This window comes from Onychostruthus taczanowskii, unplaced genomic scaffold (genome assembly GCF_017590055.1).
Source record: "Onychostruthus taczanowskii isolate IOZ18803 unplaced genomic scaffold, ASM1759005v1 scaffold80, whole genome shotgun sequence".
NCBI classification, from domain to species: Eukaryota; Metazoa; Chordata; class Aves; order Passeriformes; family Passeridae; genus Onychostruthus; species Onychostruthus taczanowskii.
In genome coordinates, this window is record NW_024505893.1 from 550,606 (window position 1) to 694,784 (window position 144,179).

Below are 144,179 nucleotides of genomic sequence, written 5' to 3' on the forward strand. Positions count from 1 at the left end.
GGTATGGAAAAGGGTCAAGCTGTGTGTTAACTTTGATCTCCCTCTGGGGATGTCTTGGTTTTCCAGCACATTTAGTAGTTCCTCGTTTTGCAGTGTGTGCCCTAGGTGCAGCCAAGCTCCATCACTTCCCCCTGGGCTCATGACCAGGCTTCTTGCTCTGGCTCAAAGATGTATCTTCTGTGTAAGACTGGTGGAGTGGGAAGCTGTGTGTCAGTGGTGCTGCCCTGCAGCCCTTCAAATGGGCTTTTCTGGGCTGTGCCTGAGGGTGAAAGCTGAAAAGTAAGGAGTTCTCTCTGGCAGTGGGAGCAGAGATGCAGGAGGAGAACAGACTTCCTTGAAGCTGACCCTCTCCTACCTCCCAAGCAGCTGCAGTGACCAGGTTTTCCCATTTATTTCTGTTTCTTCAGACTGCTGACCTCTCTGAGACAATGGGATGTCAGAGTCTGAGCAGAGATCAGTGAGCAGCTCTCTCAGTCAGAAAGAGCTTTCCCCCACAGAATAGAATTGCTTTGTCACAAGCTGCCAGGAGAGACCCATCACCAGCATGAGTAATGCAATGGGGTGAAGTGAGGCCCTGCAGATTTTCTGTGTGAGATGGAAAGAACTGGGAAAATTTAAAATGGACACTAATGAGGTGTGAGGAAAATTCCCTGGACACTCAAGGAGGTTGCTCTTCTCCTCCTTCTTGCTAGGCAGCCCAGCATCATCACATGAGCACAATAATGAGCCAGAGGAGAGCGGAACTGCAGCCTTGTATGTCCTGTGCATTCCTCTTGAAGCTGATAAAAGTAGCCAGGAGACCTTGGACAGGACCTTGGAGCAGTCAGAGACTGGCACAGAAGGTGAGACATTTTTTGGATCCGTTCAGAAGCAAAGGAGCTAATTTTCTTCCCCTGGCCTCCCAGGTGTGGAATGGGAACTGTATCTTTCAGAAAAGCACTTGGAGCTGAGCTGAACTTGAACTCCTGTTGCCATAAATGCAGTTTTCATCCTAGCACTTTCTTTAGATAGAATTAGTGTCAAATGGTAAATTATTGTATTTGCAGGGACCCTCATGGCAGGAAGGAATGATGCCTCTGACTCCACGTTCTCAGAAGGATAATTTATTATTTTATGATACTATATTATTTTAAAGAATACTACACTAAACTATACTAAAGAATGCAGAAAGGATACAGACAGAAGACTAAAAAGATAATAATGATCCTGGCTGCTGCAGACCCTGGCCCCAGACCCCAAGTCAGCACAGCATGACGGGGAGTCTTGTGAACAGAGCTTCAAGCTGTTGAGTTCAGGAACAAACAGAGATGTCTTGGGGCACTTTTGGGGAGACCAGGTTAGGCTGGTATTAGGCAGCCTGAGCCAAATATAGGCTTTCCATTAGGTACATGAAGAAGCTGTCCTCCCTTTTCAGTTCCAGGGATCCACAGTTCCTGAAGGATACCTTTCTTCAAGACTTTGGCTTCATACACAGCATCAGCAAAATGTCCCAGTATATCGGTAGCGTTGTGGTCAGAAGAGTAATAGTGATGATCCCAAATGCACTCTTCACATTCTGTCTGTGGCAAGGTGAGGAGTGTACGTCTCCCCTGAGGATTGTTCTGGGCTACACAAGCACCTACAGCAGCACTCACAGGTTGCCCTCATGAAAATCAGTTCTCACCTGCCCCTGTATCAGCTAAATAGATCTGTGTTCACAAAACACCTGAGTCTCTCTCCCTCTTAAAAGAACCCAGCCCAAACAAACAAACAAAAAATCCTGAAAAGCCTGGAATCTTCACAAGAAGGCTCATGGGGAACTTCCTGGCCATCCCACTCTGTCCCGATTGCAACAGTGGTGATGTCCCTTTGCTCTAGTCTTGGACAAATAGGAGCCATATATTATTCTGGAATTAAAGAACTGCAGAGCAGGAGGAGCAGGGTCAGGGCTGGGACCAGCTGTATTGTGGTGCCTAAATAAGGCTGCCAGCCTATTTAGTGTGTCACAAAGAACCTGATGAAATGACTGCCCAGGGAGAAGAGGTGTTAGAGGGCTTCTTAATAGGAAAGGATGTAATACCCAGTGACTGGAAATTGAAGTCAGCGAGAATCAATGTAGAAATATAATGTAGATTTTCAAGAGAGAGAGCAATCAGCCTGATTGCCAAGGGACTGAGTTCTCCATCAATGTGAGTCTTTAAATTAAAGGGGGATGTCTTTAACAGCCTGCCAGCACAATGGCAAGAGAATTCTGGGACTTCATGCGGGGGCATTAGATACAAGGGGACCAAGCAATCAGCCTGTGTGTGGCAAGTGCTGTGCCTCCTCAGTGATGCTTCTAGGACAGAGCCCACCTCTGGCTGAATAAGTCTGGAAGAGAAAGGATGAACAGGACTAAGGAAGTGAGGAAGCTGAGCTGAAACCAGGCATTTCACAAATAAACCAAAGCCCTGCACACCAGTCCACCCCAGAGCTGACTCCCTGGGTGAGTTGGGTCTCTACTCTTGAGACAGCATGTGTAAGATAATCTGTGTCAATTTTGGTTTTGGACAGTTCTTCATTTTCCAAGGACATCATCTGGAAGCTGTTTCAGAACATCTTTTGTAAGCTATTGCACTGCCACTTCCTAACCAGGAAACTATTATCACTTTAGAGAAAAATGTACCTCATATTTCCACAGCAGTTGGATGTGGTTTTCTGAGAGTACAGTCAGAAGTAACTTGTGGGAACTATCATTTAAAATTTCCCAGCTTTTAAATGCTCTTAAAAAAAAAAAAAAAAAAAGTTTCTATTTTAGCAATATTGTATTAGAAGAATGTGTGTTGGAATCTGTCATTATTAATCTGAGAATGGTCTGGGCTGTACTGTGTGGGAGCATCCTCTGCTTGCTTCTCATTCCCATTACAGCACAGTGCCCACAGGCAGAAAAGCTGATAAAAGCTGCAGTCATGCTTTTACACCAGGAACTTGATTATTTTCCTCCTGAAGTGCAGGCACATACACACCCTTGGAAGAACTTCTTGGCTTGATAACCTTGTCCACTTTTCAAGTGAGTTCCACATGAATTACATTCCACAAAAAGCAAAGGGCTCTGACCTGCCATGAGGCTCGGTGGCCAGAGCTTGGGAAGAACATCAGTGGGTTTTGACTAAAACCTGTTGGTTGTAGAGGATAAAGTTTAACAGAAGGCATCTCTCTAATAGGATTTTTCTCAGCCTAGGGTTCTCATTTAATGCAGAGCTGTCTCTGCTCTTTTTGCATTACACCCCTCACTGAACCACTTGCTGTTATCTGCACATGAGTGCTGTACCTAGAGGCCCTCTTCACATACAGCTCCAGATTTCAGATATTGTGTCAGCTTGGCTTCATTGTTAAAGAGAAAGAGAAGTTTCTTTGCCCACTCTTTCTCCTCAAACTTCTGTTTTGTTGCACATTATGCTGCACATATTCAGAGGGGTAATAAATTCAGTCGTTTTTGCTCTAAATGTAATTCCTCAGTAATTGCCATCTATTTATTTTTATTGGTAGCAATAACTTAACTTTATGAATGCAAGCTCTGGACTCTTTCCATCAGTGTGCAAAGCTTTGCTTAATAAAAGTAAAATTGCATTTGAGCAGGTTTAAATTAGATGGTTTCACAGAAATGTTGTTATCATGGAATCATAGAATGGTTTGGGTCTGAAAGGACATTAAAGATCAACTAGTTCTAACTCCTCTGGCATGGGCAGGGACACATTCCACTAGTCCAGGCTGCTTAAAGCCCCATCCAGCCTGGCCTTAACATTTCCAGGGATGGGACATCCCAGCTGCTGTGGGCAACCTGTGCCAGTGTCTCACCATCCTCCCTGGAAAGTATTTCTTCCCAACAAAGGTAGGTAGGTTTAGATAAACTTATTTTCTTCCCATTTAAAGCTATTCCTCCTGGTCTTGTCACTACATGCCCCTTGTCAAAAGTCCTTCAGATCTCTTCAAGGTCCTCTTTCAGTACTGGAAGGCTGCTAGATCTTCCTGGAGCCTTCTCCTCTCCAGGCTGAGCAACGCCAGCCCTCTTAGTCTGTCTTCACAGGAGAGGTGTTCCAGTCCTCGGGGCACCTTGGCCTCCTCCAGACCTCCTCCAACAGTTTCATGTCTTTGTTGTGTTGGTGTCTCAGAATGGCAGAACTCCATGCCTTGAGGAGCACAGATGGAATGACACTTGAATCCTGGAAGGCCAAGAGCAGGGGCTGTTCCAGCCTTGTTGAACAGTGGGTCCAACCCAGCCAGACCTTCCCCTTCTCATCCAGCGCTGCAGGAGTTGTTGCACAGTGCTGGGGCCTTTGGAATGGGATATTACTGCTGTGGTTTCCTGGTTCAAAATGAGCACAGCTCTGGGAACACTCTTGTTGCTCTTTCAGTACTGGAAGGCTGCTAGATCTTCCTGGAGCCTTCTCCTCTCCAGGCTGAGCAACGCCAGCCCTCTCAGTCTGTCTTCACAGGAGAGGTGTTCCAGTCCTCGGGGCACCTTGGCCTCCTCCAGACCTCCTCCAACAGTTTCATGTCCTTGTTGTGTTGGTGTCTCAGAATGGCAGAACTCCATGCCTTGAGGAGCACAGATGGAATGACACTTGGATCCTGGAAGACCAAGATCAGGGACTGTTCCAGCCTTGTTGATGAACAGTGGGTCCAACCCAGCCAGACCTTCCCCTTCTCATCCAGCGCTGCAGGAGTTGTTGCACAGTGCTGGGGCCTTTGGAATGGGATATTACTGGTGTGGTTTCCTGGTTCAAAATGAGCACAGCTCTGGGAACACTCTTGTTGTAATTTTACCTTCTCTTTCGCAGTTTTCTTTTTCATATTTTGATCGATCCACACTGGGAATAATGAACCTGCAAAACTCACTCTGACCCGTATGCACATGGTACACACAGATTTTTTTTTGGTAGCACATTGAGCAAACTTCAAGAGAAACTCTGGATAATTTTTGTCTACATTTTCATCTCCATTTTACTATCAGACTATTAAAATAAGTAACACATCTCAAAAAAAAAAAGAAAAAGAGAGACAAAAAAAAAAGGTCAATAAATATTAACATGTTTGAAATGTTTGATAAGAGTCTGTGCTGGCTTTTGATTACTGCTGCCTTTTTATAAAGTTAGATCTGAATCTTTTATTGTGCATTACCAAGAGATAAAGCACAGTTACTGCTTGTGCAATTTGGTTCTACACCCTAAGCAAAAATGCCTGTTTCTTGATTCTGTATGCTATCAAAAGGGATAAGATTTTAATCACCAGACAGTAAAGTCCCTTCTCATTTTCATGGTAATAGACCTAAAGTTATTTTTACTCACTAATTATACAGTGCCCATTAAAATGCCAGTGGTTAGGTACATATTGGGGTCACTGAAATTCAGAGAGGTGTTTATTTGTAAATCATGTAACCCCATCCCTCTGTTCCCCTGCAGAGGTTCCTGTGCAGGGACACACAGGATCTTGCAAGTCTCACGTGTTGGGCTGCCTGGGACTGTCACTTGTCCCATGCCAAACCATGGGACAGCACTACCTGTGTGAGCCTGTCCATGCACCGTGTTCTGTGCATGCTGTCTGCTGCAGACAAGAAAGATTCCTGTAGGGTTCAGGAAGCCAGGAAGTGTGGAATGCAAGGAAGTCTTGTTTAAGTCCTACGCTGCCCATAAACAGTGAACCCAGCTTTTCAAGAGTAGTGCTTAATCAATGGGAGGAGAGTTCAAATTCTCTTCCAGCTTGTTTGGGCCATAAATGAGCTTTATAACAAGGGCAAAGTGCCGTTTCCACTGGCTGAGAAAATGGGTATAATGGTGCCTCTTAGACAACTCTATCTCATTAGTACAGTAGGTCTGAAAAGACACTTATTTCCTGGATCAGAATGGGGACACAACCCCAGGGATGTTCCTGGTGCTAAAATACTAAACCCAGATTTGTTCTGGTGCTGATTTGTAAAGCCTTGCCCTGAGCAGCCTGATTGAAGGGAGAGCAGAAGTTCCTCTTTAGTCATACCTTCCCTGTGGCTTGTTCTTGAAAGGTGCCTGCCTTTCTCTCCCTGGAAAGAGCATGGAAGAGGAAAACAGCATTCTGACTCATGTCTTAAGCACCTTCAGCTTTCACTTTGAATTTGGAAGTCAGGCTGGTGAGGTATGAGTGACACAGAGCAATTAATTCAAACATTTCTGAGGTAAAATATGTGCTGGGCTGCATGCAGACCACACCTCAGAGGAGTATGGAAGAGGATGGACAGGAGTTTTCCAGAGCAGAGCTGAATATGGAGACACTGCAGAGTAGCCTGTGAGGGAGATGGATGCAGACCTTCAGCTCAGCAAGCAGCTGTGGGTCCCTGCTGTCCACAAATCAAATTTAGGGAGACTCCTGGGGGTTCCTCAGCAGGTGCTGCTCTGTTTGGGAAGCGAGGAAAGGAGAACTTCTTGGCCAAAACACTGGGCTGCAAGCGGCTGCGGGAACAGCAGCATCGGGAAAGCAGGAATTGCTGCCATCAGCGGCTCTGTGGGGGCAGGCGTGGAAAACGGGGCACTGGGAATATTTCTCTGTCTGCTCTGGGGTGTCCTGACCCCCAGGGGAGCACTGACCTTGACTCTCATCCATGGAGAAAGTTTCCTAGATTTCAAGATAGACTAGAATCCACAAAAGTGTGAAATAGATTATAGAGAGTAGTGTAGGTGTATCGCTTGGTGAGAAATTTAGGTTTTGTGATTTTTAGTATGTTGTGGATGGAAGCAAGATGGAGGATACAGGGTGTCATCCTAGGTTTCTTCTTCATGCTTCTTCTTCCTTCTTCTTCATGGGTTTGGGTGGCATTTTGTAATTGGGTGGAAATATCTGCATTGTGGGCTTCAGGGATCAGTTATTGGGTTAAAAGGGGAAATAGTCTAGGTGTCAGTTCTTTAAAAGACTTTGTAACAAGAGACTGTTAGCCATTTTTGTGGTGCTTTTCCAGTGCCCTGAGCCTGGTGTGGACAACGTGCAAAACTCTAGATAAGTTAATAATAAACAAGAACCTGAAGATTGAAAAAAATCCAGTGTGTCTCTCTTTCCTGACACAAGACTGCTCCAGGAGGGTCTCCCCCGACAGGGGAAGCCCCTGGAAGGGCTCAGCCTGAGTCCCAGAAGTCGGGGAATCAAGAGGTGACAAACTCACAGCTCCCGTGACAGCGGGCACAGCGACAGCGCTGCAAGGTGCCACACGGGCAGAGCCAGCATGGGGACACTGCTTCACACAGCGGGTCCAGGCCTGCTCTGCTCCCCCGACAGGAATGGTGCTCTGCTGGCATGAGCCCGTGTGGGGCTTTACCCGCATTTCTGGGGACTTCCCTGAGCCAGGGTTTCAATTCTGAGTGTGCGGGAAAGGGGAGATCACGCTGTGCCTGCAGCGAGCTGTGGGGTGAGGCGGTGGCTGTGTGTAAAACCATCAGCAGCTGGCCCCAAGGGGCTCCCACTTTATCCAGGGGGCTGACAGCAGGGAAAGCCCCTGGGACAGCAGTGTTTCATGTCACCCACTGGCCATGCAAGCTGATTTAAACGCATCTGCAGGGCAAAGCATCCTCGCGAAGGATGTGTGGAGCCTGTGAATGTTTGCTAGGAACATAACCAGTGTAATTTAAAGTCCTTTAGAGTTAAGAAGGTTCATGGGGTTGGGCTGGTCCTCAGACTGTTGGCATTGACAGCAATTTGCTGGAACAGAGAGGTTGTTCTGTCTCTGGTTGTTCTGTCTCTGGGTCCTCAAACTGTGAGACAGACAGTCACCACAGCTCTGGGTCTGCTTCCTGAAATCTCATCTTGTTGGGCAAAGAGCCCCTGATCCTGCAATGGGCTCTGGGCAGGGATAGCAGTCTCCTTATATGATACAATTTACAGGATCAGGACTCCACCTGGAGTTCAATCCTAAGGCACATACCCACTTTGATGACATGTGTTTACCTGCTTTCTGTGCCTAAGCAGGGAGCACTCAGGAGGTATTCCCAGGGAAAAAGTTTCCTTGAGGTTTTCCTGCAGTGATGCTGAACTCTTGTCTTGGTGTTTAGGTTTGTTTTTAAAACGATTCTGCACGTTCTCCAAAGAGATTATTTCAAAGCATGGGTCCAAAATCTCACTGCAGAGGGGTAGGTGTATTTCTCAGTGTTTATACTAAATCAATCAGCTGGTGTTGCACAACAAAGAACTGCCCTCCAGTCCTTCTGCATGTTTTATCATCTTTGGGCTGATGGCTGTAGTCCACAGCGAACAAATCTTTTCCAAAAGCTGCTAAAGCAAAGCTTCTTTAGCAGGAAGCTCCAAGTGTTTTGTCTGTGTGAGAGACTGGAGGCCCAGATTCCCTCATTGTATTCCTGCAGGGAATGGGCAGCCTTAAGCTTGGTGCTGCTGCCATTCCTGACCCAAGCTGTTAGACCCCATAACAGGACTCCTCATGGCTAATAATCACCACAGCTTTTGTGGGTTTTTTGCAGCCCATCTGATGGGCCTGGCTGCAGGTTTCCAGGTGGGTAGAGAGCAGACACCCACCTCTAAAGTCTTCATTTCAAAGGCGACTTGCAAAAACCAAACCCTGAGACAAAGGAGAAGATCTCCTATTGAATATTTGGCTTGGAAAAACAAAACAAGGAAAGCAACTACAGCAGCAACAACAAACCCAAAAGAAGACCTGCCCCTCTGTTCTGGACTTCTAAAGGGTATTTGTGCTTGCCTCTGTAGCAGAGGAGGAAGGAACTCTGTGCTACCAAGGTAGACTGCAATTAGGTGGGGCTGCTGATTTTGTTCATGTGAGTGCTGCTGGTGGTGTGGGGGCCAGTAAAGGCACTGTTCTTTGTTCTTTGTTTGTGTTGTTCTTTGTTCTGTGAGCATCTGTATCTTTAAGATATGGGCTTTGCTGTGTGAAGGCACCCAGGAGCTGGAAACCTGGCAAAGAGGCTGGTGAGGAAAAACCCCTTGGGTCTTCTAGCCCGTGGGATCACACTTCTGCTCACAGGATAGTTCCTAGAATGAGCTTTAGAAAATGCTGTCCTCACCAGGACTCTGTTTTCGGGTATCATAATGGCTTTCCTGGGGGATTTCTTACAAGAACTGCAGGATTCTGCAGAACAGGCTCTTCCAGCAGGGATTCAGCATCTTGCTGTAGTTGTGGGACAAGAAGACAATACTGACCTGTGTAACCACAGTTAACACTGACCATTTATTTCTACTGAAAACGTTGAATGTGACTGGCAAGCTACCAAAAAATAGGAAGTCTTCATCCAAAAGTCTTGGAAAGTGCAGTCTAGCACCATCACTTCCAAACATAAGATGTGTGCTTGTATTCATATTCTGCACAAGCTGCATAGCTGGTGTTTGATGGTGCATGTCTCAAAATCAACACTAAAATGAGAGGCATAAATAGATTCATTCTTTTAATATGACTGTAAAGTGGAATTTGCTTCTAAAACACCATGACATTGATTTCCCACAAAGTGACAGTCTTGTCTCATTACCTTGATTCATTTGTTGTCTGATGGATTTTAATAGCAAAGATTTGAATTTCAATGATTAACCCCCACCCCAAAAGGAAAAGTTTAGAGCTGTGTCACATCAGCAGCTTCAAAAATAACCAGTATTTGGGAAGAAATGCACAGTATTGGAAGCCTGATGGCAGGGAGCCTCAAAAAAACATTGAAGATGGAGAGGTAGGGGAGAGAAATGTTGGATGGGAGAGGCATTAGCATCAAACAGGGCAGGCACAATGTCCCTATAAAGGTCAACTCTATGTCCAGATATCTTCTGCTCTGGCTTACCCCCATCTGTGCTGTGGTACTATTTCCTTGAAGCAATCTTTCTCATATTTGGGACTTCACACAGTGTGTTTTATGTGCCACAAAGAGTTACAATTCCTCTGGGATGTATTTGACTTAGGAACATAATGGATTCTGTTTCCAAGTAGATGGAGTAAAAGTCCCCTCTACTAAACATGTGAGAAAGAAGGAGTGACTATAGCATGTGTAGAGAACATCCAAGAGAATATAAGGAAGAGGGAAAAAAACCCCTGAGAGTGGACAGAGATAGTGAGGTGAGGTTTGTCCACTGTGTTTTAAGTTTCCTGTAACATGTTAGTTATCTGAGATCTCTGGGCTTATCTCCCTAAAAGTGGCAGCAAGGAAACGACATTCTCACTGTGCTGCTTCATCAAAGTGATGGCTGCTGTTTTAACAAGCTGCATTAGCCAGAGATTGATGGCCCCATTTGCAGCATGAAAGATCAGTGCTGCTGGCAGCAGTGAAGGTCTGAGCTCCCCGGGGCTCCTGCTGACAGGGGGATGTCGGGCCATTGCCAGGGAGGCAGAGCTGCTGGAGAGGCTGCTCCCCTGTACCTGGGCACCACACTGGGGACATGGGCATCCCCACACCTCCCACATTTCCTGCTGGAACACTTTCTGCCCTCCCCTGAACTGGCTCAGAGACTCAGTGCAAGTGAGGATCGTTCATTTTGGGGTCCCTTGTAGGAAGCTGTTCAGTGTCATTCCCACAGGAGTGTTGTCTGTGTGGAGCAGCAGCATGGCTGAGTGATGAGAAGGCAGATCAGATCTTCCTCTGGAGCCATGGATGGGACAGTCATCTGTCCCATCCATGCCTTCTCTCCCAGACCACAGGGTTGCCTCAATCCAACACTTCTGCTTGTTCTTGAGACCAAAAGGGTGACAAGGAGGATATGGGGTCACTGACTGGGTCTATCAAAGCCTACACACACAGCCTAAGTCAAGTCTTAATCCACTTGGGGAATGTTTCATGTGCGTGTTGGAGGGGGAGTCAACACTGGCCTGTTGTCAGTCCTTCTGCAATGAGCAGAGGTGTAAATGCCAGGCAGACCCTTTGAATCAGGCAGTGGGGGTGATGGTCATAGGGAGGGATAACAGAGTTCTTGAGAGGAGAAGGTGGAGGAAGATTAGGCAGATGTTATAAACATGCAAAGATGGCAATGGTGGGGTGAAGCAGTGAATAATAAGAGGAGCTGAATCTCTCACAGGTTTCTTGCTGAGAGCATCTACAGGTATATCAGTCTAACTTGTGTCAGTTGTGACCACATTCATGTTTACTGAGCTGCGCTAGTTTTTATAACTGAAGACTGCAGCTGGATTCACGGAACTAAAATATGTGATTTTCCTCTTTCAGAATTTCAAGAGATTTTCAGATGTTCTTAGCTGATCTTCATGCTTCTAAGAGCCTGTATCTGACCATCTGTCTCCAATTAGTCCTTTCAGCCCTGCAGACTTCTCTCTCTGCAGTTCTCACACATCTTTTTTTTCTGCTCCGTTATTAATGAAAGGAGCATCAAAGCACTCTCAAAGTATCATTTTCCCTATTTGCAGAAGGATAACTTCATCCATCTGGGAAGATGTGGGACAAGACAAATGAATCTTTTCCCTGAACTTCTCTTAAGAACAATAATTTTTTCCTAAGGTGTATAAGGTGACTGAGTGTTGTGGCAGAGTTCCTGGGCCAGATACAGAATAAGGATTCAGGAGGTCATTCTTAAGCTTTGCTAAGTCATTCTGACTCTAATCAGTTCAACAGTTAAAATCATCTGTGTCATTACTTTCTTTTTCCTATGGCCTCTTCATGGCGGGGACCATGGATCTTCTCAGGAGCAGCTCCAATACAGTGCAGATGTAACCTGGAATCATGGAAAAAACTTTGTCTTAAAGGTGCCCTAAGTTCAGGCTCTTTCTCTTGGTCTTTTCTTGAGCTATGCTTTAGGTTGTCCTGTGCCTGGTCCTGTACCTGCTGCTACTGACCTCATTTCCCTGCTTGACCTTGAGCCTTTCTCATCAGCACAGAAGTGTTCAGCAGAGTGCTGCCTGTGACTGCTCTCACTGGATGTGCTCTGCCCTTCTCGTTCAGGTTCTGTTGGACTGCCTTTGTTAAAAAAGGGAAAAGGGACCAGGTCTTGTCTTTCTCATGGGGCCCAGAAGAAAGGAGGTGCACAAAAAGTTATTTCTCTTTGAAAGTCCTTCCCAGCCTCTGGCACTTTAGGTAGGGCCTGTTGAACCTGAAGGTACAGATGTGCAAGCCTGTCTTTTCTCAGAGTAGTAAAAGTTGTAGACATTTGTGTGCCAAATAACTCCGATTAGCTCCCCTTCCCTGCTGCTCATGGATTCAAAGGCCATCTGTCCATCTTGATTCATTTTTTCAAGGGCAAATTTCCTGCCAAATTATGTGAAATTTATGTAATTTGTCTATATTGGGATATTTGGTCTATTTTGTCCAAAGGACATTAGTTGAAGATATTTACTTGAACATCACTGGATTTGTTTGTACTTGAGCATCATCTGGATTTGTCCTCTGCTTCATTCTAGATGAGGAGAGTTAGCTTTACTGTAATGTGCTTCCTGCAAAATATACACACTACACACGTAAAAGACGAGCCTGAAGCACCAAAAAAACAACCTTTCAATAACTCTTATGGCCCATTAGCCACATGATGACACCTGGTAGTAAAGGAGACACTCAGGAAATTCCACAAAAAATGACTTCTGAAAGCCTTTGTAAAATTGTAGGCCTGTGTGTGATTTGTCTAATTAATGGACAGTATTGTTTGAACATGGCATGGTTTTAAAGGATAACATGCTCAGCCTCACCTTTGTATTGTGTAGGAACATGCTGAGATTCATTTAACATCTATTCTCCATCATTTGCAGAACTCTGTGCCTAGGCTTGGGTAGTTAAAGAGTCCCCTGGAGCTCTCGCTTTCAGCTTTAATTTTCTCCCTTTCTGAACAGGCAGGAGTCAAATAAGTGAAAATTCCTATGGACAAGGGGAAAAAAGGAGGTTAAAATTCACATTTGCTGTATTTGGGATGAAGCTTTGATTTCTGCCCAGGGCCTTTGTCCTAGACAAATGTGCATCTCTGAAGACTATGCCAAGTCCCAAAGCAGTGTAAACCAGAACAGGGTGCTCAGGGCATGACCCCCTAGCTCTCAGCTGATTCATCATCCACCTGAAAATGAAGCTTCATACATTCCTCTTCTTTCTCACTTTAAAGGAATCTCCCTATTGTGGAATTATAGAATTGTTTAGTATGGAAAAGACCTTTGAGATCACTGTGCCCAGCTGTTAACCATCCCTGCTCTTCTGGCCAGTTCTGCCTGAAGAGCCGTATCCATCCATCAAAGCCCTCCAGGCACATCAGCCTGCAGGCACTGTGTGACAGTGATCCAAATGAGTTCATAACCCTGGAATGCACACAGGCTCCTGATGCCTCCTGTTTGTTCCCCGTGCTGCATGGATTAGTGCTCAAGCACTTCAGAGACACATCCATTTAAAAGAAGAATGTGTGAGTGCTTTTTCCCCAGCAGGGAGACGCCCATTGCTCTTACTCAGCACTCACTTCGCTCTCCCTTCTGGTGCCACCACATGATTTAGGCTCAGTTGCCTCCAACACTGCTCAGAAAACAACTCCCAGCCCCTCATCTGATATCATGGCACTAAATCTATTCTGCAGTTGCTGACCTGAAAGTGGAGCAGCAACCTTCCCCCTGGTGCCTGAAGTCAGCAACATACAGCCTTTTCCATCACAGGAGCCTTTTTTTTTCCCAACACACTGAGTACAGGCTCTGAATTTTCTTCCTGCTGTGTTGTTAGGTGTTTGGAGTCTTGGAGAAGATTCTGTTGTCTTTCCTATAACATCTGATGCTGTGCAGACTTCCCATCTCCACTTGCACTTCTCCAACAACTTCTTCCTTCAAGCAGGAAGACTCCTTCCCCACCTCCAACCTCGCAGCCTGTGTTGGGGCAGCTGCTGCTGGACTCTACTGCATTGCCACCAGTGCTAAGCAGACACACACTGTTCCCAGCAGAATTTCTGGATTCCTTCTATCTGCTCTTCTTTGCAAAATGCTGTATCAGTTTGCACCTTCTGCTACAGTGATGCAGCCCAATTTTTGATTCTGTGTCACAAAGTGCAAACTTGGGTGGCAGAGACGGAAAACTTCCCTCATTCAGGAGTTTAGGGGCACAGGAATCATGGAGCAGAAGGAAGACTCAAATGGCACCCTGGAAAGCAGATGTTCTTTCTCCTCTAACCCCCTCCTGTCTGTGTAGGTCCCTCTGCATGGAGCTTCACCACTGTCTCATCCCTTCCATTTCAGTGCAGCCAACAAAACCCAGGCCAAGACATTTATCTGGCATGCAAAACTTTGGTCAGAGCTCATCAGGTCAAAGAAAGTGTGTCTGTGGCTGCTTCACTGGTAAGGCTTGAACTGCAGTGAGGCAACAGACTGAGGTAGTTTTCTTCTGCCTGGACTAAAAGTCATTGCATTTGTTGACTTCTGTGCAAAAATGTGGGCAAATGCACAGCCTGAGCTGGTGCTTGATGGGGAAAGTTGCAGTCCCATGCAAAGCTGTGGTAACAAAGGAGGGACTTCCCTGATATCTACAGGTTCATTCCTGGCTGGGGTGTGCTGAACTAACTCAGCTTCCAGTTGAGGCTGTTTTAGAGACATCTCTGCTGTGTTGGGCCATGAACAGAACTGTTTTCTTCCACGTACAAACATGGACCTTGCTTCTGTTGGTGTGTCCTGTGGGTACCTTTCACACACAGAAGCTGGAGGAGCCATGACATTTTTTCCTGCACCCTGAGGCTGGTTGTGTGAAAGCTGCTATCCAAGGGCCAGGCTAGAAGAAAGTGTGGGACCTGAGGATGGAGCAGAACATTATGTTCTCTGTGTTTTGGGGAGAGGAGGGAGAGAGGACATAACTTGGGAAGGATGTAGAGGACAGGGAAAATGTATCCCTCTGGCAATAATGAGTGGAGAAAGCCAACTTACACTCTCAGGGTGGGGGACTGAATGGAACAGCAGCCTTGGAATTTGCAGATAAACTGCTTTCTCTCTAAAACTTTGAATAAAGTAAGATATTGAGATACACCCTATCAACAAAATCCAAGAAAATCTGGCTTATGCATTTTCTTCTTCTTGCCTAAACAATGCTACAGGCTATACAAGAGCCTAAAATCTCTGAAGCTGGGTTTGCTGCTTATTCCAAGAAAGCCAATAATATCTCTGGGAACAGCCTCTGGTCAGGGTTTGATGTAACTGTGTATGTGTAAGATTCCTGAGCTTGACACCATCTGCTCACAGAGAGCTTTGGATTCCTGTAAGGATGTCAACAAAAAGGCTTGGGAAGTTTGTGAAAATGAGGAGGGGAAATAGCAGGTTCCAGAGCGTAGGAAAGTCGCGAGTTTTCTGTGTGGCTGTTGCTGCCGTGAGATTTGTCACTTGGTTTTTTTTTTATTGTGCTTCCTTCCCACTGACCACTGAGAAATGTTAGCAAGAGGAGAGATGTACGTTAAACTGAGAGAAATATGGCAATGGGACTAGCAGGCTGATCAGACCAAAAATCCCCCAAACTTCCATATGGTCCTTGGAGACATCACTTGTGAACCCCCAGAGAATCAGGCTTGGTGAATTAGTGGAAGAAAAACAGCTACTGAGCATTACACCTAGGAGTTATAAAATCTCTTTGATGCAGCCCCCCAATAGCTGTGAGGTAGCCTGTTTGAAAAATAAAATTGTAAAGCAAATGTGAAATTTAAACCCCAGGTGGTAGACTTCATAGGAATACTCTTTGCTCCAAGAATCAAGATAATTGTACATTGAAGTATTCTATTGCTCTAACATTAGTTTTGCCTTTCTCTGAAGTATGACATAAATATGTTTGAAACGGATAATCATACCTAAACCATTTCCATTATCAACTAAGAAGGTTTGGGTGTTCTGTTGCAGTTAAGCTGTTTTAAACAAACACTCACTCTTGCTGTGCTATTTTCATGGTATAATGGAGGCACTTAACAGAATGCAGAAGTCTATCTATTCTTCCTCCTGTGTAGAAAATAAAACTTCGTTGTTTTCCAGCAGCTGATGTTTGAATACACAAAAAACCACTTTGTGTATATGCAGATTGCCTGTCACAATATTTACCTAATTCAAATTATTGCTCACTAAAAACTACTCTTTTTTCCCCCTGAACCTCTGTTCTCCTTTTCACCTGTGACAGGTACAGAATAGTTTATTTACAATGAAGAGTTTGAAGCTTTGGCTGCCCATGGAGCCCAGGGAGGGGCTACTTTGCTGAGCTGGGGGTAGGAAGGGGCCCATTTCCATGGTGCCCGACACACAGCTGTGTTTGTGTGAGGTCAAAGGGACAAGGACACACTGGGAGCCCCTGTGGCACAAGGAGCAGATTTGGAATGGATAAGCAAAGTTGTGAAACTCATTTACGTGGTTTATGAACTGCAGATCATGGTCTTACTGGGTCAAACTGCATTGAGCTGAGCAGTCTCAGCTCCCAGAAAATGTCCCAGGCAAATGTGCTTGTCTACCATCTCTTTGTAGCTCAGTATTTCTTCCTCCACCACCGTGTCTGTTGGATGCTTTGATGTGTGGCTGTCCTTGGAAGCCAAGGGTTGGAATGACAGATGATGGGGTTACAGCTGTGGTATTGCTGGAAAGCAAATGTACTCTAGATCACTGTGACAGGGATGTCACTTGGCAGCTTACCAAAGTTGTTTTTTTCCTTGTTTTAGTTGCAGTCTGTTTCACTCCAAAGCATTTTTTTTCCATACTTGTGATGGTGCCCTAAGAAAAATGTGCAAGGTTGCTTTGTGTGTTAACCTCTAGATAGAACTGTTTCAAGAGTGTGTGCCCTGGGAGCAGAGAGAACTGGATTCGTGCTCTCAATGCTCAGGGCTGACCTGTGTGTTTTCTGAGCTGTGAAGAGAACTTTTCTTTGTGAACCTAAGGTAGATATTTTTGTGAGGTGAACAAACCTGTTTTTTTCCACTCAGTCCTGTTTCATTTACTTTTACGAAGTACTCCTGTACAGAACACTGTATGACTGAATTTTGCCTGAGGGTCAATTAATGCATTGATTTTTAGTCTGTTATTCTCTTCTGCAGCTCAGTATTTCATTGCACAGTGTGTTATCAAAGCTGTAAGAAAATCTCCTTACACTGACCTTTCTTCCAGTGACCACAGGCCTGAAAGAAGACTATGAAAAAAAAAAAAAAAAAAAAAAAAAAAAAGCAAATTTGGAAGGTGCCTGAAATGCAACATGGGATGGGAAAGGTAGAAAAATTGCAGATTTGTTTTTCTTTTTTGACACAATGACATTGAAGACAACTTCTTAATAGACCTGCTTTTATACTGATGTTCATTATACAGTCCATGCTGGAAAAACTGCTTTGATCAAAAGATTTAAAACCTAGTGCAGCAATTTTCACGCTCACACTCAGGAACATGAGCTATGCTTTGTGTTTCACTGAGAAAACTTGCATGGAAAGGTTCTGTTAGGAAAGCTCCTTTCTTCAAGCTTCATTTGTACAGTAAAAAAAATCCTTTTAAGGAGAGGTGCAGAGCAGCACAGGGGTGCTGGAGAACAGGCTGCCAGTGCTGAATTTGTCTGTTGAGACACATTTATGGGTCTGGAGCACAATGTGAAGGTTTTGTGTGTTGTGAACACCCCATGTATGGAGACACGAGGCTTGACTCCAAGGCTGGTTTATTATTTTATGATATATATTATATTAAAATACTACATTAAAACTATACTAAAAGAATAGAGAAAAAAAGATTGATCAAAAGGCTAGAAAGAACAAGAATAGAATGCGTAACAAAATCCTGTGACTGCTCACAGCCTCGGCACGGGTGGCTGTGATTGGTCATCAATTGAAAACAATCCACATGGACCAATGGAAAGTGCACCTGTGGCATTCCACACCAGATAGTTATTGTTTACATTTCTCTCCTGAGGCTCTTCAGCTCCTCATGAGGGAAAAACCCTAGCAAAGGATTTTTCATAAAATATCATAGCTACATTTGTGCATGAAGAGATGCTGGAGAGAACAGCAGCTGTAAATGTGAGACACAACAAGCAAAGCCAAGCAACCCATCTCCTGGAGGCTGTCCAGAGCTTAGCTGGGAGTGGGATACAGACGAATGTGAAAGGGCAGAGCTGCAGCCCTTAAAGCAAAGATGTCAGCAGGAGGGAGACTGGTTCCAGAAAAGCCATGGATGAAACCTCCCAAAATCACTCCCCATCAGTCTGTTGCTGCCAGGGGTGGCTCACAGGGGTTGTGCTAAGCTGTTCTCCCTTTCAAGCCTCTGGCTTTAAGACCTTCAGTACTTTGCTAATTTTGCTTCTTCAGCAACCATCTAGCATTGCTCTCTCTTCTCCCTCAGGACTTGTTGCACTGGTTGCCTCTATTTCTTTTGGGTCTGAGTTATCTCCTTTACCCTATATTCATGTAATGGGGAAGATTAACACCCTAATTTTTTCTGGCCATTTGGGCAAGTCCAGCACAGGGTGCAGGAGTTGGTGGGAGCTGTGGAATTCCATTCTTCCTTCCAGTGACAGACAGCAGTAGCTGTGAGATGTTGCTTTCCTGGTCCCTCAGCAGTGGCTCCAGTAGTCTAGGGAGGTGTAGGCATGGGGTAGAAATGGGATTGTTTTCTACCCATCTGCCCAGCCTATCCTGTACCCTCCAGCTGTTGGGAGCCACTGCAGCTTCTGCACAGCGTGAGCTTTGGTTCAGCAGCTGAACGAGCCATTAACCTGCAGCACAGGGCTAAGCAAGGCACTCCAACCTCTCTTGCTCATGTTGGCACCCGACACACATTGGGCACCTTTCAGCTGCCAAATGAGTTCTCAGGAGTTCTCCACTCATCCCCTTCTAAGGATGAATTCCTCTAAGTGCCTGTTGCAGTCAGCTTCCTGCCCAGGCTGACTGGATTTTCCATGGTGTCAGTGGTGGGGGTGAGAGCCGTGGCAGGGCAGCTTCTTGTCATGATGGGACAAAGTGTGTCTCTGTCTGAAAGTCCATCTCCTGCAGCTTTGTCAGCCTTTGGACATAATCCTGTCACATCAGGCAAGTGGGCTGTGCTCTTCCCAGGTTTCTGTGCTAAGCACGGAATCAGTGCTGTGATCCAGAGAGGGATGGTTTATGGCAGCAGCGCTGGGAGGCTCGGTGGGAGTTTCTATCTGTCCCCCTTTCAGTGGGGTCAGTGAGAGGGTAGGGCTTGGTCAGAGGCTAAAAGTGCAAGTTCCTTTGTCTTAAAGGGCACGAGTTGAACTTTCAATCGAGCTGGGCACCACTGAACTTGGCATGTCACAGATAAAGTAGAGCTGGTTTGCAATTCTAGACATGTCTCTGCAGAGTACAAATTCATGTGTGAGTGGCCCTGGGCTTTTTGAGCAAATAGGGAACAGAAAGAGCCACCAATGATTCTTCTTATCCTCTGTGCAAGGGGTAACCAACTTTTTGCAAAAAAGCTGCAAAATAATGACACAGATCTGTGGGTCCCCTTAGTAAAGCTGTGAGTGTGCAGGGTTAAGTCTTGTGCATTGGTCACCCAGCTCAAGGAGAGGGTGAGGGCACTGCCTTGGGTTTCACACTTGGTTTGTGCCTGTATGGGAGCCAGGGGGGTGGCTTTTGTCCAGCCATTAGGATCAAAATGTACCTTGGACACAGACCTGGGCAACATGCCAGGGTTTTCTCACTGGGACAATCCCTCAGCTGTGGCAGTGGATAACCTAATGAGCATTATTGGCTTTTTACACCAGCGCTGGGAGCCAATAATTCCTCCTGAAATCTGTGCTGAAGTGGGCACTAGGAAAGGCTGACATTTAACTTTCCCAAAAAAGTTCATTTCAAGGAGTAATTTACTTCAGATTAATTTTAGAGCAAGTAATCTAAGAAGCCTGAGGAGAGTGGAAATTCAGGCAGTCTGGAGACCAGGACATCAGGGGATTGCAGTTCTGGAGAAGTGACTCAGGGTGCTAAACTCTGCACAGGGGGAATGACTTTTTGAAGCCGGTTTGCTTCAGGCACATGGGTTGTTATGTGGGTGTGAAGCAAATCAATTCCATATTTTTAGAGCAGAAATTGTTTTCCTGCCTTATTAATGTGTCAGGCCCCGTAGCAGCACAGTCTGCAGAGGTTTGGGTTTGTGGTTTTTTTTGATTGTTTGCTTGTTTCTCCTTTCCAGAAAGCTGAATGAATGGAGGCAAAGGACAAATGGCTCCTTTCTACACACCTTCCAGAAAGAGGCAGGGGGAGCATGTGTAGTCCTGGGTCCAGTTCTCTGCCAAGGGACCTGTTGAGTATTTCAAGCTCCCCACTCACTTTTCCCTGTGTTCCTACATTGCCAGCTGGCTGCTGTTACTGTTTGCAGGGATGTTTTATCTGGTAAAATAAAGGAAAGTTTTCACATCTCCTGCTCTGGATTCCAGTAGGTTTCTGGAGCCTGCTTTCTCCTCTGTAGAGGCCACAACTCCCTAAGGTGAGCCCTGGACAGGGATGCTTGCCAACAGGTGGTGCAGAGGGGGGGACAAGCTGATAACATTTAGATCCACTCCATCCTAGAGCTGCTTTTAGCCACAGTGGAAAACCAGTCTGTCTCCTGAACGCAACCTGTTGCCTTGTTGATTTGTTTCAAAAAGTCTGTCCCTAACCCAACAGAGCTGTGTTTGTGCAAACTGTTTTAATTGCACTATCCAGCTCTTCTGTACTTAAATACTTTGTCACGATGGCTGCTTAGTAGGTACTTGTAGTGACCTTCATTTTAATTGTCTAACTGCTTGCAGTTCATTTGGATGGTTCCAGTAGGGCGTGAAATGCCCTAAATTAAAAGCATTTAATTGAAAATGGTTTCTTTACAAAAGTGTTAAGTTACTTGCTCTCACTTTGCAAAAGTAAAGTAAGTATTTAGAGGCATACTGAGGTATCCTGAAACACTGCTGTGAGAGCTGAGCTACTTCACGTGTCCCTGCTTTGGGGGACTTGGGGCAGTTCTCCCTGTCCCCACAAGTCCTTGCCATCTGATCAGAGCTCAGGGACGTGTCCAGTCTGCTACCCAAAGAGGGAATAGAGGAACAGGGGAGGGCCAGGAGCTACCTTGTGTCACCCAGAGGTGCCGTGGCAGAGCTTGGATGCATCCTGCACTCCCTGAGGGTTTGGCATTTTGGCTTAGGCCAGCTTAGGCATGGTGGAGGGATTTAGTTTTGGAGAGAGCTGTTGAAGGAGGTGCTGATAAGAAGTTCAGTGGGGACTCCCCCTGCCTTTGATGGCATTTGTCTTTAAACTGAAGGTCTCACTGGGTCTGTCCTGCCTGCCTTTGAAGGGTTTGTGGGATAGCATCCTTGATGGTGAATTTCACAGTGGTTGGGGTTGGATGGGACCACCGGAGCCATGCAACCCCTTGCTCATGTCGGCCCACCTAGACCTGGTTGCACAGCTGCCAAGGCTGGGGACTCCACAACCTCTGCCTGGGCTTGGTCACTCTTAAGTGCTTGCTGTGTTCAAACACAATTTCCTGTGTTTCACTTTGTGACCAGTGCCTCTTGTCCTTACACTGGATACCACTGAGATGTGCCAGGCGCTGGTTTCTTCACACCTCGTCTGTCCTTGGATATCTCTGACGTCTGTCTGGACAAGGTCCTCGTCCTGGCTGGACCCGCTTCGAGCTGCAGGTTAGACTACAGACTTCCAGAGTCCTTTCCAAACTTTTATTTTCACATGATTTTTGTGGGGGAGACTGAGCATTGTAGTTAACACTGAAGTGTGTTTGGTTTTGTTTGTTCGGTGGTGAGTACCCTTCTGCAGGCAAAACCCTCTCTCTCTTTTGTACACTCTTTGTTATTAATATTATTGTGGCTATTGCCATTTTCAGTAAATTGTTATTCCAACTCTCCATCTTCTAGTGTTTCTCCATTATTGGAAGAGGCAGGGAAAAGGGAGCAGCTTGAGTGGGTTTAATTTTCCAGCTGCGCTTCAAACCACCACACAAGCTCACCCAACAGCAGCAGCACTGAGCAAAAGAATACAATTATGGGCAATTTTGCCCAGGTTCCTCTTTAGTCAGAGCATACTTCTTTTTACAAGAAGCCTTTAATTTTGATTACTGCAAACACTCCAGTCAAAGGCACTCAGCAGGTAGCTATGGCAACCCTGAGATAAGTTGTCTAAAATATACCAGGTAAAATAATGAGGGGATAATAATATGGTTTTAGTTCAAATAAACTATTAAGTGTGAGTAACAGTTTTACATTTAAAAATACAACATATTTCTGGGCTACAAATTAGTCATGGTTCAGGGCCCATTGTTCATCTCTCTGCTGTAGGTGGTCTCCAAAGAATACTGCTAATATATGCTTCCTGCATTTGTTAACCCAGCACTCAGCAGGAAAAAAAATACCTGGTAGCTCCAAAAATTAAAACTGTTAAAGAGAGAAGAGACAGGGGAGAGAGCTCTGGTTAGAAAGATTACCCATGGAGAGAGAGCTACAGGCGCTTCTCTGAGTCTGGCCCAGCTAATTTATTGTGAATGTGCCATTAATATTCCTTTTTTACCCAGATCCTCTCTATTGGACCCAAATCAAAACTAGCATTTAGCAGCTGGGTCATAAGTGTTGTGCATACTCAAGATGGGACACTATGCAAAGAAAACTTATGATTTAAATAGTCTTCTGTGTTTTCTTAACCTGTGGTGAAGGAAAGAAGGGTTGGTCACACAGGCCTAAATAAACCTGTCCTAACATTGAGGAAGAATTTGTCCTTCAGACCTGGCAATGGTCACAAGGATTTTGGATCATAAATCCTTCAGCAATCTTTGCAACTTCTTTAGTTGGTTCACCTTGAAGTATCTGGTACATAAAAGATTATTATGTCATTTTTTCACAAACTACTGGCACAGTGCTGTCTGAAGCAGACATCATAAACAACAAATTTATATATATATATATATATATATATATATATATATATGTATCTCCCACTTTTGGGTATCCTCCAATATTTCAAGAAAACACAAATAATAGGCAAAGGACCTTTGCTGAGTTAGCTTTCCTTACTAAAAACAAAACATAATTCAGTGTGGTTTAGGTCAATGGAGCTGGTCATGTGAGGAAAAACATAGTTCTCCATGGAAGTGCTTCTTGAAATGGACACTGTAACTGATTTTTTTGGCTTTCAGAGCCTCTTCCCGACCAATTTAAATTCCTTCTCCAAGAGCTCTAAGTATCTCTGGATGCTTGTTTTTGTCAGGTATTGGCTCTGAAAGAAGTTCTCTTTGTATCACAGCAACAGTGTCTTAAATAATGCAGTTTGCAGGGTTTAATCAGCCATTACCCAGGGCAAGATTTTGCAGGTAGGAAAGGGAGGAGAAGCTGGAAGTCCTTCAGCCCCTTCCAGGTGGGGGCAAATACACTTCCAGCCTTCTCCAAAGCCCAGCAGTGTTTCCCTTTGGCCTGGTGGGCTCTCCTGCTCTTTCCCTTTAGTTCCTGGAGTTTCTAAGGCATTTGGAGATGAGGGCTCCTCACAGGAGTGGTCTCAGGAAAGCAGGGTGCTCTGTCAGGCCTGGGGTGAGCTGGAGATCAGTGTTCCACATCTCTCTGTCAGCCTGGGCTTCAGACTCCCTTTCCTCATCGAGTCTCACCCCTCTGTGTTTGACACAGCACGGTCTGGATGTCAGGCTAGATGATGCTCAGGAGCACAAACAGTTCCTCTCCAGCTCCTGCTCTTCTTGATCATTATTTGCTGGGGAGTTTTTTTGTTTTGTTTTGTTTTGTTTTGGGGTTTTTTTTTTTTTTTGGTTTTTTGTTTCTTTTTGTTTTTTTTTTTGGGGTTTTTTTTTTGGGGTTTTTTTTTTTTTTTTGGTTTTTTTTTCTTTGGGTGTTTGGTTTTGGGTTTTTTTTTGGTTTGTTTTTTTATTTTTTGTTGTTGTGGGTTTTTTTTTGTTGGTTGGGTTTTTTGTTTTGTTTTGTATTTTTGGGTTTTTTTGGTTGTTTTTGGGGGGGTTTTTTAATTTGTTTTTTGTTTGGTTGGTTGGGGTTTTTTTGTTTTGTTTTTTGAGGTTTTTTTGTCTCATATCCTCCTGTTGCCTCCCTGCTGCCCCTTGGACAACAGTGAGGCTTTCTCAGCCTCTGCCACCAGCTCTTGAAAGGCTGTTCATACAGACAACAAAGAAAGGAAGCAGAAAGTTCTGCTGCTGAATTTTAATCCTCTTGTTGGCTGGTGGCAGGGAATTAGCCAGTGAAAGTCGCTGGCATTGACACTTTCCTGCTGCCCAAGTGCTTCACTGAGTGTTTTAGCAACAACTGTCCAGCCCTGCACCCCAGTCTCCCAAACCTGACTGTGCTCCATCTCTTTCCCCCGGGAATAAAAGCTGTCTTGGTGTCCTTCCTCTGCCTTTGGGTGCTGACTCTGTAGTGTGTGCAGCAGGAGACTGGGGCAGGCATGGCTGACCCTGCAGGAAATGCTAATGGCATAAATAGTTTATATTTATTATGATTATTATTCCCAAAACTTGCTTTTGTGTTAATGTAAACCAAGAGCTACAAAAGAAGGGGTAAATCAAAGGAGGGCAGATGGGGTGGTTCTGGAACTTCCCATAACATTGGAATATTCAAAGCCATTAGGAACACCAGCACAGAAAACTGAGGTGTAAAATCCTGCCTCTGAGGCTCTGGACAAGGCTGCTGTGGGACTTCTGGAGAGAGGTTGCAGGTCTGGGAGAGAAACAGGCTGCAGGACTGTCAGTAAAAGGCAAAAGAGCTGTAGAACCCCCCACAATCCTGTGTCTGCCTTGCTCATTCGTGCTCACTCCTGCAGCTGGCAGGCTCTGAAGAGCAGCCTGATTTAATGGGGTGCTGGGAAACTGCCACGTCCTGGTCCGTTCCCATTTCTGGACTACCAAAAGCATTGAGCTCCTGCACACTGAGAAGTGCAGGACTGGGTTTTATTCTTGCCAGCAGTGTCTCCCTGCTTCTTGGCTTCTGACTTGATCTGGATTTTGCCTGGTTTCTGTAAGCAGGGTTGTATTGTATCATTCCCTTTTTTATTTCATGGAAGGATGTTGTCTCACCAAAACCCATCTTCCTATTAACCTGTGTTAGCAAACTCAGCTCCTCCAAATTTTTCTGAAGAAGCCAGGGAATGATTCTGCTTTCCCAAACTGTGCTCACCAACACCAGCAGTCACTGTAATATCCATACTTCCACACTTTTGAGAGTGTTCCTCTCCCATGGGCAGCTCTTTTCCAGCCATGCCATGACTTCTCACAGTGCTTAACCTGGGCTTGCTCATGCAAAACATATTTCAACAAGCAAACAAATGAAACACAGAAAGGAAGGAAAAAAATGGAGCAAAAATCCCCTGCTAGCCAGCCCAAAAGAGAAATGAGGAAGAGCTGAGCTGCTGTTTTTTCAAGAAGAAAGGCAAGTGAGAGATGACAACTTGTACACTCTGATGTGGAAGTGCACATCTCTGTGGGACAGAGAAGATTGAAAATACAGGAGTGTTGAGAGACAGATTGAATTTCCTAGGCTGTAGAGCAGGATATTGCACAGAGACTGTCATTACACCGTAAATTGACACTAGAAGAGATCAGTGGACCAAATCCAGAGCTGCTTTGAGTGAAGATAGTGAGCCCTGCATGGGTGCTATGCCTCTACACTGTGCTTTGGGCAGCAGAGAGCTTCAAAAGAGAGTTGAAAGAACACTGCATGCTTCATCCTTCCCTGATAAACCAAATTGAGTAAGCACTGTTGGGTACCTGCTTGAGCACTCCAGAGAGGCAAATTTGGGATTCCCTGTCACCTTGAAACAGGGCAAAGGATTGCTCAGTCCAGCTGAAGAAAGGTGTAATATTTACCTTTTTTTGTGATATTGATTTTAAGTAATCCAAGCTCTGTTTAGCAGGAGGAAACAAAAGAAAGTGAGAAAATATTTTGTAAAAATATCTGAAGTGTCCCTACACTGACTGAAATGTGAAATGTAGAAGAGTTTTGCCATGGTGTTGTAAATGGCCTGGGCCACTGCCAGCTGATCCAGGAAGGCCCTGATTGCTCTGGCTGGAGTGTCCACCTGGGGTGGATTGTCCCAGTTGTGTCCTGGTGGTGTTACGGACCACACTGTGACAGTGCTCTAGCAGCCCCTTCAATGGCAAGGAGTTTTGTGTGTTCAAAATGTGTCTGTTCTGCTAAAAACCTGCCCTGCCGCAGAGGTGAGGTTTGTGGTCAGCCTGGAGCCTGTGTACATGGGTTTTCCCAAGTCCCTTTCAGGCCTGGGTGTCAGCAGTGAGCCTGCAGCAGATGTGAGCCTTGCTGTGCTAGAGGATGCTGGATTTCATCACAGTGATCGTGGGGCCTGGAGCACTGCCAAGCAAAAACAGCATTGAATTTTAAGGTGCTTTCTGTGCTAAAAGCAATTTTTGTGGTCAGGCATTGCCTGGCATAAATCAAGGCATCTCTTGTGGCTGCATTCTTCTGGTGCCCAGGACTGAGCCAAACCTGTTGCTGCCTTCTCTCCGTGCTCAGCAGCCGTGGGTGCACACAAATCCACAGGGAGTGGGGAGCTCAGTGGAGGTGTCCAGTGTCCCCATCTATCAGTGCAGTGTGAGGATTTGAGGGATGCAGTTGCACATCTCAGAGCACTGTTAAAGAAGGAAGTTCCCATAAGATAAGCCACAGAATCACAGAATAATGAAGTTGGAAGAGACCTCTAAGGTCATCGAGTCCAAACTATGTCCTAAGACCTCAACTAGACTACAGCACCAAGTGCCATGTCCAGTCTTTTATAAAACACATCCAGAGATGAGATGGTGATGCTACCACCTCCCTGGGAAGAGCATTCCAGAACTTTATTATTCTTTCAGTGAAAATTTTTTTCCTGATATCCAACCTATACCTTCACTGACATAGTTTGAGACTGTGTCCTCCACCACAGGAACCTGAGGTAAGCACAGATGGCAAAACAGGAAGGCATTAATTCCAGGCCTAACATTCACAGGGTGGCAAGCTGTGGGAAGCAACACAAATGCCAGCCCAAGTTGTGGGAATGGCATCTATGCTCTGTGGAAAGCCAGGACTTGGACTGGATAAAAGTGATATCCCAAAGGAACAACTCAGGAACCAAAGACCAGGGTGAAGAAGGACCAGCAGGACTCTGCAGGGATCCACATGATGGTGATCTCTTTCTACTTAATCTTTCTCTGTCTCTCTCTTCCCTCCCCATCCCCTTCCTCCTATATCTTTCTATCTCTCCACCTCACATTTACTGTTAAATGAAATCCATACTGTTGACTTTGGCATGTGGTCTCTTTTGCACCTTAATTTGGGCAGAGGCATCTCTTGTCATTGGGCCATGACATGCAGGTGGGCAGTGTGTACAGCAGCCATGCCAAGCAGGATCCTGGGCGAAATTAAGGGCCCTGATGCTGCTGCCCTGGTGCTTCTCAAAAAACCCAAATGTGCTCCATTCTCTGGCAGGCTGCAAGCCTTCTGATGCCTTTTGATGACTTTTGACTCTGAACCCATCTAGCAAATGGGAGAAATGTTGGGTGACAGAATTGTACAGCAGTTTGAGGTGGACTGAACCTTTTAAATGCCATCAGTCCAACTGCTTGGCAGTGAGCAAGGACATCTCCAGGTAGACCAGGTCACTCAGAGCCCTGTGAAACATGACCATGAATATGTCCAGTGATCTCTGGGAATTTGCACTTCACTGATGTTCCAGAGTTCCACACCATCATTGTCTAAAACTTTCTTATACCTACTCTAATTCTATCCTCTCAGTTTGAAACCATGGTAATATGAAAAAGATTTGGATGATATGGGAAGCAAATGAGGAGGCATTTAATGTTTCTCAAGTGAGAAGTCTCTAGGGAAATGGGGAGAAAACTACTTGAAAATATATGTTGAAATTTTTGTAGCCGGAGAAAAGCTTAAATCAAGGCATTCACCATTTTGGAAGTGCAATGTGGACAAATTTCCAACATTTTAAGGAAAACGAGTCTATGTGCAATAGCCTGTGTTACCAAGGGCAGTGAGAAGGATAACTTAGTGAGAGGTGGGTAACTTTGCTGCCTATACCTGACCTGATGTTGCACAGAGTTCTTACATGCAGCACTCAGATATTCTTTTCTGACAGAGCTCTGCTTCATCCAGGAAGGGGCTCGTGTCTCTGCTGCTTTGTGCTTCCATTTCCATTCCTAGCTTGTAACAGGTTCCAGCTGATACTCTGGGTAGCAGAGTAGGCAGAGATTCCTGGTGCACTTCATGCCCAGGAGCTACAAAAGATGATAAATTAAGATGTGCTCTGAAAACTCCACCTGGATCAATGCCGGGTTTCACTTGTCACATTTAGATGTGTAAGGATTTCTGTGTGAAAAAAATAGCTGCTGATTCAGAGGTATTCATGTTATTAAGAGTCTGGTTAATTAAGAAGGCTGTAGGGTGGTAGTGACTGGAAGATTTCCTTATTTCACTCTTTTTTCTCTTTTTGTCTCTTGGCAAATGTACTTGCTCAGTGTAGAAAGCACCATTTCTGTGGCATATACTGTAGTGAGTGAAGTCAAAATTTTGTTTGAAAATGCCAGTTACCACGTTTCTCTCTGTGTGGCAAGAGGATTTGATTGTTTGAAAGAGAACTCTGGTTAGAAAGCAGCAAAGAAGTTGCTTTCAGTAAAATATCAGGAAAAGAAGATAAAAGTAACCTGTGCTGGTCTCTTTAAGACATAAAAGTAAATGAAAGCATAAATCTGACCCCATTATGGAACTATAATAAATCTGGTGATAAATCAGAGGCAGCTGATAATGTGAGGGTAATGCCTGTTTGCAATACAATCAGCACATGATAATAAAAGATAAGTGTCCTTTTACAAAGCAATGATGAAGCAGTTCTGGATGCCTTGAAGATCACCTTGTAAAACTGCTGGATGAAAGGAAAAAGGTGCCTGGATCCAAGAGAAGTGTCAGTCACACTGGAATATGTGGAAGAAACTGAACTGCCTTGGCTTGCCCAGCAAGGCTGGCATGAGGAAGGGAAATCTGAGCTCACCTCCCCAGCTTGCAGCTCTGAATCTGCCTTTGAGATGAAGAATCCTACCAAGCAAGAAGGACAATGGCTCTCTTGCAACGCTGCCAGATGGAAACCGTGCCTAAAAAGTTACTGTGAAACTATCATAAGGCATGTAGGAAACATAAACATCGGCTGTGACTGGGAAAAGGTGAAGTAAAAGCAGTAACTAACAGCCAGGGTTAACAACTAAAAATTTCCTGTCACTCTATAAACCTTGGTCTGGGCAGTGAAGCAGTGAACAGGGCTGCATAATTATAGCCAAAGTGTTCTCAGCATACTCAGTGCAGCAGAGTCAGATGAATACTGCTGAGCTTGGGAAGCTGCTAATTAGTTTCATTTCTGTAAATTTCCATCCCATAAGCTGTATCCTCAGCTGGTGTTCCCACTTACTCAGCTCAGATATAGTGTATGCAGTGGAGTTCTGGGGACTTGCATCCAAGACGTTGTCTGCTGCCAAAATGAAAGCAGGACTCCATCATTCCTAGATCTTAAAGCTGGATCAGCTCCTTATGGCTCTGTATCATCCCCTTCTATAATAAATTCAAGCCTTGAAACTTTACCCAGTGGTTTCTCTATCTGACCCCCAGCTCCTGATTTAGCTAGGATGGATCCTTTACCCAGCTGGCTGTGGACTTACAGTGACAGTGATTCTGCTTTGTCCTGGGGGAAGTTCCTGAGTGATTGATTTGTATTCCTTTTAGATATGTTCAGATTTCAGTGTTGAACTGCATTGTGGTTTTGTTGTTTTGCTTTTCTTTTTTTTTTCTTGAGATGGAAGAATTCACACTTCTCAGTAACTTTGATAACTTACATTGATAAATAAGGGAAGAGCTCTGGAATACATTTTACTTTATAAAGCATCTGTTCCAGAACTCTGAAGGATTTTTCTCTCTTTTCAGAACCCCTCTTTCTTCTCTATCTTGAAACATAGATGAAGTTTAAAAGCACTGCTTTGTTCCTATCTGGTGGTCCCTATGTCATGGCCAAGAACAGGATTTTTCTAAATTTATTTTTTAATTTTTAATTTATTTCTTTGTTGTATTTGCAGGGACCCTCATGGCAGGGAGGAACGATGACTCTGCATGTTTTCAGAAGGCTAATTAATTACTTTCTGATACTATATTATATTAAAGCATATATACTATACTATACTATACTATACTATACTATACTATACTAAAGAATACAGAAAGGATATTTACTGAATGTTTAAAAGACAATAATGAAAACTCGTGACTCTTTCCAGAGTCGTGACACAGCTTGGCCCTGATTGGCCAATGAGTGAAAACAACTCACACCAGAACCCAACAAAAAATCACCTGTGGGTAAACAATCTCCAACCACATTCCACATGTGAGCACAACACAGGAAAAGCAAATGAAATAATTGTTGTTTTCCTTTTTATCTGAGGCTTCTCAGCTTCCCAGGAGAAAAATCCTGGGTGGAGGGATTTTTCAGAAAATGTGAATGCCACCTTTCTTCTCTTCTGTAGTCAAAAATTCAAATGAGGGTGGCCAAATTTTTTGCTGAGTTCTGTGAATCAGAAAGATTTTTTTATGAGCTCTTTGCTCTTCTTTATCTTTTTTTGTCATGGTTTGCAAGGCACTCTTAGACATCTGGGTCATTGTTTCCCCTGTCCTGATCCATTCATTTTGCTATCTGTCTTTGAGGCAGGTTGGCACGTTACCAGTGAAGCCAAATATCTCATTAACAGTTTTGACAGCACAGGATAATGGCCCTGGCTTCTTCTGCAGCAGATGGAGATTGAATTGCTGAGTGTGATCCCAGTGTTGGTTGTTCTTCATCCCTTTATGCCCGGGGATCCCGCATAGCGGAGAACAGCACCTAAGGGAGATGCTCTGATCAGATAAAGGTCTTATGTGTGGGTTTCCTTTCAGAGATTGTCTTCCCTGGCCACCAGCAGTCTCTGACCTTGTGCTGGGGGCTGTGTTGTGGCCTGCTGGTGAGCAAGTGGATGTAGCGCTGGAAAGCATCTCCAGTGCCACTGTACGTGCTCCATGCTGAGCTCCATCCTGTGCTCTCTCTGGAAGGCTGATCCAGAACAGCCTGACATTAAAATGATTCAAAAACCCACTGGGAGAGCTCGTGTTTCATTGACAGCTCTGATCAGACAAACTGTTTCTTCCAGTTCCCCCTTGTAAATAATAGGAGTAGTAGCTGTCTTCTCCTTGGTAATGTGCTGAGAGGGGTGGAAAAGGCTTTAGCAAACACAGACTGCAATGCATGGGGAGTTGACAAGCATCCCTTGATCTGATTAGACATGTTTTGAGCAGATGGATGGGCTAACTGACCTCTGGAGGTCCACTCCAATAAAAATTGTTCTAAAATTCAATGAATATGACTCATCTGAGGCTGCATTGCTATTTTAACACGCTTGTATGTTTTCCTTCTGAGACTGGCACTTGTATTTGCTGGATTCACTTAAGCAACCACATCAACATTTTTAAGTTTTAACTTTTTGTCCAAGTGCCAAAGCAAACCAATAAGGATCAATTGAACAAACAGGTAAAATATGTAACAGGGCTTTGCTGCCAGCTGATGAAACTGCCAAGGTGCTCAGTGCTCTGTGCCCTGAACCAAAGCTGTCTCAAACACTGGAACAGAGGGGTGCCTTGGGATGTAGGCTGGGATATATCAGCCACCTCTCTTTTGCACTGTCAAGTGCATCCCACCATGGTCTTTTGCGTGTCCAGTTTGTTTTGGCATTTTCAGACTCGATCCTCTTCCACCTTGCTCCAGACTTTCATGCTGGTCTCCAGGTCCGGAGTAAAAAAAAAAAAAACAAATTTCAAAATTTCAAAATTCCAAAAATTTCAAAATTTAATTTTCAAAAAGTTAAAAAAACCAGTTTCCATACATGAAAATTTGCATTTCTAATTTTTTTTTAATCCTCCAGGTCAAATTATTCATATTTCATGTTCACAATGGAAGTTAAGTGCTTACCTAGAAGTTCAGAAAATTGTTATCTTGGAGTCAGTGCACTTCAAAACAAGGGACTTAAAAAAAGAAAAGCCTGGTTAGTACAGATTCGGTCATGATCTTGTAGTTCTGTTTGTGGAGAGTAATTTATGCAATGTTTAAATGGCATTTTGACTCAATTTTACTTTGATGGTAAAATTCAAATTCTTCTGGGCTTATCCTAAGTTTTAACAGGGAGGTAGGAGTTTTGAAGGATTGAATCTTCAGTTCTTGTGCACTAATACAGTGTGTTGGCTGGGGATAGAACATTACAAGGGGGAATGCATCCTGCATGTCCAAATTTCTTACTTTGAACTGTTATACATTTTTCTTGAGAGCTTATTTAGAAGTCTGTGGGTCAATAATTTAAATGTGAGTGAAGCTATCTCTTTCTAGCATGTCTGATCTCCTCTCCTCTGCCTTCAAATTTTTTTAGCATTCAATGTCTATTACAAAATTAGATTCCCCAGCGAATATTTGCTTTAGCTTCACTCAGAAAACTTGCTGTTGAAAGAAAGAAACTGTAAATAACTCTCCAGCTCGGGCACCCTGGCCAAGTGCCTTATGGCATTTTTCTCTTAGAATTTAATTTGTTCCGTGATTTAAGGTGCAGCATTCACACTGAGCCGAGAAGCCTCTGTTCTTCCTCTCATCACTGTCTCTATCATGGTCAAATGAGCACTTATGGTGTGCAATGAGACTTCTCCACATTATTAATAACAGCTCTGACCTATGGGGATCCTGCTTTTTCCTGGCAGGGGAAATCTGTCTGCGATGGCCTAGGAGCAATTGCAGCTCTTGGTGCTTGCAGGTGAGCATCAGTCAGTTTTATGCACTCCACAGTTCTGCACAGCCCCTGCCCCCTCAGCCAGCTAAGAACACAAAAGGCAGAAATATATTTTCCAGCCTGGCTCAATCAGGAGGTGTAAGTGGGCCATTGCAGGGAAAACGCTGCAGTGCAGCTGCTTTGAGTCGTACCTGATGTTCAGAGGGATAAAAACACTTAATTAGCACTCTACTTCCTTCAAGTTTCTGTGAGAATCCTATAAACCAATTTCAAACTGGAGCCACGGGCTGGCTCACAGGCCAGCAGAGTGACAAACACCCAGGGAAGATTTGAGGGGTCTTTTCACAAATTCATCAAGCTCAATCTCTATAACTGAAGGTTTTTGATGTGTGCATCTTTTTATGTTTCCTTAATGCAATCTGCCTGCAGGAGAAGTTTACATTCAAAAGCTATTGGAATTCAGAGGTATTTATCACGTTTTCAGACTTGTTTTTTCTTTTTTGAAAGCTGAAAAATTATCCCAGCCTGCATGAGAGTCTACTGTTGCTACCTTTTAAATATAACAAACCTTTTAGGTATTTAAACTGAGCAAGAAATGATTAAAATAAGAAGAGACCTGGGTTACAGTGATAATTATGCTCAAAATTTCTACTGTCAACATTGTGATGAAGTTTTAATCAGCATTTTGAAAGCAAAGGACAACATCTAGCTTTAGTGTTTTGAGCAGTACATTTTAGGTTTCAGAGGGAAGATGTGTGCCATGTGTTTTAGAACTGCAAGGGGTTGGCTGTAGGGCAGCCCTTTGTTCTCATGGCAAGTGCGTGGACAGAAAAATAAGCTTTCAGCCCAGGGATGCTTCAGTTAAAAGCATGCAGGTTTAGCTTGTGAAATCCCACTGTTCAGCTGCCATTTCAACCCTGCTAGCCCATATACAGGAAAAACATCCTGGAGAGATTTCCCCACCATGTGATTTAGGATTCATTTTCTGGTATATCCCACCCACATGATGAACAGCGCTGTTACCTTCCCAGTCCTGATGAAATTCTCTCCTGAATCTTCCAGCCCCTGGGTTGAGGGACATGTTTTGCTGTCTTTGGGAAGACAAAAGAAGACCCAGTTGCATGCCAGTCTGAGAAAATGTTACTCATATAAGACCTTTAGGGCTCTTTCAACATTTTTTAATAAAACCTCTTACTTCATCTCCCACGTAACGGGGAGAGCTTTCCTACACATGCCCTCAGTGGTGGTGAGGTGTTGCTGTTCACCAGAAATTATTGTAATGAAGAGGTGATGCCTGATACTGACTGTGGGACAGGGAACCTCTCTGTTTCTGCACATCCCACTGCAATTTAGCCTTCCCTGAGGCAGAAACTCTTGCTGGTGTCTGCTGGAAAACATGGCCTGCATAAAGTAATGTTGACTGCAGTGTGGGTGCTGGAGAGGGCAATGAGACAAAGCTTGATAGGAGATACCCTGATGCTTGAAACAGGCAGCTCATGAGAAAAGGCCAAACAAGAAATCTCCCTTGGCCCTGGTTGTGATCCCAAATGAGCTGACACAAACCAAGCACGGTCCTCTCAGTACTAAATTCCTTCTGCTCTTTCACCACTTCCCTTGTCCAGCTCTATGCCAAGAAGGTTAATTCTCAAATATTTCAAGAAGAAGCTGCTTGCCTGTACGGTGCCTATTTTTCCTTTCATGTGCACTGGTTTCATTCCAGCCTCCTCTGGGCTGCTCCAAGTCATCTGGGGAGTTGGGGGCACTTGGCAGCAGTAGCTGCTCGTGCTGCTGGAGACCTCACTCAGCTCTGTTTGCTGCACCTGTGCTGCATTTGTTGATGAAAGAAGAACTGCAGTGTCACTGCCATGGTGGCCTGTGCATTCTTGGGGGACCAGCTGGCCTGGAGGAATGACATAGATTCTAGGACTTGTCTGCAATGAGCTGTCTTGTATCCTCCAGAAAGCTCCTGCCTGCATTTTTTATCATGGAGATCCAGCTCTCTTAGTGAAAGACTATAGGTTGCCATTATCCTTCTCTTTCCTTACCGTATTTCTTCTTTTTTTCCTTTTTTTCCCCCTTTTCCTTAAAACAAAAACAAAATAAAACAACAACAACAACACCAAAAAAACCCCACTAAGCAAAGCCAAAAGCAAAGAAACAACAAAATCTTCAAAATAATGCTGTCTAGCTGTCTCAAGATACCACTGCTGAACTCACCTTGGCAAGCTCCACATGGTTAAAAGACACTTTTGGCAGCTTCTTGCTGCTGTTCTTAAAAAAAAATTTAAAAAGAGAGCTGCAATTTTTGGTTGGTTAAGCCCATAAAATGCCCAGGTGAGATTGCAATGCTGTTTTTTAATGTTCCCAAAAGGGGCTGGTGCTATTTTTCAGGACATGTACTGCCCATCTTGCAATTGGTAGCAGACAATTAACATTCAAATGTCTCATTTGGGAAAAATTGCAAATTACAGTGGCTAGGAAGCTGTAAATTAGAAGTAGCACAGCCCATTATTCCCAGGCCTATTTGTGTGTCAGAGTGCACTGCTAAGGCTTGATTATCCTTTCCAATCTTCCCTACCTGCAGAAAGGAGCTGTGTGTGAGAGGCTGGGTTTGGTCTGGATAGCTCATGTAGTGTTTTTCCTCTCTGTCTTTGACATTTTCATTATTTCTTGATCTCCAGGATGCAGAAGATTTCATTTTATCCCAGAACTGATGTCCTCATCACAGCATGGAAAGTCAGCCACGTGCCATTTATTGGTAGACAAAGATTTTTGTCTTTCTGCCAGTCCTCGTTCTGTGAGGCCACATTCAGCCCCACAGCCATTGCAACTCCTGTTTTGGGTTGCAGTCCCTCTTCCAGAAGTTTCTCCTTTTTGGACACATAACTATGTATATTCAAGCCAGTTCTGACCCCCCACCCTCAGTGCCCCAGATATCTTGGTATCACAGCCTCATCTTATCAGTCTCTGCAGACTTGCTGGATTTTGCTTCATTTTCCAATTTTATCTGCGTCATCTCCCAGAGCACGGCCGAAAGCAGCAAAGAGTTCTGGGCATATTCCTGCTCTTCATGTCACCTCACCAGGGCTGCTCTGGCTTCCCCTGACTGGTTTCTTCTTGATATTTGTCAGGTAGGCAGTTCTTAACCTGTTTATTTCATGCTTTATTGATGCTACCTAGTACAACATTTTAAACCCAAATATCATTTCATACTAAGTCAAAAGCGCTCTGACAATCTAAGCCTATTACATCTGGACAGTTCCCTTTATCAACAAAATTTGTAATCTCATCACAGAGTGAAATCAGGTTTGCTTGACAAGGCCTATTTTCCATGAAAACCAATTGATTTGCCTTGTATTCCCTTTAATTCTTCAGAGAATAGATCCTGTAGGGAGATTTTTACAGCATTGTCCTGGATTGATGTTATTTATCCCTTTCACTCTGCTTATGGTTTTACAGTTTTGTCAAATTGTTGCTAGCCTGCAGTGCTGTGCTGGGCTTTTCTTCTCTGGGAAGACAGAAGCGGGAATTTCTTGGAAACCAGAGTCCCAGCTGTGCCCCAGAGCAGGGGATCCCATGGGAAGGAGTTTGAAGGGCAAAGTGGCTTAGGTAAAGCTGATGGGTCTTGAAGGACAGCGTCCTCCAGGTGCAAGAATGAGCCATCCTGATGTTGATGACCCACAGGACACCTCCAACCAAGACACTAGGAATCAGGAAGCAGACCAGGGAACAGGGAATGCTCTTTCTCTTCATCCCTTAATGAGGGAGAGTTTATTGCTGTCCTCAGTCTCCTGGACTAGGCAAGCCAGAAAAATCCAGATGAAGGTGTTCACATTGATGGGAACTAAGGCTTTAAATACAACTTCATACTCCGTGTCACTTCAGCTTGCTTTTTTTTTTTTTTCAAAAAAAAAGTCAGTTTTTACCCAACTTAATTAACAGAATGATCTTGTGTGTTATAACCCTTTGTCTTTGCTGGTGAGCTACCAAGATTTCCACAGCCTAGGGAGGGAGACAGGCTCAGAGTAGAGGGGACATTAAAGGGGAATGTCTTGCAGCAGTGCTGTGCTGGAGGCTGGGACTGCTGTCCATGTCAGAACCCAGGACATCCCTCTGGATGTCCTGGAAGGATCAAAGCCCTGGCAGGGGGTTGGAGACCCTGGCATGCAGCCAAAGACCCCCGTGGCTTTGAGTTTGACCTATGGAGCAAATTACCAATGTTATATGAAGAATTACAGGTCACAAAAGTCTAAGTAGCATAACAGTAGTTGTCACAGGGTGAAAGGTGGAATTTTGAAGAATTTGACTATGGGGGTCTAGGGACAAGATGGAGGAATCTGGGCGTTGTCCTGTCCTTCTTCCTTCTTCTTCCTAGCCTCCATCTTCTGGGTGACGGTGGCATTTTGGGATTGGTTTAAAGTAGAAAGTCACTGTCTAACATAGGTGATAGGTATTGGAAAATAATTGTAAATATCAAATACGTAGTTTGTAGTACAAAAGACAACACCAGCCCTGTGGGTGGGGAGTGTGCCTCAGACCGACCTGCAGAACAGATCTTGGCAGGTCAGACAGAAAATGTTTTAGATAAAAAAATAATAAACAACCTTGAGAACTACAGCCAAAGACTTCTGATTTCTTCCTGGGCAGCTGGGTTGTGGAAAAAAAGACTTTTAACACACCTTGGGATCATCTCAGAGAGAAAACCCCGAGATCCAGGCAGGGCTGAAATGTTTTTGCTGTTCAGGTTCACGTGTGGCTTGATTGGGTGGGCTGGGTCAGACCTGGGTGCTGAGATCCAGCCAAGCTACAGAGGTGGGAACGTGGTGGATGGAGAGGCTCTGCTGCTAAATATATTTTATTGTGGGTTTTTTTACAGTGGAATTGATTTGACTGGAAATTTCCCAGCAGGTTTGCTTATGTGTTGCATAGGAGTAGTAAAGCAGAGGAGGAAAACGATGAAAGGTTTCACAGCACAGTCTGAGTGGCTCTGGAGTCTGCATTTTCCAGGTTTCTCAGACTGAAGAGTGCAACCTCAGCATGTCTAAGTGTCAGAGGGGGTCATTACAAACTTCTGGAAGTGCCTGCAAGAAGGTTTGCAGCCCAACTAAGCACCTCATCCAAGCAGGCTCTTGAAAGACTTCTTATGACTCTTGCTGCTAAAAAAAAACCTGCTGGGAAGGGAACTGCAGCAGTAAATCCCCACAGCAATCAGAGCTGGTTGTTCTTCATCACAGGAGTTGTGACAGAGGTGTAATTGTGTGTGGTGTGAGAAGAAATAGATAAGGATGAAAACACTTCTCTTTTTTTAAATTTAAGTGGTCTGTAGAAGGTAACGTCATCACTTCTTTGTCATTCTCTGCTTATTTTATTTGGCATCTGCTGTCCATTCATCTTCACTTCAAGGTTTATCTGCAAAAACTTCATTTCACTGTGTCTTGTTTTTTTTTTTTTTTACCTTTGAGAAGCAAAGCATGACAGAGTCAAGATGAAACCAAACCTCCTTGTCTCACTTGTCTCATTAACATTTGCAGCTGCAAATTTTGGAAATCATGAGTCCTTAATATTCCTTTAGCATTTAAACATAAAATTAAAAACTAACCAATGGAGTCCAATTTGTAGTTTGAAATTAAGTTAGAAAATTAAATGCAACTTTTTTGGTCTAGCTTTTCAGCTGCTTCATCATGTACTAATTAGCAGGAGCTGTAAAACTCTTTTTCTCTATAAAACCATATAATTCTGTTAGCTGAAGTTTTAAATTACACTTATTGCTTCATTTGCTAAAAATACATACATATATATGTACACAGATACATAGAAAGTGTGACTACTTGCAGAAGATAAGTTGATTTCTCTTTAGCCTTATATTCCAATACAACTTATGTGCCTTAGGAGATAAAAAGATTGATTCCTGTGAATGGATTTTTACAAAATAATGTTTGGATAACTAGCCACTGTCTTAAAGAGTAAGAACAGTTAACACAAGTGAATGGAAATAAATATTTCAAAGTTGTCTGCAAGTGTGAAACATTTTAATTTTGGAATTCACAGCATAAAAGGATGCTCAGAAACTCCCTGCAGTTTTCCACACAGAACTGATGGCTGAAGAGATCCAAGCCCACAGACCAATTGATGTTTCTTCTTTCTGTCAGATTGGCGCGTGTTGCTCGCACAGATCAGCCTCTCCCCACGTCTTTGTCACAGGAGGGAAGGCTCAGCAAACAGAGCCTGCTTGTCCTCTGCCCAAAGGTCAACGAGAGCTGGTGGCAGTGGATCCTTTTCTGTTCTGCTGGGGTTGAGTGGCTCATGGAACCCAAGCACAGCAGGAAAAGGCTAAAACGTGCTCTCTGGATGAGCAGGACAGACGCTGCTCAGTGTCTGAGTGGGAACTGCTCATGCAATATTCTGTTTTCATAGTAGAGGAAGAATTTATGTTTTTTTTTTTCAAAAGGACTAAAACCTTATTTTAAAAAAGCAACCTATTGATGTTTGTTTTATGTTGGGCCCTTCTGGGGGCTCCCTGAATGATGGAAACCCTCCTGTAGCAGTTCTGTGCCAGGAAAAAGGAGACACATGGGACTTTTTAGGTCTTCAGCTTCTTCTTTATTATCTTATCTAAAGTTTTGCACACTGTTCACACCAGGTTCAGTGCGCTGGAAAAGCACCGCAAAATGCCCATGAGATGTACAGTTTCAAGGTCTTTTAAAGTTGTCTCATCCAATTAACTCTTAACACATACTTTATTTCTACTTATCTACCAATAACTCATCTCTTGACTGTCCACATAACCTCTGCACTGTGCTTTCCTTGACCAATCACTCTGTGCCACCAACACTGCAGAAAATTGAGTAGATGAAGAACAAGAACAAGACAGGGACTACACCCAAATTCCTCCATCTTGCTTGTTATCTACACCATACTAAAAATCCCAAAACCTAAATTTCTCACCTAAGTGACATACTATACTACTCTCTATTATCTATTTCACGATTTGGTAGATTCCAGTCTATCTCACAGTCTTGGAAGTCCTCTCCATGGGCAAAGGTTAAAGGCAGTGTTTCTCTGGGGGTCAGAAACCCTCAGAGCAGACAGAGAAATGCTCCCTGTGCCCTGGGTTCCCACAACAACTCAAAACCCAAACAAACACAAAAAGTAAAAACCAAAGCACAAAAGGTATCATGGTTGAAATTTTTTCTCACCAGGCACTTGTATCCTGGTTTCATGGTTTAAGTGTTTGGCTATCCAAGCTCCATGCTGGTGTATTCAAAGCTTTTTTATGCTGGTGGCATTCAAAGCTTTTTTGTTGATGCAAGCCACATCAGTAACAGTGGAGAAAATCAAAGGAACAGAGGAAGAAAGAAAAAAAATGAATTCAGAAGAAAGAAGTGTAGAAAGGAGCAGGAGATTTTGGTATTTCAGCTCCTGCCTGTACCTGAGCATTTGAAATTCATAGGCACTCAGCTGACATTCCACAAACAGCAGTACATTTCCTTTCACTCAGTTTTTGAATTCTCCAGAGGTAACAAGTGTTGCAAACAGTTCCTGGGTTTAGTTCTATTGTGTGTGGTGAATGCATACAGCACACCCACGATTAAGCAGAGAAATTGAAGTCAAAGCAGGATCTAGTTACACATTCAAGATGTATCTTCTGCTCCCTCCAATATATTCATTACCTGGTATTGTTCCACTGCTGCTTTCATCAATAGACATTGTACAATAACAGTAAATTGGCATCCATGGGGTTATGCAGAGTTGATAAGTCCCTCATTATTCACTGGAATTCCTTTGGAAAGGGTGAGTTTCACCATTTCTCTGCAGACTGGGTGCAGGTGGGGCCAGGGTGTGTCAAAGGCTCTTCCAGGAGAAGCTGGAATTACGCTGTAGCTGTTGCTTTGTCCAAAAATCTGTGGTTAGAAGGGAGGCACTGAACTGTCCCACCCACCGGCGGGCGATGGCTGCTAGGCCTCACACCTGGGTTGCCACGGGAAAGGACACATAAACCTTGGGAGAACTCAAGTCTGGGACCTCAAAGAAAAACTATTGCCAGGAAAGACACAGAGCTTATAAAGAACAGTGCCTGCCTGGAGTTTGATAGTAAAAAACTTCTGCAAAAAGATGTCTTCTGTGCGAGCACCAAAACAGTGAGCTCCTGAGTGACGGGGGAGGGACTCTGGAGAAGACTTCAGTCCCGGCTGGTTTTGGTTGGAAGGTATGAGCGTGATTTGTAGGGTGGCTGGTTTTAGGTGTGTTAAGGGTGTTTTTAGGCGTGTTAAGGGCGCTGTGTGGCCACAGCTCCATTTTGACTGGATGGCAGAAGGTGCCATGGGGTAACTGCTGGTGGGCTGGTGACAGGGCTGAGGCACACAAACTGCTGGAGGCACATTTGGCTTTTCCCAAGCCAAGAGCAGCAGGAGTAACCAGGCCAGTAGAGCCTGGGAGCACCTGCTCTGAGTTTCTGCACCATGTTTTTCCAGGAGAAACTTCTCCTTACATTCGTCTCACCCCTGACCCAGCACCCAGGCCCACATCGGTCCCAAATATCACTGAGGCAGCTTTGTGCCAGCTATCTGTGCAAGGCTGGGAAGTGGGAGTAAATCCTGCACCTAATCCTGCCCAGAATTATCCTCATGGAGACAGCTGTAGAGCTTAAGATGGTGTTCAGTCACAGGTTTTTTTTGTTAAAAATCTTTCCAGAAAGAATTTGTCTTACACACCTGGGAATAGTCCCATTCATTCAACTGTGAGCCCCTCTCCCTGATTTTGGAGAATTCCCCATTTTCCAAAAGCTGGAGAAAGAGCTTTTTTTCTCCTCCAAGACTGGCAGATCCTACAGCTGAAAGTAGAAAATTGGTTCATATTAATATGTGAACATTTTAATTTATGCATCTGATTGATATTATTCCGTAATTAAATTATATTCCCATGGTGCGTATAACATCAGGGTTGTAGTAATACAAATAATTAGTAATTAGCTCTAATCAGATCAGTTAGCAAATGCCAGATTCCAGATGAATAAGCTGACCAACAGTGTCTGTGGTGAGGAAAGCCAAGAAAGAAGGAAGAAAAGATAATTTGTGTTGATGGATAAGGGAGGAAGAGAAAATAACAGGAAATCCATTTTCAAGAGAACTCCTTTGCCAAAGAAAACAAGAATGCAGCCTTTAAAGATGCTCTGGGCCATGAGCCTGCAGCTCAGCTGCTAGAAGACATTCCACTCTGACCTCTCACAGCCTGCCCTGAGTCCCTCCCAAATGCCTCTTACGATGTTTTGGTGCTGGACTGAAAGAAGGGCCAGTCCCGAGGCAGGCACAGGGCACCTTCAGCCAACAGAACATTCCTCAGCTGCCCCCCAGCTGACAGCTCCCTGGAGATGACAAGTGATGATGGCACATCAGTGTCTGCCTCAAAATGCCTGTGGCACCTTGGCCTGGGAATTTAGGAATGGGTTTCTGCTGAGCTGCTCCCACTGCCTCCAGGCACTGCAAGGGGGCTTAGTACAACTAACACAGGGCCATGGACAATTTCTCCAAGAAAGAAGAATGAAATATAAATTTCATGAATGAAGAATGAAATACAAAATTTCTCTCAAGAAGAATGAAATATAAAAGTCTGTAAATGGGACTTCCTATCTGAGAGGTTAATACTGCAATCTGAACAGTTGTTCTTGGCTCAAACCAGAAAAATATTGTGCTTTCCCTGTTCTCTCAAAAAAAAAAAAAGAAACAAACAAAGTGTTTAAAACAATTTCAGTCTGGATCTGTCAAACAAAGTCAGTTAGAAAATTCAAGATGTGCTCTTGCCAGCCGAACTGCACTTGGACCAGTACCAAATATTTCAGACAAATAATTTCTAAAGAAAGTACCTGGCATTGCATCTCCAAAACATCAGTGTGAAATATTCTGTGATTGTGAAAGGGTTTTGCTTTATGTTTTCTCAATTGTAAAATGTCCTTGAAATGAACACTTTCCTGCAGCCAAACGTCTCTGTGTTTAAATGCTATTTTATGATGAAAAATGTTCTTAGCAAACACAAAACAACTGTTGCTGTGTGCCAAGTTAATGCCAACAGGTTCTTCTCTTCGAGGGCAGCAGGAAAATAGAGGTGTGGTAAATTGTCACACTTGCTACAGAGTTGGTTGAAGTCAGTGATGAATTAATGATCAAAGAAAGCCTGAACAGGGCTTCCTGCTGATCCTGCACCTGTCTTGTTAGCCCTGCACCTTGTTAGCAAGGGCTAACAACAAAATGATGTCTGGGGTGTACCAAAGTGTTGTTTAACCTTTTGTATCGACTATAAATGCTGACCAAAAGTAACCAAGACCCTCATTAAGTGTTATTTGCATATTAACTCTCACATCCCATAGAATGCACATGAAAAGAAAAAATTATATTCTTTACATGTAGGACCTCTGTCACCAACACCCAGCCTATGATATACACTTGTAGTTCTCTTTGGGAAGGACTAAAAATTTTTGTATAAAAAAGAAGGAATTTCACAGAAAAGAAAAATATTAGAGAAAAAAGGAGGAATAAAACAGGAGAAAAACACCTCTGCTTGCTCAGGATCAGTTGATGGACTTTTCCTCTCTTCTTCTCACAAAGGGATACTTTCAGGTCAGATTTTTGCCTCTAACTGCATTGGAACAGACCCAGAAATATTTTAATGTATATATCTAATAAATCTCTGTTACTATACCTTCTGTCCAGACACACTCTGCAGTTTATGTATTTATCACCAGAAACCTCTGGCTGCTTTCCCTTTGCTTCAATAAACCACACTATTTGTGAATCTGGGTTCTGGATGTTCTTACTGAATTGAGCCAGACCTATGGTATCAGTAAATCACAATATTCATGAATCTGTCATCATGAAAGTTCTTGTTGAACAGGACCAGACTCATAGTGCTGAATTGGTAATGAATGGAAATAAGGTCCATCTGCACCCAGCCCCTCAGAGCTCTGAGTGCCACCCAGAAGGTTTATTTTAGCCCAAGTTTCTGTGTGCTTGACTCAACAGGTGGTTGCTTGGGCTTTTATTTATTTTCTTTTAATTTGATGCTTCAACAAGCCACTGGCTGCTTGAAAGTTACAGCTGGGAGTTCACATTTCAGACTGTTTTCAGAAGTGCCACTGTAAGGCGTTATCTTAAAAGTCTTCCTCTTGCATGTTCAGCCTTCATTGAGATGTTTTGGTTTACTTATGGTTCAGTTTTGTGGGTTGCCACTGGTTACCAACAATTTAGTAATAATACAAGCTGTTGGTTCATTAAACTATTTTTGAAAGAAAGTCTATACTAGCTAGCCTATATTGGCTCCTTTGAGCATTTATTTACTTGTTGTGATCACTCTTGCTTCTTCAGTATGTCTCAAATTAGTAGAAAATAATGAATACACCAGGACTATGGCAGGTCTTCTAAAAACATGGTGGATAAACCAGTTCTTGGATGGAACAATGAAATGTAGCCCCAGGTACTCTAAGGTCCCATACACAGAACACCATCTTTAATCCTGGAGATTCTAGATGTCAGGATAACTACAGAGAGGTGGTAGATAACTTAGACTAGCTCTGAAGGCTTAGTAAAAGAGATTAAATCCATGGCCAAGCTGGATCAAGGCCTGCTCTCCTAGGGCTGTGTCCTTTATGTTGTAAAACAATGAGGGGATGCTGCTGAGGATGTGCTACTACCACTTCCATGCACAGGCACCAGTTCGACCCCACTAAGTGGCAGCAAAAGATGCACTGGGCAAAGGTAGAAGGGAGAAAAGAAGCAGCAAACAGCTGACTCAAAAATATAGCAGGGAAAGTCCAGCTCTCACAGCCTGCTGTCCCCTCTGCAGGTGATCATTGAGCAGCATTGCTGGTATTTTTATTGCTGGAGTTGCAGCCTGCTCCTTGATTGAGAACAAAATTGATTTCCCTTTCTCTTTCAGCATTTCACATATGCCTGTATGTGAGTAGGGATATGCATGTGTAGAGGTACCTGTCTGTATGTATATAAATGTATGGATGCGCACCTGCACCTGTAGAGCACTAAGAAAGCAGGAGTCTGAAAGAGGAGTCTGAAACACCACTGAGTGTTCTGGAAGGACAAATTGAATGTGTATGCAAACACCTGACCTTGTTTTGGGGAGGGAGGGCTGCTCTATTCCATCTGGTGCATCACTTCAGATGCTTTTCCTCTGCTCAAGCTCAGTCTGTTGCTTGCAAGGAAATTCTTCAGAGGGAGGGTTTTGACCAAAGCAACACCGAGTTATCAGCCAAGAGAAGGTGGCTTTCTTCCCAGCCACACGGCACTCTGGCTGTGTGCATTCATAAACTGGATGTAGCAAATTACAGATCCTCTCCTACCTCCCACCTCACAACATCTCACTCACGGAGCCTTTTCCTCCCCTTTGCTTCCTCCTGCAGATCCTGAAGTGTAAATCACCTGGTTGTAAGTACACTTGGGCATGTCCAAAGAGGGAAATGTGGTGGCACGAAGGAGCACCACCCACCTTCTGACAGTTGTGTGGAGCAGGCTCCCCAGAGCTGCCTCATGACTAGTAAACAGCAGACATATGTTGTGCTCACCACACAGCCTTAAGCTTGTAACAGTGCTGGCAGCTCCTGCTCTCCTTCCTTTGGCACCGCTGTGATCCTGATGTCTGCAGCACTGAGTCATGCCACCATGTCTGGAGCAAAGCCCAATGTTCTTTTGTGCACAAGGGGAGCAGGACCGTGTGCTCTGGTGACCTGACTGCCTGACCATGCTTTGTTGAGGGTGTCACTACAGCAGCATCTGTGAGCAAAGGCATGAAGCCAGCAGAGAGTATCATTTGCACTGGCTGATATTGAGAGATGCTGGTGCAGGCTGCTGAAATGGGCTGGGTTGGTTTAATCGAGAAAACTCACACTGTTCTTGTCACCCATCTCCACCTCTGCCTCCTATGTTGGATTTGAAGATCTCTAAGCCAAGGATAGATATTTAGATTGCATCTTGCCCTGAAGAAATCTCCCAGGTGCAGCCGTTCTGCAGATTCTCATCCTGTGGTCTTGCCTTACTCAGACAAGTGAAAGGATCTCTGAGATTGGAGCCACTTCCTCCACAGATGTGGCTTATTGTGCCCTCTGACTGAGGTTCCAGCAGCCTGAGTGCATGTTCTTTGATATCTAAAACACAGGGCACTCTCTCTTTGTGCCCTTTCTCATATTCTCCTTACAGTAAAGTTCATAGGCACTTAATTGCATTACATTTTTGGCTGCCTTTGAATTTCCTTTGCAAGTCAGCAGGTGGCATTTCCCAAATTGTGAGAGATGCGTGGCAGCCAGCCCAGAGAAGGTGGCTGTCACTTCCTCTGCTGTTTTACCCTTGTTGTACAGTGATGTTCCCAAGCTATGCCCTCTTGTTTCCTCAGCAGGGAGCTCTTGCAAGCTGGCTCTGTGGTGGGAATTGCCTGGATGATGGGAGAAATTAATTTCAGACTGAGCTATAAAAATCCTCAAGGCTAGGAGATTCCCAAATGAAGGCTAAAAAAATCGATGGAGGTACCAGGGAGTTATGAAATCCTGTCAGGTGACAGATGCAATATTAGTCTCTGACCCAGCAAATTATTTGCTGAGTGTCTCTGTTCCCTTAAACTGTGAGTCTTTCAGAAAGAAGGATTTTTTTCTTCCCTCTCAGTGGATCTTCAGCCCTCCTCATGTATTTTTTGAGGCTAATCCACAATGACATCCTACATTATACAGTTATGTTGGAGCTTTTTGACCCTGGACTTAACAGTTTGGAATTTTTCCTTGCAGCTGATCTTAGGTATCACAACAGCTTGTCATCTGGTTAAAGACACCAGTGCCATTTCTTTAACACCTCCTCACTGAGCCAAAATGACAAAAGCTCTCACTTCAGAAAGGCTTCTCTCCTCTCTCTCTGGGGAGGAAGAGATCTACTGTAAACTAAAGATGTCCCTGTATCCAAACATAGGAACTCACTGCATATGGACCATTCCTGCTCTCCCCAAGGATGAGGAGAGATTGACCACATGGGGTGAACTGGTGCTGTCTCAGAGAGAGCAGGTGTTGGTGGCAGTTTCTTGTCTCCATGCCATAGACTTAGAGGATTTTAGACGTTTCGATGATTGTATCTGCTCTGCCAACCAGAGATGTTGCAGCAGGCCATGACAACATCACTTTTCTTAGGAAGACGCAGGTGCCTGTTCAGCTCCTCAGTGACCCACAGCTCAGACAATCAGCAAACTGGATCCCTACTAAGGCACAAAAACCATCACTGGGAGCTTTATCCCCACTCCCATCTGCAGTGAGGCCCAGGTCCACCTCCCCAGCATGCAAACCCCCTTCAGCTTCCTTGCTCATCACCCTGGACTGCCATTCCAAGTGCCAGCTCCATGTCACAGCGCGGGTTGCTTTGGGATGTGAAGCACAAGAACATCAGCTTCCAGCCAGGTGATGTTTCCAGGAGTGCTCCTGCTATGCAGGTCTTTCACACAGTGCTGATGTTCCTGTTTGCTGCTCACTGAGGGGTCCTGGGGACATGGAAAGCTGAATTCCCTGTGTTTGGAATGCTATTTTTAAAGCTACGTGCAAGGGCCTCTATGGCCCTTGCATGTAGCTTTAAAAAGTATTTTTATGGCTGCCTTTGTGGGAGAGTTTTTCCTAGCTCTGGAGCTGGCTTTTGCCTCTCAGGTTAATATTCAGCCAGAACAATCACCAAAGATCATAAGGCAGAGTCCTCAACCATAAGATTGGTCTTAAAATTACACTACTATTATTGTTGTTAGGCTTGCTTAATGACCTTACAGTACCTGTATTTGCTTTCTGATTTTTTGGAACTCCAGGTATACTTCAAATCAAGGCTGGGAAATACTAGTTCCTTTCCCTTTAAGTGAATAATCACTGGTTTTTTTATTCAACACCATGAACTCTAAACCTCAGGCTTTATGAGAAAAACTGACTGATTTCCCACAAATCATGCATAATACATATGCAGAAGGGACTAGGAGTACATTGCCAGTCTCCAGGCTTTGTTTATAGCCCAACAACTTGCCATCTAATGTGGATGGAATCCCTGTCTATGGCAGGGGGGTTAGATCTAAATTATTTTTAAGCTCCCATCCCACAAAAATCATTCTATGGTTCTGTGAATTCAATGCCAAAAAACCTGTCAGTGACTACAACAGGCTTTTGGGTCCAGGGACAGGATGAGATGGTGCATGCAAGCACCTCTTGAGGTAGCTGCACTGGGTGTCCTGGGCCAAGTTTCATTCAGTCTAAAGCTTCACATCCACCCCAAAAAAGCGTCACACAAAGCACCAGTAGCTGTATACCATGTGTTTTAATAAACCGTGTAGCTACCAGAAAAATAGGATTGCATGTGTTTGTTCTCCCCCTCCCAGAACAAAAGAAGTCAAATTCAAACCAAAATAATGGAAACCTAAAACAAGAGAAAAAATCTGTCCCAGAGCAAAGATGACACACAATACAGAGCTGGAGGAAAACACCTTTGATGATATTCTTGTTCAAAGAAACCATGTTTGTAAAACACGAGGCAGTTGAGTAATAAAATGGTCACTGATTTGATTGGTTTTCCCCTCTCTGTGTATATATATATGTAGCTACATATATATGTCTATGCTGTTACACCCTGGGGTGGGACGAAATGGTTAGGCAAAAAAATAGTTGAGTGCAGGGAAATCTGTAAGACAAAAAAACAGTTGAGTGTGGGGAGCAAGTAAAGAAAAAATAAATGTATCATTTCAGTCAGTGAAGGAAAGACAAGGTTCAATTCCCCTACAATTTACCACTGCTCTGCTTATTGGGGAACAGACTTGTCTCTCCATGGCTATGCCGTGTCCCTGATGCACAGCAGAGCTGTGAGCTTCTGATCTGAGTGGTATTCACTGGTCTGTGTATGAGCAGGACCCCAGAAATGTATGAAGCATTCCTTTCTCTGGTTAATTCCCATGCTTTACCGTGATTTTTTTTTTTTTTAATTAAAAACTTATTAGTATTTCAGTTTGCATTTTTCCCCAGGTTTCTTGCACTGACTGCTGTGCAGGTCTCCACGGCAAGGTGGAGCAGCCCAGATGAGCAATAATGCCACAGTAAAGTGCTGTTATCACAATGTGACTGGATGGAGGAATTAATTTTACAACGGGTCTCACATTACTTCAAAATTGCACTCTGTCTGCAGAGCCGAGCCATGCAGTTGTAACCTCAGCTGCTCTTCACTGAGTGGGCCTGTGGGGCACACCTTAATCCAAAAACAAGCAAAGGAAGTAAAAATGTTTTTAATTTCCTTTTCTCCTTCCATGGAAACCTACTCCCAACAAGAAGAGTAGGCAATACCACTCTACACTGAGGTGTCTGATTCACTCTTAGGCAAACGAGTCCTGCATTCAAAAGACAAAACAAGCCATGTTCTTCCTCTTGTTTTTATATTGCTCTTTCAGAGAACCAGTCGCTGTCCGTGCTTTCCCAGATCCCAGTGCCGTGCTTAACAAGCAAATTAAGCACAAGCTCATGCTGGCTGCAAAGTTCAGGTGACCAAGAAGGTAATAAGAGAACAGCTCAGTTTGCCAGATGCTTGTAAACACCATATTGAAAAGAAGGCAAAGGCAAAACACCCTTCTCCACACTTCCCCCATCTTCCTTCCTTTTATTTTTTCTTCTTTTCATTCTTTGTCTCTCTTTTGCTCTTTCTTTCCCTTTTTTGTACAGGGGTTGATGAAGATAAGCAAGACTTGTGCATCACAAATGGTGGAACTTCCCCCAGCCCCTCCAGCCTCCCACCCTACAACAATGCACAAGCCCATCTCATCCTGTACCTGCCCCCAGAAAGTGTTTGTCTGTTTTTGGAAAACCACGCAGTCTGATGTGCTGGGGACTCCTGCAGTGCAGGAGCCGGGTTGGCTGGTTCTTCCCCCTTTCCTGAGGCTCATAGATGGTTGTTTTTTGACAGGTAGGCAATAAGAGCCACAGCTACCCCGACGTAGATGCCAGTTCCGATTGTGATGGACAGGACAGCCAGGAAGAGAGCTCGCCGGGAACTGGAGCTTGCGTGGTGGAAATCCCCCTTGGCTACTGCTTTGTTTGTCTGCAAGAGATACAACAACAACAATGCCACAGGTTTATTTGTTTTACCTGGTGAAATAAAGGTATGACTCTAATTTCTTGGCTGAAACAGGATCCTGGGATGTGACAGGTTAAACTGGAGGGCAATCAGACATTTTTTAGTCAAATGAGGTCGCTTGCACAGTTGAGAGGCGATGGAACCAGCAGCATCTCAAAGGAGGGTGTCATTTGTGGTGTGGTATCAAGCAGGGACACCTGGCAGGCAGTAAGAGATCTGTCAGCTACAAGACAGGTCTTGTATAAGCAAATGAGCTCCTTAAGTTCTGAGACAGCCTTTGTTCCCTCATTACAATGAGTGAGGGTACCTCAATGCTTTAATTGTATGTCTCCACAAATGATCGATGTGCTGGGACACTTTCTTGTTCAGAGCCATCTCCTGTTCTATTTTTGTCTTTGCTACTTTTTTTTTTTTTTAGTTTTGTTTGTTTGCTTGGTTTTTTTCTTTTTTTTTTTTTTTTATTTTATGTTTTTGCTATTCAAACCAATTTGTAGCAACCAAATGACAAGCTTCCACACATTCTAAAAACCCCAAAAACTGTTTGGCCCTTCTGTCAATGACTTTATTAGGAGAACTGTCTCTTCTCATTCATCAACCTAATTTTTTAAGCATAATGCTTTATGAATATTTCAGGCAGAAACAATATCAAACAATACAGGCGAGGCTGCAGGCTGGAGGGAGCTGTTTCAAAGCAGCAAGACAGAAATAACACAGGTTTACACACCTGCTGTCATGTCCTTTGGTTTAGGTGGGGAAGGCATCCTACTCACTCTGCAAAGCCTCTCTGCAGGGTAACCAAAGATTTCATGATCTTCTTGTCTGGAATCACCGAAGACTCAAAAGAAGATTTCTTTTTTAAAAAATGCCAGGGCCTTTTGGAATCATGTTAGGGGCTCTTGAAAGTGTTGGCAAGGAAAGCAGAGAAAGCTTTAGAAAGAGCTGGTCCTTCAGCTCCTCTCAGAGACTTTCCTCATGCACCTGCTGCCCACCACAGAACCTGTCTGGGTCTGGAAGGTTCTTGTTTACTGAAGTTGGACTGAGGTAAGTGCCCAGCAATGAACATTACAGAACTTTTGGATAAACCGAGGTTCGACCCCCCAAAATGAAGGGAAAGTTTAAAAATTATAGAACATTTTCAAATTGGCATTTCTGAAATGTCACTTTATGTAACAGAAAAATCTGCAACATTTGGGTTGACCTCTTTTAAATGAAACTTTGTAAAGTTTTAAACCAGCATTTCTTCACCTAAAAATAGATGGGAAGTCAAAGGGAAAAGAAACCATTAGTCAAAATGTCAAATAGTCTGAAAACTTGACAGTATATCTTGATTGCTTCAATAGAAGAGGTTGGATTTACCAAAAATAATGAGTTGGGAGACCCAAAAGGATTCAGAAGGCTGATTTTTCAAACACTAGTAGCCTTTTTCCTGATAGGATCTTCAGTGTAGCAACAACCCTGCTGAAAAAGAAAAGGGTTTTTTTCCTTGATGAACTCTTTGAGGACAGCCCTGACCTTTGTGAAAGGATTGGGTCTATGGTGAAAACCCAGTTTCCTGTTAAAATGCTCACCCAGACATAACCAGGTATCTTGTATTAGTCATGTGCTGCCATGAAATTTTTGAATTATGCAGCCCCAGACATTATGATAAAAAGTTAATTTGCTTGGGGAACACACCCGTGCCTTCACAGAAATTCTATTTTCCAACAAATTACATAATCTGAGTGCATTTTTTTTCCTCTTAACTGAATGCATATTTTGTAATTTAGGAGAATTAAATCCCTCCTATATGGAATTTTAACTGCAGACTGCATTGGTAAGGGCATATGGGAAGGACAATCTTATAGTTTTCCTTCATTCTGGTAAAAAAGATTTACATTGAGATGGAGAAACCAACCACACAGAATCAAGCTTTTGTCTGTGAAAGAGTAATCTGAAGGAATTTGCTTAGTAATAAGAAAATTCTTTGATGCTATTTCCTAATTAGCAAAACCCTCACATTACTACTCAACATCATTATATGAAAATGAAAACATTTCTGCAGGTTTAAGCTAAAAGGATCTGAAAATACTTACCAAACAAAATGTAACTAAGGCCAAAAGCAATAGTTTACTGTCTAGCAAATAGTGAACAGTTTTTCTTGATTTTTTTTTTTTTTTTAAGGGATCAGCTCTTTGGTGGTTTTAATCACTTTGAGAAGGTCCCTTGGTTTTGGGATGAATCTAACTGTCCCATTTCGTACCTGACACAAAGAAATTACATCCTGCTGAGTTTTCCACGAGAGATATCTGTGCTTTGGCAAAATCCATGAGGTCAAGAAATGTCTTGTGTAGATCAGACAGCCAAATCACACCCAGCTTTTCCATAGCTTTTTCAGCTACCTCTGTTTCAGAGAACAGTGTAGCCAAGACTGGTGCAAAAATGAAGACCCAAATGCTCTACCAACATGAGTTTAATTCACTACAGGCTCATCAAGCTACACCAGGTGTCTCAACCTTTTCTAATGCGCTTGAAAGTTGCTGCTAAAGTTAGTGTTCTTTCTGAACAAAACTGACTTATCTGTGGAGCTTTATAGTACTTCTGTCCACTTACTTCTTCCCTTCCCTGGCAAGGCTGTGGCTGGCAGCCAGATGATGGATATAACAATTTAATGCAGCTTTTGGGTAGGAGCAGGGGCACAGACTGTGATGAAGGTTGGGTGTTACAAGGCTGAAAATGGGGATTTTTGCAAATACCAGCCACCAATCAATCTTCTCTTTAGAGGCTTTGAAAGTAAGCCAGAAAAGTGAGGAGGGGTGGGGGAAGAAGGGGTGAGGAGATCTGGAAGGATTATCTTCCTTTTTTTTAAACTAAAATAATGAATGTCTTTTTAAGAAACACTTTCAAGGAACTTCCCTGGAGGTTCAAGTTGAGCTTCTGCAGACCAGATTCAGGGTGTCTCTGGGCTGCAGGTTTTACAGGCTGAGACAAGATGAATAATGTACAGCCAAGCAGCAAGGCTAAAACATTCTGCTGCATCCCACAGTGACTCATATATCATACTCTCAAAATCCCTTCTGGTACTCAGTATCTGCAAACAAGAAACACACTGATCACAATTATTAACCCTGCCTCATCTCCCCGAGGCTGGAGAGCAGGATTGGCTCCATGCAGGAGGAGAAGAGATCATCCTGACCTCTTTGGTCAGATGGTGAAAGGATTTCTTTTCACTTTATGGGAACAAAGAGCCAGAAAGGCCAGGGATGCACAGGCTCCACGCAGCCACTACCCAGATTCTGAGTTCCACTTCTTCAAGTGACATGCAAAAACAAAAGGCACAGAATGAGAAGTAGCTCGTACAGATGATGCTTCTGCTCCTGTATCTTCTATCTTTCTTCTAGTTAAACACTCTTTTTAACTTGCCTAAACTTGTACTTTTGCTGATCTCCAGTTGTTGGGCAGTAATTCCACCTTACACCACTTATTTCCACTGATGGTGAGAAAAAGACTCCAGTGTCTTTGCTAAAGACATGGATGGGGAAAGGGTGAAGTCAGGATCTGGCTCTGGACCTTGACAATGCCAGCAGGGAGGTGCCAGTCAGCTGGGGAAAGCATGGGGCTGACACTCAGCACAGGCATTGGGATGTGGCAGGATGGTTTTCAGTCCTGAGGAGAGCATCAAAGAGTCTCTGCAGTCCAGCCAAACAGCTCCACAGACAGAAATTATGAACTAAATAAAGGACAACTTGTTCTTTGCTCTGCCAGGTATTTGAAAATTCCATTATGCCCACTGTATAATGGAAAGTTCAGCCTGTGGTGGCAAAGAGCTCTTCCAGAAGTTTCTGTAATTTCAGCTGCAAGGATGGCCAGGGAATGGACGCAAGTCTCAAACAGACCTTCTCCATCTGGAACTTACTGAGGAAACAATGGGGAGCAGGTGTCACCTGAAATGCAAGTACTTCCAAACAGCTCCAAACAGTTTAAGCCCCTCTGTAGCTTAATCTGACCTTTCTTCATTCAACCTTTCAAGTGGCATTTCCTGCATTGTGAGCACCTCCTTCTTTTCCCTGCAATACCATGTTGACTTCCAGCCTTTACAATTTCCTGCCAAGCTCCTGAACAGTGATGTGGCAGGTGAAAAGCACTGGCCTGAGAAATGGTACTTCTACTGCCACCAAATTAAATGATGCTGAGTTGGTAGAAGGAGATACACTGGGAGCAATATTTCTCTCTGGAAATCCATGAAAGGTTCAAGAGAATATAGTGTGAATGGGGGGGATGAGGGTGTAAATGAAGACCAGCATGAGTCTGTCTCTTTTTCATGTTCAACTTTCATAAAATCTGTGTTTCAGCCATTGGACCATTTTGGTATCAAAGAATTCTGCTGGAATTTCAAGATATGGCATAGGCAAAGACATGATTCAGCCCCTGGCTGGTGTTGCCTGTGGCATTTGATTGTGTCTCTGAGTAGAGATAAAACTACAAATGTTGGGAACAGCAGGCATAAAAGACCTGAATGAGCAGAATGCAGAGAGATGTTTTTAGACAAGCTCCACAGCAACAGCTGTTCATTTGATTGCACTGGAGAGAATGAGACCTCAGCCTGAGATACAAAGGCAGTTCTCTTTTTCCTGGCATATACAGGAATTTAGATGTTTATGGTAAAGAAGATGATTTTGCCTTTCCACCTTGCTTCTAGCCCTCAAGCAGATGTTTTGTGATGAAAGAGAAGAAAATTTGCAAAAGATGACAGGTGGGAAGCCCAGTTTACACATAAAAATTCAGAGACTTACAAGTCCTTGCTGTTGTACAAAGTTTTGCAAGGTGTTATTCACAAACTGCTTATACCCAATTATGCCTGGAGAAAGCCTCCTCTCCATTTCACAAGGAAATGCAGGGCTTTTAGAACCCTGTGAGGACTTTGTTAGGGCCCTGCTGAGGGCCCTGCTAGAGGGAGGTTCTGGGGAAAGCTGCATTCATCTCTTTGTACCTCTAACTGTTTATGTAAGGTTGGTGTAGAGAACAGATTCTCTTTGTCCCGATCCAAACCTGCAGCTCCTCCCTGCAGTATGTCCAGAGTAACAAACGAGAAGGAACCTGCCCTGTGGGGGTTTTTTTTGGTTGTGTGGTTGGTTTGTTTTTTTTTGGTTTTTTTTGGTTTTTTTTTTTTTTTTTGGTTTTTTTGGTTGTTGCTGTTGGTTTGGTTTTGTTGATTTTTTTTTTTCCCTGTGATTCACTCTATCTGTCTCTGGTCCTCTTCTTCATTGGTGATGTCAGTGTGTGCTTTACATTCATAACAATGCCTCTTCCCTCCAGCATGAGTCACACAGCACAGGAAAGGGTGGAGGATGCTGCTCAGTGCTGCCAGAGAAAATCTCAGTCCTCAATCCTCACCTCCCACCCTTGGAACAGACAAGAATGATGGGAGTTTCTGCCTTGGGTACCCTGAGCCACATTTTGGGGAAGAACAAGGGAAAGACAACAGGTGCAATTTTAAAACTGTCTCTGGGGTGGTTTCTCCTCCTGACAAGAAGAGATTTGATCACAGAATTAGTTAAATTCATCAATTGAATTAATTGATGAATTAATTCATCAATTTCCTCACCCACAGGTGTCCCTCCAGAGCTGAAACTAAATCTCTGGGAATTATAAAGTTCCCTACCATATCAATGATTTTTGAGATAAGACTAAGAACTCTGGAGGCAAGATTCACTCATTTGTTGATCACAGTACCTTTCCCAGCTACTTTTTTTGGTATTCCAACCACCCAGGATTTCCCTGTGTGTATTCTGTGTCACACTGTTTACCTACTCCCAATTTCAAGTGTTGAGGGCTTTCAGAACAGCACAGACTTTCTGAACTGTTATTGGCAGAACCTGGTTTCCTTAGGGGAGTTTGTTTTTTTGCCAGCACAAGTGGTGAGTTCCACACCAGTTATATGGATTTGTCCCTTGAGGGCTGTTCCTGGGAGTTCCTGCCAGACCAGCCCGCAAAGTCTGCAGTTCCTGTGATCCTCACCGACGTGGTTTCATTTTTCTAGGAAGGAGATCCATCCGAGCTATTTCCTGAGAAACATTTTGGAATTCGATACGTTAACTAAAAGGGTAAGAAGTTATCAGGCACTGTGGACTCTGCAGCACCTGGCAGTGAATGTGAGGTAACTTATTCATCTTCCCTTCTGTTTACCTTGTGTGAACTCAGCTTTTCAAAAGAGTCACCAAAGATTGAATGGTGAAGATTATCTCTTTTATAGGAAAGCCTTTTTCCTCTTTCCATTCCTCTACTTCCTCAAAGTCCAACAATGGGGGAAAAAAACCCAAATTTTTTTTTTTTTTTCTTGCATTACATTTTTGTTTTCTTTAAAACTTAATCCTCTTTTCTCCCTCTCTCCTGGAGACACAGCATAAGTGATGCCACTGGCTTTAGCAAGCAGGCACAAGGAGCTTCATGACCAGAGGGGTGATTAACAGGGAACAATAACCATACTCCATGGATTGTGTTCAGTGGGATATGAGAAAAAAATGCCTGACAATAAAATATTGAGAAAAAGTTGTTCTTGGGTTCCCAGCACTGTTAATTCATCAGAAAAAAAAAATTCTAAGGGCAAGGAGAGCCACAGGCTGTGAGTGTTTTAACCATCTCTTCACTAGGCCAGAATGTTTGGTCAATTTGCTTTATAACTGGAGACAGCACCAGCTAATAAAGAGCCTGATGATCCTGCAGCACTCTTGCCAGGCAAACAACTTCAGCAGGGACACATCCCACTTAGAGTCCTGTCTGAATTAACATTAGCAGGCTGCCTTCAATTTCCCTGTGGCCAGGTGTAAGGACATAACACAATTCCCTGTCTCCCAACACTGTCAAGGCCACGGGAGGAACTTGCCATTAGTCAAGTCACCACAGTGGCAACTTGAAATAAGGTGGCAGAAATTTGTCACAGAAAGGTGCTAATTCCAGGCCTAAGGGTGTGTTTGATTAGGACAAAACTTCCCCCTGTGGCGTGATGTCAGAAAGGAAGCAACTGCTGGGTACACACATCACCTTAAAGGATGGGAATGGCATCTGTGCTCCGTGGACACACAGAACCTGCACTGCACAAAGGTGGAATCCCCAGAAAAACAACTCTGGGGCCTCCCCCCCTCCCAAGAAAGGGTGAAGAAGGACCAACAGGATGCCTCTGGATCCACAGCTGGTGATTACCTTTTGCTTGATCTCTCTCACCCCCTCATCTTTTCTATTTCTTTCTCTCTCTACCTCACATTTACTATTAATTAAAATCTGTATTACTGACTTTATCATGTGGTATTATCTGCACATTAATTCGAGCAGGGGCATCTCTTACCCACTGGATCACAACACTTGGAAAAGCTGGAAACTTTCTCCAAAGGTCGGAGACTAAAATCTTTTTTTGGATAAAATAGAGGAATTAATGTTTTTTCGAACTGGCTACAAAATGTGGCTCAAAATCACATCGCTTCTGAGCTTGCAAGATCCTCTAGAGATAGATCTGTGTCTTTTACACACTGCTCCCTGGAAAAATCCTGCAAGGAAAGGTGGAGGCTTCAGCAAACTCAGGCTTCTGCAGTGTATGTGGATTCCACTAAATTTCTATTTTAACACCAATTAGAGAGAAATCTAACTAAATCACGGGGTCACTAGGACACAGAAAGTGTCTACACAGAATATTCGCTGGTTTAATTGTATTGCTTTAAGATGCAAATCAGTTTGCACTGAGCTTTTTGTATCAGCCAGCTCTGCAATACATCACTTTGCAGGGTATGAACAAGGCTCTTTTTCCTTGCAGAGAAAGGCTTTGGTTTTGAAAAGATGCAAGGAGCTTTACTAATGTGTGTCAAGAAGAAAGTGACTCACTCAATCTGGATCTGGTGTTAGAAGGATGCATTTGACATAGCAGGAAACACTGAAGATAGATGATGAGAGAGAGGAGACAGATAAATAGCAGGAAGCCCTAAATTCAAATTCAGGAAACTCCTCGTGGTCTGAAGTCCCCAGGGCAAGTAGGAAGCGCCAAGCTTGGCACCACAAAGCCCAGTCCACAAAAAAAAAGCAGGATCCCAGGAGCTTCAGTTCCTTCTGTTCATATCCACAGCCATTCCCTAGCAGGAGCAGCACCTGCCTGCTCTCAGAGTCAGCATTTTCCTGCCTCCTGACTTTGGCTCCCAGCCAGACAACAGCAGCAAACACAGCTGAGTGTCTGGAAATCCGTGTTTCAGGTGACTCAAAACTCTGGGATTCCTTCTGAGCAGCAGCAGAAAACAAGCCTGGACAAAACTGTGTCTTCCTTGAAGACACTTAGGTGGTTGGGGTTTTTTTATTTCAAAAATTTAATGTGTTATCGTTCTCTTCTAATTAACATGATTAATGTTTCCTTCCCACATAAAAAAAAAAAAAGTCTGGATTTTGTCAATTAATTTAATTGCATTAAAAATACAACTGTGACATTACAGAAGATAAAAATGCAGAAGAAAAGTTTTAAAAGTTCTAGAGGAGAAGAAAAGAAGGAGATCTTTTAGTATTTTTTTAAGTCTAACTCTATTGAAGATTAATCAGAGATAAAGGCAATGAGATGAGATGAACATTTTTATTTCTTTCTGACCAAGAGTAGAAAACACTGTAAAAAAATATGTTGAACACAAATGTATGCTATCAGAATTCTTTTTTTTAATTATGGAAATTAATTTTAGGAGTTTTTATACATAATTTTGAACTATTTCTTGCTGATACTGAGCTTTCCTGTGTGTTTATTTATGTATATATATATATACATTAACTAAACCTTGCAGATGAAAAGTTTCTTTCCAATTGAAAAAAAAAATTCCTTTTTTTTTCTGCTTGAAAATGTATTGATAGGATACGATAAAATATTTCCAAAATATTTTAGGACACCTTCTGATACAATAAATTTCTCAAAGAAACTCTTTTCTGAAATGCTATATACATATGCACACAAAGTCTTAACAAATCAACAAGAATTTGATGCATAAATTCCTATTTGGGTGTTTAAGCATTCTGTTTTTAATTGCTTTTCAGTAGTCAACACATGTTTCTTCTGCATAAATGTGATCCTACGGAGGAATTAACTCCTCTTGTTGAGGCTGGGAGGTTTAAGTGAATAAATGCCTGGGAAGAGATGTTCTGGACCTAGGGGATATTTTGTCTCTGCTGCTGACTGCAGACTTGAGGATGTACTTTGGAAAACACAGAGCTGAGAAGGGAGACACCAAGGAAATTATTCCTGTCCAGGATGCTCATTCTGTGGGGGAGACCTGGTAATTGCATTACTTACATGATTAATGTTTCCTTCCCACATAAAAAAAAAAAAAGTCTGGATTTTGTCAATTAATTTAATTGCATTAAAAATACAACTGTGACATTACAGAAGATAAAAATGCAGAAGAAAAGTTTTAAAAGTTCTAGACGAGAAGAAAAGGAGATCTTTTCATATTTTTTTTAAGTCTAACTATTGAAGATTAATCAGAGATAAAGACAATGAGATGAGATGGAACATTTTTATTTCTTTCTGACCAAGAGTAGAAAACACTGTAAAAAAATATGTTGAACACAAATGTATGCTATCAGAATTCTTTTTTTAATTATGGAAATTAATTTTAGGAGTTTCTATACATAATTTTGAACTATTTCTTGCTGATACTGAGCTTTCCTGTGTGTTTATTTATGTATATATATATATACATTAACTAAACCTTGCAGATGAAAAGTTTCTTTCCAATTGAAAAAAAAAAATTCCTTTTTTTTTCTGCTTGAAAATGTATTGATAGGATACCATAAAATATTTCCAAAATATTTTAGGACACCTTCTGATACAATAAATTTCTCAAAGAAACTCTTTTCTGAAATGCTATATACATATGCACACGAAGTCTTAACAAATCAACAAGAATTTGATGCATAAATTCCTATTTGGGTGTTTAAGCATTCTGTTTTTAATTGCTTTTCAGTAGTCAACACATGTTTCTTCTGCATAAATGTGATCCTACTGAGGAATCAACTCCTCTTGTTGAGGCTGGGAGGTTTAAGTGAATAAATGCCTGGGAAGAGATGTTCTGGACCTAGGGGATATTTTGTCTCTGCTGCTGACTGCAGACTTGAGGATGTACTTTGGAAAACACAGAGCTGAGAAGGGAGACACCAAGGAAATTATTCCTGTCCAGGATGCTCATTCTGTGGGGGAGACCTGGTAATTGCATTACTTAGTGTGATCACTGCAGTGCAAAGAAAATATCTGGCATCCTTCCTGACTAGCCTCCAAAACCATCCTTGGATGAGGAAAGAAAGAATTAGGAGGGAAAAAAAATGTTCCTTAAGACAGGCACCATACCCAGACACCCATTAGCAGCTCCCAGTGCCAGCAGCACTGGCTGCAGAAACTGGAGCACATGTTCTGGAATCTCTGGGTTCAACTCTGTACTCAGCACAGGAAGACTCAACAAGATCCCATTTTTCTCACAATGGGAAAATTTCACCAGCTGACCTGGAGCAATTAATTGCCATGCGTCACCACTGCCGTTGGCATGGAAATGGAAGGTCTAACCTTGTGTTCAGCTGTCAGCACCCTGAAATTACTGCTCTGCCTTTTCTGTGACTCAGCAACTGCAAGACAAGAACTCCATGTTCTCCAGCAGAAACACATCCCGGAGCTGTCATGCCAGCAGATACCAGCCCCTGATCTCTTGTAAACAAAAGCCCTCCCTCCTACAACTGCAGCACTCGGAGGCAGGCGCTGCTGGGTTTCAATGGGCAGGGTTTGCACCAGCGTGGGTGTCATTCAAGGAGATTTATCTCTTCCCCCACAGAAGAGCTGAGTTGTAGGTGTGCAGAAGACAGTCAGGTGTGCAGCTGCAAGGAGCCCAGTAGCACCAAGAGCCGGCCAGGAAGGCTTTGCTCATCCTTCCACTGCCCAGTGAGCAGGGCAGAAAGCTGGGGATAAATCAGGGCAGTTCTCCAGAAATGAGGCTGTTGAAGAGTGAGTCACCTGCCTGAGTACAAAGAACAGCTTCTCCCAACAGTTTGTCTGCCTGCATCACAGGGAGAGCAGAGAGACCCCCATACACACAATTGCAGGGCAATAAGAAAAAGAGTAAATGAGGGAGCCCTGCAGGTCTTGTAGCACAGAGCTGCTGGTTTAAGTTCCATGATTTCATGAACATCTTTTTAATGTGCCTCCATCGTGCCTGAGTCAGCTTCTATTCTTGACCTCAGGAAGCAAGCAAACTGCCTTGAGGCATGGATCTCCAAGGATTCTCTAACTCTGGTGGTCTTTTTGTCCAGCACCTCAGCAATGCCTGCTGTAACCACCTCATGATATTGTTTTCTTCATGCAGCCTTGCTCCCTGAATCTCCTGTGGTTGTACTTAGAGAAAGGAGTAGGATGAAGTAGTGCTGCAGCACTTCCTGCGTGGGCTCTCTGGGACCACTTCATTTTTGTTTTCCAGGGCCCCAAGTCAGAATATTTGCTGCTTTGATCATTACTGGTGGAAGAAAGAGGCCATCCCTGGGGTCTCTTCTCCCTTTAACAAACTGCTCCACAGGAGCAGGGTTTTTCCTCAGTGGAAACCCATTAGCACAAAAACATAAGTCCTCATTGCCCAACAGGGAGGGCAGAGATTGTTAACAAGGATCTTTCTTCGTGCCTTTCAGTAGTCATCAACAACCTGTTCAAGTTTTTTAATATAAAATTATTCCAGTGTACACAAACAAAACCATGAAGTCTGCTTATTTTCTCCCTCTCATTCTTTTGCATACATATAGGAAGTGTTTCCTCATCTGTGATTTAATTGGCCTGGCTGTTTATGCCAAAAGAAATGAATAACAGGAATCAAGAGCTCTGCTCTCCAGCCTGTCGGCTTGTCTAGCAGCAGGTGGGTCAAGCCTGAGCAGCAGCTGCTGCAGCTCCCTGTGTGCAGGGCTGTTTGTCTGTGTCCCTGCCTGCACATCCTGCACGGAAGGGATGGCTAGGGAGAGGCAGGAATGCACAAACACATCCCTGCAGGAGCAGCCCATCCATATGGTGCGCTGTGTGAAGGGGGATAAAAGCCTCGGCAGGACGCCCTGGCTGAGCAGAGGACTCATCCTGGCAAATGCTGAGCTCAGGAATCAGTGCAGGCCCCATCCTCATGGTGAAAGGATTTTGCTTCTTGTTATCCCATCCCTTTCTTTTACATTATGGAGAGTAGGGTGTACTACCCTGGGCATCTGGCAGGATGGCAGCATCTAGGAAGGAAATATCCTTCCACATGGAAGTCCCTTTATGTGGGCTGTCTCATGTCCAGGATCACTCCATCACATACAGGCAGGAAGAGGAGTGCTTCAAGTTTGCTTTTCCTGCAAAACCCAGCTGAAGACTCTCCTTCCTTGTCAAACACAGGATGTCACTTTTCCTGGCAGTGATCACATGCCACACTGCCACAGCAAAAATGTCCATCTATCAGCTGAGACACCAAAAGTGCACGAGTCATGGGCTTCACCCCAGCCTGGGGAGGCTAGGGACCACTGTGCCTTAGGATCTGACAGCTCACAGGATACATATCTTGGATTTACTTGTGCCAGGGTTTTCCCAAGACCTCAGCCAGCTGGGAACAGATGGAAGGGGCAGTCAATGCCAAGCCGCTTTTAAAATCCGCCTCCTGTGTGGGTTCCTAAGTAAGTGCAGAGTACTGAAGGAAGATCTGCTCTGCCTCTGTGACAGAAGTTGTTCAGAGTAATTCTTACCTCTTGTGGAGATAAACAGACCTGTCTGATTCACTCAGCTGCAGTTTTACACAGAAAGCTATGGAATATGGTGGGATCCATCCACAGATGGCAGCAAGTCGAGCAAGGTGAGTCTGGATGCAAAGATATGAACAGTGTGGATACTTAACCTTCCACTGTGCAGATGTGGAGCTACAAAAGGAGTTACTCAGTGAGGCCCAAAACCTATCCTGGTCTGATGTAACTGTTGCATTCATCCATCAGAGGATTTCAGCAGGAAGTCATGAGAGTGGAAAAGGATTTGATGATTAATTATTTCAGAGTTTGCTTGTTTGCTTCTCCTACCCCTTCCCTCTGTCTTTCCCTGTCATGTCTCCCCTTCACTGGGCTAATACATGTTTCATGACTGAAATACATCCTCCCTGAAAATATTCCACTGAAATATTCATGAACAACAGTTTTAATTATTTGCTCATGCTTAATGACTTCATGGCAGCTACTCTGCCAGAGGCCTAAAACAACTGTGTGCCTCGGTGACCAGCACTTTCCCATTGTCGCCTTCTTCTCCCTCTCTGTGTCTCACTTTTTTTCATACTGTAAGTCCTCAGGAATGGGCTGAAGCATTTTCTTAATATTTCCAAGGTCTTTGATGTGTAGAACACCTAGGAATTAGGGACCCTTCTCCTGGACAAGTGCTGGTGGCAGTAAAAGAGACACAAATGCTATCAAGAGCATCTTAGTGACACGAAGACAACTGTCCACACTTCTCTCTCACTGGAAAAGAGCAGAAGGCCCCAACACTTCTTGTGTAACAGGATATAAATGTTATTACAGTGTGGCCCTTTGGGGACCTCTGTTGCCCTTCAGTTCAGAGAGGAGGCTCTCACAGTGGCAAGGATGCCAACCCCAGAAACCCTCAAAGGAAAAGATATATTGCACTTGTAATTACATTTCCATCTCCCTCTACAGAAAACCTGTCTGCTGCTGGAGGAGATATTTCCTTGTTACAAAAGTAGTTATTCCTGCTCATTCAGAGTGATTCCTTGGTTTATTGTGCCAACAGCAGCATCATAAGTACAACATGCAGAGACAGGAAATCACTGTCCCAGGGCACAGCTCCGCCACTCCTGATGGCAGCGGCACTGCAGGACTCTGTCCCTGACTCCCTCAGCAAATGTCTCGGTGACATTTCCAACCTGCTGCTGAGACACATTTAAGATGTGCTCTGTGCTGTCTGACTGCTGGGGGGCTGAAGAAAAGTATCCACTTGATGGTTGAAACAGCAATACCCTTTCAGGGAATGTCAGCAAATATGTCCCACAGGCGAGCAGCAGAAAGAGGGTCTTCAAATGTCCAGAGACATTTGGGATGAGCTCCAGGAAAGGGGAAGCTTTGAAGGCAGAAGGCCTCCTGGGAGGTGGTGTGGAACAGCCACAACTGCTGGTGATTTTGGCAGCCCTGGGCAGCAGGGTAGATTGGCAGTGGTGTGTGCTGAAGCTCTGTGTGGGACTCCAGAACGGGCTGGATGTGGTGCTTCGTCTCTTCTCTGTGCCATCTCCCCTCTTGGGCAGGACTGCAGATTGAAACTTCATTCTCCAGCTCAATATTAGGCAACATGCCAAAGAGCACTGGGAAGGGGAAAGGGGATGATAAGGAGAAAGGTAAGAGACCCTGCTGCAATGAAGAGTCAAGAATAAATAGCTGGAGAACTCAAGCAGCAATCTTTAGCGGCCTTTAACTTCTGTGGAATTTGAAATTTATTGTCATTTGTATGTTGTATTCAAAAATCTCCTCTTGGCAAATTCAACAGGACGTGAAGGTCTTCACAACACAGAGTGGGCTGGCAAGGGTGCTTTGATTCAGAAAATCATTGAAAACTTGGTCAGATGTGACTTGTACCCCGTTCTACAGCAACATTCCCAAACCCATGAGAATGCCAGCACTGAGCCTTTCTCTGCAGCACCAGGGGCCAGTGGTAAGTGTGTTATCCTGCCCTTGCCTTGATACTGATTAATTGACCTATGTTTTGAACCAAACAATTTCTGTGAAGAACTGAAAAAATTGCAAGAGCAGTTGAAGAAGTGGCACTGTTCCTGCCAGTGTCAGCTGATCCCCGTGCGGAGCGGAGGTGGCATTCGTGTTTTGCAAATGGGCCCGAGCTGCAGCTCTTCTCACTGCTGAGCTCCTTTTGAAACTTTCTGCAACAGCTTTTTTACACCCACCCACGCAGAGAATGACACGCTCCCAGGGCTGCACGGGGAACTTAGCAACATTTTCCTGCTAGGAAGACACACAGGTAGCAACAGCAGCCGGATCCAAGGCACCTCTCAGCGCTTGCGCCACCTCTCCTGCCCACCTTGCACTCCACAACTGCAAGAACGCTTTTATGCCTTGTCAGGGGTCTTGCTTCAAAGAACACGATCAGCCCTTTGCATCCATCATCTCAGAGTGCAAGCTCAGGGGCAAAGCAAGATCTCGGGTCACACAGCAGGGCCAAGGACAGCTTTGGGTCCCCCAGCCCCAGACTCGAGCCTGGGTGACCTGCTCTTCCTGTGGTTGGTATTCCACCATAAATGGGTGGAAATGAAGCTCTTCAGAGAAAAGACACTTGGTGATGAGGCACAACTGCAGGTGGGAGAGGACACAGATGTGGTAAAGCGCCAGTCTGACCTGCATTGGGGTTTGTCCATGTCCTTTGTGTGCAGTGGCATAGAGTTTCTCCAGTTCCTCCCATGAACACAGAAGTGAGGACATCCACAGCAAAGGGAGAGACAGGACCCATATGCACCAACTCCTTTAAGAGGTCTGGATATTTGTGGCTCAAAAAACCCACAGAATTCCCCATTGTGGACCCTTCTGAGAGATAGCAGAAGTGAGATATCCTTGTGGGATAACTAAAAAAAACAGCAAGAAGTTTGAGGAAGAGGACGGGAAAGCAGACTTTGCATTGGTAGCAGATGTTACAGACCTTGGTGGGACAGACCTGAGGTGGTCCAAGGACAGAACACCTACAAACAAGTTTGTTTCTTTTGGTTCCATTTTATGAAACAAAATCCAGTGCTCATGCTACTTTGTTGGCACTGAAGTAAGGACTGACTAGAGTAGTCTCATGACAGATGTCTTGCTATGAATCCTTGGAAATGTCATCTCTAATGCTGCCAGGCTTGGAGGAAAGACCACTCTTTGGGATCCAAAAAGGCTGAAGATCACTTCTTGCTCCATTAGCAGTACTGCTGTTCCTCAGCAAGTCTGAGGTTGGACAAATGAGCTTGCCTAACATCAAAGAATGGACACTTGAAGGGACAGTAAGTTTTCATCAGTGGGAAACATACCCTGGGAAGTGTAAAAAGGCCGGGAAAGTACACTAAGCTATTTCCTCTAAGCAGCCTTCTAGTCTTCAAGGAAGGTTGCCATGGAAAAAGAACAATTTAGAGATCTCAGATCCCTTTTGTTTGTTTTGCTACTTTGTTCATTCCTTTGTGCAGTGAAGATCCCAGCAGAACCAGCAGGCTGGCTAACAGAGTCAGTGACAGATCTTAATATTAATAAACAGATCTGCCTTCTGCAGTTTGGAGCAACCTTCCAGAGAGGGCTGCTCTGAAAGCAGCTGTTTGCTTGCATGATCTGGTTGAAGAGGATGTCAAAACGATGTGCAGGATCCAGAATTGGCAGAAGAGGCTGATTAAAATAGCTGTGACTGCTGGCAGAGCACGGCATAAAAGTGCTCCTGTTCTAAGTGGGTAAGTTTCAATGGAGGAAATAGCTGTCAGCTGACATAGACACAGAGCCCCAGCATCCCAGGAATACTGAACCCAGGGGGAATTTTTCACAGCCCTTTCTTCACCAGTAAACTTGCAAGGCAGAACCTGAGGTTTAAAGAAACAACCAGCAGGGTCTGGCTGGGAATTTTTTCTCCATGTGTTTTATGTTTGTTTGCCTCTATTATGACATTTGACAGAATGGGACAGCTCCCTGTGAAAATTTTCTTGGGAAAACATAAAACTGTTCTGAGAAAAGGAAAATATTTGGTTCTCTGCTATGGCTCAAAGGCAGCTCCACCAGGATGCACCATGCCCAGGAAGCTCCAGGATGTTCCTGCAGGGACTCCGACCACCACTAAAGAACACAAATAAAAACCAGGGTAGCAATTCTGTATGTTGGGTTTAAGTTCTTTTTTTCAGCAGGGAGGGGAAATAAAAGGAAACATTCTGCTTTTGGACCAGCTGTCAACCCCTTTTTGATGGCCAGAAATGTGTCAACACAGCCTCTTAGAATGAATTTGTAATTATTCTTAGATAAATGTAATGGTAAAAAATGTAACTATTCTTAGATGTTCATTTTAGGTTTACTGAGTATTAAGAAACCCCTGAAAGTCTTCCTTTTGGAGGAGACTACTGACTATTTTCAGAGTGTAGGGGAGTTAACAAAATAAAGCAGAAAATAACTAAATTTTAGTCTAAAAATATGCAGACTTGATGTCTGCAATCCTAAAAAGCAGTAGGGTCACCATCTAGGAAACTCACCAAAATATTATAAACATGACATCAGACCAAGTGAACACAAACAAAAGACAAATTGTCATGACAGAGATCTCATGTGACTTCACCAGCTGAAGGACACAAAATTTGCGTGAAGAAGTGAGAAATCATGCAAAATGGACATTATACCTGAAAGCAAAGGAAGCATACAATGTTTCATGGATATCAAGAATAATTCAGAAGGAATCAGCCTGGAGTCCTGATCTGTCCCATTACTCAGAAACAAAGTATAGACCTTAAGTAGAAAATTAAATCCTAGAGCCTTAACTGCACCCATTTATGGGAAATGGAGACCTCTTATCTCATAATGCAGGTTTTCCAGAGCTGCACAGTGATTTCTGATCATCAGTCCCACCTCTCTCCCATTTCTTCATAAAAAAGCATAGAAATGTCAGAACTGGAATTTGATCCTAAGGAAGATTTTTGAAGTCTGGAAAGACTTCTTAGGTTGAAAAATTAGTTAAATTAGCTGGAGTTTTTTTGTTGTTTTTTTTTTTTTTTTTCTCCTGTTGAAGGAGAATGTGAGAAAAGAGGCTCCAGGTATTTGCTGCCAACACTTTTCTGCTTTTTGAAGAAATGAGCTACCTTTCAAACAGCTCCAAGTCAGGCCTACTCACCTGCCTCTATGCCTTGAAAGAATTTTCCTTTTCTAATGAAGTTGGCTAGGAGACACAGACAAGGCAGTACTCACCTACCCCAAGGTCTATAAATAAGATCATTGGGAAAGGCTGCAAACGCACCAGATATCAAAGTACCCAGTAAACTAATTTAAGAAGGAGATTGATTGCTGCTGTGTGAAATTAAAAATTACTATGCTTTTTTCCCCCCCTGAAATTAGTCACAGAGGAGAGGCATGTTAATAAATCTGTTCTGGTGCGTAGCAAACAGGCATAAGGAAAAGTAATTAAAAGCTTGTAGAGATCTTCATCTGTGTCTATAAAAGCTGCAAAGCCATTCCTGGCTGCTCATCTAAACCTTTTGCCCATCTCTGCCCAGGTGAAGTGATACTGCATTTCACCCTCTTTACCTCTAGAAAGCATTTCCTGAAATCAAACCCATCTCATTGGACTGAGAGTGTTTTAGTCGTCCTGAAGAGTGTGCGGAGAAGAATATAAATACCCGCTGCCTTTCCCATGCTTGGAGAGCATTCCTGATTTTCTCCCTGTTCAGCTCTTCTCCAGCCTTTTCCCCTGCTCTGCTGTGCAGCATTGAGGAGCCTTAGCTGCCCTTCAGACATTGAATTTAATGATCCTGGTAACTGTGCCACACAATGGAAGTGCAGGCAAAAGAAAGAAGGGAGAGTTGGCACAGGCAGAGATGTATTGTGCTGAATTTTACATCAGGGCCAGAAGGGTTTTTATTATATGATTTTCTTCTTTACAGCTCCCAGCAGAGCAGCGAGTGCACAGACAGGCTGTAAACCCATACAGTGCAGTCTGTATAAATCACAAATATAAAGCCATGTAATATTCCCTCATGGTGATCCAGCACCCTCAGCCCTGTCAAAGCCAGGGGGACCCATTATTGCTTTTGGTGGCATGTCTCTGTTTGCAGAGATAAGAGGAGAACGTAGAGGGGACACAGCTTGTGGAAGGGACCAACTGGGGATTCCCAATACAAGACCAATATATCCCAAATATAAGGAGACTTACTCAAGAAATTTTATGAGGCCCTGACAAAATGGGTTTAAGACCTCAAGACCTTTATTCCTACCTGGGATTTTGCACCAGAAATGAGATCCCTGCTCCTAACTGTACAAAAATGCCCCTTCTACATACATCCTGACACTCAAGGAAGCAGATGCAATAGTGTGAAAGATGCTGTCTGAAGATGTTTCACTCAGGGGAAAAAAAGGAAAAAAAATCCCCAACTGTTTTGTGAACTAATGAGCAGCCCTGGCAGCTGAAATGATCAGTGGCACATAATTTCATGTCAAGAGACATTTGCCTCCTGACAGCCATATTAATGGTGTCCAACTGGGTGCTGATATGGTTATCCTTTGCTGGTAAGTACAGAGATGTCTTCCACAGGCAGACAGGCTGCAGGCTAATGATCCTTCCTTGCTGGGGCTCAGAGGCAGCCAGCTCTCCCAGAGATCCCTGTCACAGACAGCTAATCAGGGAAGTCAGGGGATCCGTGTGGAGGGGGAGCAGCTGTCCCAGTCCCTTCCACTCCAGAGGGAAGGATTAGCCCATGCCCACAAGCTGCTGGGGCCACAGTGGAAGCGTTCCTGGGAGCTGAGCAGGCAGATGTCACGAGAGATGGATTGGGTTTTCACGTGCTGCCCTGAGGATAACGATTTCCTGTGGGTTCTCACCACATTAGAGAACACAGGTGCCATAAAGCAAGTTGAAAAAGCAGCTGTCCAGCAGCATAGGTGATGGTGTTTGCTCACGCAAAGCTGCACTGCCAGCTCTGACAGAACACACAGGGTTTGCAGTCAGCAGCGGCAGCAGAGACGTCACCGCAGCAGTAATGAATGTGCAAGGAGGGGAAGAGAGGCAGGCTGGCTTGTGTGTGGCTGCAGCTCCTGAGAAGTCACTGGTGTGTGTCCCTCACCCTTTTCATAGGGGTTTCAGGGTCAGAGGATGCCAGGTTCTGTAAAAGCATGTGATAACAGAGACCCTTTCTCTTCCACCACTTTTTGTTCTAAGGCCTGCCTTTCATGCTCTGGATTTCCAGCAGATCACCCTTATTTCCAGCAGCTGTATTTTTTACCCTTCAACCTGATGTCACCAGTCACAGATGTCACCCATCAGGGATGCTCTGGGGCTTTATTGTTCACAGTGACTCATGAAAGCCATTAGCTCTGAAAAGTAGCCCACTAGATGCAAAAGGAAATCAGCAGAACAACACATGACAAAGCGTTTGTGAGAAATGATGTAAGACTTACTTGGTGCTATGTGGCATTGAATTAATTCACATCGACTTCATGGGCTCTGCTTTCACACCCAGGTGAAGTACAAAAATGAGTAAAGAATGTTTTAGTATTCCCCACTCTTTAACAGGACAATGTGTCTGTCTCTAACATAGTTTCCCCTCTTTACCATTCTGAATAAGAAAACGGTGGTGACAGACAGATGGACAAGATCAATTTAGAAGTCCTTGCCATGTGCAATGTCTATGATTTCATGAGTCATTTCAGTCAGAAAAAGAGGTAATGAAACATTTGAATGGAGGTAAAAAGACATGACATCATGGTTCTCTTTGCTCTCTTTGGAATTAGTAGTAAATTAAATTAATCTCAGCCATTTATCATTTACAGAAAAAAACCCTTTAATTTGCTTTCCAATAAATACATGTCCCCTCTCTCTTAAATCAATTCACCAGAGAAAAGTGAGAGGCTTTCTCCTGTATATGCAAAGCAGAACAATGTGGTCCTTAAACCACTTATAGAACTTCCATCATCAAAAACAAATCACCAATAGCTCCACCACAGCTACATCCAAACACCAACTAAAATACTTAACTGCAGCTTTTAGCAGCAGTTATTGTTCTGGCTGCTTAACTGAGCACCCTTTCCATCTGGGTTGGCTGAAATGCCCTGGTGAGATTCCCTGGGCACAGCTGTTTATGCCTTTCAGAGCACTGCTGTCTCTGGCTTGTTTTAAAGTCAGGATTTTCCTTGAGACGTCGTAACTCACAGTGACACAGTTTTACAGGATTCACCAAAGGGGCCTTGAGCTGATTAAAGGACTCCCTATGATTTGGGAGGGTTACATGGACAAGGTTTAAGTCCCCTCCCTGCAGGTCTCTCCTTTTTCCACTTTTGATTTTTCTCCTCTTTTTTCTCCTAAAACAGACTCCATGATTCTGCTATGCATGTGGTGAAAAGAATAAATACAAAGTCACCTTGCCAGAGTTTACAAATGGTGGTATTTCTATATTTTACCACTGATCCTCAGGTTGCAACTTGCTAGGAAGAATGATCTTACTTGGCACAATTAGAATCACAATATCTGAAGCTTTGGAACAAGGTTGATTGAGGAAAAATTGCTCAAGTTTCGACAGAACAAAGTCAGATATGGCAAAAATAAGGGACAATGCCCTTAGGATTTAAATATGGATTTTGACTGGGGGTACTGAATGTACTGGGAAACAAGAAATTTGTGCTCTCAACTAGACAGCACACTAGAGAGAGCCACTGAATGTCACAGGACAACGCGGTCTGCACCACGTTTAACAAAGTAAATTTTTCAAATACGTGTGATGTCCTGAGGACACATCAGGAAAGGCCCAGGTGATGCTCAGGTCAGGCAAACTGAGACTGGGTGAACACGCTGAATCTTTAGCACAGATAATTTGGACAGTCTTGGGACCAGCACTTTGACAAGATCCCATGAGGTCAGAGAAGTTCTTGCTTTACAATGGCTTCTGTGTAAACCAGGGCTCCCAATTAATTGCTTAATTAGTTACAGCCTGTAGAAACCTGCTCAGAACAATGCCATCTGTGCAACAAGGTCAAGGAATGAGGACACTTTTGGAACAATGACTGAGTGTGGTGTCTTGAATTAAATTCAGAAATCTCAGGCTGGGACAGTTACTATTTAAATGAGTACAAAGTCCCACGTGTCTCTGGAGCAAATCCCACTTCCTGGGTTATCACACCTGTGAGGATTTGGAGTGTGCTCTCTGCCATTATCAGCCCAAGGACCACTGCCAGCTGTTGCAGCATGTCCTTGTCAGAGCAAAGGGAGATGCTGGGAGAAGCTACTTGGTTTAGATCTGTGGGAAATGAATTCTCCACAATTCCTTCTACAGATTCCTCATCAAATGAAGGAGCCACAAGTCCAAATGCAAGCCAGACAAGGCTCTCTGAACAAAACTGGGAAGAAAAATTGCCTTTCTTGCTCCCACCATTACAGTTCTACCTCTCCTGGCAGAGACAGTAGTTGTAAGTAAAGATCCCTCATGGTGATACACCTCATAATTCTGGGACAGACAGAAACATCCACTGGCCACCACTGGGAATGGGAATTCCAGGTAATGTCTAGAATTGTACCCTTTCTCTGGGATTTTGTGATGATATCAGGATAAAGAATGGAGCCAAGCAGAGCTGCCAAACCCATCTTTCCCAGAGGATGCTGTAAGACCTCTTTCTTAGCCTCTGGCCTTGCCCATTCTCTTGGAGGAAGCTGAGTCCTCCTGCAAACACGTGTGGACTGGCAGGAGCACCCCTGACTCTTCCAGGCTACTTAGAAATAATGCAATAAATGGCAATAATGCAACATGTGGAAATGTCATTGATAACTTCCTGTTCATCACAACCCATAATGAGTGTATTTAATACCAAATTGGCATGGGGGAAGGTTTTCCCAACATGAAAAAGCTGACATTTTTTCACCCCAAGCAGATAAAATTGCAGACTGGTTTTATTACCAAGAGTAACAATTTTATTGCCAACATGACAAAAATGTCTTGATAGGTATACCTGAATGTTTTAGATGCAAACTGCACAGATGCAGGTAGATCCTAGTCCATTTCTTTTTAGCTGGTTCTTGTAGTTTGTCCCAGAATAAATATATAAAAGACTTGATCTCTTTCCTACTGCTGGGAAATCAGTCAATTCAATGAAGAATTACCATTGTCTGGGAGGCATCTTTGGGTGCCTAGCACGCTAGATTCAAATCTCTAGAGAGATACTCTGCAGCCAGTTTGAAAGAGATGTGTAGATTGAAATCAGAAGTGATCAATTTCCTTTGCTGTGCATTCAAACAAAGTAGTAATTCAGAAGCCCTCACCAAAAGAGATGCTGAGAGATAGCAAGCTGTATATCCAAGATTAGAATATAGCCCTCAGTCTCTGGTACATGATGCTAATCTTTGATAAGAATATTAAAAACTCTGTGTATGTTGCAGACTGATAAAATATTAACCTTAAGCCTCGAAAACACCCTCATCCATTTACTGCTGCATACATTGAACTTCAAGTGAGAGGGGCCTCCTTTCACTGGTCTTGTTTTTTAAAAGGTGATGCCACAGCATGAGATGAAAGAAAGGTGTATGGTAAAAAAACCAGCACCCAAAGAACCGCTCCAGATGAACGTGCTGTTCTCCTTGCCACAGCAGACTTCAAAGCAGATCATTCACCTCCTCGCATGTGAAGACCTTCAGCACACCACAAATCATCCAAACCCTTTTGGCCTTCCTTGACAATGGAAAGAGACATTGGGATGGCCAGCAGGAAGGGACCATGTTCCATTACCAGACCTGCAACAAGGTCTCTTCTTTTTTTTCTCGTGCCTCTTTCAGCAGGGCAGACATTGGGAGATGCAAGATAATGTGCCCTGTTTCTGCCCTCAGGCTGTGAACACGCTCCTTCTGTTTCCTCTCCTGAAATATAATTCTTCCTGGAAAATCTACCTTTGCAGATGTTAAAAAAATGGAAGTATTTAGCTGAGATAAGTGAGGATTAGTAACAAAAGCCCCAAATCCATTTCCATAATCCCCCTAACAGCATCCCTGTTCTCTACATTAAAAAAAAAAAAAAAAAAAAAAAAAAAAAAAAAGAAAAGAAAAACACTAAAACCCCACTGCCTAAGACTAAAAAGTTCCTTAAACTTAGTCAGAATTGCCTAAAAGTCAGGGAGACTGAATCCCTGATCAACTCCTGTGGAATATTTATTGCCCTACTCTTCAGATGAGTCCACCAGAGAGGCCTCTGAGTGAATTTGTGAATACTACAGGCAATTCCAGTTTAGTGGCAGCTGTGGACTGAAACAATCTTCACATTCTCATAAAACTGTGACATAACATGTCAATTTCAAAGCAACAAAAAGTAACAGCAGGATGAAGAGGGTGCCCTCCTGGCACCAGGATATTTTATACCCTTGCAGTATGACTATATTGACAAATCTCTGGGGCTGTATCTGGCTTAGTAAAATGTGTGAGGCATAAATAACTGGCAAAGAAAAATTCATGTACAATACTTGCTATTGTGCAGGATGCTCTTGAAAATAAAAAAAAAAGATCCCTCATCTCCTCAAATGCTTCAAGTTGGTCTCTCTCCTATCTCAAAACTTCCTTGTAATTAAACACCTGCATAATGAATTAAACTCTCCAGGGAATGTTATTTGCCAGCTACTTTTTCAATTATTTAAAATTAGCTTAAGGGCTAAAGCAATCAGGTCATTCATTAATTTAATTCCTTTTTGTAGCTGTACTTCGTGACTTGGAAATAAAACTACAAGATCAAAAGGACAAAGAGGAATGAAGAGGAAATTATACAAGACACTTATAAAGTTCCCTGGCCCATGACCTCACCCAGGATGCACAGTCTCTACTGGTACACAACACACTCTAAATGGCCATTTCCTTGTGCAGACAAACACTTCTCTGGAGACATTTACCCAAAGGGAAAAGTTGGCAGGAGCAACGTCCATGCACACGCAGAGCACTGGCTGGCAGCCAGCTCCCACTTGGACAGATGAGAACTGGAGATGCTGGGAATTCATCAGCCCCACTTCAGAGCAGCTATCTTTGTCTGCAGAACTGCCTGGGGGGAAGAGGGGAGGAGATCCTCTTTTACCCAATCCAGGATGAAGCTTTCCTCTCTTCTCCCAAAGGACCAGAAGTCGCAAACTTCTTGAATGTGTTAAACCACACCACAAGCTTTTTGCAGAGGCCAAGGATGTCACCCAAATGCCCCTAACCAGGGGCCAGGGTTATCTATTTCTGAGCTGCTCTTCCAAGCACAGGAAAGCCAGCACTCTCTGATAGTGACGTGTACCTGGCTCCTTCAGCAGGCAGCTTCTCTCTGTGTTGTGGCTGGGAAGAGAACCCTTGCTATTTTATTCCCCTCTGCCTGGCAAATCTGTCACCTGCCTGATGGGAGTAAGGGGAGGAGTGTGGCCAGCAGCCAGCTGTGACCTTCTGCAAGAAGTCCATGTCCTGGTGGCCTCCCAGGACCAGGGCTCTCATGTGAGTCCAGTGGCCACACCATCAGCACTGTGCCATCTCAGCAAGACAGCAGCACTGAGCTCCTCTAGGACAACTTCTGCTACAAAAGACCTTGGCAGTTCCTTGTGAGGAGGAACTCTTTTTAAAACCGTTTTCACTCATTCCTAGCACAACTGGGTTTAATTGTTTTACAGATCACCTTCTGCAGCAGAAAAACCACACCAGTTCAGAAGGGTAAAAGGGCACCTGGGTGTCCTGTACTCACATGCAGAGAGCCGGACAAAGAACTCGGGGATTTGCTTTCTGAGTGAGCAGCACAGAGAGCTCGAACCTTTGTGTGGCAGTCAGCAGAGACTGGGCTGGGCAGCCCCAGAATACACCCAGTGCCCTTTACCCAATCTCTGTGACTCAAAGCAGCAGCCCTGCTTAAGCAAAAGAATGGTGTGACTTGGTATCTGGCCCAAGAAAGCAAAACAAAGGCCTTTTATTTTTATTAAAGCTCATCATCTTCAGACAGCTCTTTTGTTCAAGCATTACTTGGACCAAGAAATAATGCAGTGTGGAAAAATCTCTTGAAACTGCAAAAGCCTCCTGTCTGCTTTGCTAGCATTGCTTCAGCAGTGCTGACCAGCATATCCTGCAAGTATAGATCTTGGCATGTCACTGCCAAGTAAAGAAAAATACCACATTTTTTGTTCTTCCTTTGCCTTTTCTTCTTTGATATAAGAGGCTGCTGCATCTCCTGTACAAACACACTCCTGGCTGTGTGTCAAGCTCTTTATAATAGACCATATTCATTTTTTTATGGAGTAAAGTGGGACAGATAAGAAAAAAAGCAGGGTGGATGGATAAGAACACGGCATCACCAGCCAGTCTGGTGGAGTGTGGCACATCACACTGCTGTTCTGTCTCATTGTTCTCCCTGTTGATATGGGGCCCATGAGCCACCTTTCTAAGGAACAAACAGCAGATAACACCTGGCTGTTATTTCTCTGTCCTCTTCTTTTGAAGTTGGATGTCAAAACCTAATGCCAGAAAAGCAAGGACAGTGAAATCCATACATGTATGCTGAGCACTGAAACTCTGAAAAAAAGCTAGAATTCATACTATTTTCTACCTTGCAGTGGGAACATGAACCTTCTTTCCTTCTTCTCCCCAGCGACTACTGAAATATGTCAGAATACAGATATTTTCCTAAAGCCCTTGTCTCTGAAAACTGGATGAAAAGTAACCAAATATTTCAGAAGTTTTCGTGAAGAAAGACAAGCTACTCTTTTTTTTCTGCTCACGTAGACCTTGTTTCCCTGTGAAAACTGTAGAAAATCCTTTACCCAGTGAGACAATGCGAGCAAATAATTACAAAGCTTTGCATCCCTGCATCCCCCTGCGAGGGAGGTAATTACAGCAGGGAGCCAGTGCAGCAGCAGGGAAGTGATTGCTCCCTCGTGCTCCCAGGGCAGTCTGCTGCCTGGCAGGTCTCACCTGCTGCTGGGGAGGAGGGAGGGTGTGGAGGCTATTTGAGAACCTAAGCACGTGGAGAAGTGTGCAGAGGGGTTTTTTCCAGGTGTGTGTCCAGGTGAGTGACACAGGTCCATGGAGGGTTCATGGGAGTTGGGTGGAGGTGTTGTGCACGCTCTTGTTTCTGCCTGTAAGGGAGCAGGCAAGAAGTGAAGCTCATTCATAGCATCAAAGGCTCAGCTCTCTCATAATGAATTTCTGTTTACAGTAGGGAGGGAAATGTGTGACAGGGTATTGCTCTCTTTCCTAAAAATAAAAGCAGGGAGAAAAAGAGGATTCATGCAAAAAGGCCTTTCAAGATTGTTATCACCACCCCCCCGGCCCAAGCAGAAAGCCTGACAGCCCATGAGAAATCATCTGACAAGTTCAATGGTAACCTTGACAAGACAAAAAAGATATATTTTTAAAGTTCTTTCTTTGATTTATGAGGCTTCACACTTGCCTACAATCTACAATGCTAAAAATATCTTTGGAAATAAAAACTGAAGAACCCGCAAGACTCCAGAGGGTGGAGATTTATGAAAAAATAAACATAATGAGGTGGGTTTTTGATCACACACTGCTTGTGGGGAAGAGTTTTTGGTGAAAGACATAATTTACTTTCCTATTTCCAAAAGTTTCCTTACAAACTGCACAAAAACTTTGATTGAGCTCTTCAACTGTTGACTAATGAGACAATCCAAAAAATGGCAAGCCTAAAAACTCACATGACTCATTCTGGAGAAGCAAATGTGAGAGAAGACAGGACACAGGGCCCCATCCTGAGAGTGGAGCTGAGAGGAGCACAGGACTGGGCAGCCACAGGAAGCAGGGGCAAGACTCTTATGGGAAGGAAAACACAAATAAAACCAGAAGGAAATAACTGAACAAGTGGACAGCACAGTGATGGCCTCAAAGTTCTGTGTTTTTCTGAGGGAAGACGAAAAGCAGCAAGTCTCAGCTTTGCTTGGGATAAGATCACCAGGTGACAACCTGCTTGCAAAACTGGATATCCCAATGGGAAAAAAACCACGTTGAGCTTTCATAAATTGCATTTCTGAATCCACTGCTCCTCCCTGCTGGCTCACCTGTGGATGCACATCTTCACTGCCACCACAGAGGCAGACCCTGCACGGCTGCACCCCTCAATACAGAGGCTCTGCAAGAAGCCCCAAGTCAGGAGCACATTGGCAAGAGCCTTGGTGGAGACAGAAAACCCCACACAGAGCAGAAATATCACCTGTAGGAGAAACTTGGCTTTCATGGAGCACAACCCCCCCCAAAATTCAATCACTGTTGGTAAGGAGCACCTCTGCTGTCTTACAGCATCCAGCCTTGTGTAACTGTTTTGCAGCATGACACAGGCGTATGCGTCACAAGCGTGCTGGCAGGTGATGCAGGAACAAACAGAGCACCTGTGCCTTTGGAATGAGCTGTACTGCAGATATATCTGCTGCAAACAAAGGCTTCATCTTCAAATGCGTCCCACACCTAGAGCAGACCAGATTCTTAAAACAAAATTCACTGCCAGTGCTGTATACTGCATCAAAGAACCCATCCCCCATCTCTGAATTTCCTAAGTGTTATGATTTATTCCCAGATGGCCTTTTTGGTACAACTGCTCAGGAAACTTTGGAAAACACAAAATTTTCAAGAGCCCAAGCAACTGCAGGAAAAGAGGTTTGATCATGAGTAGCAAGAGTTGATCTTTAGCTATACCTCTGGCTTTTGATAAAGAAAGGGGAAAGTTGGACTATTCTTTTGAATTCATAAGTGATCTCAAATGTTATGAAGGAGTTTAAGTTGAATGACCTATATAAACAGAAATCACATAGATGGTTCATGTGTCCAAGTACGAGTTGATATCACTGTCAATATTAGCTTAGCAAGGTGCAGGGTTTTGGTGGTTTGTACCAACTATCTCAGCAAGTTCTCAGCCACAGGGGGTCTGGGCTTAATGATGGTTTCATTTTTCCCCCAGAAAATGCCAGTTTGTTGTATGTGGGGTTTTGCAGAAGCATGACTTTTTCCACATGCTTGCTCAGGGCTGTGATGGACCTGCTGAATGGGAAGGCAGGGAGAGAAAGGAGCTCCCTGGGAGCTTGGGGAGAGGACAGAGAGATGTGTCTCTGCTGTACTGGAACAAGCTAGACCATCTTTCTAAAAGAGAACTGAAAATTGAGTTTAGGCAGCCACATTCAGCTGTTCTTCATCATTATACTAAACCAAAAAACACCCAAGTTTTGGTTTTCAAATGCCAAAATCCTTCAGCATAGTACCAACATTTTCCCCTGTATTCATGCTTTTTCCACCTTCTGTATTCTCCCCTGGAAGACAGAGGTTCCTACAGACTCATGATGGCCCCTGGGATGCATTCACAGCTGGATGCCCTGGCCTTTGCACACTGGTTCTCAGCACCTTTAGCTTCTCAGCCATATTGCTTTTTAGTATTAATTACATTGGGGATTTTGTATTTATTGGACCGTGCTGTGCTGTCTTTGCTCAGATAAAACTGTCTCACATACAATCAAAACTCGAACAATCAAATCTTGTTATTTTCCACAGGACAACCACTAATTGTCTCAGAGGCTTCCCAGAGCAAAGACAGACTGTTCATTTGAAGTAAAAACAAAAAACAAAACAAAACAAAACAAACAAACAAAAAAAAGTAGTTCTCTGTCTCTTTTTGAGTTTTTTTTTTTTATCTTGAAGAGCAGGATTCTTCAGATCTGAAGAGCCTGCTCTGGTTTGACAAATCAGCGGGGCTGGTAGATGTTTAGTGCAGGCAGATTAGAAAGACAGCTGAGAGGGTGAATGTGAAGGGTGCTGTGGAGCAGAGACTGTAGTTTGCAATAGGCACTAGAGAGAAATATAATCAAATGTTTCCTCGCAGTCGCTGATGAGGCTGCCAGTGTGACGCCTTCCCTGTCACCTCATATTATCTGCCACGCTGGGAAACTCAGTAATTACATTGCAGACACTTATGAAGACATACTTGTCGAAACAAATGATGGGCACGAGGTGATTGCGAGTTAAGCAATGTTAAGACTGCCTCGTGAAGAAAACAAACCAAAACACAGTCACTTCTTTGGTAAAAGAGATATTTGCATATTAAAATTTGAAACTAAGAACTGACTGAGCAATTTTTTTTTCCGTAGGAAAGGAAATGGTTTCTGGAAAGCAAATTCACATCTGCAGAACAGAAATTATTTTTATACTCCTGGAAGGATATTCTAGATTATCAGCTTGGGACAAGTAGAACTGTTCTCCCAATGGGAAAGCCAGGCATTTGTGCTATCAAGGGTGTTTTCTATTCAAAATCCATGTCCACAGAGGATTCTTAGTTGGACATATAACTTGACATGGAACCTGATCATTGTCAACTAAAAGGTAAAATAATTTGTAGACACCTCCCTCAATGAAGTTTCTCAAAAGGCAGCCACCACTACCACAGAGACACATCCAGGTGGGGAAGATGCCTTCCCCTTGAACTACCTTCCACTGCCCTGGAGAATGCCTGGAAGGAGATGTTTTAACATTACCTCATGGGACAGGTAAAAGGCAGCAATTCCCAGTGGCCAGAAGCAGCAGAGCATGGAGAACACAGTGAGGCCAAGATGATCCCTTGGTGGCATCATCAGGAAGTTGTCTTCACTCTCAGTGTCACTCGAGTAATCGCTCTGGAGCGGCAAAAGAGAAACGCAGGTGTGCTGGTTAATGACATTATTGCTTTTCCTCTGCCATCAGCCAATCCCCTGATCATTTGCCCACTTCTCCTACTCCACCACAGCAGTGGCCAGCAGCTCTCCTCTTCCTCACCCACTGTGTCACAGACTCCACCACTGTTGTATGAGCTTGAAAACAAGAAAAGACAAATATAAAGACATCGCTGCAGGGAGCTGAAAAGGAAGCCCATTAAAGGAAGGGGCTCTGTAGTCAGATGAATATTTCCTTTCAAAAATAAAGGAGGAGAAGGAGAGGGAGAAAATCCACAGTATTGCTGAAACCACCCTTTGAAATTGTGCACTCACCTGAACAGGTGAGATACAAAACCAAAAAAATGCTTTTGATTTTTCAGGTATTTATTTTCATGTTTTTGTGTGCTGGCATAGTATCTGTGGAGACCACCTTTCTGATATTTCAAATTGCCTTTTCTTTCTCATAAAGATGAAATGGGGAAAAGATTTCTCAGGTAACTTTGGCCATGTGCTGAATCACAAAATTATCAGTCATGCTGCTTCCCAAAGGCCAAATTGACCCACCTATGAGTTACCAAGGGTGAGAGAACAATTCTAACCATGAAGTCCTGACCATGCAGACCAACTGTGAACCAGAAGAGAGAAAAAAGTCAATAATCCCAGAAAGAAATCCAACAGCAAAAGGTACTTCAAATCTTACAGTTAAACATTCCTTTCCCCAAGCAAACCTTCCTTCCCAACATTCTCTCTTACAACAGGACACCTCATCCTGAGCTTACCAAGAAATCTTCTCCATTCAGAACTCCCCTGACACTGGGATTATTGATAATTTGGCTACCTAGCTCTCTGTCTTTACTTATTCCTGGATCTGCAAGAGCTGCACCCTGACACTGAAGAAGCTGGATATTACTCTTGTTGAGAAGTCAGATATTAGTCTTGTTGAGAATTATATTTGTCAGTTAGGGTTCCCTTCCCTTCCCTTCCCGAGAACCATTTCCCAAGTTTGTTGGAGAAATCAGGCATTGGAAGGCAGAATGCCACAAAAAACATCTACCCAGGAAGGTAGAAAGAAGGGAAGCCAACTCCATTTGTAAGATGCATTTAAGACGCAGTTTCATCAGCCCGTAAGTGCCTGAGCAGATAATTTCTGATCAGAGGCAGCTCTTTCATTCTGTAGAAAAGCTGAAGTGACTGAAAGAAGAATAGAGGAAGAGCAGACACAAGGTGCAGATTTTTAGCAGAGATGGTGATGAACCCTTTTCTACAGTTGTAATGGATTTTCTATTTTAAAAAAAGCCTTTTCTTAAATCAAGGCTGGCTACCCCTAAAAGCTATGAGCTTTACCTCAACTGAGACATTGCAATTGCTCTGCAGAGAGCCTGCCAAGCGCACTGGAGATGTCAGACAACAGGGTCTGCTCTGAAATACAGCTGCCAGCAACCTCTGATGGATATTCAGGAAACAGCCCTTTTCCTTTTTTTCCTTCAAAGCAACCAATTCAGCAGCATGCACACACTGCATACAAAACTAATTCCTTATCTGGCCCCGTGGGATTTGCCTTCAAATCCAGATGGTCCAGTGGTCTGGTTTGACAAAGACCAACACAACGCTGCTCCAGGTTAATATGTGCTCTGTTTCCCTCCACACAATGCCTGGTCCAGTAATGTAGTTAAACATGATGACCTGTTCTGTCCAGGACTCTGCATCCTTCTGCTCTCCTGCAAGTGTTTTGAGCTCACCTCCATGCAGCAGATGCTGAAGGCAGCAGCTGGATGGAGACTCTTCTGCCAAAGGCTGTAGTTTATCACTGCTCTGCCTCCACACACTCACTCATCCCTGAGCAGCAGGGGGATGATTATTTATTATCTTTATTTATTATTTATTATAATAATTATCTTGCTGATAACTTCTTAAGAGGTGATGTCTCTAAAGCCTGCTATTTATTTAAATTTGCCTGTCTATTTATTTATTTCTTTATACAACTTTCTTCTATTTATTTCTTTATACAACTTTGAGATTGCCTTTCAGTTTTAAAGGCATTTAAAGGAGCCATATTCCCCTAACACTGACGTGCTGCAGCTCCTCTTTTTTCCCCAACTCCCAGTCTAAAAATTGCCCTGTCAGTCAGGCAGGCAGCCTTGCAGAATGGGCTCACAGAGGTCTCTCCTTGCTTGGAAAATTTTTCATATGTAACTTGGCAACACCAAAACTCAACAGACAAAACCCTCTGGATGTAGTTGCCCAGGCCTATCCTTCCTCCTTGATCCCTGGACTTTGATCACCTTGTGATGCTTTCTGGACACCCACAGCCAGCCTGCCTGTAGCTCCTCAAGAACTGGCATCCAGCACATTGCCACTGTAAGGGGATCACTGCAGACAGCAATGAAAGATCTGCACTAAAAGAAGCTGTGGCCCTTCATGATTGTCCCCTTTCTGCTTCTCAGCTGACACAGCAGTCCTCAAAGATGTGTGCCAAATATCCACCCTCTACAAATGACAGCAAGAAGCTCATGCAGAGCTCCTGCCACTCACAGGCTGCATCCCAGAGACACCACTGCAGAGCTTCAGCCTGAAAACTCAGGGAAGTGATGATGGTGAGAAAGGGAATTGCTACTACTAGCGAGATTCATAGGAGGGCACTTGGACACTGCTGAAGGTGACTTCCCAGCCATGCTCTCTTCATATGGAGATGGTTAATAGAGGTTAATATCCCTTGGCAGAGCTCAGTATCTCCAGACTTGAGTGGCTTCTCCTTCAAAGGAGAAAAATAAGTCAAATGCAAAGTGTAATCACTCTTGTAATCTGTTAACAATGTGCCTTTGAAGGAACTCAGAGATATAAAGTGTGTCCTGTGGGTAGGATGACTCAGTGCTGCGACTGCATACCTGAGTGCCACTCCTCTTAAGAGCTCATGCCTGGGCACCACACCTCTGACACTGTGCTCTTCTGAGCATATGCCATGGGACACAACCACTAAAAATTACAATCCCATATTCTCAACACAGCCCTAGATGAGCTTGGGCAAGGTATTTATGGTGCTGTTTTCCTCCATTGCCCAGGTGCAGAACAGGAAAAATGCTGTACATCCAATTCAGAGGAGAGCTATGACAGCCAGTGAACTCAACAGTAAAACCAGGCTGCAAGACCCTGTCTTTGGGTTGCAGAGCACTCTGAAAAAGGAACTCTGGCATACACAGCCTCCAAGGGGTGCTCAAACATGCCTTCTGGATACCTACAGCCAGGGGAGGTTGAGGACACAGCCCAGTGCAGGACCACAGGCTGGAAGCATCAAAGAAAGCATGTGTGATGCCATGGGGCTTGATGGGCATAAATCTCCTCAGGGTCTTCTCTTCATGTTGTGGAAAAAAATGTGTCAGGAGGTGCTTGGAAACATTGAGAAGAGTGGTTGGATGGAACAGGATCCAAATTCTATCTCTACAATTTCATGCTCAGGTCTAAAGGATGAGTTTTCACCACAGAATCCAGCAACTTCTAGTAGAAAAAAAAAGGAAGAAATGTATACCTTGAAAGCACTGCATTTCTTTTCTTCTTTCACTCCCAGAACATTCTGTTTATTTTGCTTTTAGAGATTGTTTCAGATATTGCTGGGTGCTGGGAAAAAGTAAGAAGGTTTTAAGAGAGAGCTCCAAGGTATTCTTTTATGCGACGTATATGAATAATTTAATCTGCTGCCATGAATAGCTTGGGTTTCTCTAAATAAGCAATCTACCTAGTGGCTAGGAGGGAAACTAGCAGGAGTATAATATGATAAATGCTATTTTTGGATAAAAGATGGCACATGAACTCTAACAGGAGGGTATTTAATCTTGTAACTCATTTCATATTTCACTGCCGCCACATTTGACAAGTTGTCTGTCTATTAGTTGTGGCGTAAAGAACTCATAAGATATTTATAAATTTTACAGAGATACCTAAATAGGGAATCATTTGATTTCAGGGATGGGCATGGAAGAGAGAAGTTTAAATCCCTGACAGAATGTTCAGCCTTCTGTTTTCATGCCTGGAAATTGCTGGAGCAAAGCGGGGCTCTGTATGCTAATGAGAGCTGTTTCTGAGATGTTTTTCCCTCCAGACAATTATGATTTTCTTAGGCAGACAGAACAACACCCCACCAGGAGTTGAGAAGCACTGCTAGTAAAAAATCCCTACAAATAAGTTGGTGAAACGTTGCTGCAGGGTACAACCCATGATCAGGATGTCTCCTGCTCCTCTGTCACACCTCCCATGTTCTTCAGGGTCCCCGGGCTTGGGAAGGCAAGAAGGTGTCTCCTTCCCAGCAACTCATCCAAGACATGCTGAGCTGGATAGGCCCATCCTGAGGAGGCTGACAGCTAACACAGAAGCAAACCCTGCAGCTTGGCTTGGTCAGTTCTTCCAACCAAAACCGAATTTATCAAAACAGCTGTGTTTTTTCCAGAACCTTTCTCTACTGCAAAGTTTTCTGCCAGAGAACAGCAACCTTTCTGGTTGCCAAGAGCCCAACTCTTTTCAGAAAGGCAATCATGTTAGAAGCAGTCTGACCTGCAATAAAATTATTTTCTGCATGTGTCCCTCCTGAGAGTCTTGCATTGAGGTGGGGGGGACACTGCAAAGGGAGGATATCAAATTTTTGGCATTTTTAAGAAATTAAATATCCATCCTGAAAAACCCTAGGCAGGCATTCTGGTATAAGGCAAGCAGTTCCAGGGAGATATGGAGGAAGCACAATGACTCACAACCCTATGGCTGGTGTGTCTTCCAGAAGGCATTTTATTTTATGCTCAAGCTGGGACTCCACTTGCCTTGCACTGACATGTGGAGAACAGTGGGTAGCCCTCAGTTTTCAAGAGAAAAGAGCTCTTCTGCACAGAGCTGCCCTCTTTGCCAGTTTCCAAATAGGGGCTAGTTGACAGAGTTTTCTCCCAGAAAGAAGAGCCAAAGCAGACATGAGCCCTGGTCTGCTCTGACACTCTGCAGCTTCCATGCCTTGATGAGCTGTGGCTTGACAGTGAATGTGACAAGATACACAGCAATGTGCTGTGCCACTCTGTGGCAGACTCAAACCCTTTAGGACTCTCATGGCGGGGAAGCAAAATTTGCATCTCTGTTGTGTCACCCTCTAACTTCTGCTCCCAGTCCTGATACTCACTCTTTCCCATCCCATCTATTAGTAAGTAAAAAAGCATTTGCTTCTTGTCAGTAACTGGCAGGGAAAAAACTTCTTTCTAGTGTGACACACTTGTGCTGTGTGATTCAGGTGCTGTTTTTGTGTAGTTAACAATCTGGCATGGTTCATCACCTTACTCAGCAACTGTTTGTCCTTAAATAGTGCTCTTCCATCCCCAGAGTCTCCTCCACACATGAATTTAGGTCTCTAATGAAGCTGTGCTCTGGCCAAGCCCAGGAGGCCCTCACACATCTGGCCACACAGACACAGCCTCTGTCCACCAGCCTCTGTGAACCAGAAGAGCACAAGACAGCAAACACATTTTTTTCTGGTCTGGTACTGTCAAATTCATCCCTCCTCTCCTGCATGACCAGCTGCATCTGCAGAATTTGGACCTTCCTGGAATGGAAGATACTTGCCATGCTAAGCTACTTCTGCTGCCAACAGCTGCTCAGCAGGTTGATCCTTTGGGATGAAGGAAAAGTTCATGCAAGAGTGTGAAAATCTCAGTGCTGCACAGGGATGGTCAGGGAGCACAGAAATGGAGACAGACTCTCTCTCAAAGCAGAGGCTTCTAGCCAAGCAAATGTTTCCAGCTAACCAGGTCCTTATCCAAACCATGCCTGGCTTTCCCCTCCCCTGTTCCTAGTGGAGGAGAAATTTTGATGGAGAGGACAATCCACTGAGTGTCGTGTACTTTGTGAACATCTTCTTTCTCTGAGCACTTTGTACACACAGGTCAAGATGGCTGTGCACACACCTGTGTTTGTTAGCACAGTGTCACCCAAAGAGTCAAATGAGACAGGGAATCTGCGATTCCAGATGCTCTACACTCATTCAAGAACTGCCACCTTTCATCTCAGGAGGTCTGTTTCCAGAGAAACAGGTCAGAAAGAAGAAGGAGCCAGGGAAAAGGATGCACACACTGTCAGAGCATGTTACCAAAATTTACTGTCTCATTTCTCCCCTTAAGATCAGGGGAGGATGAAGTTCTACAGCTGGTTTCTAAGACACAAATGTTCTCTGTGAAAAGCTGATCAAGTTCCTCCAGTACCACTTTGAAGAGGTTTTTTCCTTATGCTGCTCATTTTCCCAGCCTTTTTTTATCTCATTCTCCAAAAGTTGACTCAAGAATGTCTTCTTGACTTGAATTGATGAGAGGGAGATTTTATTTTTTTTTTCTGCCTGAATGTCAGGCCAGATGTGTCAATAACACCATGTGTGCTGCAGCCACTTGTGTCACCGCTGCATGAGAGGAAACTGGGGCAAAAAGACAGCAACCAGGAACTTTGTTTTGATTAAGGAAATTTTACTTCCCACGGTCAATTCTGAAATTCTGTGGAAGGGTGTGATTTGAGCTAATACTCTCACATGCTTCAGAGAGAAGCTTTCTGTCTCCCTGTGGAGGCATTGAATACTGCATTAATGGCATGCACTGCGAAAAACACTTCCCTCTTCCCACCTTATCCATACTGAGAGAAAAGAGAATAAAAGGGAAGTCAGCCTCTTGCTGGATTTCCCCTGTGCTGATCACAGGGTGAGGCACTGGTATTACAGGAGGTGAAAATAGAAATTTTAGGGCTTGTTGGATCTCACTCCTAACCAAAAATCACAGCAACAGAGAAACACGACCAGTGTCCCTGTCTCAGCTGTGACATTCATGTTTGAAGGCATAGCTTTGCTCTGGACAGCCAGAGGGTTTTTGCTAGGTTAGGAGTCTCTGACCAATGGTGGAGGAAGTTTTCAGATTACCAGCATTATGTTCACCCTCCATTTCCACAAACACTGGCAAACACAAATCCCTGTCACACTTGGGCCTCTGGTTATTTTTTTTTTTTTAAATTGCATCATTCCCTGTTACTTTACAGTGAGCAATCAATGAGGCAAGGGACTCCAGAAGAAAACATTGTGTTCAGGTCTAAAAAGTGTTTAGCTCCATCAGAAAAATATAATTTATTTCAGAGACAAGAATCCACTGCAGCTTGAAACACAAAGACTTCTGTTTCTGCATTCACTCTGAGACAGAAATGTGTTGTGTCTGAGCCAGTAATTTAAAAAAATTCTGCTCAAGTCAGGTGAAAGCAAGAGATGATGTTGGCCTGCTGAGTAAGATGGGCTCCATGCAGACAGACAGATGCTCCCAGCCCGAGCCTTACACAGCATTTAAGCACATGGGTCTTCCTCTGTTTCTGACCAGCCCCTTCAGAGGCAGAAGGGAAATGCTGCTCTCCATTAGGGCCAGTGGGAATTTTGCCATCGGTATCCACAGATCTGGGACCTTACCCAACAAATAAAGATGAGCAATCATTCATTGTCCTAGTTGGAGGAGAAAGTGATACAGCTGACCCAAAAAGCAGCTGATCCCCTGCTGTTCATCTCTAGGGGGTTGTACACTTAATTTCCAACATGCCCTCCTCCTCCCAGCCTTCCCCACGTATCCCAAGTGACATCTGACCTCTAGTTCCTGGAAATCCTCCTCTTCCTCCACCTCATAGGAGAGGGTGTGGATCTTGATGTCATCGGCGGAGAGGTCGATGAATTTGCTGTCGGGGTACTCCAGGCTGTCTTTGGTGGGCGAGCGCTCCTCGATGAAGGTGGTCTCGCAGCACTCCGAGCCCAGGCTCTCGCCCCACGAGCGCAGCACGTTCTCGGAGTAGAGGATGATGTTGGGCCTGTAGTGAGACTCCACCGTCTGCTGCAGCATGCTGGGGTCCAGGAGCTGCTGCACGGGGTCACTCCTGCCGTTCTCCGGGCGTCTGGGAGAGGACAGGCTGCCCGCTCTGTGGCTCTGGTACTGAGGGGTGGGGTACACGGAGACCAGACCATCTCGGCTCTCTGCCACTAAGTTCCTTGTGTTAATTAAGCCATTCCTTTTCCCAGCCTCAGTGATCTTACTGTGCATCAGCACGCTGTTCTGCTCAACCAAGCCATCCATACTGGGAGCTGTCTGAGGCACTGGGACTGGTGGCCTTTCTTTTGCTGTGCCTTAGAGCTCACGCCGGGTGAGTGGCTCCCATTTTCCTGATGAAGAAAGGGAACAGAAAGGAAGGTGAGGACAAAGGCAATGAATTGAGGGACTCAAGTCAGCTTGTGTTCTATACAGTCTCAAGACAAAACAGAGCCCCATATATGTGCACACCACTCCAAATATAGCCCCACTCAGGGAGGCAATGAACACCCGCCCCACATCCAGGGAATGTAGGGAAACAGATTATGTGAAATGTCTTGGTAGTGATGGACCCCATCAAAGAATGGCTTTGGTGCCTGCTCCAGCCTCCCACAGGTACACAGCTGTCATCCTGGGAACAACATCCCTTTCCTCTAAACTTTGTATAAGAGATGGTAAAAAATCCAAAAAAATATCAAAATAACAACCAAAAAAATCTCCTAAAAGAACTATTTTCAGTTCTCAGAAATGCGCAACTGCAAAAGATGGGCAGGTGCTGTGCTCACTTGTCGATGTCTGCAGCCACCCTTTGCCCTTGGCAAGTGCTTTACTATTCTTTGAAAACCCATTTTTTCCAGCCCAAACACTTTCTCACCAGGCTGCTCATTTTTTTCAGGTGTAGCCAAAGGAAAATGCCTTTTGAAATACTTATGCATTGGCCACAGGAATTGTAAGTTCAGGGGTGTGTTTCTGGGCAGAAGCATAAAAATTACAGACATGCTACTGGCTTCAAAATTCTTCATATTAAATCCTCTAAGACCAAGTTATTAACGCAGGATTACCTGTCCCCATTGTGCTGTCTGGAGGAAACCAAGAATACATATATAATACATAACAATACATAAACATATGTAATTTTTTACTCAATGCTTTCTCTCTATTTCCCTTTTATGTCAGACAACCCCTAACAGAGCAATGTCTAGCAAAAGCCCAGCATTATTTCCTCTTAACTCCAGACTCCAAATCCCTTCAGTCTCTCTTTTGGATGCAAGAGGTATTTAAACCACTGCTAAGAGCTGTTCTAACACTACCAATTAAGCAAGAAACTTGTTTAACATACACAAGAACTTGACCCAGAGTGCTGACATATTTACATTCAGAGCACTTGGTTTAACATGCCCCATTTTGTCGTGTTGTCAAGTAGTTCAGTGCTTCTCTTCAGTGAACCAGCAGGAAAGCTACAGAAGAGAAAATCCACCATGGTGGGATCCCATGGGAGTTACATGTGCAATCCAGGTAGCAGGAGCATCCTGCTGGGCCTCCAGCTGCTTGACCACAAACCTTCCTCCTCCCACCTCCCCCAAAGAAACTGTATGAAAGTACATCCCCAGGGGCTGAAGATGAGAAACACTCTTCAACTAAAGAGTAAATTCTCAGACTTTGCTCAGTTTCTCCCAAGCTGGCTTGGAAAATATAAGAGGCCCCCTGATGTGTAACATCAACCATCAATCCCGCTGAAGCCAGAGGGACTTCACCCAAAACCTGCAAACCCTCTTGCAAATATTCCTGCCACCTGACAAGCAAAGTGAAGTGTCAGGAGGAGTATGCCACAGATGCAGCAGAAATTGGGGGAAGACTCACAAATCAAACAAATACCCTCCTAGAGAAATGTATAAAGAGGCCAACACTCCGTCACTGCATCCATGGCTGGAAAACTTGGTCAGACCTTGCACCTGCCTGTGGTCACATCATTTCAGCAAAGTATGGCTTAAGTAGCACTCAGGAAAATGCCATTTCAGGGCAGTTGTATTGCATGCCTTGGAGCGGCATTGTTTCTCAGCCCTACCATGGATCTAAACATCTATATGGCAGGTTCTTACCTTCTGTGCATTTAAACCAGTCTTGTAAACCAATATTGCAGATTCTGAGTGACACTTTCCCCTTGGTTATGGGCAAAAAGTGGGAAAAAACATCCAAAATGAGACGAGGACAAGACAGGGAGCATCCTTCCCTCACAGAGCTCCTCTGATAATAGGGATAGTCCATTGCTCAGGACATCCTCCCTGGAGTCCCACACAGCAGGGCAGGCAGCATGCCTCAGGGAAGGTCGGCGGGGAGATGTGGATGGCGGCATGCAATCAAGGTAAATGGTTTAACCCCAGGTGCTTTTTAATCTGTAGCTGGCTGCCTGCCTTACCAGAGCCTGACCCAACGTTCTTGGCCCTGCAAGAGAGTTGCTTAATGGCAAGAAGCAGATGAGACTTGGGCCTTTTCAGGATAATACATTAAGAGAGGGAAAAAAGAGAAATAAATAATTACATTAGTATTACTCCTGAAGAGGTTGAGATGGAGGTGTGGCAGAGAGTGGTACATGGTCACTTAGGGTGATGCTTAGGGGAAAAAGGCACCTGTGCCTCTGCAGTGGCTCAGAGCCTTTGTCCTGCCTGCAGGGACCCCTTGGACATGGATCCAGCCACTCCACCTTCACAGGGGGCTTTCATGGACATGGCCTGGGCCAGGTTCACATGCCTGTGACTCACAGGCATGTCCTAAAATTAAGATTTCTCCAGTTTCCAGGTTCCCTGCAGCCCAGAATCCCTGGATGGCAGTGCCAGAGCAGGTAACCTCTGACAGACCACCTGAGGAAAAGGGAGGGTGCCTTCTCTTCAGGAAGCCAGCATTCAAAGCAGAAAAAAGCTCTCATTACCTATGACCATGGTGAGGTTTCAGAATGATGTTGACAGGACAATGAAATTCATCAGAGCTCTTGAAATAAAAAAGCTTTTCAGTCTGCTCCAAGATGCAGAGTTAGTTTTAATTGGTTGGACTCAGATTTCTTCTGTCTTTGCACGGTTTTAGTTGTCCCATGGTTTTAGTTGTCCCACTGAGGCCAACCAGAAATAATTCTGCATTTTCATACTTGAGTATGAAATACTCATACTTGAGACTGGAACCAGAAGGAAAAGCCAAGTTCAAGTTATTAACAGATACATATATAATCAATATATCAACCTTCAATCTAATGTTTACCTTGGGGTTAGACATTTTTACCCCAGTCTACTATAAAAAGTGAGTCCATTAATTACTTTAACCTTCACTCTTTCCAATTTCTTGGGTTCCCCCCTCCTCCTTTCTTATTTTAATAAGAAGCTGCAAGCAGTGCCAAGATCTCTAGTCTGCAGTGCTGTGGTTTATTAAGCTATCACTCGTGTTACAGCAGAGCCCAGCTACAATGAGGAGCTGCACTGAGAGCCACGCTCTGCTGGGTGTTCTGCAGCCTCCTGCTATGATGACAGTGCCTGACAAACTAATTAAGCAGAGGGTGTGAGACAGAGAAATGCCAGCTGTAGGGAGGGCGGGGAGAGAACAGGTAAATGCTGTGCCCCAGGGTCTAGCAGACAAGGAGTAGAAGCCAGCTCTATTACTGCCCACCGTCCCAAAACTACTTTGTTCTCCCAGGACCTGGCAGGATGCTGTTTCCCTCCTCTCTCCATGGGACTTTGCACAGCTTAAGGGCTCTTCAGCCTTCTGGAGATCCTTGCCAGGCACCCAATGTCCTGTCCAGTTGGGAAACTCTGAATACAAACCCCTGAATTCTGAGCAAGCCAGAGAGTTGGAACATTGGGCTATGGCTGAACAGCCCCAGCCACCTCCTCACTGCAGACCAGAAGGACATTCATCCACACACACCAAGCATCACCTGCCCAGCAGACTGGTTTATTGGCAAGAAAACTGGAAGATGAAGGCAAATGAGGCTGAAGGCAGAGTCCCCATCTGCTGTCAAAGCCCGAGGCTGTACCCTCTGCCATTCCCTGCAGATCTGGCAGGTCATCAGCCAGGAAAAAAGCATCAAAAACTCGTGTGCTTCTGCATGGGGCTGCTGGATATCAGCAGAAATCTTTTCCCCATGAAGACAGTCAAGCACAGGAAAAAGCTGCCCAACGAGGATTTGCAGTCTCCATCCTCGCAGGTTTTGAAGACCCATCTGAATGAAACTCTGAGGATCATGGTGTGATCTCAGAGTTGACCTCTCTGAGCATGAAATAGAACTGCAGACCTCTTGAGATTTCTTCAACTTGATTATCCCATTATTTTAATCCCTCTGGTTCTTACAGATTCCCACCTGTCTCCCATGCTCCCCAAAAGTACTGTTCCCCAATCCCTCAGTGATTCTGAATCACCAGAATGGCAAGAAGTGGCAATAGTGACCCTTTGTGCCACCAGCAGAATGTGATTCAGCCCCAAGATTATCGGATTCAACAAAATGCCCCTGGGTTTGAAGCTGGTTTCCCCTCTGCCAGTGCAGAGAAAGCAGAGGGGAGAAAGCTCTCTTGAAGAGCAGTCAAGCCCCAATAAGTTGCAGATTCCCTGGCAGGAGCTCTCAGGTGAGAGGGAGTTTCTGAAGCACAATGCAGTAAGCTTCAGCATGGTTTGAGGCATTCCAGACATTTAGAAACTGCAACAACAAATACAGACCTTGTGCAGGAGAGAAATCACAGGCAAAGTATGGATCTGGAGTGCTGATTAAAAGTGAAATATTTAACAAAATGAAGGAAAAAAACCCTTTCCTACTTGTATTTTTCTTCTTTGATTTAGCTGGGCTTATTAAAGTAGGTTTTGTTTCAAGGGAATGCTGTATTTCAGCAGCTGGAATTCCTTTTACTCTATTAAGTAAACTACAGGGAGTTTCGTAAGGCAGTGCAACTTACTCACACTGGGAAAATTAGGAATGCATGCATTAGTGATAGCTAAATGTTTCATTGCTAACAGTGGAATTAAAAAGACCTCCATGCTATTTTAGTATTACCAATATGCAGCAAATCTGCCGTGAGATGTGATCTGTCCTCCTAAAAACGAGGAACTTGGAGAATGGTGAAATGTCCAAGGTCATGTCAAGACAGGGCTGGAAATAAAATCCAGGTCTCTTGATTGCCTGTGCAGAGATATATGTTAAAACAATTACCATCTGCATATCTGCCTGAATAATTGATTGCTTAATTCAGTATCTGAACTAAAGAATGGAGTGGGGAAGAAAGGAGGAATTACCTTGCATTGACCTAATATATAATAATGTTATTCCTACAACAAAGTATTTCCTTTTGAGCAGATGGAAGTATTTGCCTAAGCTAAAATAAAATGCAATGTTTCATTTATTTATTTTTAATTGAACAAGCTGGCTTTTAATTCATTATGCTTCAAGTTGCCTCCAATTAAAAAAGAAAAAAAAAAAAAACTAAACGACTATGCAATGTTTCATTTATTTATTTTTAATTGAACAAGCTGGCTTTTAATTCACTATGCTTCAAGTTGCCTCCAATTAATAATTAAAAAAAAAAAAAAAAAAGGCACATTCAGACTTTTCTAGCAATTCTTCACGACTCAGAATTTTCAGCCTTAATTCTTAGTGGGGTGCAGTCTGAACTCACAACTTTTTTCATTCACTGCACTTTCCAGATAATAAATAACTGGCCTGACTAAGAGCATCTTACTCTGGTGTAAATAACCCTGGCTGATGTGTAAGGCACCAGTGTAAAAATACCTTGACACCTGTACCATTCTGGCAATTCCTCTGCAGAGTGAAAGCAGTCAGAAAGTCTGGCTGTGTTTTCCCTGCTGTGTTTTCAAGAGGCTCCCCAATATTGCAGACCAGTAGCATCATATTCAAACTCCTCATTTCATACTGGGGAGATTGAGCCATGAGGAGCAATTCTTACTTTAATAGCTTTCAAAAGAGAAGTTGGAAGTCTCTCCATGAATACCAACATCACAGCATCCCCTGGCCCTCTTGGCTTGCCTGCTGGCTGAATCCTGTGCCTCCCCTTGGACCTAAATTCCTGTTTAACTGTGTTTGTGACACAGATAGGAACACCCAAATGTGGATCCAGGGCTGGCCCTGCTAACTCACTCCAGCCTCACTCCTGATGGGCAGCCAAGCCCCCAGAGAGCCCAGTTCTTGCACACAGCCTGCTCATCTGGCTCTGCTTGCTTTCCCATACTGCATGCAGGAAGAAAGCAGGACAAGACACTTCCTCACACTTGCTCTGCATGTAAACCCCCAGTGCTGTGCTCCAGGCTGGACTTGAGGTATTGCTGAAGCACAGATGGAAAATAAAGAGATGACAGAATAGGAAGACAGTGTGCTGGTGCAGACTCGGCACAAAATGGAAGTTTCTGTCCCTCCTGCCCCCAGCAAAGCACCCCAGGGCTGTAAGTCACTTTGCTGGAAAAACACTGTAAAATTACTAGAGTCAGTTCATCTGGGCAAGGATGATTAGAGTAAACAGGCGCTTCTGGGGCCATAAAATCAGCTGTGCTCCATAAGACAGAAAAATTGCAGAGCCAGGACTATACCATGGGACAAAAGCCTTACAGAGTAAGTGATTTAGCCATGGTGAGAGTGGTAGCTGGAGGCAGAGAGGGCAGGCAGGGGAAAATGAAGCAGCAGCATCAGTGGGGCATAGTTTGACCTTTACAGACCCTTATTAACCCTACACTGACCCCTCCCTGCAGAAACAAAAATGGAAATGAGTAATGCTGATGCCTATTAGAGTCAGGGCATTGTCTGAACATGAAGAAAAGTGCTGTCCTCTTTGTTCTCTGGGAGGAGACGGGATATAGGACCTCAGGGACTTCTGTATGGGAGGCACAGGCTTTGGGCTGGCAGCATATCCACATCACAGCCTGGCCTCCATGATCCTGTGAGCCACATGCAGCTGGAAGAAGGGAGATTGTTCTGTTGCAAAGAGCACAGAGGTAGGAGCTGGGTGGGTGACAAGGGAACACCACCCTCTGGGAGAGGACTGGATAAGTCATTGCATGTAGGGGGCAGCTGCTGTGGGAGATGTCCTGAAGCAGCACACTGAGCACAGCTGTCCTGCAGCACCTGACACCAGGCTGGATGCCTTTCCTAGGTCCTTTTTCTAGAAGATGAACTGTTTGATTATGCCCCATCCCTGGAAGTTTTCTGGTTGGATGGGCCCTGAGCAACCTGAGCTAGTGGAATGCATCCCTGTCCATGGCAGGGGGGTTGGAACTATGTGATCTTAATATCCCTCGCAACCCAAACTATTTTATGATTCTGTCCTTTAGCAAATGCCATTTTAGAGTTCTTTGTTCTCCCTGGGGATTTTTAAGGTACCTGAGCAGTCAATAAAAGCATAAAAACCCCATCAAAATTCAGCCAGAATTATGCCAACTTGGTGTGAACAGCCTGTTCATTCTTCTCATGCCTCTGTGATGCCTCAAAGTGTAAGGACAGAAATGCAGCACAGATTCTGAGAGTTACTGGTAAATGAGGGAACTTTACACAATCAGGTTTTATAGAGACACACAAATACACATCCATAGGGATGCCAGGTACAAAACTGGCACTGCTACAGGCATGCATGGACTCACACCACTCATGCACTGCACCACTGCTTCAAAATGCAGTCTTTGCTTGTGCAGTGAAAACAACCAGTTTGTCACTCTTCTGATGTTACAGCACCAAACTGAAATCACAGAATCTTTGGATTCTTTGGTGCTACAGGTTAGACCAGCTCCATGTGAATCCTCAGGGTCACAGGCATCTACATCTGAAGAGGAACATTTTGCTGTGACCCTATTACTCTAAGTAGTTTTCAGCTTTTTTTGCCAGAGAAAGGGTACTCAGAAACAAGTGACATGATAGCTGGAGGATGTGTATTCAGACACTTACACCGTTCATGTTTGTCAAAGCAAAGCCAATGAACACCCAGAGTATTTTTCTCCTGTGTGCACCTCTGCAGTTATTTTCCTTTTTTTCCCCCCGAATTGCACCGTACAAACCCACAACCTGTAAAAATTTGAGTCTCCAAAGTGCAGACAACAAAATTTGGACTCTTAATAACCACAGATGTAATCTGCAATCTTAATAGCTACATGGATAGTATTAAATAACTCTACTGGAAGCATTTTACAGCTGTCTGCAGATATGAATTTGCTGTTGAGAGAAAGAAAGACAAAAAAACCTTATCCAAACACATTGCACATTTTGTCTAATACTGTCCTCAGAAGAAAAAGCATTTTAAACCCTGAGAGCATCCTTCCTCAAGTTAAATGTGTTGTGGTGGTGTCTGTGTACACCAGTACTGCATTACATCTGCATTTGTATAAGGAAGAGCCCTCCTCTGTGTGTGAGATTTATTCCAGAGTGTGTGGCACCAGTGGTGTGAGACATCTGCCTGCCCAGCTAATGAGAGGAGAGTTCATTTAATTCCTACAAATGAGTTTATTCTACACACACCCTGGCATGATCTGTAGTTACCAAAACTGCCAATAAAATGTCACCTTGTCCAGTAAAATCGGTCTTTGTATTAGGAGCAAGGTAATTTGAAATTAATAAAGACCATCAACTTGCAGCTACTTTAAAGATGACAGTTAATTAACTATAATTAAAACTAAGTCATTTAAATACATGAATGTAGGAAAGTGTATTCTCTGTTCTGATTGCTTTTTAGAATACACAAATATCCCCCTCAGTGTGCCAGTTAATGCATCATCTTGAGTTTAAGACCATCAAAGCATCTTTTAATTGTTGCTAATGCTCTGTTTACACCAGATTAATATCTAATTAATTGTCATTTGAATATTTAATCTATCTAGAAAGTTTGGAATTTTTTTTTTTCTGTTTCATTACACACAGAGACTACAGCTTCCCTCCAGTGATTTTGAAGGCACAGTTCAACAGATTGCTCTCTGGAGCAACTCCTGCCACTCCTGCTCCATGTTCTGTCCGGGGATGGAGGGTTATACCCCACCACCCCTATGGCCAGTCCCACACAGACCCCTGCACCTCTGCCCCTGCAGCACACTCCTGGCTGGGGAGCGCTACCGATCCTGCTCCAGCAAGGACTGTGCTCCTGGAGTGCCAGTTCCAGAAAGGTCTCAGTGCATTGCCAGCCTCTTCCTACTGAAGAACGGACCCCTTGCGGGATGCTTTAGTGATACCCGGATACCACGTCCAGAAGGACGTGGCAGGTACAGGGCACTTCCCCAATGTCACCCCACTGCCACCGACAGCAGTGACCACTGCTGCCTCCTTGCCTCAACCATCCCTTTTCCCAGCTTAGCTGTCACTGCTCTCAAACTAGAGGATGGGAAGGGAAAGAAATTCAGTCCGGCGCCTCTCCGGAGCAGGATAGCGAGTGGAAGGGGCAGCTGCGGCTGCCGGGAGCTCAGCATCCCCGCTGCCTGCCCCGGTGGGGCTCTGCCCACCCCTCTCTCCCTTCCCTGGGCTGGCAGAGCGGAGCTGGGGGTAAAAAGCTGTTCTGCCACAGTGCGCTAGATGGGATTCCTCACGGGGAAGAGGAGGGAAAGGAAAAGGAGAAGCCCGCGCGCACTTTCCCTTCCAATGTTCCCAATCTCGCCGCGCACTGGAAAAGCCTCTTCTCCCCCCAGCCCCCGCCGGGCAAGACCGGGCACGATGATTTGGGCTTTCGGCAGGGCACCGGGGAAGCACCCTGCGGGCGGCCCCGCTCAGCCCCCGCGCTTCCCCGCGCTCGCCCCGGAGTCCCTCGGCCGCGGCGGCTGCGGGAGCCGCGGTGCCCCCGCCTCCGCTCCGCGCTCCGGAGGATGCTCCGGAGGGTGCGGCGGAGCGGGCATTTGGTGCATCGCTGCCCGGAGGGGATCGGACGGGGTGGGCTGGGGGGGTCACTCACCTCCCTGCAAGGTGACCCGCGGCGCGGAGCTCCCGCTGGCGCGGCCGGAGGGGCGGCTCAGCGCCCGGGCGCTCCGCCCGGCAGCATGCCCGCGGCGGGGGCGGCGGCGGGGACCGGGCCCGGGGCTGCACAGCGCCACAGGAGAAGGGGCTGCGCCGCCTGCACCGCCTCGGCGGCACTGTGGGCTCGGGAGGAGGAGGAGGGAAAGGAGGAGGGAGGGAGGGAGAGAGAAAGCGAGAGAGAGAGAGGCAGGCGGAGTGAGAGAGGCAGGAGAAGGAGCCCTGCGCGGCAGCGCGGCCAACTTTCCTTCTGCAGCGCAGCAGGAACAGCCTCCCATCCCTCGGTGTGTAACCCCCGCCCCGGGTGAGTATGGCAAAACCCTCCCCTCTCTGACCCCTCTCTCCTCCTCCTCCTCCTCTCCAGGCTTTCTTCCCAGCCAGGTCTCCTCTGCTCCCCACACACCGGGGCTGAGGGAGCCTCGGCCCAGCCCGGCTGCCCCCGCACCTCGCCCTGCAGCGGAGGGACTCAGCCCTGCTCCCGCAGCCACCAGCGCTGCCAGCAGCCCGGGACAGCTCCCCAAGACCGTGGGGAAGCTCCAGCAGGTCTGGAGAACTTTAAATGTTTGTGGTTTATTTTTTAGCGTAACGACGAGCGCATTGGACTACATCCGCCGGCATTCAGGGGTGTTCCCCGCTTTCCTAACAATCCTGCATAACAGGCCTAAGCCGTGCTCATTCACTCTTCTTTCCATTCCCAACAGGACTGCTAGCAAATCCTTTGCCTGAAAGCTTCTCTGTCACCACTTCTTTCTAGATGCTTCAACATCCACGGCTCAAAATGCTGCTGGGAAATCACATGTTCCGTTTAGATCACTGCTTCCCTTTGCCTCTACAGGGAGAGAGACACGAGGATGGAGAGCCCTGGTGCATTTTTGTTGCCTCAACCTCTCCAGGTTATGGCTTTTGCCTCTCATTGCTTGCTTATCATTTGTTATTCATAGTCCCAAAAGAAGGCATGCCAAATCTTTGCTGAAGGAGAATGTTCAAGATTCAAAACACACATTAACTAACATGATCCCGTCTTAGGGTTTTTCTCCAGCCATGTTTTCTGCTCTTCAACAAAATTTTATTGGTGTTCCAAACTCAATTTGTGTCTAGTATATCCTAGTGGTATTCACAGAAGATTTTTCTCTCCTTCTAAATATCTGGTCCTTTGTTCATTCCTGAGTTGATCCAGACTGCAGGGAGGTTTTGTATCTTAGAGAAAACGGTTTCTTCCTTAATGTAATAGGCACTGGGAGACAATTCCTACATAATCAGCAGAAAGAAATAGCCCCAAATTATGATCACCCTGATTCTCCAGAGTGTTTTTCACCTTTACTTTCTTGTGAATAGAAGTCTCTAAATCACCATCATTATGCCTTTACCAAGTAATATTTTTAGGCCTTTCCATCCTGCTTATACAGGGACATAACTTTAAGGGGGGTTGGTTTGCAGCCAAAGGTATTTCAGCTCCTACAGTACAAATTCATCAGTCATCAATGCTACTGATTGGAGATAGCAGCTGGTTTGGATGGATGGTGAATTCCTGCTGAAATTCAGTTTTTAGTGACAAAATGTATTTGTGAAATAGGGGGAAATCCAAACGTATTTGTTGGGTTTTTTGGTTTTTTTTGGGTTTGTTTGTTTGTTTGTTTGTTTTTTGTTTTTGGTGGTTTTTTTTTTTTTTTTTTTTTTTTTGGGGTTTTTTTTTTTTTTTGGTTTTTTGGTTTTTTTGGGGTTTTTTGAAGGACAAAAAATTCATTTATGCAGAATGGACTGGGGAAGGGATTTCTGGATCATCAAGTCAAATTTTCTTGCTTCCAGGCAATTTATTTCCTTCTGACACTTCCAAAATATGGGTTTTTTTCCCCATAATGTTATCAAAGTGAGATTCAGTGACATCAGGGAAGTAATAATTTCCTCTAACACTGTTCCTGTTTCCTTCTGACACTTCCAAAATACGGGTTTTTTTCCCATAATGTTACCAAAGTGAGATTCAGTGACATCAGGGAAGTAATAATTTCCTCTAACACTGTTCCTCTGTGTTTGCCATTCTCCCTGAACCAAACTAAGCTCATTCTTCCTTCAGTCTGAGAAGACCATGGGACTTGGTGTCCATGAGGAAATCTGATCTCATTTGGTTTACTTGAATTTTTCAGCAGAACCAATAAAATCTAAGTAGAGGAGCAATCACAATCCAACAATGACAGGGGTTGCAACCATTGCTACAGAGCAGGGCATACTTCTCTCATTTTTTTAATCAGCCTCTTCTCTTGCCCAAAACCATCAAAGAATTTACCAATACACTAATTAACTCATAACTAACTGGTGTTAATTATGCCACTTTCCTATGGCACTACCTTTGCCATAAATTGTCCTGTTCCTTTTGCTGGAAAGCTGTTGACTGTGCCTGATTTGATTTTAATATTTGCAGCTCACTGGTACCCTGCTGATTTTTGGAGAAAGTTTTTCAAATAGCAACAGAAAGGGGCTTGTGGTGGGGCAGGTGAACTGGAGCAGGCTCGTTTGTGGTTTGGTGGTTTCTCTTCAGGTGCAGCAGCATCACTGAGAGTCCTCCTCAACGCCAGGCTGTGCACTGCATCCTTAATGCATTGTGCCAGCACATTTCACAGCTTCTCGTGGCAAGAACTTGGGGATTCATGTGTCTAGCAGTGGTAACTGACCCTTTCTTTTTGTTTCCAAAGGTGCTTTCCTCCACAGCTGATGGAGATTCACCTCAGCAGGAAAGCTTCTGTGCAGACAGAAGCACAAAGTGCTGCACTGACAGGGATCAACACAAAGAGATATCTGAGAGGGGCAAAGGTGGGGAGGAAGAAAGTCCACCTCCCTGGGTCTGATGGTTGGAGCAGGACAGCCCATGATGGCTTGTGAGCCTCCACAGTCCTTCAGTTTCTGCCTGTGAGGAGTTGGGGATTTGGGAGCCATCAAGGCAGGATGTCAAAAAGGAAATGCCACCTGGAAGAAGAAATTACCAGACATGTACAAACAGCTTTTCTTACAAAATGGAGGTTTGTAGGAGTCAAAGAAGGGATGAGACTTTGCAGGCATATATCACTATAGCTTCAGGGCAATCATATCACCACGGGTCACTCTGAGCAGGGCTGTTACAGGGCTAGTGCTGACCCAAGAATTGGCCACTGCCTTCAGTGGAAGCACCCTAAGGAACAGCACCTGGCTGGGGAGTCACACCGTCCTGATCTTTGGTCCCCTGGGTGCTCTGCACCACAGTCTGATGAGCCCTTGGAGACAGAGCTGCTCTGAAAGCCCCAGGACCAAACCAGGTGGGAACCAGCACAGCGTGAGAGCAGGAGAGAGTCCTGCTCTGGGAGCCACACACCCAGTGCTGCAGGAACTGCTTTGTGTAGCCAGCATTCCAGGACTTCAGAACCCTTAACTGCTGCATCCACTGATGTGCTAAAATGCTCGTGGGAGAGTCACGTTTTACTGTGGTCCTCAGCTGCCCAAAGCCAGAATCTGGGATAATATGATGCATGCTCGGGACACCACGAGTGAGAAAGTGGAAAGGCAGAGCCTTGCAAGTGCGTTGGTGGTCTGTAGGAAGAGCAGCAGCACCACCTATCACCGGAGAGGGAAGGAGAGAGGACAGACCAGGTGCTGCTCCTCCTGCCTCTTCTCAGTACAAGACTGGAGCCCAGATTTTCAGGATCATCACAGAGAAACTTCCTTCTTCTAGCAGAAGAACCCGGCTTAAATCTTTCACTGCACTCCTTCTGCTAAATCTTCCTGTGGTGCACAGCTAGCTAAAGGAGATGGAGGGGATGGAAAGGTGAAGGTTTTGGAGAAGGGCTGAGAGCTGGAATTTACAGTGGTAATGAACCAGAATAAAAAGAATAACCTTCAGGTCTACAATACCCAAGGAACTGCTCATCACTCAGAGGGCACAACTAGGCCCTAGGACCCTGTGCTCCAAGTTATGCAAGGCTTTTGTTTCATGGGGTTCTGTCAGTCAAAAATCCTGGCACCAGAATTACTGGTATGGTCTCAACCATATGTGGCTTGATTATAATTCAGAGTGATGGAACAGAGCAATCAGCAAGTAGCCCAAAATCTGTAATTTTTTCTTGCCAAAGGCAAAAAGAATCTTTCTGTGTAATTGGATCCAACCCCAAAGGCGTAGCCAGGAGTGCTTTTAACTTTCTGAGAAAGAAAAATTGGTTAGCTGGAATGGCTGAGCTGTGTGGGTGCTGAGGTTCATGTTGATTTGTTTGCTGGTAGTACTGAAACCAGAATAAAAATGAGAGTTTGGATTAAGCCAGGCTGAGCACGTTTTTTTCTTACTCTGTATTCACAGCAAATCGACAAGCAAAAGATACAATTTTTTGGCTGAGTGAAAGATGTAGCTTAGCTCAAGATCAAATGTTTCATTGCTTTGAACTCTTCTTTATAAACTGGATAGGCATACTTACTTGCAACAGAGGAAAAATCTAAACACAATCACTGTCTGCCTAATTAAACCAGAAGTGGCTGCTAGATATCATGTGCCAGGAGGATGAAGGAGGTCTTTGCATCTGGTGCTAAATTAATTTGGAGGGACCTGTTAGGAAAAGTGGGACAGCACTAACCTTTTATATATTCCAGTCCCTAGGAAGGGTTGTCTGTATCTCCTTTGCCTTAGACAAGTTGCTTGAATTCAGCCAAAGCTGCCCAGTTTCTCCTTTGTCCAGGAGCTGAGAGACTCAGAGGCTCAGAAAAAACCTGCACTGCTTTTCTTTTGCCATCTGTGCCTTGCCTCACTGCATACAGCTCCCGTGTTTGAATGCTTTGGGATTCTTCCAGGAAGCCTTACAGCAAGTTCTGGCACCAATTCTTTCCTGTCCGAAAGGTGGCTCTTTGACCAGCATGGGCACCTCCAAGAGAGAGGGAACTATGTCATTTTTGTGCTGCCTTGCACTGGCCTTTGGAGGTAGATAGGAAAGGCACAGGTTAGTGCTAATTGAGATGTGGCCATCTGTCAGACAGAAAACATGCCAAGGCCACCTTGTGACTTTTTTATAAAGGAAGGAACCAGCCACTGGTGAAATATTTAGGTGCTACAGACGTTGAATCAGCCAAATATCTGAGATTATAAAGTTCCTCTTCGTGATTAAGGGTCTCCTGAGTTATCTAGCATCTCACCTTTCATACCTTTCCATCCATGGTGAAACTGCTTTGTTGAAATCAGACACTTTTTTGTAACAGAGTGCCACGAAAATTAACTCATTATGGATTGCTCAGGCACCCAGTATGTAGGAGCCTGTGTATAAACATGGTAAAATACATTACTTTCCCCAAAATTCTGATACTTTTTGTATCCAGGACAGTAAAAGCAGGAGTTAGAGGCATCTAGTCCTGTAGGGGATCTCAGACCTGGATTTATATCTGGGCATGCTGATGGGTTAAATTAATTGCTGATGGGTAAAGTTAAATTAAATGGATTTCAGATCATCACATTGAGTTGGTTCACCGCCTTAAAGAAAGATTATTTGGCATGTGGAGAAGCCTAGGATCATTCAGGCACTGCCAAGGGACTCAGCACAAGTCATCTGTGGGAGATGCAACACCCTGGGGCAGCAGCTGGAAGCAGGAGGATGTTGAGTCTTCTGCATGTGATTCCCACCTTGGCAATTATGATTTAAGGAGAATGCCAGGCTCTTTTCTTGCTGCCTGCAGCCTACACTGTGTGGGCAAAGCCCCATAGCTTAGAATCCTCAACAGCTGCTGTGCACAAAGGACATGATGGGTGATGGGTTCCAAATTCTCCTTCAGATTCAAACTGGACAGTGCCTGTCCTGTAGCATTAGAAAAATGCTTTGGTGTTGGTAAAACCAAAAGAAAATTCCTTTTTCTTTCGCAATAACAGGCTGCAAAAATAAAGAGGAGTTCAGATTTCCACTTGCAGTTTCCTGCTGCATCTCCCCCTGTAAGGACACATTCCCACTGCTTCTCAGGATGCCTGACAAGAGCCTGCAGGCATGGAGCCAGTTTTAGGGCATGGCCTCAGTGCTGTCTGCCTGGACAGATCATGGAAAACCACCGGGCACAGCAAGAGAGGGTCCTGAATCTGAGAGAGAACAGGAGCGAGAAGCTGAGGAAAGTTACAGATAGTTCCATGAGAACCAGTCAGATTTCCCAGGTGGGGAGGGGAGAGATACTGATACGAAAATATGTGGAAGGGCAAAGGAGAGGAGACAGGCCAGAAGAACAGGACATCACAGCTTGTAAGCAGTGTAGCCGAGGAGAAATGGCTTGAATACTCTTCAGTGGCCCCGCAACATTTCACTAGATCCACTAAAAGAATTCATCCATCTGGCTGAAAAATACCTAGCTGCCAGGAATGCTCATTGAATTAACTGATTGAATTGAAGAGGGGAACATAAATTTATTTTTCTTATTAATTTCCCTGTGCTTACCTGTCTTTTATATATGATGAGTGGGTTCTTTTTCACATGGAGTAACTTCTTATGGGAGAGGATGGGTTTTTCCCAAAGCAAATGTTCTAACAAATACCCTAGAGGTACTCTGGAGATTCTCTGCATGTCCTGTGTGATGCAGAAAGCCTAGGAGCTTGTGTTCCTAGCCTTAACTCCCAGGATGGCATCCTGCTCTGACTATGGAGATGTTTTGAGGCCGGCATGCTCCTCTTGTCCTAACCTAGCCAGAACTTCCAGGCTCAGAGCACCAGGTCATGGGTTGGGATGAGTACAGGAAAGTTTCTTAGGAAGTCTGGACCTCAAAGGCTCTCATCATTCCAGAGAAATAAAAATTTAAAAAAAAAAAAAAAGAATTATCTTGAAAAAAAGGCAGCTTTTTGTCTTTTGTCCTTCATGGGAAGAGGTCTGGATCCCAAACTCCTTCTCCTTTTCACCTTACTCATCAATCCCAAAAATTCAGATCTCTTTTTCCTACAATGAAGGGATCACCTACACCTTGTGGTTCTCTGCTGGTCTCTTTGTGTATTACAATATGTATTTGCATATATAGCAGAATTTTGAGATACCTTCTCAGTAAAGAGATCTGTAGTGGAAAAGGAAGACATTTTCCATGTAGAGACAATACTAAAGGTGGACAGGGACATGTCAGGGCTCTGGTGCTCAAGAAAAATCTCCCAATTGAAATCAGTCAAGGGTTGTGCTTCCAAATTAATTGCATGCTTCTGTCCTTAGCATCTGGGCATGGAATCAAAACTGATGAGCCAACAAAGCAGCACTGAGCTGCTCCTGAGAGCAGTCACCATCAATAACGAGAAATACTAGAGAAATACTCTTTGAAATTCAAATCACAAGGGGCATCATTTAAAAGGGAACGCAGGAGGAGCAGAAATACCATGCACCTTGCATTAATTGTCATGCATGTGACAAAATCTTCAGTGTTGCTGTTACTTAGCACCATAAAATTTATTCCCAGATTATTAATACCATAGCAGGGATGAAGTAATTAAACTTGCAGCCCATTTCCTCCAAACTGGAGGCCAGGCCTTCAGCTGGTGTAAATCAGAGCAGCTACACTGCAGTGACTTGGTTTTACAACCAGCTGGGAAACAGAGCCATTTATTCTACAAAGGGAGAGCTGAAAAAGAACTCGAGCCCTTCGTCACTCCATGTTGTCCCTTCTGCCCCAGAGGGAGGGTAAGCAAGCGGGGCTGAAGTCGCTGCTCACCTGGAACCGCTCCCAGAGCACACTGCAAACAATCTGGAAACAGCTCCCAGCGGATTTAACCAATTAAATTTGGAAGGTTAAATGTTTAATAACATGCTAGTTGTTTCTTCCAAATTGGCACACCCTCTATCCTATTCCTTTTCTACCCAAACCTACCAGAAATACTCACAGATCTGTTATGGCAGAAATGCTGTATTACGTGAGCAGGAAAAATCTGGTTTAGAGTTCATCACTCTGTCCTCCCCTTTCAAGTCCTCTAGCTTTCTGCCTGCCTTCCTGGCCACATTTGGAGACATTCCTTCAGTGTGACCCAAATTCTTAAGCTCCTGTGGCATCCCAAACTGCCAGAGGTACCAGACATTCATCATCCTATTGTATGGTTGCACAAAATGTGTACATGGTCAACAGCCACTTCTTCCAGATGAACTTCTTTGTCGTTTTTTGGGGGTTTTTTTCTTTCTTTCTTTTTTTTTTTCCCATTTCTAAGATAGACTTTTATACTCTTCTTTAGTCAAGGCTGAGTTTTACAGGCACCATCTGGCCCCGAATTTTTCCATTAAAATTGCTTTTCAGCAGAAATTCTTTGAGGTTTTGGGGGGTTTTGTGGTTTTGTTCTCTCTTTCTTTCTTTTCAGCAGGTATTTGTTCTCACTGAGAACTTTGGTGGCTTCCAAAATAAAAATTTAACTTTTCTCCACAATGTTTACGTGTTGCAACTCCTCATTTTTTCAGTTATAGAAAACTGCAGTGTTTAAGGGAGTGTTTTGTTTTGGGGCATATTTTTGGAAGAAATATCACCACTTCTGGTTAAGAACCTCTCCATATTTCACAGCTCTTTCCACATTCCACAGGGGGCTCTCCAATTAAAGATACTTTGGATGAATAACCCGATATTTTTGAAGTCCAAATATCTGTATTTTTGGTGCTAGATCATTGCCAATATTTTTCTTCTTCTTTCTTCTACTGACAAAATACCACTTTGTTACACCAGTTTTTATGGGTGTCTTGGAAATTTTTCTTTGCTTGATTAGTATAGATTCTTTCTTTCACAATAACTTGTCTCCATTTTAAATGCCTCTTACCTGCAAGCAATTAGTCTGCCAGCTTTACCCACCTCTGTAGTCTACCTGTTCTATAAATTACTGGAATCACTGGGACAGGCACCCTCCTCTTTCTTGCATTTCTGTGTAACACAAGGGAGGCAGAGAGAATCTAAGACTTACGGGATTTACAGCAGCCTCTGCACTTCATAAATAAAGAATGATAACAATATTGAAAAAGTGGATTTTCCCTCCTTTTTCAGTCCAAAAATTTCATTTTCTCCAGGGAAATAGGGAGCACGGTCCCATTGGGGAATTGTCTACTGATCACCAAGAGGAAACCTTACAGCAAATGATACTAAGCATATAAAGTGCAGAAATCAGTCCAGGCTGCACAAGGTAATTGACAAGGCAGAGCTACTGGACCTGAATTGCCATGTCCGGCACAGTTCTAACCTCAGAGGTGGTCAGTCAAAGCTTTGTCACCTCCAGCCATTGGAATGTCCAGCTACAACATGGCTACAGAGAAGGCAAGGAAGCAGATGTTGGCATTTTGTGTAAAACAGCTTCAGTTGGGGTGAGTTGGCATGGCTGATGTGATTAGACTGATATTCACTGGGTAAAACCCTAAGGATCCTATGGCACATGACCCTATCCTAACTCTACTTTTTCAAAAGTGTAAAACATATGAACAGTTGGCTCTACACCTAACAAAAACAGAAGTGTGCCTGTAATCTCAGTTTTTCATATGCCAGAAGACTTGAGTGCAGGCTGCAGAGGCTGTGATTTCAGGTGGTTTAGTAAGGGCTTATGTTTGGCCCATCTTTCTTCTCTGTCTGAATATATCTCTCATCATTATCATTGCTTCATATTTTTGCAGACAAAGCTAAGAAGTTTCACTGGAATAATTCTCTGGGATGCACTGAAACCCTAATGTCTCATTTTTAGGGCCAGTTAAACAGGTGGGACGAGAAAGTATTCAAGCACCTTGGAAAAATCCTGAGGAGATTGTTGTCTTCCATCCCTGAAATCTGAACCTTCAAGGAAAATGTTCATGCAAAGCAAATTTAAAGACTGCTGAGGTGCTTTGGTGCAGTGTGTGCCTTGGCCTTTCTCCTCCCACCACTGCTTTGCTGCTAGACAATGTTATGCCTTGGCTTTTTCAAACACAGATTTTCCAAGTGTCTCAAGTATCACCTGGAGTATTCTCCTAAAATCACTTCTAACACTCCTGTCCTGAGTACTTCTGCTATTGAAGGATCGTGAAATTCTCTAATTCCCTTGGACTGGGGGGTCTGCAGCTTGCTCCACAAGGACCCTTGAGCATAGTTTTTCTCCAAATGTAGTTGTTGGGGAAAACTATTGGGTTCATCTCCAGGCTAACCCAGCTGATCCTCTGGCATTTCAGTCTCAAAGCAAACTTCACTGAGGGAAGTTAATTTTTAACTGCATGTTTCAGTATTTCCTGCTCTTGGCTGAAGTCAGAATTTCAAAGAATCACAGAATAGCTGGTCTCTGAAGGGACCCATAAAGGCCATCTAGTCCAACCCCTGCAGTAAGCAGAGACATCTTCCACTAGACCAGGTTGCTCAGAGCTCCATCCAACCTGACCTCCAAAGTTTTCAGGGATAGGGCATTAATCACCTCTCTGAGCAACATCTTCCAGTGGTTCAGCACTTTCACCATCAAAAATTTCTTCCTTATACCTAATCAGAATCTCTCTTCTTTTAGGGCAGATTTCTTCAGAGCTTTGTATTTCCTAAGGGAGAACAAAAATCACCTCAGTGACAGCACAGGCTTGATATGGAGAGGCTTCAGAGGAGCCTCAGGTCCAGCTGAGAAGCTGCCCATGGACATCAGAGGTAAAGGCATTACTCCAGGAATTAATCTGGCCCCTGAGCAGACTGCAGGAGGCTGGCACCAACCTGCTCCAGGCTGGGAGATGGTTTCCACTGGGACACTGAGAGCTGTGGCTCCCAGCTAACCCTGTATTTGGGCCCAGCAAGAAATGCTCAGAGAAGCAGCAGCTAGAGCACTGTAACCACAGAGACAGCAGTTTGTCAGAGCTACAGACTTGTCCCCACTGCTGGGTGAAGTTGAGCTGAAAGCTGAGTCGAGGGTCCAGCTGTTCCCTGGAATCAGGACAGCCCTGGCCAAGCAGGGGAGGCTGTGCCAGAGCTGCTCCTTTGTCTCCCTCACCCTTCCCACAGGTCCTGTTGTCTGTCCCAGCTGACATGGATGCTGAGCAGGGGCAAGTGGAAGCACTCAGCCAAGCACTGAGTATTTGATGCTGCTGCCTGATTGATTTTAAGCTGTGCTTGCTTGGCAGCACCCCCAGGACCGGTTACGTAAGATCGGACGTGTTTGTTTCCTGCTGGCAAACCCCTCGTGTGCTGGTAACAGCTGAAGAGCCTGCATTGAAAACTGGAGCTGCAGCCCTGCTTGGCTCACGCTGCCAGCCCTGCCCTCCACGCCCAGGGCCCGTGGTGGGACAGCAGTGTCACTGTCCCCAGCAGTGAGACACCGTGGTGAGCAGTGGCCAAGTCTCGACTGCTCAGCTGCCCTCCTTCCCCCCGAGGCTGGCTCCAGCAAGGGACATGTGTGTCCATACTTCTGTTTGTGGCCTCTCCATGTCTTCTTGGGTGTTTCCCCACTTCAGGGAGCTGGTGCTCATTTGCTTTTCAAGGGGCAGGTCCTCCACTCCACCAGGACTGGGTGAGAAAAAGCTTTGCAAGACTCCTCTTGGGATTGCAGGAACCTGCTGTTGCAGGAATCTTTAAAATCGCCTTCACATGTGATGAGGAGTGTTTCAAGCCTGTTTGTACTCAAAATGATGTTCAGTTGGGGGAAAAAGGCCAGGTGGAGAAAAACCTTCAAAGATCCCTTGTCAATACCACACAACCTCATTGTTTTAAGTTTTGCCTAATTATCTACAATAACACAGAAGGAGAGAGACAAACTATGCAACCCTGGTGAGATCAGTTATTGTTCTTGCCAGATTTTCAGAACGAGCCTCTGAGGAGTCTCAGAAAAGAGAAAGGATGCCACAGCAAACACGGTCGAGTTGCAAAGCAGCAGCTTTGATGTGTGAGACGGGAAAAGCTTCTTTTTTGGGGGACAACAATGTACTTTTTATTGCACTTTTTCACAGTCCATTCAAAAGGTGAAGGACCAACCACTACAACCAGCAGCACTGGCCAGCATCTCAGCTGCAATGGATGACAGAGTTTGTCAATCACTCCTCGGGGTACAGCTGCTTGCTCTTCCCAGGATTCTGCCAGGAGAAGTGCCCTGGCCAGACAGAGATGTTGGCAGCCCTCAGCTCTTCGCACAGCTGCAAGGAGGAAACAAGAGAGCTTTCCCAGCCCCTGCAGCAGCCTAGAGCACCCTCTGTGCATTTCTTAGAGGTTTCCAGTCACAGTCCCATCAGAGCTATGGAGAAACCTGGAGCTGCTGTGGGCAGTGGAAGTTTTGCTCCTGACCTGCCCATCTGCCTTTTGTCATGACTGGTCTGCTTGTACCCTGGCAAGAAGAACTCCAAGGAACAACTGTTTCCTGCTGGTGATGTGAGATGCTATTAATTTGTGCCATGCTGGAGCTGGAAGCTCCCTGGCACACTGTAAATTTGTAATGGGCTGTTATCTCTAAGGGGAACCTGACTGGGCAGCTGCAATCTGATGGCACTACCTAAAGGGAGACGAGGAAGGGCCAGCTCTTTGAGCTCTTGCTCTTGGTGAGAGAGCTTAGGAGATGATGAGGGGCATGGGGAGGCTTCTTAAACTTTCCTCAATAGCTCATTTTAGTAATTGAGACTCGTACTAGCTGCATGCTTAAGCAGACCATCAATCTCAGCTCTGTATGCCACCAAATTACTGGCAAAAGGGGAGAAGATGGGCTAGGCTTGACTAATAAATCTGCCCTAATCATCACATTAAGGGTTATCTTCATGGGACTGCTGTTATACATCTGGTTATAAAGAAGATACTAAATAAGGAGCATTGGGGGGAGTCTTATCCATGTCAGGAAGTATTTTCTGAGTTGTCTCAGTATGCAAAGACAGGCCAGGCTAAATGTATCTGTTGAAACATTTCAGTAGGCAGAAAAGACATTTTCTGAGTACTCGAAAATTTTCCCACCCCATTTGTGTTCCTCTTTTATTTTTACTTCATATGCTGTGTTTAGCAATAAAGATTTTTCAGTCTATTTATTTCCAAACTAGTTCTTTCTAACATTTGCTCTTTGGGGGTCTCAGTCTTTCAGCTCTCTTGGTCCCCAGCTTGTGGCTGAGGGTCAAGGGACAGCAGAGTCTTCAGCACTTTGGGAGGTGATTAACCCCATGCAAAAAAAAAAAAAAAAACAAAAACAAAAAAACCCCAAAAAAACCCCAAAAAACAAAAAAAACCAAAAACCAACATTGTTTAAAAGTAAGAGGGACACCAGAATAAAAAGAATTAATATTTAAACATCTGAGTTGTACTGACTGGAAGATCAGGTGATGCCTTCTGCTCCCCAGGGGCCACATTAGAGATCTGGCCATGTCCAGATCTCTGTGTGGTGGTCCAGTGAACAGAGCTCAGGATGTCTCTTTGGGCCCTGCAGGCATGGGGATGGCAACTGCTGTCAGCCCAAAACTTGCTCTGAATGACCTCTCAGGTGCACCAAGGTGGGTTTGGCTTGGGTCCCTCAGTACCAGCCTAGGAAGGTTCTTCCAGCTCTTTTCCAGCTCCTGTTCCTCCTACCCTCTGGAGTGACTTGGAGGAGAAATGAGGGAAAGCTATTAGCCTCATAAAGCTGTTCCCTTCACACTTATTTTTTTTAGACATACACTGTTGGATTTTTGTATTAAGGGGGTTTGCAAAGCTATTCACACACACACACACACGCAAAAAAAAAAAAAGAATCTGGAATAAAACCAGCTCCAAAGAATGCATTTTGCATGCTTTCCAGTAGGACAGCAGGGTTTGTACTTAGCTGCAGGACCTGTCTGGCATTGCCTCCAGCAGCATCTGCCCCAGGTATGTGCCTGGAGCAAGAGCTGCTGACTGACAGGAGCAGCCAGGAGAGCTGGAGAGGGTGCTGTGACTGCAGAGCTGCTGGGTGGGGCTGATGGGAGTCACCTCACAGAGGGGTCAAATAGATAAATATTCAAATTTTATTAATAGTCTATTTGATTAGTAATCAAATAGATTAGCTATTTCAATTGAGTACGAAGAGGCAACTTTTTTTTTTTTTTTTTTAATACTTTAGGCAATAAATTTACCAGGGAAACTATCCTGATTGCATGAACTGGACCCATCCCAGAGGAATGGAAGGGGCAAAAGAGGTTTGCTGTATTGTGGGGTGGGAGCAGTAAACACAAGGGCAAGTGGGATATGTCAGAGAAAAATCAACAGAACATCATAAAGCAATGTTCTTTGGAGGATTCTGGAAAACAGGGAGTTTTACTCAGTCTGTGTTTTTTTGGAAATATAGTAAATAAGGTCCCTCTACAGAGATCCCTCATAAAATCGAAAAATGTTTTGACTCCCCAGCACAAAATTCCAGACACTTCCCCTTATCATGGCTTTGACATATTCCCAAGCAACAGCATGAGGGATGAAAAGAGAATTTAGTGGGGCCAGGGCACTGCCATTTGCCTTCTGGGCTTGGCCCCTGCTTAGTTGTTGTCCTCTTGCCTTTATGAACATCTTTGCATCTGCTAAAATTGTTCAGATTTGCCCATTTTTTCTTACAATCCTGTGTGCCCCATGGGACAGGTTCTTCAAAAGGCAAAGGAAAGACCAGGGGTAAGCAGCATCCTGCCTTTTATCAAAGCCTTTCTTTTATGTGGGATTCTGGTATACACCTCCTGAACAGTGCAGAATTAAACATCCCATCTTACAGGTTGGCTTTAATTTTAATTTAATTTACTTGTGATCCTACAGCTTCTCTTTTATTTCCAGTGCAGTGTGTCCTGAATGATTCAGTTTTATTAGTATGGCCTGCTCACACAACCCCACAGTCTGCTGATCATCTTTGTCCTGAAGAATTTCACATTCACAGCCTGTTTCTTGTGGCACCGATAAAAAAATAAAAATAAAAACCCTCTTCTTCCTTTCTCAGAGAAAGGATGTTTTGTTCTCCATCTTCTTATTGAAAATTAAAGAAACAAAAAAAAAGGAAATGGGGAAAAATACAAATTCTCCTTATGACAGTCTCTTTTCCCAACAGTTCCATCACTGTGTGCCGCATTTGTTGTCTTTCTAATGTATCCCTGCAGCAGGATTTTGCTTCTCCACCAAAGTTTTGGCCTGTCAGCTCCCCACTGTTTATGCAGTTATCATTAAGCGTTCCTGTCATATCCAAACCTTGTTGTTTTTTCCCTCTTCATCTTTGCCAGCACTCTGTAACCCGCTCTCACCTCGGCACAGGGCCATTAACACACAGAGCACGGCGCTGCTGTTGTTCTTCTCATTATTACCATAATGGCTCAGGCCAGAGGAGAGAAGCAGCTTTAGGCGCTGTGCAAATAGCAGACAATCCCTGACAAAAAGAGAGAGCTCTGGTGTTGTTCAAAATAATCGTGAAATCATTCCTGTGAGTATCCCCACTCTTCCTTTAAAATATTCATTTCTAGCCATTGGAAAGCTACTATTAAATGCAATGTGTTATCCCTCTGGTTTTTTGACAGTGTCCTGGGTACAGAGACAAGGGGATGGAGCTTTTAGCCCTGTCTATTCTATACCACACACTCTCTTCAGAAAGTGTTTTTATTTGTTTGGTGGTGAATACCCACTTTTTGTGGGTAAAAATCTCTCTCTCTTTTCTGCACTCTTTTATGAATATTCTTGTGGTTATTGTGATTTTTCAGTAAGTTTGGGTTCCAACCTAGTGTTCCTCCATTATCAGAAGAGGTGGGGGAGAAGGGGAGCAGCCTTGAGTGGGTTTAATTTCTCAGCTGGGTTTTAAACCAGCCCACAGAGCTGACTCTTGTGCACTATTCCTTCCTCAACACCTCACCTTCCAGCTACTAATGGCACTGGAGGCACGGCAGGTGAATCCCCACAACTCTTCCCTTGCACTGTTTCCCTTTCTCCTTAATTCATTTGGGAGATTGTCCATGTTGAGCCATTCTACAGAAGTTTGGATTGACCACTGTGGCATAGAGGAGCAAGATCTGGGGCCTTGGATGGTAGTGTAACACTGGGCTGGCACCCAGGACAGGCCAACAGGATCAGTAACAAATCATGAAACAGGAGGGAGCATGGCAGGGGGGTGGAACCACATGCTCTTTATGGTCCCTTCCAGCCCAGACCATCTTTTACAGTGGTTCTATGATTTCTCCGTGTGGGAGCTGGAGGACAGAAGAGGAGGTGAGACCTCCCTGGCTCTCAGAGCTGCAGGCACCAGAGCAGGATCTCCTGGCCTTGGACAGCAGGAATTTGTTCCCTCCATGCCTCCCCACATTCCTGCTTCATCCTCCTTCTGCAACACATCACCCACCTACAGAGCAGGCCAAAGAAGCATTCAAAGTCTTTTTCACCCTAAACAATTCCATGATTCTGTTGACTGTATGTTAATGGACATCCAGGAAGGTCTCCAGTCTTTCCTTTCCCCTGGTAATAATTCTGGGAGGTTATTGCATTAAAGCTGTTTGAGTTTATTGTCTTGCAATTTAATATTTCTTTGAATAGGGGTGGAAGAAAGGGAGGGACACCATGGTGAGGGAACTTCAGGATGTGGAATTTTCAAAAACTGGTCTCTGTCCCTGGTTTAGGAGGTATTCTCTGGCCAAGACAGCACTCTTCACATCTTTAGGATGACAACAATATTTCTGGCTGGTAGAGGAACCCTTAATTGATCAATATATGGAAGACACTACATTAATGCAAAGTTATTGTCCCCAGAAAATAAAGAAAAGCTAAAAATGGCGTAGTACATTTTGACAGAGCTTTTGTTATTTTCTTTTTATGTTCAGTTCCTTCGAGTCTGTCTTTTTTCTTGTCAGGAAAGCTTAATTACCATTTTCACTTTCATTTCATTACCGGGGCTAGGTTTTGGTGCTCTGTAGGCAGCCACTAATTGTTCAGTCCCCATGTGAGATGAAGGCTTCTTGTTGCAAGGAGCACTGCAGGTATGGATGGAACAGACCCTGCTCTAGATGGAGGCAGGGAATTAGAAAACTTTTCATGGCAAAGCAGAGCTCTAGGATGCCAACCATAAAGAAAGGCAAAGGCTTGCTGAGGTGGCTTTCCCCAGTTTTTAATGCTGTCAATTTGGACTGAAGCTCTTAAACAGCTTTGATTTTCTATTGAAGTAATAGAAAAACTTCTTCCTGGGGTTGAAGAAGTGCCCTTAGGTCTGTGCCCCCAAGCTGCTGGATGCCCATTTCCTTAGGTTCCCATTAGTGTGCCTAGCAGAGAGGCTGCATGGAGGCAGGGAAGAAGCTGAGTAAGGAAATTCAACCTCCAGGTGCTCCTCAATGGAGCATGAGAGTGACCAGCTGTAGAGGGCAAACAGAAAACATCAAGTTCTCCATCCTGCCACCCACTTTTTTTTTTTTTTAAGTATATAAATATTATATACAATTATATCTAAATAAATTTTGTATCATTAATATCAAAATTATACAGATTAATTTTATCACATTTTTATAATGTTATACAATATTTCTGAAGGTCTGTGAAGGTTTCAGTGGCAGAGGAGGTATATGGGGAACAGGAGCAGAGGAGGAAGAGGAGGAACAGAAACAGGAGCAGGGAGAGCAGAAGGTTCTGCCCCTTCCTTCTGCCAGCCTGGTTTCCATGTTCCTTCTCACCAGATGGGCTGCAAGCATGGGGCAAACCTGGTAGCTTGCTAGCACTGCCTCTCTCAGTAGCAGATTCAGAAGTGAGGTAACAGGCTTGAAATTTACGAGGCTGAACATGTGCCTTGGCTCCCCTCCTCTGGCTGGGAGGAGAATCCAGCCCGATGGGTGGAGTTACCTGTTAAATCTAAATAAGTAACGCTGGGAGGGAAGCCCAAGCTCTATACCCTGGATATCAGCATTAACACCTCCCCCTGTCATGGCCTGTATTCCCAAGCAGCAGCATGGGCGATGAAAAGAGAATTTAGTGGGACCAGGGCAGTGCCATTTACCCTTTGGGCATGGCCCCTGCTTATTTACACAGTGCTGGGCTGCCAGGAGCATAAGGATGGTGAGACTCAGCAGACAGCCTTTATTTCAGCGTTTGAGACAATCTCTCCAAGTTTGTTGCAGAAAGCACCTCTTGACTTGGAAGTACCAAACAGCTTTGGCAAAGACCTGAGATCAAGGAGGTTTTGGAGGTGGGATGTGCCTTCCCTTCATTTTCTTGTCAGCATTGCCCCTGGCAGTGTTGGCAGTGGGAGCTGTGAGCAGTAGGATGAACGAGCTGTCCTCATCTGGCAAACAACACCATGAAAGTTTTAGCAGCACCATTAACAATTATGCATGGGCTGATTACTCTGTGCTGAAGAAGCTGTGTGGGGCAGGATTGTCTGCATGTGAATTCCTCAGGTTTGAATCTCTGTGGCTGAGCACTGTTCTGCACACAGAAAGGCTGAAAACTTTGCTCCCTCCAAGCTCCTGCAGCTCGTTTGGTGATAGGGGAGCATATTAAGGCTGCCACCTGGTATTCCTGACACATCTTAGGGCTCATATTGCAGTACAAAACTCCCTGGGGAGGGAATGGATGAATGGGCAGATAAAAATGATCAAGGAATCTGTAATTCACGTTTGAAGCAGGGTTCTCATTTTGCTCACCTTGTTCTCTGCTAGGCATTTGTAAAGATTATTCTTTCTGAAAATGGAACCTCCTTTGACATTTCTGAAAGCTCCCACACCCAGAGCTTGCTCTGTTCCTTGGCTTTTAGAGGAAACCATGATGCTACAAATGAACGAAACCCCACAGATCTTTAGATCTTTCCAGTGACCAGAACTTTAAACTAAAAGCCCCTTGGACTAGATATAAGTGCTTTTGCCTTATCCCAAAATTGGCTTCTGCAAGAACAGAAGATGAAGTGTTTGTCAAAGCACTGGTGCCTCTTACACTGATGATATAAATTAGTTTGATGATATAAATTAATTTGATGGCATAAATTAGTTTCTAACACACGTGTGGCTCTGATACCCACAGAAGCTCTGGCAGAGGCTGGGTGCAGCCTACCTGAAACAAGTGGAGAATTTCTTAGCTCCTAATTCTTCAGGGACAAATAACAGTGCTTCTCTCACTGCCTTTAGCTGTGTGACTCCCAGTACTAGGCTTGAGTCTGATTTTTCTCTCAGCTTGGGGGTGAAACCAGCTAAACTGCTCAGTATTTCCAGAGCATAAATCCAGCAGCGTGGTTGGGAACACCTCTGTGATTGCAGTGTCAGTTTTTGAAAAGAAGAAATTCTTCCAGTGGGTTTTTCCTTTCCTGCCTATGTGTTTTGTTTGCTGTTTGTTTGGGTTTTGCTTTGTTTTCTGATTTTTTTTTTTTTCTAAGAAGATAGCTAAGGAGCTCTTTGAACTACTGCCCTCAATATGGTTTTCCAAAACTGAAGCATGGACTAGGTTCTGGAGTGTGCTTTTCACCCTTGACCCTCAGAGATGCTTTTAACCACCTCTGGCAGCATTTGCTTTGACTTTTTTATGTTCAGGATCAAACCCAGAAGCAAGATAAAGAAGATTTAGACTATCTTTTTTGAAGTAGAGCCTTCTAGAATACCTCCCTCCCAATAGCCTGGGTGTTATAAAATAGAGGTGAACCAAAGTAGGACTGAAGTAGGAATTGGAAGAAGTGAATGTGGATTTTCCAAGCCTCTGGTTAGTGGAAGCAGCAGGTTCTGCATATTTATTGATTACCATGTGCTGTGCATCCTAGGAGAGGGGATTCAGAGCTTAAGGTGGGCATATTTATTGTGTCTGGTTCAGAAGTCAGCATGAATAAATATGAAGCAGCGGAATGCAATTGGACTGGTGAGAAGTTATTTTGACTTGCTTACATGCAAAAGGAGGGAGGGAGGGAGAAAAAAGGGAGGGAGGGAGGGAGTCAGGCTGGTCTGTGAGCTCTGCACAGGGACAGAGGGGCTGGGGGCTTGGTGAAGAGCACGTTGGAAGGGACACAGAAGGGTCTTCAAGTCCAACTCTTAAGTGAATGGCCCACATGGGATTGAACCCACAATCTTGGCATTATTAGCCCCCTGCTCTGACCAGCTGAGCCAATTTCAGGGTCATTTGTCACTCTAGTGAGTAAATCAGGCTCTGGATCCATGGGAAGCCTTGGTAATTATTTTTACTAGTTTTCGTTTGTTTTCTTTTGGCATCCTTTGGCATGAAAATAAATTCTAAAACATCTATCTGGAGAGTTGTAAAGGAGTCCATTTTTTTGTTTAATATTTTGTCTAACATGAAGAAAAAGAGTCCTTCCATTTCGATTACATACACAATGAATGGGCTTTCATTCTGCTCTGTGAGGATTTGCTTGGGGAATATGAAATATTACATATGAATTGCTTGTGATAAATTTAATCCTCTCCCCAGCAGCAGCATTAGGGGCCTAATTTGGATTTACAGCAAAGCCTAGATAGCAATTTCTTTTAGTGCAGCAGCATAAATAGTCCCTCATGTGAATGAGAATCAGGACCATTGTGTCCCCAAATGTATCAGAGGACATTTGTGACAGCTAAGAATTTAATTCCCTAACATCTTCATTTTCTTAAGGATGGGTGGAGGTGTTCTTGTCAGATCTGAAGTTGGACAAAAGAGCCCCAGAACACTTCAAATCGGAGACTGGGAAGAGGAGTGGGGGTGTCTGGAGTCCCAAGGCTCTTTCAGGGAATAGGAGGCAGTGACCTTTAGGAGGCAGGATCTCCAGGATCCCTGCCCCATGCCCAGCTGCCTTTAGTGGATCCATAAGACAAGGCCCTTGGGAAGTTGCAGCTTCCAGGAAAAAATGAACTTTTGTGCAGTGTAAAGCAACATCTCCATGGGATTTGCCACTTCCTTTTTAAATTTGTGCGCCAAGCACACGGGCCACCCCCTCCCTGATCCTGCCTGTGGCCTGCAGGACCCTGAGCTCTGCTCTGCTGTGCTGGGAGTAGCCAGGCTCTGAGGACATTCTGGAGGCAAGACTTGTCAGGAAAGGTAATATTTTTTATGGGAGCAATTCGCAGAGGTGAATAAAAGGGACAAGCTTTTAGAGCTCCCAGGTCCTTCTTCATGTCTGAAATAGGAGCAGCAAGAAACAAGCCAGGGAAGTGCAACTCATAACTCTGGACACTGAACATCAGGGCCTCGATAGAGATGTTGTTTTTACAGCACTTTATAATTCTTATCCCCTCCTCTCAGCTTACAGCTTCTTATTAAACCAGCAATAAATTACCTGCTGCTCTCATTTTCCCTCTCCCTCTCTTTCCCAGAGGACTGAATGACTTCTTGACTTCTCCTCATGCTAAAAATGTTCCTCCTCCACTTCCTGGGTACCAAATACCTTTCCTCACCCAAGGTGTCACCAAGTTAATGAATCAAATTAAAGCCTAAAATTAAATTGAGCAGTTATTCTCCGTTTGTACTCAGTGCTGCAGCTTGCATTTATAACCTAGACCCAAAGACAGGGAGGTGTGTGTGCCTGAAAATCAGCTTGTTTCACACTGAATACATCAATTGCTTTAATAAAATGTACTATGCTTAAATTGACTTTGTGCCACCCAAATAAAGCAGGCAGAATTTCCATGGTGATGAGAACTGGCAGCCACACTTGGAACTTTTTCTGGCATGCAGAGCTGCTCTTTTTGCAGATTTTGGGGTCTGTGGGGTTTTGCTGAGGGTGATCAGCTCCTGGGGGGGGCTGTGAGTTAGTCCTGCACTGCCAACAATATGTGCAGAGGGTCTCATTTCCAAACTTGGTCACTTTTTACCAGAAATTTTAATATCCCCCCCTGCACTGGATCCATCCCACTGTCTCTTCAGGGGCTTAATCACTGGACACAGGGAATGAAGTGCAGAGCATCCTTTGGCTCTTCCCACAGATGAGCCTGGAAATGGCTCAGGTTTGACCCAACCTGTCTGGAAGGATCTATTTCTCTTCATTAGGCCAGAACTGTTAATTTGGATACTTCCTTCAGGAGATTTGTTTCGATTTTTTTTTTTTTTTTTCCTTCAGAGCAACCTTTTAGGGACAAATTTAGCTCTGTGTGTTTAAAATAAATACAGAGCACTTAAGGTGAAGAGTCACCACCTTATTTCAGTTAAATCAAATATCTCTGCTCACTGACAGTACTTGAGGGAGCCTGAAGTTTCATTTCAGAAATCTTAAAAATATTTCTACAATTATTATTTTGGTTTAGCTACTGAACTGGAAAAATTATTTTTTTGCATAGCTCTGATTAAGGCAGAAAGAAACTTATTTAAGTACTTTGATTAATTATGCCTCTATTCCCAGCTGAAGTGGGAATTCCAAGTCAAAAGAAAGTATTGCTTCTCTTTTCTTCACCACTTTGGTAAAAGGCTTTTAATATGCATGTATTCCCTTCCACTAGGGTAAGGCTTCTGCATCCTGCTGGGAGCTGCTTCATGACATTAAAGGCATTTACATTTTGTCTGTCCCATGCCTACTAGCCAGGTTTCAGTAGTATATTAATATTAAACAAAAATAATTGCACTGCTTTTCCACCCTCACCCTGTGGTTCTCGACACCTCTTGCCCTCATTCCTAAATGTTTCATTGGTGTTGGCCTGCCTGGGAGTCTGGAACAGGAGACAGGGAAATGAAAGGTGCAGATTTGAATACTGATAAGAGTTCGGGTGAAAATGGCAATGTTTTGGTTGATAACAGAAGTGATTCTCCTGGGAAAGGTGCCCTGTGCTGCTCTTTCCCCTGCCATGGTGGCGGGTCCTCTGCTGCAGCCTCCTTTCCCCTGTGCCAGAGGGGCAGGAGGGAACCTCTCGGAGGTGTGCAGCACACACGGGATGGGGAGAGGGGTGCCTGCATCAGGGAAGTTCTTTGGAAGCTTTTTGGGGACGGCAGGAGGAATCAAAATTCAAGAAATGCAGATGGAAGAGCTCTGCCCAGCTGTTGGCACATCTGGCCGTGCTCCCGTTGTTTGGCCTGCAGGCACTGGGGCTGTCAGGGAAACAAGAGTCCATCTCATGCAGGAATGCCAAAGCTCTGCTTGCCTCCTCCACTGTCTTTAAAACACATCTCAAATGACAAATGGCCAATCGATACAGGTATGGCTTTCTATTTTTTTTTCCCTAAAAAATTGATCAATAGATGTTGCAGCTGTCTGTTCTCAAAGATGTGATTCACTGTGACTCTTGCAAAAGCTGAACCATTCTGAACCATTTCTGTTCTCCTCATATAACATTTTAATTTCCCCTGAAGCAGCTGCTCAGTGCTTGACCATTTCTCACAATTAGAGTTTTTTTTCACACAGAAAAATGTCTTAAAGCCCTGCACTCCCTTCTGGCCCCAATCTCAGTGATATTCCTGCATGTGCACAATTCTACATTTTTTAGTGACTGGATCCAGAGGAGCAGGTTGTTGTCACAGAGATCTGAGAGAACAGAGAGCTGTCATGGAAAGAAACATATTATTATGGCTTTTGTTTTCTGCATTGACTAGCCAAAACTCTTTGGGTGCCATGAAAGAGCATCACCAGCTGCTTACACCCCTCAGTGCCTGTGGAGCCTTGCCAGGAGAGCAAATTCCCTGCTTACTGTCAGGCAGTTCTGCTGCTTTAACACTTACAGGAGCAGGAATTGCATCTTTTCCTTGAGGTGGTTGAAAATAGGCATTGATAAGTACTTGGCAAGAAGAATGCCACTTTATTTTCTGGAGATGATTGATAGAGGGTGACTGCAATAAGCCTTGGCTCTCCTCAAAGAGAGACGTCCCTCCACGAGAGAAATGCAGTGAAACAGAGGTAACAGAATGACAGACAGAGGTGGGTGTCCTGTGTGAGCAGCTCCCAAATCCTCCTGATCCATCCTTTTCACCTGCCAGACAAATTGCAATTGTCAGGCACCAGGCAAAAATGACATTTTGTGACATTGAACACCTGTAGCCCCCCTCTCACACAGGAGGTGACAAGAAAACCACAGACTTGCAGTGGTTCCTTGCATCCCTTGCAGGGATTGGTCCCACACTCCTGTCTTCCTTTCCAGAAAAAAACAAACATGAGGTGCTGTGGTTTTATTTGAGGAGCCCAAGAAAGAGGCCACTAATAAATATCCCATAGGGAAAGAAGATCTCTTATTCACAATAAAAAACCTCACCATAGACCCCATATCCTTTCCTCCCCACTCCCTCAGGGCAGGGAGGCACTTGAGGAAACGCTGATGGGATCAGCTGGAGTGAGTGGCTGGGTATAAATGCACAAATCCTTTAAAGAGCTGAGGAAATTGGCCCATGTGGTATCTTTTTATAAATGTGTAGTTGTCCTGTACATCATTAAAAGAGTATATTTAGCAATTTCACTTTTGAAGGCTCCAGCAACTGCAACTGTGACAATTGGTAGCATTTTGCACCACTCAGGAGCAGGCTGACCCAGCCTGAGATGTACTTCATGTTTCTGCTGGTCTGCTCCCTATCTCAGAGCTGAAAAGTAAACAGGCTGAAGAGTGAATAGACAAATAATTCTGAATTTGATATTGATCCCTCTGGGTCTTTGTGCTGGTGAGGCACAGATGGGCTGACAGACAATTTCAGGTTCAGCACTGATCTCTGCAGACCTCCATAAGCTAGGTAAATAATTTCAGTTTCTCTGCTGATACCCCTGAGTAAACAGATGGATTCACTTTCTGGCCCAGTCCCTCCAGCAGGCCAGGGACAAGCAAACACAGGGACAATTCAGGTCCTGCTGTGAACTCTCATGTCCTTCCAAATTTAGATTTTGGATGTGAGCAGATCTTGCTCTTCACCCCCTCCCTTTGCTGAAGTGGGGTTACAACTTCAGCTGTCAAGTCTGATTTTAAAAACTAAACTTTGTCCCATCTTGTACTGATGTAAATCAACCATGTTGAGAATGATTATCTTTATTTTAAGAACTGCTCATTTTTTAAAAGGTCTGGTTGAAAATGGAACCACATCTCCTCTAATACTTCTGGCTCCCATTTAAGAATGCCTAGAAACAATAAAAATGTGTACTTGCAGCAATTCCCTCTTTTGTTTCACACCCAAATATAGTGATGCTAATAATATCAGACATCAGTTTCAGCTTCCTATTTTGGGGGTTCTTTCTGGTTTGTTGTTTTTTGGGGTTTTTTGCTACCCTCCTCCCTTTGATGCTGGGGAGGAAATCCCTGACTCTTGCTCCAGCCTCAGCCCAGCTTTACAGTCCTGGATGTGGAGTCCCAGATCTGAATCTGTCTCTTTGTCCCTCAGAGCTTGGCTCAGGACAGTTTATGACTGAGGGGTCCCAACAGCCTCCCAGGAGCTGTAATCTGCTCCTACTGCCCCTTTTTCTATTATTTTATGTTTTCTCAAAGAATATCTGTTCTCTTTTAAAATAGCTAGTGAAAAACATTTCATTAAGTGAAAAAAAAATCCAGATTATTTTGCCCTAGGACTTTGGGATCTGTGGTGACCACTGCACACTGCAATTTGATCTTATGCCCCTTCATTTTATTTTTTTTCTTTTTTTTTTTTTTTTTCTGGGAGGAATTCCCTGTGTACATTTATCAGTCTGTCTTTTGGGAGGGAGAATAATGAGTAAGACAGAGTCAAAGTACACAGTACTTTCTGGGATGTTTCCTGACATCCTGACTCAGGTGGTCTTAATTCAAGAGTTTAATTTGTTGTTATAAATTATTAATTTATTTATTATATACTGGTTATTTATCAACCAGTTGTTAATTAAGATATTCATTTAACCAGTTGTTAATTGAAAAATAAATATTTAGAAAAGGTGAGGTCTTTTCTTCTGGATTTGTGGCATCCAAGGAACCTCCTTTTCCTGCCTGATTCCCAAGGCTTAGCTCTGTCCTATCTTGACTCTGGGGACTGGGTCTTTATGAGAGAGACAAACAATCAGATGAGCTTATTACATGCCAGTGATGCAGTGAAATTCAATTAATTTGTTTGCTCTGCTTCCCAGAATGAGAAGTAGACATGGCATAAATGTGAATGATGCCACCACTCCGGTTCCCTGGCAGCAGATAAATGCCTTCTGAGGAGGTGTCCAGGTCACACCTTGCACACCCCAGGGTTCTGCGGTGCTGCAGAGGGTGGGGGGACACTCCCCCAAACAGAGGGAGGACACTCCACCTTCCCTGGCAGAGCTGGGTGTGCACAGCTTGGATGGAGGGGTTTCCTTTGTGTCCTGAGGAAACCTGCAGGAGGGACCAGGAATGGAAAGTCAGAAAGCTGCTGAGGATTCTGGCAAGTTTAGCAGGCTGAGACCCTGGTGTGTTACTGATGGGAGTGGGCAGGGCAGTGGGAATTCAGAAAGAAAATCCCAGGAGGAGTCGAGTGGGAAAGGTCATCACTGAAATGGTTTTACTCCAGCTGTCAAATTCTCCTCAATAAAGAGTATCTAATAGCTTTTTCCCAGAGCAGTGGAAATTTCTGTTCTTATATTCATCCTAAAGAGGACAGCTTGATAGCCTTGAGAGTTGGCAGGCTGTGACTTGAAGGTATTTGGTACAATTGAAACACTCAGTCCATCTGCAGGCCATTAAGTACCACAAATGCTGGAAGTTAGTCCAAGGTAAAAGTTCCTTTTCTCTTTTGTAAGAGAGAAAGTGGTGCTGGCACCAGGAATTTCCTCCAGTTCCCTAGCTTTCCATCACATTTGCTGTTTTGTCTGCTGTTTGTTCCTTCTCTTTCTCTGTCCCACATATCACAGACCTTTTCCTGCTCATCAGTGTTCCCTCATCCTTCTCCCTGGCCCCTAGGCATAACCTTCTCCTCATAATTGGGCATACCCACTGTGATTCACATCTGACCTCACTTTTTGGACTGTCCACAGCACTTGGCATCTCCCATCTGTATTAAACAGGACACACACTAATGATTTTCCACTGGCTCATCCATTGAAGCAGTGTTTATCTGTGCATCAGGGGCTTGCTCCTCCACTTTTTCACCTGAAATAGCAATAACACTGCGGGCTCTGGAGGTTTTGGAGCAGAGTGTGAGATTTGGTGGTTGAGGAGGAGGGCAGAGAGAGTGAGAGATGACTGGCAGGTCATGGAAATGTGGGTGGGGATTGCCTGAATTTCCCTTAATTTTCAGATTGCAACATGAAGCCAGAAGGAGGTGGATGCAAAAACTATCAGGATGTAGCCATGATATTTTATAAAAAAATCCTTTGCTAAGATTTTTCCCTCCTGAGGAGCAGGAAGCCCCAGGAAAGGATTGTAAACAATGACTATCTGCTGCTGAGGAATGCCACAGGTGCATTTTCCATTGGTCCATGTGGATTGTTTTCAATTGATGACCAATCACAGCCACCTGTGCCGAGGCTGTGAGAGTCACAGGATTTTGTTATGCATTCTATTCTTGTTCTTTCAAGCCTTCTGATGATCTTTTCTCTCTGTTCTTTTAGTATAGTTTTTATGCAATATTTTAATTTAATATATATAATAAAATAATAAAACAGCCTTCTGAAATAGAGCCAAGCCTCGTGTCTCCACAAACGGGGAGTTCCCAACATCAGGACATAAACATCATCCAACATGGATGGTGAGGCTCCAGAATATTGTGAAAGCCATGTGCTTGTATGGTTTTCAAGAGAAGAAGGGAATGGATGGAGGAGAAATCTTTTCAGGGTAAGTAAATATACAGCAATTATTTATGGGCAAGGAGCCAGGCTTAAGGGGGCCTGAGACAGAGCCCCAGTAAAACTAGAGCAGTCTGGAATATAATGAAATCTTTGGGAGTTGTCTGCTGGTACACAGCTCACCTCCCAGGAAGAGGAAAAAGTTTGGAGGAAAATGGGTGGCTCCTGGAAGATATTCCAGCACTGGCTCCAGACTTTTGTGGCTTTTAGGCCATAGCAAAAATCCAACAGTATAATAGAGTAGTGAGGGAGAGGAGTGAACTGCTGTGATTTCAGCTGTCCAAGAAATTAACTTAGTGTGGACATTACAGTTCCAGGAAAGCTGTCAGCAAGCAATGAAAGCAAATAGGGATTTTGTTTAAAAAAAAAAAAAAAAAAAAAAAAAAAAAGTTCTCTGTTATCTGAGAGAGGAAATGCAATTGGTTTAGAAGAGAATGACAGAAGATCTTTTTTATATCTGACCTCTAAAAGCCCTGGAGTACATTGGCTAAGGAAGATTTAATTGTGTGCCAGCAGCATTGCTGGTAGAGAGTTAAGAAATTTCACCTGGAGCTGGGAGAACTTCTATAGCAGATTAAAGATAAAAGGATAAAAAAAGAGAAAACAAGGAAGCAAGCAAGCAAAAAAAAATCCATCAATTAAATCACCAGAAAAAAAAACCCAAACACTTTTCTGACACTGTGTTTCTGGAACAGATTTTAACAGCACAATAACAGAAAATAAAGCACCCCCACAAACCTCCTGTACTTTAATGAAATTACAAGAAATGGTAATCATGGTATAGAGTAAATAGATAGGAGTGGGGACTGCCTAAACTGCTGGAGCTAGAAAGCTATATTTTATTGCTCTTGAACAGAGTATAAACTATCAGTAGGGACAATTCGAAGAGCAGCATGAATAATGAAATTTTCTTGAATTAATTTCAAGGAATCTTGATTGAAATCAAACCCCAAAGTGCTGTAAGCAAGCTGTTGTGCTAGCCCAGGAAGCAGAATAGTTTTGTCAGTGTCTTAAAGGTGATGAGTGAGTGTGAGAGGATGCTTCAAACCAAAGGCCTTCTGCAAGCTGCAGTCCAGCAGTGTATTTTAGATTGACTCTTGGGCATTACTTTAAGAGGGAAAACTGATATGGATTTGTTGATGCCAAAATACATCTTGAAGTCTTTGTTTCACAAGACACACAGCCAGATTCTGGCATCCATTCTCCAGAAGACAGCAAGCAGCAGCTTCCTGCCCAAAGTTCTTGATTTGGGCCAGAAACTCGTACTTACTAAAAAAAAAAAAAAAAAAAAACAACGAAACAAAAAAAAAATCCCAAAACCAAAACAAACAAACAAAACAACCCCAAAACAACCAAAACCAATGCCAAAACCAAAACAAACAAAAAAACCCCAAAACAACCAAAACCAATTGAATCTGCCCACAATATAAATAGATTTTCAAAAAAAAAAAAAATTTGTTATTGATGAGATGGAGGAACAATCTCTGTGTGGGGAGGAAAAGCTGGCTGGATGATGATGCTGAACTTTCCTGTAAAGCAATCACTGGACTTTAAATCACTAGATTTAAAGAAAATCCAGTGAAAGAGATGGCATGGGAACAAAAGGCAATCCATCTCTGGTGCAATTACAGGTGCAAAATCATGACTTGGCACGTTAAATGCGTGCTAGGACCACACAGGTGTCCGAGGCAGTGATAATGATGTGAGGCACCTGGAATGGGACAACCACAGAGAACAGAGTGTGAAATGTGCCTGAGGTCTGGTGATGGTGGCATTTGTGAAAATGGCCTTGGATGTGAGCAGGGAAGATCACAGCAGTCCCTCCAGCATGGAGAAGGAAAAGGGAAAGCTGGGAGCTCTGCAAATGCTGTGCTGGTTTTTGTCATTTGAACAGGAAATAAGAGTAGGTACCTTAGCTGGGAAAAGGAGTTTGGCATTCTGTTTTCTCAGTAAAAGAAAAGCTTATGGCTTTCCATCTACAAAGCACTGTAGCAAGGAATTGCTGGTCTTTAATCATAGTATTCACTGGCCAGCAGGGGCAGTTTTAGGGAATGAAGCATGTGCTTGATCTTAGAGCTGTCACTGAAATGCAAACCCCTTGGCAGAGGATGCAGGAGAGTCCAGGTTCCAGTAAATAAAAATGGTGTTGTCTTGGATTTTCCCATATCAATGCAGCCTTATAAAGAGCTGGATCATTAGCTGTGATATTACTGAGGAAAGCTGAACACCACTGTAGTGTTCTCTTGTCAGGAAGGTGATATTTCAGTTCATTTAACAGTGGGATGTGTACTTTTCATTATGCTGTTGTGGCAAAAGTGAAGTGCTCATTAACTTTCCTGGGAATCAGATGCTCCTTCTGGATAAATATGCCTGTCACAGCTTTACCAGATCATTATGAGGGGATGAGCTGCCCTGGAAAACTTACAGCAGGTTAAATTAGAAATTAGACTGGATAATCAAGAGATAAAACCTTAACAGGTGAAAGAATTGTGGAAAGCAAGGCACAGTGGCTGAGGGTTCACAGACAATGGGATCTGTGAGCAAAAGGGATGTTCTGCTTGTCTTGGAGCCACGATGAAGCATTTGTCAAGCAAAGGAGGTCACCTGGCAGGCACACAGAAGATGGAAATGTAGAACAGATCTCCCATCTGCAGATGGTGTTTTATCAAAACAGACCAAAATGGTTTTTAGCAGTCAATCCAGAGCAAAATGTTGGCATCTTAATACTAAAACCTTCACGGAGAGAGGAACAGAAATTACCTGCAGTTTACAAACACAGCACAAGTGGTTGACAGGACTGAGACCTCCACATAGCAGATTGTCTGGGGAAGGAGCAGCAGTCTGCATCCAGACACAGAACTGGAGGAAAATGGAAAAAAAATTCTGGGCAGCAGCCATGCCTGGATTCTGAGTAATCCAGAGGGTTTGGGTTCCCACCCTCAGAGGAGAGGGAGCTGCTGCTGTCATGGAGCCATGGCTGAAGGCAGTTGCAGCATTCCATCAGTGTGTCATGAGATTTTTACAGCTGGGTTGCTCTGTTAGGTCTGGGAGGGTGCTGTGGAGAAACCTGGACGTAGCTGGAGGCAGCTGGAGATACCAGCACAGAGAGAGAGTAGGAAATGCAGCTCTGGGGGAAAACTACTCACCCTTCTGCAAAGAAACCATAGAGTTCTAGTGGGTAACCTGGCTCTGTCTGCTTGAATTTCCTATGTCTGGGGCTTCCCTGAAATAACAGGGTCATTCTCTGAGGGAATGACTGACAGCAGCAAATGGATATATTGGATTTCAGAAAATAAAATCAAAAGGTGGGGTCAGGACTCTGGGCAGACTGCATTTTAAGAGTTGGTTATTTTTTGTGATGCTGTTAGATGTCTTTGGCAAGCTCATGACCTCCAGGTAGAGTCACAAATCAGAATTAATTCATTTCCTCCTTCCCCTTCCATTTATCATGTATGTAAATCTTCTGTTAAGAGACAAGGCTTATTTCTGCCCCCATTGAAAAATGTGAAAATTGTAGCAGCTGATAAGTCGTGAAGAGTCCAATCCCTGTAAGCATTCTTGGCACTGCTCAGAAAACTGGAGTTTTTAGCTTTGAAGGGACTATAATTGGCAGAATGTCATGATTAATTTTGTTTAGTGGAATCCTTTGTGCTTTGTAGGTATTGCAGTGTATGAACTGGTGCCTTCATGTCTGCAGAGGCTGATGTCACAGTGCACTGCAATTAACTGATGTTTTTAAAAGGAAGAAACTTACATTTGAAGAAAATGGAAGTGGAGGTGGAAGAAGTGGAAGTGCAAGTTACTTAGAATACTTATCATAAAACAGCAGAATTAACTGAACTTGATCAAGACTCCTTTTAAAAATCAATGTATAGGTCCTGTTGGCTTTGAAAAGTGGCAGCAAAGATTTTGTGAGAGTAGCTATTGACCTCAAATCTTTGATCATGTGGACATTAAAAGTAAATCTTGTTTCTTGACAAGAGTCATCCATATATTAAAAAAGATCTTATGATTAAATTATTTCTTTAAGTGCTACACAAAAACTTAATACAGGTTTGTTCCTTGGTTAAGACACCAGCTCAAATGCAATTATCATGATTTAATAAAAATACAAGTCAAGGCTTTGTCTCAAAATACCCAGAAATGTGCCAGTTAAGAGCTGTACGAAGAGATGGGAGGTGAAATCTTGAAGGCACTGCAATGCCCGTTGTGTCCCTGCATGGATTTGTAGGGACACGGGGCTGCTCCATCTCCAGCTCTGCTGAGCTTTTACAGAACAACCCTGCCAGAGCTTGTCTTGTCCAAGCTGGCTGCTGGCTCCTGCAGGGAATGCCTGTGCTCGGTGCCAGGCACAGCGGTTTCACATGGTCAGAGCATCCTGGTGCGTGTGGCTGTGGGTCGGTGCCTGTGTGCAGCCACATCCCCTCTCTCTGCGGCAGAAAGCGGCTCTCGAGTTCGGGCAGAAAACACGAACTCCTTCACGGGCAGGGCGGCAGCTTGCTCCTGTTTTTCTCAGGTGAAACGCTGGTTTTGACAAAGGTGTTCTTTTTGTTTACAGCAATGGCTCTGAGAATCTCTGCTGCTGCCTGAATCCCACTGGAGGATGCAGAGGAACCCGTTCATCCTGTTTCTATGGAAACTCCTGCGGGGGGTGGGGGCTGCGGGACGGCAAGGGAGGAACAGGGAGAAGCAAAACAAAAACTAGAACAAGTTGCTAACAAAGTACTCTTAATTCTGTGCCCTTTGTTGGCATTTGTCATTGAAGATTTTTTGTATAACTGAGATGACTGCCAGGGAGTGTCCCTAAATCCAGAGGCAAAGAAGATTTTAATAATGCAATACTGGACTCACAGAGACAGCTTAGTGCTAATTGTCCTCTCTCCAGTGACTTCAGGAGCACCAGATTGGAGCCTATAATTTCTGACATGCCCATAAGAATGTATGTTATTAAATTTCTGGGATGGAGTCTGCTATCAAGTGCAACTTCACTTTTTCTTGGCTCTGCCGGGGAGATCTTTGTGGCTGAGCACTTCTGAGAAAATGTGCATAGATCTGGAACTGTAAATATGCATTTTTGAACCTCTGCATCTTGTGTAGAAATCCTGGTTTGCAGAGCAGCTTTATCATCAGATCTGAAGGTGGCCAAAACTCTAGTTCAGGAATTAGCTAAGGCTCTGGTCAGCTGGAGTTCAAATCATTAAGGATGCTGTAAGATGCAGGAAAGCTTTTGAGATATCCAAAAGGCACCCATAGATTAGATACCAATTGGTTCATCTGATCCTTCTGGGCTCCCCAGAAGCCTAAGGATGCACCTTTAGGTATTTACAAAATCTTTTCAGCTTTGTTCATAGATCAGTTCAAAAATGGGACTTGGACACCAATATCAAAAATCTTGCAGGCTCTCCTAGGCAAATCAGGCAGGAGAAGAGCAAAAAATCCCCCACATTTTTTTCCCATCTCCCGGTTAAATGCCCACTGCAGCACATCGTGCTTTGCCTGTAGGTCTGTGTGATGAAATAAAGCAATCAAAAGCAATGTATAATAATGATAGCTGTTTCCAGATCAGAGCTCTGCAGTGTCCAGGCCAAACAGCCCCAAAAACCTTTATTCAGCTATTTTTTCCCCATACGCTGCACAGATTTATTACCTTTGTTGACTTTCCAAATGTTTATACTGGGAACATTCATTTGTCAAGGCTGCTTGCTGCATCTGCAATCAATCTCAGTGGTTTCAGTGCCACGGACAGCAGTATGAAAGCCTTGTTTTAAAGATGACCTAAACCTTGCATTAGTCATTGTTGCAGAGTAAGGGAAGCTGGAATAATCTACCCCAAGTGCTTGTTCAGAATTGTGTCAGAGAACTTGATTTGTGTAAGTAGTTGTCACAGCAGCTCCGGCTTTCCGCACAGACGAGTTTCTCTGCACCTTTATTCAGACATGGTAAATTGCTGACACAAAGGACAGATGCAACTTTGCTTCCCACAGTGCCTCCAGTGAGGCTTGAAACTCTTCAGAGTAGGGAAACTGAGGCTCAGTTTGCTGAGTGTTTCCCCAGATCATCTGCCAATCCCATCAGCACTTATCCTACAGGATCATTCCCAGTGTCTTGGCCAAGTTCCACAAGTCTTAAGACCCAAACTGCAAGGCAATAGACTCTTGTCTGAGAGAAGGCAGGCCCTCCTTTCCCTTATTTCCCTGCCTCTGGAAATAAGCCAGTTTACCTGTGCTTTTAGCTGTATTGAGGGGCTCTGACATGGATGGATGGGCCAGCAGTCATTGTCTTTCCAAGGAGCTCATAAACTGCAAACCCATCTGCAGAAAAATCCATTCTGCTTTCCTGGTGAGCTTGAGTGAAATCTGCTTGTTTATGTTTTGGAAAGCCTCTGGGCTATTTTTGGCAATCTCATGCATTTATACATCTTCCCCAAGCACCAAAGAAGCTCCCAACTTCCTACAAATCTCCTCTCAGAAATCCTTTCAAGGAGTAGCATAAGCAGCTTTCACTTATGGATGGCCCAGACTTAGGCTATCAAATTTCCATCAGAATGCCAGGTGTTTTGTTTCCTCCTGGCTGTTTCCAGGACACCACAAGGTAATGAGAAGCACAAGGGCTTGGGTGGATTTTAGGTTTTCTGGTCCCTTCAGCCCTTAATCGTGGCCCATCTCATGCCCAGGGTTTATACCCTTCATGTCCAGGCTGCCAGGTGACCTCTGAGCCTGCTTTGCACAAGAGGCAGAGCAAGGAATTGGACTGATATCCAGATGGAGGATGGCCAGCTGCCATCCATTTCAACAGCAAGATGAAATCCAGGAGTTGACAGATCCTCTGCATCCTCAGCCTGGCATCCCTCTCCCTGCTAGAAAGGAAATTCTGACCTCCTGCTTGGCCCAGCCAGAGGTACAGCACCCCCTGGGTTTGTTGCTGTTTGGGGTTGTAGCTTGAAGATATTTCTTTCCCACTAAACCCACTCAGCTGTGATGAAGAAATGTCTCCAATCTGCCCATGCCCTGTTCCATGGCTCGTATCTATTTATGCACTTTGCAGTAACACTCCCACCCTGTGCTTTTGGGCACTCTGAGGACAAGTTTCCATGCATAAAACACCGGCACTAGTTTGAGACTAGCATGCCTTTGCCCATCCCTGTGTCCATCCCCCTGCTCCCCTCTTTCTGTTGTAATTTTTACATATCTGAGGATCTTCAGCCCCAGCCATCTGAGCAGGTGACTGGAAAGTAGACAGAATTGTTTAAAAAGAAATAGCATTACCAAACAATTTTCCTCCCCATTATCTCACTTTCCAAGGAATTTGTCACTCTGGCTGCTGTTCAGCTCGCCCTCCTTGGGTATTTTTGGTGTGAGATGCTGTTCCAAGCCCTTTGTGAATGTCCAGCATCCTCGTGCTGCTTCCTTCTCTAAGGAAGAAGAACAGAGAACCACACTCACAGCAAGAAAAGGTGGGTGCCAAAAGGGTAAAAATAGCCTTGGAAGAGCTCTTCCTGCCCACTCCACACCACCCAAGCTTTACTTCATTTTTCACCTTCAGCTTTGCTCCCTTCTGTATCTGGGTCAAAGAAAACCTGCGTTATCTAATGCCAAGCTTCTCTTGGGAGAAGAAAGTTCTTCTTTTCTTTGGAAAAAATAAAGTTCCTGCATTGGTTCCTCCATCCACAGAGCCATGGAAAAAGATAACCTCTGCAATCAACAACCTAATCCTGAGCACTGTAGAAAAAAATGTCCAGAATTGTTCACTCAAACCCCGGGCTGATCCCTGTCTTTGATGTCACTGGACTTTGCAACAGAGATTTTTTGCTTTTCTCTCAGAGAAAACACCTGCAGCCTGGATTTCTTCTTCCCTGCATGTTCCCCCTACAGCTGAGTTGTAACCCAGGTGTTACTGGGGTATGGCCCAGAGATGCTTCTCCTGCCTGTGGGACAGATTTCTGCAGACACCTCCTCAATGCCAGGAGAGTTCAGAGCCAGTTCTTTTCTGGAGCTCTAGGAGAGCTTTTTATAAAAGCTCAAGCCTTTCAGCTTTTTGCTCGCTGGACAATCTGAGACAAAGCAGAACATCCCCAAATTTACAAAAACTAGAAATTTTATCCTTACCCCTCTCCCCTCCTCATCAAAAAAGCCTTTGAAACTGGCCATTTGGAGATACCATTAATGCCAAGAATGTAATTAGAAGACAAGCCCACATTAGCTGTTTTTATTGCTAAGCAGAAAGTGCTGACTTTCAGCAAGGAAAATTTAGATAACAACTCTTTGGAAGGGTTAGAAACCCACAGCTCCCAACCTTGCAGCATCTACTCATTGGTGAAAGTTGGGAAATAATTTTGTTTTGGACAGATTGCTGTTTCCTAGGGGGGGTTTATGTCTTCCCAGTAGCAAAACAGTTATGAGCAGTTATTCAATCCTGTCTAGCAATTCTGCTTTCATTAGCATTTCATGCTCTGCACTGATTTCCAGCTGCAATCACCTGTGTCCTGGGGACTCATGCTGCTTAATCACTTGGCATTCTGCTAAAGGCCCTATCTGATCAAGCAGGTACCTTATACAATACCAACAATCATTTCTGTTTCCAGGACCTTTCTTAATTCTTGCAGTGGTGCTGGTGACTTGAGCAGCTCCAGTCTCTCTGTCCCTCTTTGGTGACAAACTCTGAGAGGAGCAGTGGCTCCTCATAGCCAGAATAAATTCATTGTTCTTCAGCTGCCATTCACAGAGCGCTCTCCCTGGCAGGCAGCTTGGAGAAGAGTTATTTGGCTTGAACTAATGAATCTTTGCTTTAGATCCCATGGGATATGTTTTCATGGATGCTTTGTTTTGCAGTGTAATTAATGTTATCAGTGTTAATGGATTCTTCAAATCCCTGTGTATCCTGCTGCCACTGTCCCCCCAGCGTGTCTTACATGGAATATGTACACGAGGGAAGCAATAATCAGAGAGAGACAGAGCAGAGGCCACAAGGTGTGGGATCAAAGGCATTGTACCTGAGGGATACACCTGCACAGGGAAATCCCTGCTCTGAGGAGGGCCTCACATGGGGAAACCTTACTGGAAGATCCAAAGGTTTAATCCCAAATGTGATTGCATCCATCAGGAAAAGCTTTCTTCTGGAAGGTGTGAATATGGAGACAAGGAGATGGACAGCTCTTGACAGAGCTCTGTACCCTGCACCCCTCTGTGTTATTTTCACTGTGAATCTTCCCTCACCTCCATGCCCATGCAGTAAGGCAGCCCTGGCACTGTGGCAGCCCTTCCTTCACCTCCTGGGTCCAGCACTAAGCTCTCCCTTCATTCCCAGAACTCCTGAGGGGTGCCATTCTGCATCCCAAGGATCTACCCCCATCACTGAACTCACCGAGAGCTGCCAGGGCCGGAGCAGCAGAAAACCCCAGAATCAGAACACACAGGGCAGGCTTGGCACGCTGTGTGCCCTCGTCCTGCTGCTTTTCCCCCTGCCTGAGCCTCTTAGCATTTCTGGGATATGGCTCCAGAGATGGCCTGATGGAGTCAGAGCCCTTCGTGTCACGTCCCTAAATATGCGTCCAGCACATCCTAGCTCAGATGTGCTCAGAGCATGGGACTCTTAATCTCGGGGTTTGAGCCCCATGTTGAACGCAGCTGTAAGACTGATCCCTGGGAAAGGGAAAGGAAAGGGAAAGGGAAAGGGAAAGGGAAAGGGAAAGGGAAAGGTTGGGGGTCTCCTCCTGGCAGATTTTAAGCTGAGGGGAAGGAGGGTGAAGGAGAGGGGCCACAGCCAATGGGATACAAGTGAGGAGAGGGGTAACATGGGGAGAGACCACCACCACGGGGCTTTGGGGGAGAGGGGAAGAGCATGTGGTATGAGAGGGGAATCCCCTGAGGATACAAACACCCTATTCAGTGCTAAACACCAAACCCCGTGCAAAGCAACAGCTAAATAAACTACTCAGTGTGCAATACAACGCCCTTGCAGCCCTCCTGCTTCTGGCACTGCCAGCCCCTTGTGGGGCGGCCCACGTGGATTGTTTGGGGAGGATTTGGGGTGTGGGGCTGAGTGCTTCCACCAACAGCTCCACCAGGGGCCTGGAGCCCCTCTGGACTCAGCTGGACACAGCGCAGAGCCCATCCTGCCTGTGGGCTGCAGGAGACACTTGTCCCCTTGTCCAAAGCTGATTTTTATGATTCCTGTACCTCTGAGTCTCGCTCTTGCTGTCCAACTCCAACACACACCTGCAGGGAGCATCAGATGAAAGGCACGAAAAAATTCCCTAACTTGTGTACAGATCTATTTCTTACGATTAATTGAATAAGGAAGCTGTCCTGTATGAATAAGAGACATTCAGCTTAGTGGCTGAAGCAAAAGATGCACAAAATAATTAAGCTTATCTTGAATTTATTTTGCTTGATCTCAGATGGAGGGGCTTACTTAACAGCTTTTCAGCCCAGTTCATTTCTCATCTTTTCTTTTTTCTTCCTTCCTCAAAGACAATTCTAGACTACAAATGCAATTCAGAAATGATCAGATTTGATACAGCTGAAATGATACTGTGAAATGAAAGTGATTTCATGTCTTAAAATATTTTCCCACATTTTCTGCTGAAGTAAATTCATAAGCAGATATTTTTCATCCCCTTCAAAGCTCCATTTTTTTCTTCAAACTTTTTTTTGGAAAACAAAACAAAAGCTCCTCTGCCAGCTCACTTAGTTCTGGTTCAGTGGGTGTGCTGCTTGTTGTGAGCGTAGGGAATGTCACAACAAATTTGTTCATTTGAGATTTCTTAAAACAAACATACAGAGCAGGCTGAAAACTCTAAGTGGGTATCTGCATTAAAAAGCCCACCCAGTTAAATATTGAGGGAAATTAGCTTGGTTAGCAAAAGGACATGTCTCATAAAGCCAGCACTGGCTTTTCCCAGGGGGAAATGCATTGGGAGGTGAATAGGAGCCCATGTGGGAAAACATATTTATTTATGTGAAAGCAGAAGAAAATTGTTTCTCAATTAAAACCTCCCACCTTACATATTCAAACATTCACTAACCTAACCTTTTACCTTCAGGAAAGCCTTACCACAGCATCAGAGCAGAAGCAGCATTACCAAGTCAGCCCCACTCTGCATTAACCTCTGCAGGAAAGGTTTGTGTAAGACAAACCAGGAGTGCTCCAGAGAGAAACCCAGCAGCTCTCTCCAGGGAGGAACATGCAATAGCTGGAAGCCCTGGTGCTTGCAAAGCAATTTTCATCATAGCCTGGAGCAAATCTGGGATTGACTCACCTCCAAGGCTGTCCCCACCAAGCTGCAAGTCGCAGGGATAAGTTGTGATAGAAATTAAATCCCTACTTTCCTTTGTTTTTTTAAGGGGCCAGGAGGAAATTTGCTGCTCCTGGAAGGATGTGATTCACATGGCTCCCCTTCTCACCCCACACCTTGCACCTGGGTGATGGCCAAAATATTTCCAGCTCCATCTATTACCGTGCCAGCTGGCCAAGAAGCAAAAGCAATGGTCCCTGCTCTGACCAGAAGGGAGGCAAATCCAGTCCAGTGGGCTGACCAAGAGTGCAGATAGTTCAGGTTGCATTTGCAGCACGTGCCTCTGGGTTTTGGGTTGGCAAAAAACAGTTTTGCCTTCTAAGAACCTCTTCAAGTCCAAAAATACTCTTTATTTTTGCACAGAAAAGTGCAAAGAGAACTTAATTATTTGGAAGTCTGCACCCGTCCCTTTGAAGGAGTGGAGCAGGTGCTTTTATGAGAAATAAGTGTCTCACTGCCAGCAGCACAGGCATTTTACAAGAGGGGCTTGCATAAAAAAGTTAATTTGCTGGTCTTAAAATGCAGGCAACTTATCACAGCCAGCTGTGCAGTAAGCACTGAGCAGGGAAGATAAATTTCTTCATTTTTACAGAGTTAAATCTTGCTAATTAAGACCACATGGCTGCTTGCTAGACAGAATTTGCATTGATATCTAATATTTCCCACATGTCCTTACCAGAAATGGATGTCTCAGCCTGTCTGAAGCACAGGCATTAACTTCCTTTGCTTCCCCAGAGCATTGGTTTGGAGGAAAGGGCCCTTTATTTATGGGAAGGGCTGTGCCTCTGTAGATCTTTTTGGAGGAATACCCCTCCAGTGGTGTTATTTGCAGGCATTCAGACTTGTGCCCTTCCCTCCCCATCTGAGAGTGGGGATTTCATGGGAGTGCAGGAAAGGGAAGATGGGGGTCTTTTCCCAAGACATTTAACTAATGCCTACATGGGATGCAATCCTCTCATCCAGCTAGCCCACAAAGACCAGAGATGATTTCCAGTGCAGAGACTTAAAAAGGCCAAGGGTGGGATTGCACATTTCCTTATGTACCTGCTGTGTGACACCTCCCTCGGTGGTGTTCCAGAAGAGCTTTGCATCTGATGCTTTGGTTGTGAGGACCTTCTTACCGTGTGGAGCTGGAGACTCAGCTCAGGGCTTGGCAAAGGGGAGAAAAGGAAGAAAGGGAAAGTGCTCTCCCCTAAATGACTCACTGAGCTGGATACCCTGGTCATGGAGCAGGATGGGCCGTGTATTTCCCACGTGCCACTTTCCAGCTGGGCAGGAGACAGATATAAAGAAAGGCAGGGTCCAGGGAGCTGTGAAGAAGGGAGGTGACCTCACCAGACTGAAGGAGCTGAGGAATGAAACATGGCTCTGGGAGCAGAATTCACCTTAGCAGTGAGCTCAGGAGGGGATCAGGCTGAAAGAAGCAAAGGAAGGCTTGGACAGCAGAACTGGGGCATGCTAAAAATCTTTGCTAAATTAGCACCAATATGCTAATTTGTTGTAGATTTGAATGCCAAACCACTTGTCAATATTTGCAACTGTAGGGACATGAAAGAAGGATCTTCCATCACACTGCAGTTTCTGTTGTTTCCAAGCTCTCTTTAATTCATAAATGGAACAAACAGTCAAAAAGGCTGAGATTTTATTGCAAAATCCCTCTTTTACAAACTCTTAGTACAGCCCAGTGCTGGACAAACACGTTTCACAAACTTGGTGCTAACACTGATGGCTGTTTGCAAGCAATAATGCCAAAGTAACCCACAGCAAAATAGGCAGCACATATTTGGCTCTGAAAATGCTGAAGCCAAAACACTAGTGCTGCAAATTGCAAGGTCCATTTAAATGAAAATGAATGTTAATATGTTTGTGTAAAGCCAAAATGGAATTTAACAGAGAAAGCTGTGAAGCAGGATATTTTGTCACTGGAACAAATCATCAGGAGGACTGAAACGCACTGGCTTGACATTATCAGAACGACCTGGGCAAGGTGAAAAGATTTGTCTTGACATTTATTCATGGATGGATAATTTTGCTGAATGATTTTCTAAGGGGAAACCATTTTTGACTGTTTTGTGAGAGTTCTACCTAATGAGCCAGCAGGAAAAGCCAGTGAAGGGCACTAGAGCAAGCTCTGAGCTGCTGAACCTTCCCTACTCTGCTGTCACTGGCAGCAGCACTGGTATTATTGCTAATTCTTTCCATTCAATTTTGAGCCTTCTTGGTTTTCAGCTTGGGCTGTTTTGGATTTTTTTTTTCCTTAAATTAACTGTTTTGGGAGTTTTCATGGGCCAGGGGAGATCCAAGATGCTGCTTCAGACAAAGAAATCCATGATTAAAAACAGATAACTGCCTCCTTCCTCAAAACATTCCAGTTTTTTCCACAGAAGGTGAACTTCCCAGCAACAGTATGTGTGGTTTTCCATCCTCTGGGATATTCTCTAATTATTAATAACTTTGATAATTACAGTGTTGGGCTGGATTCCCGCAGAGACAGGTGGTTAGTAGCCCTGTAGCCAGGGAAAACAGCCCCTTCCATGTGTATTTCTGCACAAATTGGTCCCAAGAGGTGCTGCACCCAGAGCAGGGACAGGTGGGTCCAAACTTGGTGTCTGCAAGCAGGCCAGTGCTGGATAAATGTGCTTTTCCTTCCCCTGGGAGAGCAGTGCTCACTGGTGACCTGTATGAGCCAGGTCACATCCTAAACCACAGGCACAGGTCAGGTGCCAGCAGGTCACTGCTGGCCAAGGGGAAACAGGGCAACCAGAGAGCAGGGAGAGGTGTGGAAATGAACAGGAGTAAAGGATCCTAGACAAGGGCAGAGAAAAAAAACCTTGGAGGGGAGCCTGGACAAATGATGAAATACAGATCCTCCAAGCAGGCAATTAGCAACAAATCTTCAGGTTGATGAGTTTTTCAGCCTTGCTCAGTACAGCCGTGGTGAGGAGTGAACCAGGGTGCTGTAATTGCTCTGGATGGGCAGGTGATGAACTGACCCTCTTTGGAGGAAGGTGCACCATAACTCCTGTGTCTCAGGGCCTTGCACCTACTTGGAGCTGTGGATAAATCACCCTGGAGAAAGTCAGGACCACATCATCACTGCAGTGCTGAAGAACAGAAAAGGAGTTTTGTGTCAGTCACCCTCAGCATCCAACACTTTTGGACTTTTGCCCTGAACTTTGGACTAGGCATGAGCAATAAGTAAAGCCAGAAGATAAATGTAGACCTTGTTTTGTTTAGAGACGAGGTAATTAATAAAGTAAGATTGCAGCTGCACTCTTTCAGCAGAACTGAGGGTAGACAAATCTATGCTGGACTCTTCCTCCAAAATAAGTCTGCAGAGTATCTCTCAGGGGCCACTACAACCTGGCAGCAGGAAAACAGGTGAGATCCCTGCAAGGGGATCTCAGAAAAATCTCCTCTCAGCCCTTCAGAGACCTCTGCTCCCTGCTGCCTCTGCTCCACGTTTGCCAGCAGACTTTCCCAGGTGGTGTCCCACCTGCTCAGCTCTTTTGTAACTCTGGCCCCTGCAGGGGAACTCAGCTCTTGCAGAAATTCTATGAAAAGAGTGGAATGGAAGCATGTTGACTCCCTTGGGAAGGTCCTTGCTGTTTCCAGCAAGCTTTGGCTTGTGCCCATTCGTTTCTCTTCCCTATTCTCAGAAAATAAGAGAGGTTCAAAAGATCAGGGTGAAACAGGTTTATGCACTTCACCACTGATGTAGCCCAAAGAAAATCCATGCTGTCCAAAGAATAAATGAAGTCACACTCTCAGTTCTTAACTTACTTTAATTGAGTATATAAAAGAAGACTAAATTTCATTATCAGACTCAGCAGGAAAAGCTAAGCTGAAGGGAGGCAGTTCTTTATTAATTCACAGGGCTGTACATCACACATTATGTCTGGCAGAAAATAAAGTGTTTTAACTTGAAGGGAAACAGTAATTTTAGCTGGAAAGAAGCAGTGTCTAATGTGAGCACACCAACCTTTCTTCAGCAGTATGGATTACAATCTTAAGGCAAACGCTCTAATTGTCAACTTTCTAATTGTCAGCTTTCTAATTGACAACTTTCTCTCTGTAATGCCCTGATGTTTTCAGTCCCACAACTGACAGTGGCACGGAGCTCCACAGTGCAGCCACGTGCTCTGTGAGAAGGCAGCAGAAGCAGGGTTTCGTGGTGTCTCTTCCTTCTTTGTCTCCCCACCCAAAAAGCATCTTTTGAAGTGGAAAAAACTTCCAGGTGTTGAACTCCAGCTCCAGAAACTCTCCTTTCTTCCACTGGTCCTGGTGCACCAGTGGTCCTGCTGTAATTCAAAGTAACCTTCCAACACTTGTGAATTATCTTCTTCTTCCCATTTTTGGGGGTTTTTTTCTCACTTTTTCATTTCTCTATTTCCTCTTGCAGGAGAAGGACTGGCAGGCTCTACCTGGACTGCCACCATGTGTTAGTTAAGTGACTGGTTAGAGGCATCAGAGCTATAATGCAATTTGTATTCATTATGCCTCTCCAAAAAAGCAGATAATTTGAGGGAAGATTGAAGCTGTGGACAATTCATTAGATGCTCATCTCAAAGGGAAATGTGTCAGACAAGAGAATATGAAATGCTTCTGAATACCTGGAATTGATGCAATGTTCCGAGTTAAAAATACCTCTCACAGTTATGTATCTTGGAAAATTTGCCTTTGACTGTGGGGAATTGTCCGCTTGTCTGAATCATGGTGGATCTGAGCTTCACACAGATGAGTTAACATGGATGCATTAGGAAATGACAATGAAAGCCCTGTTCCCACCAAAGCATGCCATGAAAGTTGGAATAAATCCTCTAATTGAAAACTAATTGGTGTTATACCGAGAAATGCCAAGACGGTGCCAGTTCAGATCATTCCCTTTCTCAAGCACCAAGGACAAATTAAGGTTCCTCACAGTTACACAGTTCAAGTTAAGGTTCCCCACAGTGTTACACAGTGAGGTGCATTTGCACCTGGCGTTGAGAAAAGAATTCCCACTCTGGGAGCTGCGCAGGCAGCTTCTCTTCAAGGCTGTTCCACCACTTCTTGCAGTAGCAAACATGGAATTCCACGAAGACTGAGAAGCTCTGAGGTTCCTTACCACCCTCACACGCTGCAGCAGCTCCCTGGTTCAGCAGAGGGCTGGTGCACATCTTTACAGAGACTCCTGGCAGAGCAGGCCAAACTTGTCACCTCCAGGTAATCTGGCACTCTGAGACACACTCAGCTCTGACAGCATCCCGACACGAATGAGAACCGGGCAGAAACGCACTGCTGCACATTAATAAAGATAACCCACTCTGGTGGGATCAGCACCCCTCTTTGAGGTCAGCTGGTTAGGATGAGAGAAAGTACAAAAAGTTCTTGTGAAAATTAGAAGTTCCTCCTGGTTTTTCCATTTTACCTCTCCTAGGCCCAACAAAGAGAGCAATTATCCTCTTATCTCTTCACTATCACCTTTTAACTACTAAAAATAATTGGAAGTCTCTGCTCAGTCTCTTATTTTCTCAGATAACCAGTTCTTTGCTCTCATACCCTGTGGTACAGATGACCCCTCTGTCTTGCTCTTGCTCCTTTCTCTGCACTGGCATTTTGGCAGTGCCCCTGCATCATTCTTGGATCACAGCTTCACCATCAAGGCATGATACTTGATGCAAGATCCTCCCATCCCTGAGGTGACCAGAGCAAAAGCACTATCTTTCAAGCTGCACTCCCACTTTCACTGTTCCAAATCAGCTCTGCCTTTTTGCTAGAGCATCCTGCATCCCCAAGAGTGTCTGTCCTTTGCATCTTGCTTTTTCTCAGTGTCACAATCCATGCCCTCATCTCAGACTGCTGGATTCTCCTGCCCTGTGTGTCACACCAAGTGTGTCTTTAGCCAATGCCACCTGAGAGGCTGCAGACCATTTTCCTACTTCACCCAGGCAAGACTGACCAAATCCTGTCCCTCAGAGTCACCCCCAATCCCTCAGACTTTGTCTGGGACCTGTCAGTTAAACATGTCTGTATTTAATAAATCTATTGATTGGAATCAGGCATTGTTTGCACCTCCTGGTGGCTTCACCCACACTGTGTATTAACTTGCTTTGCTGGAGGCAGCATCAGAAGGCCTCACTCATGTTAGCAGATACACTGACTGATACCCACCACTTTCCCCTTCCCCTTCAGGCAGGTACCCAGGAAAACAAATGCCATCACTGGCACTGCCATTGTTCTGTGATAAATGCGAGCTGACTGCTTTTAACCCTCTAATTAGTCTTCATTAAGGATTTGGAAAAGAAATGAGTGGATGTCAGTGTCATTCTGGGCATCACAACTAGGCTGATGAGTTTATGAATGTCTACCTCCTTCCTTTCAAAAAGAAAAGCAGCATCTCCAGTGCTGTGGGCTTGCAGCCATGCCCCAGGAGATCTCAGAGATAACAAGTTTAGAAAGGAACGTTTGAACTTTTTTTCTTCCAGCCTCATTTCAAAAAAGAAACTTTCTTTTATATTACTGCATTCAGAATTAGCCTATTAAGATGAAATACCATCTTCAAGGAGAAATACGTTCTGTCCCACACTTTTTAATCAGCTCTCTCCCTAACTCATTTGAGCAATAATGCAATGTTTTTCATTTTGTGTTGTTTGGTAAAGCTGAGGTGAAGGAGATTGCTTGTATTTCCCCTAATTATGCTGTCTGGTTTGCTGATGAAGTTCTGTTCTCTGTCTGTGAAGGAGTTTGGTCTCAATACATCTTAAAATACTAAACATGGGAACATTAACTGATCTTGGGTAGAACTAAACACGGGGATGATTTCATCATTGTCTTTGCTGAGAGCAGTCAGACTGGAAAATGTTTGAACTTGTCACAAATCAAGTGAATCAAGAGCCTTTCAGTGCTTGGTGATAAAATCTGAATACATGATCAGCACAGAAAGCCTCAGCTGTGCCATTTCCTTCCAAGGGCTGGGCCTAAGATATTTATTGTAAAAAGTTCTTGTTAAATGGCAGCTTTTGGGTCAGTACTCAGGCTGGGTTAGTCAACATATCTGGCTGGTGTTTGCCATCTCAGCTCTTGTGCTGGTGATCTCTGGGTGATTAACCAGCTCTTCAGGGAAGGGTTTGCCTGCCCACACTCCATGGCTGTGTCAATTTTTATAACAATTGTTTCTTACCCTGTTTTTACAGCACCAAGTCTGCCCCTGCCGAGCCATAAAGAGCAGACCCAGTGTCAGTGCACACATCTATAGCTAGCAAAGCTGGGGAAGGTCCACCCTTCTGCCTCACTCCCCAGCAGAGGAAGCCTTGCCCAAGTTTCTCAGTGGATGTGTGTCTGCCTCTCTCTCCCAGCTCCTCGTGCTGTGACCCAGAGCTTCCCATCCTTCTGGCCCATTGCAAACACCATTTTCATCAATGCCATTTCACAGAGACACCGAGCTTCCAGCTGGAGGAGGCACTGCGGTCTGGCTGCTGCTGGTGTGGGAGGGATCCTTCACCGCACTGAGGTTTCTCTGCACAGCTTTCTAGGACAAGGTCCCTGGTCACATCTCCTCAG

General features: G+C 44.3%; 1 protein-coding gene across 1 annotated transcript; it reads right to left on the reverse strand.

Moving 5' to 3' along the window:
* Positions 1-49,491: 49,491 nt before the first annotated feature.
* On the reverse strand, positions 49,492-97,935 carry SYNDIG1 (synapse differentiation inducing 1). The gene is made up of 4 exons (XM_041424148.1): positions 97,829-97,935; positions 87,720-88,285; positions 79,942-80,079; positions 49,492-49,725 (listed from the first exon to the last, which is right to left on the reverse strand). Exons 2-4 carry the CDS (start codon positions 88,197-88,199, stop codon positions 49,567-49,569), a joined length of 777 nt encoding a protein of 258 aa, XP_041280082.1. The 5' UTR covers positions 88,200-88,285; positions 97,829-97,935; the 3' UTR covers positions 49,492-49,566.
* Between the last annotated feature and the right edge of the window lie 46,244 nt (positions 97,936-144,179).

Excerpts from the sequence above, each read along its gene's own strand:
- SYNDIG1 (XM_041424148.1), bottom strand. The coding sequence starts at position 88,199 with ATGGATGGCTTGGTTGAGCAGAACAGCGTGCTGATGCACAGTAAGATC. Across the intron at positions 80,080-87,719 it reads AGGATTTCCAGGAACTAGAG|AGCGATTACTCGAGTGACAC; the intron begins GTCAGATGTCAC and ends TTGCCGCTCCAG. Across the intron at positions 49,726-79,941 it reads CCTTTTACCTGTCCCATGAG|ACAAACAAAGCAGTAGCCAA; the intron begins GTAATGTTAAAA and ends TATCTCTTGCAG.